Source organism: Ixodes scapularis, unplaced genomic scaffold (assembly GCF_016920785.2).
Source record: "Ixodes scapularis isolate PalLabHiFi unplaced genomic scaffold, ASM1692078v2 PGA_scaffold2__306_contigs__length_199485367, whole genome shotgun sequence".
In the NCBI taxonomy this organism is placed as follows: Eukaryota; Metazoa; Arthropoda; class Arachnida; order Ixodida; family Ixodidae; genus Ixodes; species Ixodes scapularis.
In genome coordinates, this window is record NW_024609857.1 from 10,136,252 (window position 1) to 10,280,430 (window position 144,179).

Sequence of the window (144,179 nt, forward strand, 5' to 3'; positions counted from 1 at the left end):
GTTACCCCAAGGGAGATTATTTGGGAATGTATAAATACCTTCATAATTATAACTGGAGCGCTGTTCTTGCGATGGATGACACCAATCTCGCAACAGAAGCGTTTACGTCAGTTGTGCAAGACGCGATTAGCCTTTTTGTTCCAAAACGCAATTCTCAACTTTCCAATTACCCGGACTGGTTTTCCAATGATTTAAAAATATACCTTAAGAAAAAAAAAATAATTTTCATAGACTTTAAAAAAAAACAGGCTCTAGCTTCTGGTACACTCAATTTAGTACTTATCGTTCACTCGTCAAAAAATTGTACTCGCGCGATAAACAGTTACATCTTGATGATGTCGAGCGCAGTCTGAACCGCCGCCCCTAAATTTTCTGGAAGTTTGCAAAGCAGCACACTCGTAACAATTCACATGAAATTTCACTACGGGATTGTTCTACTGGAAACACTAAGTATTTTTCGTCCCCACCAGAGGTGGCAGACCGTTTTGCAGACTATTTTAGTCAATGCTATACAGTTGGTCAGTCAACTATTCAGCCTATTGACATAGAAGTAAACAGCCAGGATGTTTTATCGGACTTCAGAGTCGATACGGATGAAATTGAGGAAGGTATCAGAAAACTTAAACCGAAGTTATCTACAGGAGTAGATTGTATTCCGAGCTTTATAATCAAAGGTTGTGGTGCCGCATGCCATAATCAGAGCGAGACACTAAAGCATTTGGTTTTGAAGTGCACAAGGCTTCGCTCTGCACTCCCTGAGGGGGTAACCGATTTGGCCGGGGGCCTGGGCTTTGCTGGCAGAGTTAGAAGGACGGAAGAGATAAGGAATGCAGTCACAAAGAGGCGATTAGAAGATTGATGGATATTATGAAGGGAAATTGGGTGATGCAGAACTAACTAGCACAGCTGGGGACAGACGGGAAAGAGAAAAAATTGGGACTCTTTCCCGGCGTGGCACCGGCCCAAAGTCCAACCGTGTCTCACAGTGGGTCCGGTGCAGGGGTAACGCCGACTAGGTTTGACTAGTGGAAAATTGGCGACTTCCCGCCGGGGGGAGGAGGGGGGGGGGGTGATATTTTAGTTTGTTTTGCCAGATCCCCCAGAGGTCATACTGATGATATCCTGCACTGCCTTGTGGTAGTCGTAAATTATTGGCTTAGACGAGCAGGAGGCATCATATGTTTGTCCTTTTAGACTTAGGCTGGAGGGCGCGAACTACCGCCCGTTATAAAGGGTACAGCATTAACATACATCCAACCATCCGTGGCAATGAGCTCCTCGAACGACGTTTTATCGACAGATAATTTCGTGAACACTGCCAGCCTCCTTCAAATACAGTTCGTTTCATCAAATTGATTTTGCAATCGTTCCATCGGTATACCTTGCGACGTTTTGTCGAGAGGGTCTTTCCGCGCACATTGTTTGCTTGCATTTGAATGGTAGCCAGATTTGCCAAATTCATGGCGATTCCGATGATGACTGGTGTAAGCTCGGGCCTGAGTTTATATTAAAGCTTTCCCGAGCGAACTGAGGGGTGCTTGTGCGTAGCGCAGATTGTTTGGAAGCCAGAGAATAGGGCTCGCGATTTTGGTCTTTCGCTTACCGGAGCCACCAGGGTGAGACCGCTTAGTTCCTGTATGCTTCCAGCCAGGCACGTAGCCAGGGGGGAGGCCCATGCCCCCCCCCCCCCCCCAAAAAAAAAAAAATCTTCCATTTTGCTTGGACCTCCTCTTCCCCCTCCCCCCATGCAGCATTTTGTCATGAATGGCACCCCCCCCCCCCCCTCCCCCCCCGAAACAAAATCCCCCCCGAAACAAAATCCTGGCTACGTGCCTGCTTCCAGCGAAGTAAATAAAGCCAATGCACTTAGCAAAAAAGAAATACGCCGTCGACGAAACGCCGTAGTTGCATGTGTCTACGAAGCGAGTTTTTACGAAACATCGAATGCAGCGTCGACGAAACGTGCGTCCATGAAACGTTGTCCACAAAACGTGTTTCCCTCCAACCTGTCTCGACGAAACAAAGCAGTCCCCATCCGGAGTGCTAGTTAGGAGACGTTACGCTAGCACATTACTACGCGGTTCTGGACGGAAGAGATAAAACACGACTGGCGCGTCGACCGCACCAACACGTCGTCAGCATCTCCCCTAATGCTCGCGTGACTCTTTCTCTTACCGGGGATCGAGCGCGGCGTGTGAGGGAGGCGGCCTGACCTTATCCGCTACTTCGCTCCTTACCACGTTCATCGCGCACACACAGGACGCACTAACAGCGCTAGCTTCCGGCAGTTCCTCTCTTGACGGCGCACCTTGATCACACGGAACCCGCTGCCTTGTTGCACACTTTCTTCGGCGCCGGCGGCGTCGGCTAACTAGCCAGCACGGCCCCACGGTAATTCGGTAGAGTCACGCGACAGACGCTTTCGCAGGAACGGCTGCTGCAGCCATTTGGGGTGGCGGGAGACGCGCGTCGCGGCGCCTTCTCTAATATGCACCGGCGCGTCTCGCTTTTTCTCGCGTCTACGTGGACCGTTCTTCCTGCCTCCACCGGCGAGCGATTATTTCCCCGTCAAAGGTTTGTTCTGCGAGCTTCGCCGACGCCGAGACGGATGTGTCTTTCCGCACTTGCGTTCCCTGTCAGACGTTGTGTGCACACTACAATGGCTCGCGTTCTATCTCTCGGGGCATCAGTTTCCTAATGTTTGGGCGGCCGTCGTACGGACCGTCTGTTGTTTGGCGTTTGGGTCGTAAACGGGCGCGTTCAATTATGGCAATTTTAGATGCGTGGGAATGATAAAGAACGTCGGATGGAATGTATGAAGTTCTTCAATGCGGGCGAACTCGACAGCTTGCTATCGGGTTTTTAGATTAAAGATTACCATATGCCGTCCTTGTCGCGCGTGTTGGGCTTCCATCTTAGATGTAGCGAACAATGATAGCGAAGAGACGCGTTCACTGGTCCTTACAGCTCGTTACAGCGCGAAGGTTGTATCAAGGCAGATCCGTTATCTGATTGTTCATTTGCGGTAGCATTTCGCCGGCCATGATGTTTGTTTATAATCGGCAGTGTGTAATTGTGTCGTCGTCCTCCCATTCTAAGACGAAGGCAAACCAAACCGTTGAAAGACAAATGAAAAGATGAGGCGCTTTGATGTATTGCTTAATTCGTTGTTTACGGCAAAACTATGAGCGTGGTATCATTTCACACCAGCCGGTGTTTGCTTGATGTCGTTGAAACGTCAGGGCTTTTGCTCTTTTGAAGGTAGTTAAATTTGCATCGCAATTATATTTGCGTTAACGTTGGTCGGAAGAACAAAATAGCTCTCTCCGTTCGCTCGTGGCACGCACAACAGCTAGCGTTTTTGTGGGACTTAGGTTTTTTTGTGTTCCGCGTTATCCAATGGTTGTGTTAGAAACAACGCTAAACGGCCTTTCTGTGCGCTCGCCTCTGATATCAGTGATCGTTTTCTCTCGTGGTACCACGGGCTTGAGTTCACGAAAAAGGAAGGAAGGAAATTTTTTTAGTTTTGCCGGCGGGGAAACTTTGCTCCCTCGCTAATCGCTTTAGTTGAGTTTAGCGAAACGCAAATGATGCTAATTGAGATTTTATAGCGAACGGCTTCTGCTCAGAACGAGGCAGCTTGTTCGCTTCTTTTTATTTTGTTTTATCCGCCGGATAGTTCAGTTGTTTCCCGCCCACTTTTGTTTCCGACCCCCCCCCCCCCCCCCCCCCACCCCAAAGAAAAAAAAAACCCGTATGATTGAAAGTTTGTCGCTTTTATTACGAACCTTAGCTTTGCATCGACCAATTGGATTGCTGATTAAGGTAAAATATCCTTACGCAGTTACAAAACCTCACGTAATTTAATATAAAGGGCGTTTGACTTAATTCGATCAGAATTAATTATAGAAAAATGCGTTAAAGGTATTATAATGCGGTTTGTGCAGGTGAGTTATACGATCATGGTGACAAAACATAAGCGGCTAATCCTCGCGATAGGTAAGATAATGAACTAAAGTTTGTTAAATACATTTTTAATAACTAAAAATAAACACACGATTCCAATTCGAAGTTTGCTGAGCGTCATCGAAAACCACTAAAACTGTCAATTTTAGAAAGAATCCAAGCGGGTGGTAAGCGCAAGGGGGCGCTAAATTTTGCACTGGTGCTTTCGGATCAGCAGCATTGCGCTGGTGAACCGAAAACGCGGATAACCTTTTCATGCGTGGAAATTTTGGAGGACTACGGCGCTTACCACGCGCTTCAAATCTTTCTCGAATTGACTGATTTATCGTAGAATACCGCGGAAGCGCCCACTTCGTTCAAGCGCCCAATATTAACATTTCCCAAACTCGGAAATTCTGCAAATTATACGTTAAGGGCCCGATTTGACTGGACAAGCGCCCATGTCGAGATTAACCCAGTTTTCAGTCAAAGTGGGATGGGCGTTTCACCAGTATTTTACGGTAGTGGTTTTCGATAACGCTCAGCAAACTTCTAATTGCAAGCCTATGTTTACTTTCACTAACTAAAAACCTTAACTATCAAATTTTAATTAATTATCCGACTTTCCGTGAGGATTAGCCAACTACATTATGTCCCCCTGTTCGAATAACTCACCTGAACAGCTCAAAGTAATCAAACTTCCACGGCTCAAAAAAAAAAAAACTGTCTTATTGAATTAATTATAATGTCGTAAAGAGAGGGCATACTGGGGCATCATCTCCGGCACTCAAGTATTGGCTGAGGGCCTCCGCAGCCTATTGCGTACTGTATGCAGCAATATCCCTCCTTACACAACAGAGTGCAAACTGCTAACCGGGAGGGACTGTAGCTCTATCGTTTGCGAGTGCGACATTGTCTCGTTTCAAAAACAACCCTTCACAAGACTTCCCGAACAAGAGGTGCTATAATTCCTATTCTTTTCCTCCAACACTGCAAAGGACACGAAATGCTGCCGCGTGCGTGGCGAAGCTGGCAAAGCACGCGGCTGCCACGTGGAGGTACGGCATTCGAATCCAGCTCGGCCCGGTCGCAAGATGATGGTCAAACATGCCTCAAGAAGGAGCCGTGCCGGTGATGAATCGTGTCTACGGCTCCGTCTGCTTGCGGGATTTTAACCTTGGTCGGCTCGGCGGACGATGCCCGTGGCTGCATTCCGGCGTGTCTGCGTTCTTCTGCCTGCGGGACCGTAGCCTTGGTCGGCTCCGTCTGCCTGAGGCACCTTAACCTTGGTCGGCTAAGTGGACGACGCACGCGCCCGTGGCTGGATTCCGAGGCTCCTGCTTTTCTCGAAAAGTAAACAACCCTCGATCCTGACCTCGAATGCCGTGTGTTGTGTACGCGTCTATTGTGAGTTACTCACGGTTCATGGGGGCGTCGGCACTATAGAGCAGCGAGATACTGCCGCCTGGATGACTTCCATACACCGGCGCCAGGATTCCGAGTCCGAAGGAAACTTCCATGACGTCACATCACGCGAGGGAATGCCGATACGTCTGAGCAATTGTAGTGCGGTCCCCTAATCCCAGTATTGCTATATAAAGGCCAGTCCACCGCACCCTCAATGTCTTCCCTGATTTTGAACCAACTGTGTACATGTAAATAAACAGTGCACTCTTCGAGAGAGATCGCGGCTCATTGTCGTTCCCGCTGAGCTCTAGCCCGGTGCCTGGCTCGAGTAGCCCCTCCACCACCACGGGTACCGCTCGGTCCCAACACTGCTCAAGATAGACTACAGTGCCCTAGCAGCACATCTGTATCGTTCTTGATATTCTTTGAACAGCTGTCGGCAACTAACGTACCCGGCGGTGAAAAGTGTCGCATCCAAGCTAGCTGCAGTGCCCTCCTAGTGCCTCTTCCTCGAAATATGGCTGCAATGTGGGCATATGCGTCCCAACTTGTTTCTGAGCAAAAGGGGGGGGGGGGGGGGGGGAAACAGACGTCCCCCCGCCCCCGCCTCCCCCCGGGGGCCGGGGTGTGGTGCCCCTGGTATCCCTCGGGCGCCGCCGGTCAGTGTTTACCATGCCCAGTGGCGGCTGTTTCAGGGGGGGGCAAAACTCATGCCTTGCCCTCCCCCCCCCTCCCTCTGAGAACTGGCCGGGCAAGCGCCCCTTGCTCCCCCGGTTCGTACGCCCATGCCTATGGATGAATTTCAGTCTAGCCCCACCACCTGGGCATACTCAGAGAGGGGGGGGGGGGGGGGGGGGGGGCCAGAAAACACACTGCACCTCAGCGTGTCGGGTTACTGTTACTATAAAAAGGTCACTATGTCACGACCGAGAGAAGACAAATTCTATGTTTTACTGATGTTAAATTCTTCCACAGCCCTATCGATAAGCCTGACAGATGTTGTTTACGATTTTCATAAATCAGAGGACTGCAAGAGTCTGAATCCGAGAGCTTCGTGTATTGGTAAACCGGCATTCGTTTCGTTTGTCAATATGCTACTCTTCCGTCAGTGACAACTCAATCTCAGCACTAAGAAAGGAAGCACCGCGTGCCTGAGTTAAGTCGTAGACTGCGCGACAATTTTAAGGGCGATTCACACACTTGCGTTGAGTCGAACCGAGTGCGATGGTTGCTATGGAAACAGCTTCGTCGGGTCCAACAAAACTGGTTTTTACCCCGTTTTGTTGGAGCCGACACAGCTGTTGACATAGCAACACGTACGACGCAAGCCGTTGCAGTTGCCTTCGGTCAGACTCGACGCAAGTGTGTGTGTGTGAACCGTCCTTTAGCGTGAACATGACAGCGGGGGCTTCTTTGCATGTCGCTCACACAGTTCAGTGTCTAAGGCGCCGTAGTGACTACACTCTAAAAAATACCTGCACGTCTACTTACCAGCAAAACACCCAAAGAACCAATCTCTGCAATCTACGAAATCTGCTCAGCGAATGATGAGGCGGAGCATCCGTTTAGACCCAAAAATGAAGTCTGCGCTTTTGCATTACGCCATGCAAAAAATTATGCATGCAAAAAAAAAAAAATGTGTGTATGTGTATACAGCCTAGAACTTGGTCTGCCTCAATGGGCGACGAGTCTCCCAGCAGTATATGAGCAACTTAGCCAGTGCATAACAACCGCTCGCCTGGGGTCTTTAATGTGCACTACGCAGGAGTGATACACGACCGCTGTCACGGTCCGGTGCGGAGCGAGAGGGGAAGCGCACTCGCCGTAGACCGCAACGGGGTTCGGACGCCCGCTATCCCACAGTACGTGGGGTCCAGGGACGGGGGGACAAAGACAAGGCACGTGACGAACAGAGCACTAGAAACATTTAATAAAGGCTATAGTAAGATGGTGACAAAAGTGAAAGGATAATACACACACAGTCTCAATCAGGCGGAAGCATACAAGAGACACTTAATAGCTATCGGCAAGACAGAGGGTACACAACAAGAAGAATGGGAACGATACCGCACTTTGGCGCAGTCCGGCACGACGAGGCTCGCAGAGGCGTGGACGGACGTGAGGGCGGTCGCTTGCGACGGGCTCTGCCTGAACGTGGCGGCGGTGCGCCACAGGCGGGGGTTGTTGGCTTTAGACGCTGTCGCGTCACGGACGGTCGACGCACTGGGGCAGTCCGGCAGAGGAAGGCCGCACAGGGTTGGAGCACAGAAGTAGCTGACGTTCAGTGTCCAGGCGGGTCTTCCCCTTTACCGCGGTGCCCGAGGCTACGCCCGGAGCCGACAGGAAGAGCGGGTTGCGCTCTCGAACCTCCCAAGTCGACTGCCGCGCCGTTTCCCAGTTTCAACCGATCGGCGCTCTTTCTTAATAAAGTAAACAAAACACACCCGCTCCCCTACAATCGCAATACACTCACACACAAAAAAAAAAAAAAAAATTACCGTCACAGCGGTGAAGACATTCGTTGCCCCAAGCTCCAAAGTCAACACCAAAAACGCTCAACTGGGGCATCTGGCAAACTCATTACCGAATTCCACGAAGTGGTACCGCGCCCAAGCATCGGGCAAAAGCGTCCCCCGAACGGGAGTCGAAGAGGCCATAAACAAGTCAAGTAAGGGTCCCAGTTGGGACCGGCGAGGTGCTAACTAGCGCCAACCAGGGAATGTCACACCACCCGCGGCGACCACATGGCCCCGCAGGCAGCCGACGGGGCGCCCTTTACAATACGCGTGGCCCGGCGGGACCAGGCCGGTTTTTGTGACACTACCCCCTTCTTAATAATATTAATGCGTTAATATTTTCCACGTCACAAAAACAAGAATTACCACTGGCATATATCTCAATGTACTCTGGACCGTAGCTGAAAAGGTCAACTCAAACGCTCTGACATAGACACAACTGGCACTGACACATGAAGGAGCATATTAGCAAAACATTCAACACAAGATAAAAATAGGATCGGAACGCTCTTTACTTCTAGATAACTCCCTGACCAACAGCACAATCGCAAAAAAAAAAATACGACACTGAAGCAATTAACCTCGCGGAAAGACTGACGCTCTCATGGCATAGTCAATGATACGTACTTCCACCAAATATACTGGCCTAGCCGCACACTTGGTTACGCCATGCAGCAGACGTACAAGAAATCTACACAAAAATAAATACAATAGAGGAGCTTCTAATTCACATTACGAGACAAGGCGTCACACGACGGTAGCGCCGGCGCCGTGATCAGCGGTTACTCAGCGCGACTCAGATAGTCGGCGCCGACGTTTTCTCCTCCCTTTATGTATTCCACGCGGAACTGGTACTCCTGAAGCTGAAGGCTCCATCGCAGCACCCTGCCGTTCAGGTGCTTTCCTCTATTGATATACTGAAGCGGCTGGTGGTCAGTCTGCACCGTGAAGGGTCGGCCATAAAGGAGCGTGTCGAAGCGCTTGATCCCCCACACAAGGGCGAGTCCCTCCCGCTCTATGGTGGCGTAGCTCATTTCCCTGGGAAGCAGCTTGCGACTCGCGTACGCCACCGGGTGGAGGACGGCATCGTGCTCCTGCATGAGCACGGCTCCGACACCGCGGTCCGACGCGTCCGTGCGGAGCACAAACGGACGATCGAGGTTCGGCAGCCTCAGAATCGGCGGGTTCGCGAGTTTCTTCTTTAGTTCCGTGAACGCCTTATCCTGTTCCTCGCGCCAGGGCACATTGTTGGGTGTCCCTTTTTTGGTGAGGTCTGACAGCGGACTAGCGATGGTTGCGTATTCGGGGATGAAATCACGATAATAACCCGTCAGCCCCAGGAAAGATCTAACCTGACGCTTGGTCGTTGGCCTCTGCACATCTTTGATCTTCTCGAGGATGGAATGGACGGGAGCAACTTCCCCTTGGCCGATGCGATGACCCAGAAACGTGATTTCGCGAAAGCCAATTTCGCACTTACTTGGCCTCACCGTCAGGCCTGCCCTCTGGATTCGCTCAAACACCTCTCTCAGAGTGGCGAGGTGTTCCTCCCACTCGTCACTGGCAATTAGGACATCGTCAAAGTAGTGGCTCACCCCAGGGATTCCCTCGAGAACCTTTCGCATCACCTTGGTGAAGATCGCTGGGGCTGTTTTAATGCCGAAGGGCATATATTTGAACTGATACAGCCCCGTTGATGTTGAGAACGCCGTCTTCTGTTTAGACTCCTCGGTTAGTGGGACCTGCCAGTACCCTTTGGCAAAGTCTAGTTTGGTGAAGAACCTTTTGGTTCCCACAGAGGCGAGTAGTTCGTCCACCCGGGGAATCGGCTCCGCATCGGCCACCAGCACGTCGTTTAGTCTCCGGAAGTCGATGCAGAGGCGGTGAGTTTCGTCGCGCTTCTTAACGACGATCACGGGGAAGTTGTAGGCTGATTGGGATTTTTCGACGATGCCCATCTCCAGCATAGCCCCAACCTCGTCTTCGACAATTTGCCGAACGGCGAAAGGGAGGGGGTACTGCCGGATCTGAATTGGATGAGAATCAGTCAGCCGCAGGTCACATTCCGACAGGTCCGTTCTTCCGGGAACGTCAGAGAAGATGCCTTCGTACGCGCAGGAGAGTTCGCGCGCTTGCTCCTCTCTCTCGGCACTCAACTCAGGCGAAATGTGGACGTTCTCAGCGTTCTCCGTCCGACGCAGCGGCATCACCGGAAGCCCCTCTTCGTCTTCAGCGTCCTCGATTGCAATGACTGAGTTTGCGACAGCGGGTGCCGTGGTCGTATTTGGTTCTCGGATTTCGTACTTCTTCAGGAGATTGACGTGAAACAGCCGGGTGGCATGTCCCAGATCGACCTCGTAGTCGACCTCGTTTTTCTTTGTTACGATCGGGTATGGCCCCTTCCACTGCATGAGCAGTTTGTTGTGCTCAGTCGGGAGCAAAATCAGAGCCTGATCTCCCGGCTGCAGGGAGCGCTTCTGAGACTTGGCATTGTAGTAACGCTCGTATCTCGCGCTTGACCGTCTGAGCTCCTCATGCGCCAACCTGCATGTCTCCTCCAGCCTGTTTCTAAGCTCCGGTACGTACTGATACGTTGACTTGATCTCAGAGGGTAGCGATTCTTGAGTCCGGAGCTCCTTCAGAACGGCCAGAGGGCCGCGCACATTACGTCCGAACATCAGCTCGAATGGGGAGAAGCCCAAGCTCTCCTGTGGCACTTCGCGATAAGCAAACAAGATCGGCCCCAGGTAGCGGTCCCAGTCCTTGGGTCTTTCTTGGCACATTCTTTTCAGCATTCGCTTCAGGGTGCCGTTGAATTTCTCCACCAGGCCGTTCGCCATGGGGTGGTACGGAGTCGTATGAAGCTGGTTGACGGAGAGAAGTCGGCTCACTTCCTTCATGAGCTCCGAAGTGAAGTTGGTGCCCCTGTCGCTGAGAATCTCCTTTGGCACCCCAACCCGTGAAAACATCTCGACCAGGGCTTCGGCAACTCTCTCTGTTTCGATGCTGGGCAGGGCAACGGCGTCCGGATAACGCGTCGCGTAGTCAACCATCGTAAGCACGTACCGGTTTCCCCGGTCGGACCTCGGCGACAACGGCCCCACGATATCAATTGCCACTCTTTGAAAGGGCGTGTCAATCACAGGTACCTTTTTAAGCGGTACCTTCCGGGTGTTTCCTCTTGGGCTGGTTCGCTGGCAGGCGTCACAAGAGGCCACGAAGCGCTTGCATTCGGCGTGCATTCCAGGCCAGAAAAACTCGGCCTGTGCTCTCTCCAAGGTCTTCCTGCCTCCAAGGTGTCCAGCCATTATGCTGTCATGCGCCACTTCAAGCACTGTTCTCCGGTGCAACTCGGGGACTACCAGTTGGCGCGTCTGTCTTCCTGACCTCTCGTGATACAGGCGGTAGAGAAGTTCATTCTCTTGCACAAACTCGTAATAGCTCGTTCCGTCTTTGCACTCCATCTTCTTCCCAATCTTGAGATAACAAGGGGCTAAAGTTTTGTCTCTTTTCTGCTGTTGTCTGAACTCTAAAGTGTTGACGGGTACTCCCTCTATTCGGGGAGTTTTCAAACCCTGTTGCTTGGGCTTCTGTTTCTTGCTATTCCGCGTCTCGACCGCCCCCGCTGTATTGTGACCCTTCTTAGGTTTAGGGCCCTTGGCCTGTTTCTTACTCGTAGGTCTTTGAACTCCGTCTGAGGTCAGGTCCCTTCCACTCTGGGCGTTCGGCTTAACTCCGCCGGCGTCAACGTCGGGTGCGTCGTCCTCTCCCTCGGTGTCCACCACGGGGCTGTCGGGATCTTTGACTCCGGTGATGTTCCCGAGAATCAGGTCGTACAACGGTTCCTCCATGCAGAGGGCCGTCACCACACCCCGAAAGTAGGGGGTTGATACCCGAACTCTCGCCTCGGGGAGCATCTTTACGGTCCCGTCAACCAGGTAAACGGGCCTCCTTATTCCGGTTATCTGGCCGTCGTCAACCAGGTCTCTCTTGATGATCACCGTATTGCTGCCCGTGTCGCGCAATACGGTAATCTTCCTCGTCCCTACGTTGCCCTCTACGACGGGCATTCCCTCAACAAGGAATTCCGCCCGCGAGGTCACAGCGGCATTCACGACAGGAATCTTCTCCCAACTCTTCAGCTCCACGAAACGGTTCCCGTCGGCTGCGTTCATCGGCCCCTCTTTCGGGGCACATACGCACGAGGCCTGAGGCCTCCCGCCGTCGGAGCCTCGGCACAACTCGGTTCTATGCCCCCTGCGGCCACATTTCCGACACGTCGGTACGTTCCCAGCGTTGCTACCGCTACGGCACTGAGCCGCCAGATGGCCGATTTTGTTGCAAAGGAAGCACCTTACCTCCGGCCTCGGCACCTGCTTCCCAGCGTTCTCCCGCACGCTAGGCTCTGCCTCGCTCCTTCGGGATTTCCCTAAGTTCTCATGAGACTGCGCCTCCAAATACTGGTCAGCCAGCTCCAGCAACCCTTCGAGACTCGGAACCTTCCTCTCCCTCAGATACAGGGCCAGACTTGGGTGGCATCCCCTCAGAAACTGGTCCTGTAGGACCAACTCACGGAGGCTTTCGAAATCTCTCGCGGTGCTCGACAGTTCAACCCAGCGGTCAAAGTAGTGTCCGAGCCGGGCGGCATACTGAGTAGCGGTTTCACCGTCGAGCGGTTTCCCCTCTCGGAACTTTTCCCGAAATCCGTCGACCGTGAACCGAAACCTCTTCAGCAAAGACGCCTTCACCTTTCCGTAATTCGCGGCATCCTCCGGCGTTAGGCGTCCATACACGCTGAGAGCCTCTCCGGTCAGGCAGGTACTGAGCGCGGTAGCCCATTGGCCCTCGGGCCATTTCTGACTAAGTGCTATACCCTCGAACCTACGGATGTACGCGTCCAAGTCATCTTTCTTTTCATCGAAGGCGACCAGGAGTTTACTGGGACTCAATTTCAGGGCGCTCTGCCCTTCTCGTTCGCGCCTTTCTTCGGACACGTTACTGGCCGCGCTGACTCTTCCTTCCTTTTCTAACTGAATCTTAAGCTTTAAGATTTCCATCTCTCTCTCTGCGGCTTCTTTAGCAAAAATTCGTTCTCTCTCTGCTGCGTCCAGCGCAGCGTCTCTATCGGCAGCTTCTTTCGCAGCTCCCCTCTGGGCGGCGTCATCAATCCACATTTTTAAGTCGGCCCCAGCCAACCCCAGCTGAGTCCCCACTGACAACAACCTTTCCCATTCCATCTTTGCGCCACAAGCAGTGCCGGAACTATTACGCGAACCGCTTTACATCAACCGTCACTCCGGCAACAATGCGTGCACGACGCGTAAGGCCAAAAGCTTTTCGTAAGGCTCGTCTCCGTCCCGCGGTCCCCCGAAAAACGGGCGTCCTGTCGCGGACGCCAGAAAATGTCACGGTCCGGCGCGGAGCGAGAGGGGAAGCGCACTCGCCGTAGACCGCAACGGGGGTTCGGACGCCCGCTATCCCACAGTACGTGGGCTCCAGGGACGGGGGGACAAAGACAAGGCACGTGACGAACAGAGCACTAGAAACATTTAATAAAGGCTATAGTAAGATGGTGACAAAAGTGAAAGGAAAATACACACACAGTCTCAATCAGGCGGAAGCATACAAGAGACACTTAATAGCTATTGGCAAGACAGAGGGTACACAACAAGAAGAATGGGAACGATACCGCACTTTGGCGCAGTCCGGCACGACGAGGCTCGCAGAGGCGTGGACGGACTTGAGGGCGGTCGCTTGCGACGGGCTCTGCCTGAACGTGGCCGCGGTGCGCCAGAGGCGGGGGTTGTTGGCTTTCGACGCTGTCGCGTCACGGACGGTCGACGCACTGGGGCAGTCCGGCAGAGGAAGGCCGCACAGGGTTGGAGCACAGAAGTAGCTGACGTTCAGTGTCCAGGCGGGTCTTCCCCTTTACCGCGGTGCCCGAGGCTACGCCCGGAGCCGACAGGAAGAGCGGGTTGCGCTCTCGAACCTCCCAAGTCGACTGCCGCGCCGTTTCCCAGTTTCAACCGATCGGCGCTCTTTCTTAATAAAGTAAACAAAACACACCCGCTCCCCTACAATCGCAATACACTCACACACAAAAAAAAAAAATTACCGTCACAGCGGTGAAGACATTCGTTGCCCCAAGCTCCAAAGTCAACACCAAAAACGCTCAACTGGGGCATCTGGCAAACTCATTACCGAATTCCACGAAGTGGTACCGCGCCCAAGCATCGGGCAAAAGCGTCCCCCGAAAGGGAGTCGAAGAGGCCATAAACAAGTCAAGTAAGGGTCCCAGTCGGGACCGGCGAGGTGCTAACTAGCGCCAACCAGGGAGTGTCACACCACCCGCGGCGACCACATGGCCCCGCAGGCAGCCAACGGGGCGCCCTTTACAATACGCGTGGCCCGGCGGGACCAGGCCGGTTTTTGTGACAACCGCACACCGGTACGATGCTCATCCGGATCGAAACGGGCAGAGGTGGGGGTTGAACCCAGGATCCTGGGTTCTGCAGCGAGAGCTTTCGCTCCACGTGCTCCGAGCTGGTGTGCGCTAGCCCACTCTGCCACCGATCCCCGTTCGTCATGCTTGCATTACGTAATGCCACAGCACAGACTTCATTTTGAGGTCTAAAGGGATGTTACGCCTCATCATTCGCCGATCTGATTTCGTAGATCGCAGAAATTGGCTCTTTGAGTGTTTTGCGGGTAAGTAATCGCGTAGGCATTTTTAATGAGTAAGTATGTGGTCGCCCCATATAAGTGCATTCACTGCGTTTAGGTACGGTGCTTCCGAGCGCCATATACAGGCGTAAAAATAACGCATAAACAAATAAATTGAGTTCAACAAAACGTTTTCACAAGAAATTGAGAAAACATTTAACCTTAAAATGCTTTTTTTTCTCTTTTTATGCTTAGGAAGGGAAACGGCAAAAACCGTCTGACACGGCTACTACCACATGACGCAACATGAAGCAGACAGGCTGCATGGACACTGACAAGGTATTTATGGTGGCCAAGGTTTTTATTTGTACATGACATATGAGAGCCCAACTAGCCAGAACACAATTTGCGGCTCGAAATTTGTTTTCTTTCCGCCAAAGAGCCGCCGATCGAGAACTGAACGGTTTGGCTCGCGCTCTCTCTCTTTTCCGTGGTCACGTGCCGTTTTCTTTGGTTTAGCCACAACTACCAAATATAATCACAGTCGTGGGTCATCGAAGGCACACACACACTATTCAAAATAGAAACGTAATATCAGACCCATTATTTGTGCCTTGTAATGCAAAATTCGGTTTGTTCTTGAGGACGGAACCTAGCAGCGCGATATTCACGTCATCTTCACGCCATCTACCAAAACCAGACATGGATGTCCAGTGGCCGCACGTGGTGTCCGGAAGTCATAATAATTATAACGGAGCCGTTTTCAAACCACGGACTTGCATCAGGAAATCTGGAGTCGTCCAATAAATCAATGCATAGAAATGCCACGAGGCTTTTAGTTTGGGACATTTAAAATGCACTTTGCCGGGTTTTAGAGAGAATACCCTAGCAGATTTGGCTCCCTGGAAAACGTCACTTCTTAAGGAGTTTTAACTTCTCGTTGTATTTAATAATCATTTTTGGTATTCTTATTTGCACCAATGGCTCACAAGAAGATTTTACTATACGTTCGTAATTTATTTATTTATTTATTTTAACTTTTATCTGCTTTTTTTAGATATGTAGAAAAAAAAGATACCTGCTTTTAGTGAAAAAGAATCTTAAAAATAACAACGAAGTTTCAAACTCTTACAAATTGAAAAAGAAAGAAGAAGAAAACACTACTTTTAAGAATGAATATTTACAGGGAGCCTTCGAGTGCTCTTTATTTATTTATTTTATGTGTCGGCATTCGATTGAAAAGAAAATCCCATTTGGCCTGTTTAGGTTCTGAAACAGACCTGGCCCCTCTCCTTATAACGCAATATGGCTACCGTATACAGACACATCACGAAGATCGTCCGACTTGAAAGCTGAGCCCTGTTTTCGGAGGATCCAGATGGGAATCTTAATCTGTTTTGCCTGCCGGGTAATCGGATCAAACGCTCGAGATCCGATTAGATCGGTGTTCCGTTTGTTTCGCTTCTTGGACGCTTCAAATGAAATTTAAAACGGCGAACGTCGGAAGTGTGCTTTCCATGTGCGCGTCAGCGTATGCTCGCAAAGCCTTTCGGACTCCTCCTCAAGAACAGCGTTTCGTCGTGTATCAGAACGGGCAGCTAGCGTGCCGGTACGATGAGAGCGCCGAACGTTTCCGCGTCGGTGGGAATGAACTCATCGACCGTTTCAGTAATGAAGGACAAATATTACAAACATCAAAATCCTGCTACAACCAGGGCCCAACCCGCCAACAATGTCCTATTTGCAACGCAGTCCTTGAAATAAAATGCTTTAAACGACGTACTTTTTTGTTTCACTCAATGAAAGAAAAACAACTTAATTTTACCCCTTTAACGTGTTTTGCCCTTATGTGGATAGCATGTTAATCTTTGACCAAGATGTTCCAAGCAGTAAGTGTAAAGTTAAAAAAAAGTTATTGAAATTTGTTTTCTTCACTAATGAAGGAACTATCTTTTTATTTTTTTCTTTCGTGACGCAAATTAACATTTCTGCCCCCATAGCTAAGGGTTAAAGCAAAGGTCTTTCGATCCACATATGACATTTCAATATCCGTCTGGACTTCCACGCAGGTCCCATGGCAGTACTACACAGACTCCGACTGGGGGTGGCGTTTACCCGACACTTCCTACATCGAATAAAAAGAAGAGACAGCCCAAACTGCCCAGTCTGCGATGTCCAGGAAACTGCAAATGACCTTATCTGTGAATGTGCCGTCTACGCCGTGGAAGGAGGAGACCTTCACAGAACAATAGAGGCTAGACGACCGACCTTTCTCCCGCGACAAAGTGCTGGGCTTGTGGCAGTCCACGGAACGTTCAATGAAAGCCACAAAAGCCCTGATACAATTTCTCGAGGACACCCGGTTGATGCAATCCCTGTAGGCAGAGCCTGACATTTTCAACTATTCAACCCATCAACCTTTCAACTCTCTCTCCTCATATTCATTAAGCACCTCATCCCGCCTTTTTATTCCTTAGTCCTTTCCCCTGTGCAGAGCATGCAGCCAGCTAGAACAGAAGTCCAGGCTTACGTCTCTGCCTTTCACTCATCACTTAAAGAAAAAAAAAAGCAAAGGTGAAATGGCGTTGCTTTCGACATTTAGGACCATGATCTTCTGCCGTTGTAACAAGCGAACGGACCGAGACGCTACGCATCTGAGCCTGTGGCTTCTTTTCCACCGCGCAGTTTAGCGATATCATGATGTTCACGAATCACCTGCATTGTCAACGTGGCTGATCCGGAGAACTATAGACGATTTGCAAGCAAGGCATCTGGCCGCCATGTCTCTACTCGTTCGGCCAAGTGAATGCAATCACAATCCTGCCAAAGCTACATTCAGGCTCACGTCGCACATGCCTGCATTCTTGGGCACAAATGAGAAACAAGCCTTTTCGTATTTCCCCAAAAACATTTATAAAAAAAAAAAAAAAAAAAATCCGCCTTCTCGCGGAATGTTACTAACTTCCCCTTGCATGTGTTGAATTAAGGTACATCTAGGTGCATGTTAGATTAGCTTCACGTTATTTTATCGAGAGAAACACTTTTCAAACGCATAAAAAAAATCGCTTCTTCCTTCGACAACCAAACTTTTCAATAACTACTTCGTGCAACGCGTAAAAATGCGTAATTTTTTTGTGACAATTTGTTTAATAAGATTTATTTCGTTACGTTGAACAACGAAGCTATATGTGGAGCTTCCTCGCAGAATCTGGAGCAATTTCGGAGCGCTCTTGCTTTGGTATCTTCTTGGTCGTGAAAGCGGGCCCTCGCATCTGCCGCACCTATAAGGCGCGAGCATGCATTCTAGAAACAATCCCTCCTAGAAACGTTCTTGGACGGCCCCAAGAACTCTTGCAGCTTGTGAAGAACGGTTTCGCTTCATGCACCATCCCCCCCCCCCCCCCCCCCCTGATGCACTAGAAAGGCAACCGGGCGATGAAGAACTCTTTCGCATCAAAAAAGGAGCTGGCTTACAGGTCCCCCTAATAGGGTTCTCACGAAGAACCATTTTGGGGGACGCTTAGAAGAACGTTTTATGGTGCAAAATAAGGACCGGGTTCTTCGGCTTGTCCATATTTTGTAGCGCACAAGGTGAAACCGTTCTTCACAAGCTGAAGAGTTTCAAGAACGGATTGTTTTTAGATTGTGGAGCGCCTTCGAAATTGCTTCGAACTGACCAAAGGCACTCCACCTGAGGCTGTATATGCACTGGGGTTCAAATAACAATGGTGAAACGAATCCGCTCGGTTTCATCATCAAATAGATGAGCGCGAATTAGTATTGCATCTTTAGCAATGGCGCTCGCAACCGCTTTGCGAAAGCGGCGTAAGTATGCGCGTTTAATTCTGACGTGATAACGCCGAGATAAATAAGTCTCTCTGCATTCCTATTCTGCCGCGGTTAAGACCTCGAGTGAGCGGGAGGAACAGGCGGAAACACGGTTGCTATTTGACGGAGGATAAATTCTCCTATAGAGCTTACTGGCATTTAAAAAACTGAGAGCATCGCGTTGGAATCGCGAGCAGATTCCTTTGCGAGTGTGCATGACATTTGGTTAGATTTCACTCGGAATGCCGGCGTCTACAGCTATAGAACTTCTTAATGTCACCCATGAAACATGGTTCTAACGTTTGATGGGTCCAAAGAAGAAGTGCAGCTTGCGGATTCATACGTCCTCGCGAAGTTTGTGTTCTGAAGGGACAAACGCGTAAGTGTTTCTTCAAGCTCCCGAGTCAAAAGAAAGAAAAGTCGCCTCTCCTTGATGTGTTTTGACAGTTACCCAGAAACAAAAGTACTAGATCAAAATTTAAAAGAATATAACACACGAAGATTTTGGTGCGTTACTGTATCAATAGGCAGTGCGAAAATTTGTTCCTGGCACCGTTCAAATGCTCACTGTAGTCGCTGAAGGCTTAAGAAAGGCAGGGCATGGCCAGTCCCGCGCATCTCATTATCGTTTCTAAGCCAATCAGATTGAGGCATCAACCAATAAGAACGCGGAACAACGAAAGCCGAAAACGTCAACATAATAAGCCACGCCCCGTGTTTCTTCAGCTGTCACTGGCTTCAAACTCGATCAGGCTTCTTGCTTCGCGATTCGTTCATCGCAGTTCTACTAATCCCGCTATCTGATTCGCTGGGAAGCGTTAATGAGATGCACGGTACTCGCCACGCCCTGCGTTTCCCAAGTTGGCACTGGTTTGATCCTGATCTGTTCTTGTCCAGGAGCTGCGGTGACTTCAGAAAGACACCGATCTGTGATTGGCTCTGATTGAAGGATAGTGGGTAGACCTCAAAACCAGCTGTCCTGAGGTCTTCCCCCTATCCTTCATTCAGAACCAATCAGGGCTCGGCGTTCTGACGCCACCACAACCCCGGAAAAGGAATCAGACGAACTTAAGCTCCGGATAAGTCGGTGAGTGGTGAAGAGTTCAGGGGGAAACTCCTTCCACTTTTTTTCCTTTTAGCGAAGCGAACGCTGGAGAGGAGGTCGCCTCTTCTCCAGCGTTCGCTCTGCTAATGTGGAAAGACGTGGGAGGAGCTTCCACTGAACTCCTAAACAGCCACTGGTTATAGGCTCTCAAGACGGAGTTTAACAAACGTTAAAAAGGAACTCGGGTCTCTGGTAACGTTCCGCCGATTCAATGTAATCTTCGGGCGGCGGAGAAAAGCTCACCGGAGAAAAGCTCACCGCTATAGGCCTGTGTCAATACTGCCAGTCTTTTCAAAGGGACTTGAAAAAGTTATTCATATCCGCTTGTCGAACTTTTTTGATAAACACAAGCTAATTACAAGATCCCAGTTTGGATTCAGAAAGCATAAATCAACTGAACTTGCCTTACTGGAACCGAAAGAATTTATTTTGGGAAATCTAGAGAAACGAAAACTAGTACTTGGTATTTACGTTGACTTTACAAAGGCTTTTGATTTTCTAAACCATGAACTATTATTGAAAAAGCTGGAATATTATGGAATTCGCGGACAAGCTTTAACTCTTCTTCAATCCTATCTTGGAAACCGCAAACAATACGTTTGTTGTAATACTTTCGTTTCCACAGTTAAATCGGTAATATCGGGCGTACCTGAAGGCAGTATTTTGGGACCTTTTCTTTTTAACGCTTATGTCAATGATATTGTGAACCTTGACCAGACAACTAAATTTGTTATATATGCTGACGATGCGACGCTTCTTTTTACTGCTGATAAGGCAGACCAACTTATATCTATGGCCAACACAGTACTAGATAAATTAGGACAATGGACCGATAAAAACGCTTTAAAAATAAATACCAATAAAACAAAAGCTATGATATTTAGGCCGAAAAATAAAGTTATTTCTCCATTAGAACACATTTATATAAACTCAGTAAATATTGAATTGGTTGAGTCATTCAAAACGCTTGGCGTTGTGTTTTCACAAAACATGTCATGGGACCATCATATTGAGTATTTAAAAAATAAATTAGCAAAAGTCGTAGGTCTGGTATATCGGAATCGATATATATTTCCGAGGTCGGTAAAATTATTACTGTATAAGACTCTATTTTTTGCTCATTTAAGTTACTGCCACCTAGTTTGGGGTACTACCACGGCAACAAATCTTAAGATAATACATTTACTTCAAAAACGAATGTTACGTATAATTGCCAATGTGCCATTCTGCTCGCATACAGAAAACCTGTTCAGAATTTATAATATATTAAGTATCCACAACATGTATAATTATAGGCTGTCTACAAAGTATAAACATGAATTGTGCAGTAACAGTACTTATATAATTGAACTGTCTGGTTTAAACCAACGCGTCCCCAATTATCAATTTCGAAAACCTGATTACTGGAATGTACCTACTTGCCGATTGAACCTAGGAAAAGAAATGTTGTGCTATAAATTATCTAAACTGCTTAATTGTTTTATTCACAGTGATGTTGACGTAGGCACTATAAGCATGAAAGAATTGCGTGCGTTGATGTACCATTTTGTTGTAGACGACTAATGTTTTTGGTGTGTGTTTTTTTGGCGTGTGTGTTTTTAACGTGTTTTTTTTTTTTTTTTCTTGTCTCTCTTTTGCCTTGTCACTGCTGCAGAATGTAGTTCGGGGGCCGAGAGCTCGTCAAGCCGTTTCGTGCGGCTTTTTTTCTCGGCCTCCACCATTGTAAATGGAAAATAAAATATATATTATAAAACCGGCAGATGCGGAGAAAAGCTCACCGGCCTTTGAGCGGATGCGGAGAAAAACTCACCGATTTTTTTAACTTAGCGGATTCTGCGTCAAACGTTGCAATTTAACATAATTCGCACTTGTCACTTTATTACAAATATATCCAGTTTTTTGTAATGTTCTTGAAGTTCATTGGGCATATTCAATAACTCATCAGAAATTAGTAATCACACATTTTGTATATTAATGAATTCGCAAGGTATAAAATCAGAACATCTTACACCGGTAAAAAAGACAACAGTTTATTGACAACTGGCAGTGTGCCGTCGGCAGCTCTATCAATAAAGAGGTTTGTCCTTTCCGAGCTAGTATGAATAGGGGTGTGGAACCGTTTCAGCCCAAAGATTGTGTAGTGCCTAATAGATACGTAACTGTTTGTTGATGTAATCAGTGTTGGCTACGCTGTTTTCCTTCTGTTAATTTCACTAACAAAACTTTAGTTGCGAGAACAGCTTTGTTGTCTTCACTCCGTCGTCGTTGTTTGAGCGGTTTTCATCATGTATAATGTTTACCAACTCGCCCGATATACTACCTTACAGAATGCTAGTTCTTATTTAGGTCACGAGAAACAACGGTGCCAGTGGGGAGCTCTGAAGGTCGCGGGTACTTCGCAGTACAAGGGCATTATCACACAAAGGCAACGTGTGGAACCAGCAGCACGAACGGCTAGAAAACGTGCTTCCCTGTGAAAATTTAAAGAACGCAGACAACTTACAACTGGCTTTTTTTTTTTTTTTAAGGTGAGTTTAACGACGTGGAAATCAGCGAGTTGTCCAAGCGGCACTCGTGTGGCGTGCACTACTGGTTTGCCGACTACCGACCTTCTTCAACTTAAAAGTTTTGTTTTATATCTCTAGACCACGGTGTAGGAAGGAGAGGTGTGTGAACGACTCGAAGGCGTAGCGCGACGGTCGCGTCCAATAGTTGTTCACGTTCCCTCCTTTTCTACGAGAGGGCGCCACGGGTAGAGCGGGCCATACCGGTCATACGCGAGAGGTCCGTTTGGGTCGGAGTGCTTGTGACTTCGGGTGTCTGCCGCAGTTTCCGCAGTTGCTGTCGCATTTTTGAGTTTGTTCGGTGACGTCTTGTCTTATTTCGTGTGAGTTTGAGTTTGTTCAATGTATCTGTGGCCATCGGTCAGCTAAGAGTATGGGAAGGAAGTGTTTCGCACCCCGTTGTAAAACGGGGTACAAATCGTGCTCCCAAAAACTTTCGTTGTTTTGTGCGCCAAAAGATGAAGAGCGGCTCAAAGTGTGGAGGAACGCTATACCACGAAAAGATCGAGTCCTCCAGTCTTCGGACTACCTGTGTGAGCGGCACTTCGAGACACATTTTGTGAGTAAGACGTGGGAGGCTGTGTACAACGGCAATGTTTTGATCAGCACGCCTCGGAAAGCGTCATTGTCAAAAGACGCCGTGCCAACAAAGTTTCCGGATTGCCCGACTTACCTCTCGAAGGAAACAAAGCGACGAAAAAGGCCTGCTGAGAGGCACAACAGGGGCGCACCGGCGAAGAAGCCATGTACAGAAAACAAAAGTCCGGACCGACCGTGTCAGGTGTACAGCGACCAATCTACAGTGATGGAGATCACAGGGGAAAATGACGGTGCTGCAACCACGTCTGACTTGCCCTTGAATGCAGCACCCGTGTCAGCGCTGTCAACCTTCAACAAACTGTTCGAGAGTCCGGAGTGTGTTCTGCTTCCATCCGCAGCGTGGGGCTTTCACAGATTGCAAGTTGATGACCTGTGCAATCTTGTGTTTAGTGAGTTGCGTTGTGTTCAGGATCCCCAATGCGCAGGGGACACTACCCGCATGAGTCACATGGTGACAGTGAAGCTCATTGATATTGATCAGGACATGAGAGCAAATATCTTTCTGATGGGGAAGCGTGTCTCTTGTGAAGCGTTGGGCTTTACCTGTGAGGTTTCAACTATTGAGGATGTCGAAAGCCTACTTGGGAAGTTGGAGGGGATCCACCTTTGCGGTGGTGGGCCAACAAAAAAAATGTATCCCGAAGTACAACCAGAATGTGCTTTTCTTGATGCTTGCGGACGGTGGCGGCACAAAAAGTGCGTGCAGGTTCTTCCTGCCGCTGGTTCTTGCCAGAAGTGTGCTGGTTTGGCAGATACATTGCGGATTCACCAGAGGAGGGCACAGCTCCGAAAGCAAGAGAATGGAGCTCGTACCACTTTCCGGCTTTCGTCTCTTGCAAACGATCAGAAGGTGAGAGTCACTTTCAGACGAGCACAATATGCGCTGAAACGGGCCAAGGATCGCTTGGTGAAGAGAGTTAAAAGGCTAGAGCAAGCACTGAAAACAGCACAGAACAAGTTTTGTTCTATCTCAGATGAATCTCTACAGGAGAAGTTGAGCCAACTGAACATTCCGGCTGCACAGCTGACCGTGGTACAAGAGTGTGTGTCTGCAGCAAAGGCCTCGAGCAAGAAAAACCGGCGGTACACCGAGAACTGGCTACTGTTGTGCCTGCTGTTGAACATTCGGAGCCCCTCCACCTATGCTTTTTTAAAGGACAACGAAATTCTGCCATTGCCTTGCGTCACCACTGTGCGAAAATACTTATCAACTGTCCGTGTGAAATGTGGGTTTGATGCTAGGTTTTTTGCAGCCTTCAAAAAGAAGATGTTGTCTAAAGACCCATTCAGACGACATGGTGTGTTAGTCTTTGACGAGATACAGGTGCGGAAAGAGATGCGCGTTAACTCGAAGACAATGACTTACACCGGGTTCACAGACTTTGGCGACATCCAACCAGCCAGTGATGAACTAGCCGACCACGGGCTTGTGTTTTCTTTTCGTTCTTTTGGGGATAAGTATTCGCAACCAGTTGCCGTTTTTGCAAGTAAGGGGCCCACAAAAGGCACGGTGCTGGCTCAGCTTGTCATGAAAGCTGTCATTTTGCTAGAAGAGGCGGGTTCATTTGTTGATGCCATAGTTTCTGATGGAGCAACCACGAACAGGTCGATGTGGAAGCATTTTGGAGTTAGTGGTTCTCTGACGGGCACAAGAAACTCGTTCACGCACCCATTAGATGAAAAGAGAAGTGTGTATGTTTTCTCCGATGCTCCACATTTGATCAAGTGTGTCAGAAATCGGCTTCATGCCCAGAAAATATTAAGCACTCCCAAAGGCCTAGTGCTTTGGTCACACTTCGATACCTTGTATGTTGAAGATGAAAAAAACCCAGCTTACTTGAAGGTGTGCCCTAAACTGACATATGCCCATGTAAACCCGTCAAACACTTTGAAAATGCGAGTGAAGTTGGCTACACAGCTGTTTAGCCGCAGTGTTGCTGACGGTCTAAAATATTATTCAAGTAGGTCGGTCGCACGCCTGTATGATGTTAAAGCCACAGTGGACTTTACTATGCGCTTCAACAACCTCTTTGATGCTCTCAACAGAAATTTGCCAAAGGAAGGTCTTAAGCCTGGGTGCAGTGACTTTGACGTCCTAGAATCATCTTTGAAGTGGCTGAATGAGTGGGAGCAAATGGTCATTGATGGTAAAATACAGAGAGCTAACTTCTTGACACACTCGACGGCAGAAGGGTTACGTGTAACTATCTTGTCTGCTCTTGGCCTCTCTAACTACTTGTTAAAAGAATGCAACTTTGCATATGTTCTAACTGGAAAAATGAATCAGGACGTTCTTGAGAGGTTTTTTGGCATCATTCGACAGGCAGCGGGACAAAATGAACATCCATCGATGCCGACGTTTTTACAGCTATATAGTATGCTTTCTATATACAGCTTAATCAAGCCACCAAAGTTTGGCAACTGTCAAACCGAACTTGGACAGGAAGCCCCATGCTTGACTCTGTCGGACCTTACGTCAGCGTTTAAAGATGACCTTCAAGAAGAGACCAAGCTACAGCAACTTAGGAGGAGGCTAGATGGTTACATCGGTCAGGAGCTTGAGTGGGAAGAGGTTTTCGACCATTCTTATGCTTCTTGTGAAGTTGTGGACTGTATAATATACTATGTTACTGGGTACATGTGCCGCAAGCTCCTTAAAAGCACAGAATGCCATGTGTGTAAACGTGGGCTTGCTGTACCCTTCTCACACTCTCAGAAGCCTGAGGCAGCCCTTGTTAATTGCAAGACCCTGGGGAGGCTCATTCACCCCACGACTAGTATTTTTGTTCTCCTCCGTGCAACGGAGATGGAATTTCAGAAGCATTGTAAGAAAAGGAATGCTTATGAACTAACACTAGACAATGTCTTGGACAGCAACTGGCTGTCGTTTCCTTGTCCCAGCCACAAAGACGACATAATCACTAAGATCTTGCACTATTATGTTGCACTGCGAATGAGACAATATTGCAAGCAGCAAAAGGACAAAGAAAACAAGACGAATCATCTCAGAAAACTCTCAAAGCTTGTGCGACCAAACTGAGTGATGTTTTATGATGTACTGTTTGAGATAATTATTTTTTCAGAAGTGTAATAAACAAATTTTCATGCCTGTAAATATGTCCGATAGCTATTCGACAAAAACATGATAATTCTTGAATATTTTGCGGTGACAACACAGCATGAACATCGCTGCTGTGAAGTTCACGACGTCCTCAGATTTCTCACTTTGAATTTCACAATGAATTCGCGCACATAACATGTTGAACATGCACGTTGCCTGGGTATAAAACCTACAAGCAGGCTGCAGGGCTGCAGCAGCATCCGCGTCGATAAGGTCAAAATTAATCCTGAATCTTTCGCAAAGAAACCCTGGCAGGCTCTCTTCGTAGCTTCGAGGCTGACGTTGGGTAGCCTCGCACAGAATCGCTCGCGCGCGCAACTAGCATGCCTTGGCATTGGGCGCTTCAGAGTTTTTAGACCGAGTACGCCATGATGCGAAGTTCTACTCAGGCGATGACAAGCGCAGAGTTAAAGAGCAACTCTCCAACGCCAACGTCGTTTCGCACACGAGACAACAAGCACCGAAATCGGGCACAGGATGCAAACGCTCGCTGTCGTTACGTTGGAGTTTAGACCACGACCTTCTCGTCGTTTGGACAGCCCTTCAGCTATTCAAAATTATAAACATTGTTTAACAAATGCACAATTAGGCTACGCCGAAAATGAGGCGCGCGCTCCGTGCCGTGCAAAGCGCACAGAAATTCACGGCTCTGATGGCCCGGGATCGTGTAGCGCCACCTGCCGACGCGCCCATCAACCATGAACTAAGTTTTCCCACGCCGACGGGCCGCGTTGAGTCACCTCTCCTTCCTACACCGTGCTCTAGACTGAGAGGAACGTACCATCTACTAGCAAAATTGAGCAGCCACGGATAAATAAAATGCATCATGTATTTAGGCGCAGAACACGCAATTCCATGTGGATGCAAATTGTAACAGATGAATGGCGAAGCTTTGAGCGTAAGTGTAGGAGAATAAATTTAGATAAGAATGCTGAATGATATGTGCGACAATACGGCGCCGATAAAGCTTCCATTGCTTGCTGATTTGATTTCAAATCGCGTCCATACTGCTGTTTTTCTAGGAATTTTTTTTTTCTTTTTTTTTTGTGTGCTTTACGTTTTAAAGATAGGCGTTAGTCCTTGAAATATTATTTTTTTTATCTGAATGATGATAATGCTGACCCGTGCTGCGTTCGTAGATAATACAGATAAGCCGGATGTGCAGCAATATGCGGGGCTTGTGTGCAGACAAAGACAAGGTTATCTTACAACATCACTACTATAGCTGGAACTGCATAGAATCGCGGTACACCCTAAGCCGTACGCCTGATTATACGATGCTTTCCCGAGAATGGCAGGAAATATATATACGTTAGTGAACAAAAGGTAAGGGCGCAAACGAGCTGGTGGGGGTTAAACATTTCGACAAAAACCCCGAGACTGGGACAAAAATATATATATATTTTTTTAAGTTTCAGTTCCTTGCGAGGCACTGCATATATCTGTGTTTTTCTTGCTGACGATGAAACTCGAACTATATGTCAAAGCTCCTGCTATTTTCTCGCTGATGAGTTCTCTTTTTTTTTACGCTGCAAATCGTAAAGCATGCATACCTTGTTTTTTTGTGTGTTTTTTTTTTTTCTTGTGCCGCGCAAATGTCAACGCGGTGGCCCGCGGCTTCGTCAATTTATCCTTGTGACAGCTTTTTTCTACACGCGTCTATTATCATGGACTTAGTACCTGATGCAACTAAACAAATTAAATCAAACCAAATAAAAAAAAATTGCAGCCGACAGCCGAGGTGCTGCACACTTGACTGTATGTGAATTTCGTCAAGGGACTGTATGCTTCGCACGAACTACATTCGTGGCCTCGTGCATTTTTCCGCTAAACGTAGCGGGGCAATACACAAACAAATGTTCCCCTCAATTGAGCGGAGCGCCACGAGCTTACACGAAACGCACTCGGGGATCGGCTAAGAAACCTTAACGAAACCGTGCGTGGACACACGTTCATAATTTTTTTCGTCGCATAAAGAAAAAGGGAAGTTTTTCGGGCATTATTCCTGCGCCGCACAAACCAGTTTTTACAATATTTGGCTGTCCGAGAAAGGTACTACGCTATGGCCAGAATCCCCCCCCCCCCCCCCCCCCCCCCCCCGCCTTGATATATCTTAATTCAACTCATAAAGATAAAAATCAGTAATGCTTTTGCGAGAATCCGGACCTCCCTTACTCTTTACTTCAATTCCTGAGGTGAATGCGACTATCGTATCATGGTTTGCGGATGGATGAACCGCATATTCAGTACCCTTACAAACTTACGTGAAGAACTTGGGTGTACGGGATAACCATTAAAAAGTCTTTTGTAGGCTTTTTTTTTTTTCATCCACTACGCTTTTTGCAACAAACACCTATACGGCGCACGCGCGCCGCTAACCTTGTTTGCGTACAGTTCCGATCTAGTAGCGGGTTACGGAGTAAGCGTTACAGAATGGTGGAAACGACCTACGAAACCTCTCCAAAGCCGCGATCCCATCATGCAGATTGGTCGTGCAAGAACCGTCTGTAGACATGTTCCAAGGATACATATACGTGAAGCAAACGTGCTTGGAGAGTCGTGTCCGCAGAGGATTTTGTCATCGTGTCTGCAGCCAGTCTTTTGTATGATGCACGATCAGTGTGACTGCAACTTAATGCTGCAAGGCCGCCCGGGAACGGTAGTAGCGCGAAATCCGAAGGTGCCACCAGTCATGCATGCCGCTTCATTACGTGTTGCGCAGTTGGTGTACGGCGCTCGCTCGCACACAACCGGGGTGACTTTACGCAGCCTCACGACGGCGCCCGTAGCGAAAGTTTTTCTCGGCGCCACCGGAAAATAGAGATCCGAACTTGGCCAGCTCCGCGGCCGCCGTTCGTCTCGTGGCAACCTCGCGGCACGGCAAGGTATCCGGACGGATGCTCCATCAACGTCCCGGCGGTGGATTCCGTCCTTGGAAGGGGTCGTCCGGCAGCGCTGAGGCTTCCATGAATCATGTCCCCTATAAACCCGCCCGTAAATTAATAATCTCGCGATGGAGACGGAAGGGTCCCCGGTTACGCTGGCGACTCCCGTTCCCCGTTGACGGTGGCGGACCATTATTATTATTTTATTTTTTTATTTTTGCCAAAGGATAGAGACGTTATTAATTCGAGCATTTGTAAAACGGATCGCTTTTCCGTGGCGGTAATGCCAGTTTCTAGACGAGAAAGGCATATGAGAATTAATCGTCGCATTAATGAATTAATCACCGGCTAATTTCTTGACCGATTGATCGGTCAAGAGTGGACCTTTCTATTAGGCTGTCACGATCTTGTTAAACTCGACATGGGGATTTTAATCATGGGAAAGTTTTCTAGTTCTCCAAGACGTCACGTTTTTTTTTTTTTTTTTTTTTTTTGATACAAAAACGCAAAAACATTTCTTTTTTTATCCTCAACTTTCTTGAACGTCAACGTCTCGGCGCATGTACTAAAATTAGGATTTCAACTGAATAACAACAAATATCGCCATGTTCGCTGGGAAAATTTTAGATGACAGTGATAATATATGAACAAGCAGTAATAAAACTTTTCACCGCGTATAGCCTTCTACAACTCTAATTATATTTTTTATTGAATCCTACGGGCCGCAATCCCAAATTTGTCAATTTCAGCTTTTCTTGACAAAGGATCGTAATGTTTCCGACGACTGTAATTGCCTGGGTGTCATAAAGCGGAAATCAATCATAATGTTTATATTTCCTGGAAAACGTTTCTATTCCGTGCAATATCTAAGAAAGTTGGCCATTCTCAGCCCAAAATGCGTATCCTAGTGGAAGGAACTTAGGACCACAAAGCGTCAGAAGTGGTCACCATTACACAAAGGCAATGCGGAACGCAAATTCGTCTGCTCCTTTTGCAGGGGTTGTGGTGACGTCAGAACGCCGTACTCTGATTGGCTCTGAGGGAAGGATTGTGGGTAGACCCCAAGGCAGGTACCACAACTATGGTGCCTGGAGCGCGTCTTCGACTGGTGTGTTTAGCGTCCTATCCCGCCCATACATCAAAAGTGGTCCCGATGTGGCAACAAATGACGCGAGTGTCATGCTGTTGCCTGTCGCGATCCTGGCGGTTGGCCGTAGAAACGCTGGCGAAAAGCACGAGCGAATGCGAGTGTCGCTGTCGTCACGGCGTCCCGTTAGGCGTCCCAACTTCTCGCTGCACTAGCTTCCGTGAACTGTCACAGTGGAAAGCGACCTGCAGCAGAACAGGCATCTGCTACATACACCCTAACTGTTGAAACGCCACCAGGGTCGCGACCGGCGACAGCATGACACTTCTATGACGTCATCAGGCGGAAATCGAGGGACCACTTTTTTGGCCGCGGTAAACACACCAGTCAAAGACGCGATCCAGGCACCATACCACAACTTCCGCAAAAGAAGCAGACTAACTCGCGCTTCGCGTACAATATGGATGTAAAAAGCTACTGGAGGCGACATAACGCCACCAGTAGTGAAGCCATCCTAGTAGGTACCGAATTATCCAAGTCGGCCATTGTTTCGGACACGCACTTTGAACATGTATTGGACGCGAGCGTTGCGCCGCCGTTCGGCTAGGACTCTGATCTAATCACACTCTTGGCGCACACACGGAATGGTGATCACAAACGTTGCCCGAGTGGATTTTGAAAAGGGTCTATTGACACCCAATCCCCGTCAGGTGTTTCCCCCAGTTCACGTTTCCTGTTTCCTTTCAAGACATCAGAGATATCATATTGCTAACTGTGAGCACACATTAGTGCCTTTCGAATGTCAAAATCGTGGTGTTTGGTAACATTAAAAAGATACTGAATATTCGCCGCCAAGGTAGTGTTGTAGGCGTTACCAAAAGAAAAAAAAAAAGAGAGAAAGGAACTTTACTCGTTAATTGCAAAGAAAAGAAACGCGCTACAGACCTACGTTACCTCAAAATGAATGGAACGGCTTACCGTTACCATTACCTTTACTTATAAAAAATAACGCAGGTTACGTTTGCGTAACTTATTATTTATAAATTAAAAGGTTTACTGTTTTGACGTAACAAGTCGGCATACGCGCCCTATCTAGAATAAAAACATTATGTCCATGCAGACGTAATTTACCTTATCTTTCTTACGGTTAAACACACATATAATGAGTGCATGAATTCTTATCACTTGGCGCCTAAAAACACGAAAAAATTGTAGTGTAATTAGTGACGCGTTACCGCCTACACTGCACATAACTGGTTCGCTGTTGACCTTTGAGCATCCCGCGATCACCGGATATACCACTCCGGAAGCCAGAGCCTCTTAATGTTCGTTAACCAAAAAAAGAACAAAAACCTTTCAAGTAAATCTTTAAAGGTCAAAATATGGACCGCATCGTTGGACCTCAACTCCTCTCCGGCCGGACAGACGATCCGTCACACAAAGGAGCGGCAGCGGATAAACGTGGGAGCTTACTTTCTCATCCTTCAAAAAAGGCCCGAGAATCTCGAGGCTTCATCCACGCCAGCACAGCATCAGGAAACCGAGGCGACGATGAAGCATACATCATCTCAGTGCAGCCGCAATCTCAAACCGTACAGGAAAATAAGAAAACAAAAACAAATTAAAGAAGTTGCTGGTATAATACCTCCTTAATCACTCAAACCGAACGGATTAAAATTTGCACTTCCCCGGCGCACCACACTCGTCTATAAAACCAGGACCTCAAACCCGAACCATTAGACACAACATAAAACCAAAATGGAGGCGGGGGAAAGAAAAACAACAAAAAAACGTGCATCCCAGCGCGAGCCCGCGGTGTCGTATATACGTCTTGTGTGCTATAGCCGGATGATAGAAGCGTCGCGCTCGTGCGCCGACAGTTCCCGGAGGGACCCGGGCCTCAAAAAATAACGCGTAGCAGAGAGCCACGTCGTCGTGTTCGGCCCAGCCGAGGCCACAAGGAGCTCCAGCCTGTTGCTCGGCTTCGCCGCAGTGCCCGCGCTTGCTCGCGTAAGCCATACGCGGCAGCGAATTAATTATCATCCATCACCCACCGCCGTGGTGGTCATGATGCATGGACCGGCCAAGTCGACCCTATTATTTACGGGGGCTTCTTCGTACGCTAGGGTTTATTATACGAGCCCCGTATTTTGTCTTTGTGTCCTTCTTTTGTCGGTGCGTTTCGACCCGGGTGGATCTTAGCCTGGTTGTTTCTGTCACTTTTTTGTGGATCGTCACAAAGGTGACGATAGCTATAGTTTGGAGTTATGGAGAGAAGCAGGAAGCAATCGTTACGGGTATACTGGGTCAAAGCAAGGAAAGTATGAAAGGAAAAGAGAACTGGGGGGGGCGGGGGGGGGGGGGTATTTTTTGTGACGACAAAAATAAAGCGCGGAAAACAGAGGCTCGGTCTGCGATCAAAATGTGGCGTAAACGATTGTGAAAACATTTCGAAGTTTGAGAACTTTGGAAACAATATCCCTCGTTTTTCTGCCCTTTTTGTACCGTCGATACTTTCCTTTCAAAACGCCAGCTGGGATCTCGCACTATCTTTATCGCGTTTCCCGAAAATCGTGTTTCCCGAATGCCCACATGTGTAAAAACCTCAGCTCTCGGGTCAGGTGGCGTGTTGTGCGGTGAAGAGACGCTAAATGTCAGGTTGCGACGTAGGAACTCAACTTCAATCATTTGTTTTTCTCACTTAAGAAAAAAATTATTTTCATTAAAGTTTCAGAAATGAAAGGCAATAAACCCTTCTTCTAAAGTCGCTATTTTTGTTATTTGTTCTTGCACCACCTCAGGGTAGATTAAACGGCTATGTAGGCAGCAAAACAAACTTTTTCATTACTTTATAATTTTTTTTCTGCTAAGTATTTTGTTGTAGGGCTTCATACATCTTTAATTTTTATTAAATCTAAAGGGCATCCAATATAAAAAAGATTATAATTGTCAGAAGCAAATCAACAATTAAATCAACAATTAAAAATAAAAAGATGCAATTTTTTTTGTTAAATTTTAAACGTATTTCAACAATACAATGGTCATAATTATCACAACATAGCAAGCTAAAAGCCATTCGATTTTCATTAAACAAATTTTGAGTCGTTAAATAAACATTTTTAATCAATTACTGAATGACTGATTTTACGCCAAATTTAAAAATTAAAACCACGCTCACGCCCTAGAAAAAAAAAAATATGCTCGACAAAAATATTTTAGGAAAAGGTTAAGAACCTTGGGGCAAAAATCCATTAACTTTTCTTTTAAAAATCTGAAACGGCCGAGCGCAACGCCTGGGCCGTTTGGCATGAAATGCCCCTAAAGGCTATATTATAGTACACAAGACCTAGCCAAAGCCAACATGGTTTCCCACGGTTCGTATTGCCCAGCTGTTTAGTTCCCATGCGTAAACGTTTTACGTACCTTTTTCCCCATTGTTTTATCCTGGCTTCAAAATGGCCGACGTAAGCCACTCGGAAAGCAAATTGCCTAGTTTAGGCGAACGTTATGAAATGCGTTGCGCTGGAAAAAGTTAATGGCTGCAGGTAAAACGGTGCAGTATTGATGGTGTGCGCGTGTTGTGCTCTTCTTTCGAGTACTTCCATAGCTCGGGCTCTTCGCCTTTTACGTGTGACGTTGCTATTCGCATATTATTAGCGGAAATAATCCCCCACAAGTCCGCTGTATTTAAACTCTCACCTCATGGCTCGCTTTTATTTATTTTTTTGTAATATTTCACTTTTATTGTCAATCGTACAGAGCAGAGAGTGAGCATGATCTTATTGGCTAACATATTTGTTAATTTATTTTGATAAAAGTGAGGAAAACAATATAGGATAACATTTTAGTTGGGGCGGGTCAGTTCCAAGGTACTCGATAACTAGTCTCACCGCTATAGGCTCCAGAAGCTGATATCTTTATTGCATTTTCAGGTTACGTGCATATACCAGTGAGGAACATCGTCGTTAAATTGTTTCCGCCTCTCTCAACAATTTGGTCTCATCTGCCATCCTTTACCTTTGCCGTTTTCGTTGTCTTTGCGTTCTCATTTTACGTTTTATATTTTTGGATTTTTTGTTTCTGTCGTGCGGATTTTCCTTTGAAATAGATAAGAGAACAGCAGCTGACGTATTAAGTAAGAGCGTTTTTTATATGACAGTTATTCTGAATGGTATCTCTGTACGCCAGAAAGCCTAATGAAGAAAGATTGCAACCATATTGGACCTAAAACAAATTTCCTCTTGACTCCAGAATTTTTTCTTTCTTTTGCTAGTCACAGTACAAGAACATTTATTGCGGTTGTTAAGCAGTATTTCGCCAAAACAAAGGGTCCTTGCCTTTTATTGCTCTGTAACGCTATGTTGTTTGAAGCACGTGTATGAGGAACAAGGCTACTGACCCTGTCGCGGCATTTCGGTGAACCGAGATCACCTCTGGCGTCGGAGTTTTCGTGCGAAATAGACAGGAAATTCGATTTCGATCACCTGTCAACGTTCTCCCTTAGAATGCGCGTGTTATCAAGTGTGGCAGCGAACATCAGACAGTGAGTGTAATTAAAAAATTTATAGTTTACGTTGAATAGAATATGACGGTATAATTACGGCAATGCGCTTTTGTAACCGAGAAACTTTCCCTGGTCCGGGTATCGAACCCGGGACCTCTCCATTTCCATTCGAGGTTAATGTTAGTATTCCATGTTGTTTTTGTACACCGTTATGTAATGCTTTGGGCCTGAAAGGTGTATGATAAATAAACATGCATTTAGAAGTATTCGTCAAAGAAATTCAAAGTCTATGGTTAATATTTCACGCACTTAGCTATCATATTGTGACCTCGCTGTTTCTATACACATATAACTGCCTCATTGTGTCCGAACCAGTACAGATAATTAATGTAATAGTAATGAAAGCTGTAGATTTGAGAGTGCATATCCAGGGAACTGGCGCTCCGACACTTTTAAGCTCATTCTTTCTGACCCACATCATATACATTTCTCTAGGGTTTTTATTTGACCCAAAATACACATTTCTCTCTCTCTCTCAGCTAATTAATTTTTTAACCTTCAGTAACAACTGTTCCCGAGAATGATAATGAAGAGATTATGAGTGAGTGATATAGTGAGTGAGTGAGTGAGTTAGTTTGTTGAAGAAATAAGAAGGAAAATACGGGAAATAAAGAGAATATGCTTATTACCATTTAAATATGCAGTTCGGAAGCCGCTTGCTGGAAACGGTTGCCAAATACTGGTTTGAAAATAAATTTTAAAAAAACCCTGGGTAAATTTTTGGAGGTATCGCACGTAGTCTCGTATTACAACAGCCAGCCGACACATTTTCAATGTAGATTAAAAAAAGAAAGAAAAGAAGTGAAGGTTTGCGCGGCTTAGACCGGTTTTGAAAAGGAAGTGAAATTACGCTTGGGAATTCGCCGCCAAGGTTTTCTGTGGAATTATGCCTTTCGACACGTTCCACAATTTTCGCTCTGGCGGAACGTGAAGATATCCGCGGAACGCCATGTTTACCATACTACATTCGTTAGTGTTAAAATAGTATTCACTTTATTGTGCGCATACATTTGACACCCGTCTTTGCAGAAATCACAGCTTACCCTACCCTCGTTGACGGGTATGAAATAGGAACAAGAACATGAGGTGGCGTAGATAAATAAGCAAACAAAAAATAAAAGTAAGGGAGAAATATAAGGAGTGAAAAAAGCTCATGCGGTCCTCGTTTCAAACTTTTCGAAATTTACCCCTCTAGCAATACTCGATTGTTCACATGGTTTGACGCAGAGTTGTAAATTTATCGGCAAACACTAGAAGTGGAGAATCTTAATCAATATATTATCCACATTGAATAGCTTCGCTATAAAGCAAAACAAAAAAACTATAAATGTACGAGCACAAAAGCACCTGGCACGCGGCTATTACACAGATGGGGAGGTACAAAGCCGTATACACTCAAGGTTCCACCTCACACAGCGATAACCGCGCACACTACAGGTGCATTACCGTTACACGCGGTTTCTTTGTTTTTTTTTCCCCAATAAACTTTATTTTTAATGTTTAAGAATGAGTGAAACGACCGGCACCCGCTGAATTATAAAGAAGGGTCAACACGTGGCTAACCCCAGCGGCAGGAACAAGCCCCAGTGCAAGGGTCACTTTGGTATATGCATGTTGTATCCTCGGTGGCTTTCGCGCCTGGGCAGCACGGCAAACACCGTCACGCGCGCTGGACCGCGGGAAACTCCAGTCACGCGACACACGTCTCGCCTCTCACACGTCTTGTCCGACACTTGCACCGGCGGGTCAACCGCGGCACGATCCTACGCAAAGGCACGATCCTCTTTAGCCTCAGTTGCTCCTCTCACACATCACACAAAGGACATGATGTTCGCTGGGAACACGATGACAGTACGATGTGCGACAGCACACATCACGTATGTTCGAAACACGTTTGCTTCATGCGTATGTATGCTTAGAACATGTCTGCAAACAGTTCTAAGCGTACATACGTCTGCAGGTTAGCAGTGGGATGGCGGCTTTCTGCCTTGTCGTCCGGTCGTCACCGGTGGAAGAAGTGGCAGAAGACCCTCACGTCTAGCTCCTTGGCAAGCTCGTCGGACACGTCGTACAGGTCCACGTCGGTGAAGATGTGGACCGATGAGTTTGCGCCGTTTCTGAAGCCGTTCCGCCTGCCCTTGTCGAGGAGGCGCCCGACGTCCCTGACCATGAGGTCGAGGGACGGCGCCGCGGCCGCGCCGTCTTCCTTCTCCGGCCGGTACACCAGAAACTCGCGGTCGACCATGCACACGACGAGTCGGCCGGGCCTCTTGGAAAAGAAGAGCTCCTCGAGCAGATCCTGGCGAAGCAGGCGGATGTAAACTTCGCCGGGGTTCTGGGGATCTTCGAAGAACTCCATCGCAGACGCGATCCGGCGTGTATGGGTAGAGCTGCGGCGATGCTGACGGCGGGGCAATACGAGCGCAGTGTATACCGTCCGGAGCCGCTACAACGCTGCCGGCACAGATAGGCGCGGTGCGGGCGGTTTATGCAACTGCAGCGTTGCACTCGCGGTAAGGCACACCGATACACTCCAACTGCGCTGCTAGACTCGCCGAAGGTCGTGCGGCGCTGCGGGATCCTCAGCAGGTGTTCGAGTTACACGTGGCGGGGCTCGGTGTTCTGGCTGCAACGTGCGCTCTCGTTCTGCCCGCTGGACGCTGGCCGACGGCTCGATAGCTTCCCGTGATATGGCGGCGCGCTCCGCGCCGCACTTTGTGAGACCTCTATAAGCGTGTTCTTTATCGGGGAGGAAACGCGGCTTTATTGCGGTCGACGACGTCAGCTCCGACAACGCTCTTCTTTTTTTTCCGCTTTCCGTTCCAGTTAGTCGTACCTTTCCCTCTCTCTCTCTTTTTCTCTCTTCGTTTTCTTTTTTTTTTTTCCTTGGTGCATGTCCAACTTTCTGACGGCTCTCGGTCTTTCCTTCGTTAGGAGTTATCAGTATCAAAGTTCGACGAGGAAACACTTCGCTGCTTTCTGTCGCTTCTTCGCGAAGTCCGCCGTTGGTTTCATCAATGGCTCGTCAAAGTTTCCGCGTGATGACAACACTGCGAATAATTATGCCGTCATCTTAAAATCAGACACGCACTGATAATACTTTAAATAATCGAAGAATCGTACAGTAGTGTTGGCGTTATTTTCTTTTTATTTAATTCGGTCAAGGCTTACCAATCACTGACGACAATATCATTCATTCATTTTCAGTATCTACAACAGCTTGACGCCTCCTTAGTGGTGCATTTTCCAACTCCTCTTGAACTAATATAAAAACATTATAACCATTTCAAATCAGAATTCGCAAAAAAAAAAGGTAAGCAAAATAATGTTTTGAATGTTACATCTGAGGCTCAGCGTATTGGTCCTGCATTGTAAGAGCCGAGTTTCATATGACGCCGCCAAAAACAAATATTGCCTCCGGGGCCTAGGCCATTGCCAAAAAGCCCCACGTAAGCGACTCCAGGAAGCACATAGACTAGTTCATTGCACGTACGTGAAAACGGTAATCAAACGCGACTTCTCTCTAAAACCGGGCAGGTCGCTCCTCTTTGTTTATAAGAAATTGAATAAGGAAACCGTGCAGCTCTGTTGAATTATAAACGTCTTTCGGATCAGCGTTTACCCTTGAGAAGGACGCGGGAAAGGATAACCGGGGCAGCCGAGCCGGTTTCTTGTTACACCGCTTTTCCGGGAGCTCGGTACCATTAATCTTTCAACTCGGCAAACAAAACGATGTAGTGTACAAAAATCGTTAAAAAAATATATATTTCAATTTACGGAATCGTCCAGTCGCGCTCCAGTCTCGAAAGATAGCTCCACTCTTCGGCGCCCATGGGTCCCACAGATACACCCGCACGGTCCAACGCAGCCACGAGATCAGTCGCCGAATCCCCGTCACGCAAACTCGCGTACCTCACAACAAACTTGTCAAAGACACGACCGAACTGCTGCGCCTGCGTCAAGAGGTCGCTTGAACACAGTTCTGAAAAACTGGGAAATCGACTGGCGTAGATTTCGAGCGAACAGTGCTCGAGGACGTAACCCTCGGTGAGCAAGAACATGACCAGGTCGATTGCCACCAGCTGTCCAACACTGCCACCCTCTTGTCGGTGCCTAAACACGCGCTGGGCCACGACCCTGTCGAACCACTTCGCGATGCCGATGAAAACAATGCAGTCGGGTTCGTTGTCGCGGTTAAGTAGGCCTTCTCGGTAAGCTGCAACGTCTCGGGTTGTCGGAAATTCGTAATCGTCCAAAGTGATCGCCTCCAGCATTGTGGCTTCCTCACGCACGCGTTGAGTTTCTTCCTCCAGGGACGCTCTCGGTTCTTGCCGTCCGAACGCCGCCTCCTGAACCAGTCCGGCAAACTTGGCGGCGGCGTGTTGTGGTCCTGCAGTCCGTCTGGAGCGCTCTGAAAGGTTTAATTAGGGTTAATGCCAGAGCGCGCGCGCAATGCGCAACTTAAACGTAGTTGTCAATGCCACGCTGCTTAAACTGATATATTGTCTTCGGCCGCGCCGCGGTTATTCCTTCTGGATTGCCGAAGGAGAGGATTCGAGCGTGTAGTTGGAGGGCTATTTCTTCTGACGGTTGATTACGCGCAAATCGCTCGATAAAATGTTGTTTATTCTGCCCGGCTTCTGAGCCGCGCGAAAGGCAAAGTGAGGGGACTATTTTTGATAGATGTTTGCAGACTGATTTATGGGGTATTACGAAAGTGGCGCAGTGAGCGGTGGCGTTGTTTGGTGCGTGCGCCGGTAAGAAAAGCGCAGTCTGAGAAGCGTGGTCTGATTCGGTCCCATCTTTTCTCTTTCATTGCCTTAGGGGACTTCGGCACGCGACAGTGACTCGAATGAATAAAAAAGAAAGCAAAATGTATCGTTGCCTCGAGTTCTGTATGTACCTTTGTACGTCATCATCTTGAATTATTATATAGACCCTCGACGTTCATTTTGTGTATTATACGCACGTCGGTCGTATTAAAGTTCTCCCGTCGACACGCTATGGGGAATGTTATTCTTTTTCCAGATATATTTTTTTTTCGTTCCTTTTTTTGGTTTTCATCGCTACTTTAATATTCATTAAATGTCACCATGGAGCTTCGGGCCGATTTCCCAGTATTAAAAAAAGTTGATCCGATAGCGGGGGCCGGCACCTCCGCCCTCATTTCAGCAGTGATCCATAGAGCAAACTATCGAAGTTGACAGACACCGTCACAGGTCGATATTTCGTGCTCAGAGAGGATTTTCTTCCACAACGTCAATAAATGAAAAAAAAAAAACTACATTTTTGTTTTAATTACGAGTGCAAGCCGTGTGCGGGCTAAATGGCCGCAGTAAGAATAGACCATTCCAATACACGCGGAGGTCTCAAGTTTCAAATAATGCTCCTGGCGCGGAGAACCGAATAGTGTTCCGCTCCGCTTACGACGCTATAAAAGAAAATAAGGACAACAAAGCTAAAATAACTACAATCTTATTGTTTTGATAGGACACCAAAGCAGCAAGCTGCACTCTTTTTTTTTTTTTCAATTCATTTTTTAGCCATTAGGAGGCTAGGACGATAGCCTTTCATCTAGGACATATGCTGGTATATGATCGTGACACATGCATAATCGGATGCTACATCGCCACGTTTATGGCCGCGTTTTGCGACCACCGAAGCGCCTGTTTATGCCAGCATTATGTGGTCACGTCTTGCGTAGCCTTGCGAACGCGTTCGCGTCCCTTGGTCAAGAGAAACGGACCTATAATGGCCTTTTTTGGGCCCTGCCCTATTTGCCCACTGAACCGTGGAAGGCGCTCTGAGCGTGAGCAGAAGTTCTGTTCCGCGGATTTTTTTGCGCATGCGTCCCCATTCCAATGACTCGGCATTTTTCCACCGGCTGATAAGCAATGAAAACTTGAAAAGATATATATTTCGCTTCTCGTCCTACTCAATAGACTACAACAGGCCGCCAGGTCCAGTCCTGAGTCACTCAGAAGCAACGTGGCATATATTGCTTCGATCTGCGTATGGAATGGGAGCACTGCCAGGCAATAGAGACCCTTTTGAATAAAGTCCCTTGACACTTCTTTTACAAGTAACGACAACTAATACAAATGACAAAACGAATTACGCTGGAACAAAATGGCGGCATTCAGTTCAAAGCTCTGCTGTGTGCCGCCATTCGCTTCCTAAAACCCGCACCGTCACGCAGTCGGCGCTTCGAAGAATGTCGTATACTTGTAGGAAGCTCGTATCTAGGGACTTGACTTTCGAAATACTGCCCTTTGTTGGCAGCTCTGAAATCCCTGCACAATGGCGGACTATAACAAGCGTTGCTCGATCAATTCAGTTGGTAAACTTCCACGGACGGAGAGCGTGATCCCTTCTAAGACGTGCGCTGACACACGTCAGTTTCCGTTGATAACCCCTAGATTCGGAAATGCCGTTTGAAGCGTCATCCCTCTTGCCCGCTGCGGCCGTGTGCCGTGTTTCGAACTGTTGTTGCAAGACGCGCCGCAACGAACGAGACGGTAGGCGCTTCGAACAGGGTTAGCCCGCCTGGTGGGGTACGGGAAGGGATCCCGCTCTTCGGGGGGAGTTTGCCAACTGAGTTGAACAAGGAACGTTGACGAAAACGTCAACGTTACGGCGCACTGGGAAAAACGCACCCACAGAAAAAGGTGATGAGCCTAGTGACGTTGCACTTTCGAGGCTGTTTGATTGGCTCGTCGGCTCGTATAGTGTTGGCCGCGCTCCGACATTTGATATTTTATGGAATGAGTTGCACGTTTCTCGGTGCTGTTGTTCCGCCATTGTGCAGTGGTTCCGACCCTTTAATAATCGGCACGTGACTTTCATAAGGGTCTATACCACATAACGTCTAACTGGCTCGCGATTGGGCATTGCGGCCAGGAGCTTTGGCTGTAGTTAACGGTAGAGTGAAAGTGCATAAATCGTTTTTTTTTTTTTTTTTTTACTCAATCAGGAGAAGTGTAAAGAGTGTAGTGGTAGTGGAAAGACACTGTAATTGCAGCAGACATGATCAGGACCGTCATACAAAGACAGTTTGACGACACCGCCTCAGACGGTGTCTCCAGATTGTCCTATGTATGAGGAGGAGGACAAAACATATTTATTAAGCGTTTTACGCTGTCGGGTGGATCCTCAATTCAGGTACCCATGTGCCGTCCTGGCTCTGTTTTAGCGGCATAACCCCGGCCTTGCAGAAAGAATGAAAGGAGGAAAACGCCAATAAAATGGTGTTCGCAAGAAAAAAAAAGAAATAGTTGATCACGTTGCACACACCACGTGCTCAGAACGAGCTCCCACTTCTCGACTGCCGAGAAAATTCTCGATGTTCGTGGTACGCATGTTGCGAATCGTTGCGTAAGCCCGCAGTCAACACTCGCTTAGCAGGAACGAACGTAGCTAAAACCCTCCCGAGGAGTGAGAAACTTGTGGGTTGACATCTCAGCACCGGACGCTCATCGTATCACCGTGTAGCCGACAAATTCAGCCTTCGAGTGAGACCACGAATTCTAAGTTTGAAGGTAATTTTCGAGTTGATTGCCACGCAGTGTACTGGGTGCGGGCACTTCGACCTGTGGTTTCTGGTGCCTCGGGCGCAATCGATGCTTTAAGACAGTAGCATTATTAGCATTATTATCAGCAGCATTTAGAATTTAGTGCGGCAGCGACTACAGTCCTTTAGATCATGCGAGGGGGAGGAGGGGGGGGGTGTTTGTTGTAACATATAAAGCTTACGTATGCGTAGACTTCGCTTCACTATCATACACTGTCACGCTCGTTTTGCGCATCCCTATTTGCGGCTCAGACGAGAGAACAGTGGTATGCAGAGAATTAAACTTTCTCATAACGTACTCCAGCGTTCGTACAACTAATAACAACTGCTGAGAATGGACCTTTTCCAGTAACGAACAACGTCTGGGAGGTCGCCTGCGATATGCAAACGAGGCTGCACAACGTTCACCAACCCGTCAGAACACACTGGCGTCGTGCCGATGCGTCGATTGTCGCTGCCTTTTTTTTTTTTTTTTGCTCCCCGATGTTTAATAAAAATTGTCGAAAAAAATAACGAAATAAGCCCAAAGATAAGTGCTGACAGCATTGATGGCGTGCTAGGGTGCCCTCCGGAAATGGCTTCTGTAATCAGAAGCAAGATTCAGGGGAAAGGGTGCACGTATGCGTAGAGTCTTACTGAAAAGGCGGTCAATGGTCTGAAACTTAACTCCATCACGTCTCATGGGATGTTGACTTCTTGGGTTATGATGGAGTATTCCGGGTGGGAACAACAGTTAGAGCTGCACACGATCGCGAACAAACGGTACGTGTTGCATTTTCAAGGTTATAACGTCGATGGCGCATCTTGTGTACGTCCTTGAGTAAATTTTTTTGATGGCTTCCAATAAAAATCGGGCATCCAAAAACAAAACTGGCAACGTAGAAAATACGGGTCATCTCGAACATATCGTACCCTAGTACACCCAGAGGTTCAGTAAAGGTTCGTGGATTCAACGACAAGATGAAAATGGCGGATAGGTCATTCACTGGTCCCTCCTCAAGCGCGATGTTCCTACCTTCGATAAGATATCGGCGTTTTGTGAGCCGGTGCAGGGTGACAAGCGCGTACTGAAGGCATTCGAAGGAGACGCACTGCATGCGGTTCTCATTCTCGCGGTGATTATACTCATACTCACACGAAAAACGAAAGGCTTCTTGGCGGTGGGAGGAAGAATCGGTCCGAATAGAAATGTATCTGGGCACGATCGATGCCAAAACAGAAGTGAATCTTAGTGTGCATGCGCGATACTATTGCTGATAACGTTCCACTCGCTCGGCTCGGAATGATCGACGTAATTCTTCCGCCGTAGCGACAGTGGAATGCTGCCTCATGGCTGCTGTGCCTCTCTGCCGCCGTAAATCTCATCTGTTCAGTCGTTTACTGTAAAGCTGCAAAATCTGCTTCAGCTTTTCGAAACGTCGTGCGAAAGGGATGACACAGTGTGCAGACGCGTTTTAATGAACTGGTGTGCGTTTCTACACTCAGATAACATGTTGTAATCTCATCGTGATCTTTATAGTGGTTGGGGTCTCTGAAGTGTGCAGAACGCGCGTAACCTTGTTAAAATGGTACAGGTAGATTGACTCCAATGAGACGTTCCACCGATCCGCTTCGGACTGCTTAATATGTTGGCCTAAAAATTCTGCGAGTTTCTTAAGCGGATGCGGACAAAGGACTGTGTTTACATTAGCGCATATTTGTCGTTATGCAGCTGGGTTTGACAAATACCGACGGCATTTTTAGTGCGATCGCGAAAAACGTTCGAATCACGCGGCTGGCAAATCATAAAGCTGTACAAGCAGGTTAGAAATTGTTTCGTGTGAGGTGCCAATGGGACGACTGTTGGTTACCATTTAAAAATTAGCAAGTCATAATCTGCACCTTCAAAAAGTAAACAAATCCGAAAAAGGTAAGCAATAAAAATATTTGGTAAAAACCTTATTTGGCTAACGTTAACCCACACGCAGGCGCACGCACGTACGAACGCACGTGTGCAGGCACGCACATATACGCGCACGTGCACGCGCGCACACGCACGCATACACACACACAAGAAAAAGAATCTTGATTATGCGGTTCTTTGAAGCTTGAATCGGCAAAACGTTTAATTTATTATGTCAGCTAACACACATCAATGTTTGTCGCTCTAGTAAGGCAAGGCGCTTGTCGCATACATGGGTAGATATCGAAAGCACAGAGTGCGTCCTTACCTTGAGAATGCGTAAATCCTTGGAAGGCGATTCGATAGCTGCCCGTGGCGTGCGCTGGGAGACCAGTTGTCCAAGGAATCCCATGTAGGTGGGGGTCGAGCTACTTATCTCTAACCATTGCTTTCAATGAAGATATCCAACAGGAAAAAAAAAAAAAGAGAGATATGTCGCGTGGAGAACAATGAGTTTGGTATCTCATTGTGTTTATTGTTATTTTTTTTATGCTTGTTTAAAGCTAGTGCGACGCTTTCCCGGGACGGACAACTCAGGGGATTTCTGACAAATAGGATATAAAAATTGGATTTAGAGACAAAAGGGAGCTTAGTGCCTCAATAAATGACAACAAAATATTTTGGTAGGTAAATATTTGGGGGGGGGGGGGGGGCAATGACATTAATGGCGAGCGTTTTGCGTTTAGAGTACATATATAATCTATTGTATATACAATATTTTGAGACAGTATTTGACAATTTCACAAAAATCGTTTCAGTTGCCCATCGAAATCCAAAAACTCAGACTGTGATATTCGCACTACAATTTTGTTCATTGTTTCAGTGTATTTGTGACGGCAATTGCTGTGAGCCTGTTGCTGCTCAACACTTGCTTATGTGGGGAGTTTTCGCTTACCTTCACAATGGAAGTAAATGGTTCCTTGCCTCTGACTTTCGATTGATAATTTCAATATGTTCGAAGTAATATAAATGGCCGCCCTTTAAATGTGTCTTGATTATTACAATATAATATTCAATCCTAACCTCTCGAATCTTATATATATATATATATTTGTGAAAGGGTCTTCAGACTCATTTAGGACGCATAAAGTAAACTTTTCCCATTATGTTATAGTAGAAAGAATGATGTGCCTTAACCACAAGAAAGCAAAATTTTGAACTCACCGAAACTCAGTGATACTGTATCTGAGCTAATTTGAAAACTGAGAAGAAAAAGAAAACGTACTTTCAGTTAAAACAAGGTACATTCCAGGGAGACGTTAGACATTTTCGAAGTGCTTTTGGTCTAATAAATCCCAATATTTTATTCCCGGTTTTAGAGTGAAACTGTACGAACAAAATGTCAACACATAAAGAAGTAGCATTAACGCACCAAATCACATGCGTACAACGATGTAATGAAAGTGATAAAAAAAAAACTATAATGAGCAAATCTCCTCCGCGCCAGTTTCTTTCCCGACGAAAGAAACACCCAGAATTTGCATTTCTGCATACAAGATTCTCCCGCCGTCGCATACTGCAAATTCTTGCTCCCGGAGGGAGTGCTGAGAGTTTCCGCGGCCAAGCCAAGGCAAGCCAAATGCAGGCGAGACCAAGTCAAAGCCAAAGCTAGCCAACCTAAAGTTGAAATAAAAAAAGCGAGACACGTTTGGGATTTAAAGAGGGGCTTGGTTTTGTGGCCGAGTTTTAATGAGATGCTCATTAAGGTTTACCCATTTTATAAAGACGCCCCCCCCCCCCCCCCCCCCCCCCCACCCGCTTACCCTGCTCGACTACGTTCGTACTGGGGCTGCCCCTTTCCTTTGAATAGCGGCGGGCAGTTTGAAAGACGAATAGGTTAGTTTTCGTAGCGGCGAATAACCAAAAAAACGTTGGTGGGACGGCGGCGGTGGCGACGGGGTGGGAGATGTAAATGAGGAAGAAAAGGGAAAGGGGGGAGGGGGTTTCCTCGAGGAGTAATTTGAAAGGGAGAGCGCAGCCGGGAAAGGATACGAACTTTTGGTCGGAGCAGCGGACAGACTTCATAGGAAGTTTCCGAGTTCCACGTATGCAACTGGGATTACGGTGCAAACAAGAAAAGAAAGAACCTTGTTCTATGGCGCGTTTTTCTTGGTTTTCGGAGGCGCAGTGCCGTGCTGGGGTGTGTTTTGTAACAAGAAAAAATAAATAAAGGGCTAGTGATGACGTCACATGCAAGTCATGCATAGCAGCCAGAACAAGCGGCCACGTGATCCTGTGCCGATTATATATTCTGCGAATATTCATCTTCGCCAGCCACGGGAATCGACATTGCGCAGGGAACGCATGATTCGGTATTACTAGAGCTCGGCTATTGCCGTCGCCGCAGTGAGTAGACAGGAATCCCAGCCGGAATATACGCCGAGGCGGTGATTGTAATCGAGCCGCATTCGATGATCGTCGCGCCGCTCTGATCCCGGCCACAACGTTACCATCTGGAACTCCGATATTACATGTCAACTCGTCTTGCGAGGGAAGTACTGAAAAAAGTAAATCCTTATATGTTTTCAGTTATACCGCTGCAAATAAGTATCTGTCACAGTGGTAAGAAACCTTTCCCTCAGTGCCCAGAAAGTGTGTGAAGTGTATAACACTTGAACTCTACGTTGTTGCACGGCACTTTCAATTTCACGTACGGTCAATACGAGGACTGCGCAAATGAATAAAAATACAACTTCGATCCAGAAGAATACAAGGGCAACGATAAACTACAGGGTGTATGAGTCCTTGAATCCAAAACAACATTAGTGAGGCATATAGAGCGGACTCTTGGCTTTTCAATCAAACAACACGCAGGTATCTCGAAGCCTCGCTGTGCTGCAGGACGGAATGACGCGAGAAAGAGCTACGTAATCGCAATAGTAAGTAGCGCGATCTATATTTAAGTACGACCGACGATCCGATGAAGCAAATCGAGAAATGCTAAAGTGCATTATCACGGCGCTCCCCTTTTTTGTGCGTCTGCTTGCTATCGGCAGCTAAACTAGTCACGCACAGCAAATGAGCCTTGATTCTATGTTTGTTTGTTTTCCGTGGGTGATTGATTAGTGGGTGATTAGAAAATCACAAAGATGAGGAGTGGCGTGACGATGCACTTTTGGCGCTGCTTGATTGACTTCATCACTTCATCAGATCGTAGCGTCGACTGAGGTCGGATTCAAAGGCTGGTTCGCACTGCGGTATCCGACTACGACCGAGTAGTCCGTTGCAACAGTGTGAATCAGCACTAAGGCCCGTCCACACACTTGCGTTATCTTGAAGCCTGTTCAAATACTTGCAAACGAGAAGGACCGACTGAGACAAGGCTGGGTTTCAAGCCTCTTGCGACGGCTTAGGACCGGATGCGCTGATTCGGAGTTAGTCCTAAGCCATCGCAAGAGTCTTAAAAACCGGTCTTGTCTCAGTCGGTCCTACTCTGTTGCAGCTGTGTGAACTGGCCTTTGAGATCCGAGCTCTTGAGATTTCTTACAACAAGAGAGCACACCAGCACGCTAGTGCCATCTATGAGGTGACTCTGGAACTGCATTTTACCAGGGTCGGTTTTCTCGAACGCCAACCGCGGGTTAAAGCTTCCTATTGCCTCTAGAAGGGGGAATTTTAGGCCACGTGACCGGGGGGGAGACCAGGGGCGCCGAGGGAGAAGTAGTGTCCGCGACGTTGATTAAGTCTTATGATTCTAGTGAACATTTATTTCGATCCTGCTGTAATATTAACGACGCAACATCAACCTATTAGCACGTCAAGCAAGGGGGGAGTTCTGAGGCACTACTACACAAACTGACGGCGCACTTCGCGGATGCATAACTTTGACTGTCTATGAGCCTTACAATTATTTTTATGGCGAGTACAAAAATGTTTTGCCACAAGTATTGGTATAGACGCTTTACACACGCGCCAAATTACAGCCGCCATTGCTGACCTTCTCTTGTCTTACTGAGATGCCGAGCAACTGAAACGATAGTTGACGATCCTCTGCAAAGGCCGATGCTCTAAAAAAGGACAGAGTTGAATCTAATATGGCAATAACCTGGCCTGCTATGGTAATGATGAAGTGAAATAAACGGAATAAAAGGAAACAAAAACTGAAGGTCAGTTATGGCGGCGTCCATGCACAGCTGCTGCAAAGCATCTATGTATCTATACTGATACGTTTAATTTCGTGCGCTTGCACGTCAACCCGTGGGCAGTGATTACTTTGCGGCGAAAGGGGGTTATCAATGATAAAGTCTTTGTTCGGGGTGAGCAGCTGGTACATCTTCCTCTCATGTTCGCAGTGCGCGGACATCATCGAGGTTTCTACATATTCACGGTGGCCAGCAACACTGTGATGACGGTGTTGGTGACGGTGACGGTGGTCAACGGTGACGAGAAGCACAAGTTTACTCTGAAGCAGAGCCGCTGTGTCTGGTTCTGGCCGCCGACGATCGGTACATCCACCAACAAGAAAGGTTCAAGCGCAGTATTCGATTCAAGCTTGCCGATGTCGTCTGCAGAAGTCGGAGAAAAGAGAAATTAACAAATACTTGCCACAAAGAAAATTAACGAGATTTTCTTTTTGCGTGTCTTCTTTTCTTGTTTTAAAAGTAAATTTAGCGTTTAGAATTGTACTCTGTATAGTTATTACAATTTGTTTCTACTGCTTAAAGCTTATAAATGTCTTCAACTACAACATTCAAATTTTTTTATTTGTATTATTTATTTTATTTCAAAATATTGCAAATTATGACCCAAAATAATATCGTCAATACAAAAGTGGGGTCGATGTAACCTCCGCACATGCAAAGCCATTGGTACCCTTAAGAGCAAATACAGAAATCAGAACATAAACATCGTACACATTTCATAATAGGCTGTTAATTTTACAAATAAAGTCTCCTACCTCGAGCTCTCTAATACCCCTGTTACACGGGCACACTTAACCGCGGTTAACTCAGCTTAACTGCTGTTGCGCGGCACCACAGTTACCGCACTATACTCTCGGACAGCTATTTCAGAAGAAGTGAAGAGCGCGCGTGCACTGCTTTGCTAGATGCTCAAGATGCTGAAGTGCACGTTCGCCCATAGCTTTGACTGCATAGCCGCAGAATGTTGTCGGCAAGTATTGCGCGCTAACTGCGGCTTAGCCTAACTGCAGTTAAGTGTGCCCGTGTAACAAGGGTATAACACTAAAATACCATGCTATACACCATTCCAATATTTACCACTCTTCAGCCCAGCGTACGATCTCCTCGGCCCAGCACGCGCATGTTCGTCGCTTCGGAAAGTGGACAAATCACACGCCATACGCACCAAACACTCAAAATGGAACCGGCCAGGAGCCCTTTTTTGGAAAGGTCTATTCTCTGCTCCCGCTGTTAAAGCCACTGGCGCAAGCGCGTGGCTTCAACTATGGTTTCGTTTGCGCGAGAATGCGTGCAAATCATCTGCGAGATCAAACCCCATGCTCGTTTCAGCAGCTTTGACAGCGTTACACTGAACTAGAGGAGGGGTAGCACCATAGCCTCCTATATACTGACAAAGCCTGGCAGATCGCCGAAATGGGAACGGTGGAGCGGCAGACAACGGATGAGAGGAGAGCCACGTGACTGGCGCCCCGCTGCGGCGAGACGCGAACCGAGAGCCCTCATCAAATATGCGCTGCTTGTCGGTCTGGCAGCGCGTACTGGCTCCCGTTTAGATTTTTCCCCCGTGTTTTTTGTCGCACATATCGATTGAAGTGCAACGCGGAATCGACTGTACGACAACGACGACGACGACGACCACAACACCGGTAGCGCAGCAAATGCTACGTGATGCATACGCTAGTACAGCCTATGATTTAGTGGCGCCCTCTCGTGCCGTCGACACGATGTGCAGCAGCCGTAAGCGCTCGCTGAGCTCACCACCCCTCCCTTACTTCACTTTAACAGCGTTGTACACTAAGTATGAAACAAAGCATAGACCGATAACAACTAGCGAAAAAACCGAAAGACAAACAGAATGACTGCCTTCTTTTACCGAGGGATGACGCATAGTACTGCCAAATAAAAAAATATTTAAAGTTCTATATCCAGCCGTTTATTAAAGTACCTAACCTATAGGTACAGGAATGGGCAATGTTTTAAATACAAGTATTTGAAATGCGTATTTCAAATACTATGTGTATTTTGCATTTGCATTTAATTACAAATTGGGTAAAGTATTTGACCTGTGCATTTAAATACTAAAACGTGGGTATTTCAAATACAATTGTAATTAAATACAATTTTGTGGGCGAAAATGCATCCTTCAAATTTATTGTCACGACTCAATTTGCTCATCCTAAGACGTGTCCAGAGCAGGAAGAAAACTACGTTCTGCACCGAATGCAGTGTCTCTCAATCAAGCACGAGCGTTTAGTGACTTTGTGATTACGGTACTAGTCCAGGGCAAGAATAGTGACGAAATCGGCGTTCACAGGCAGACTGGCTAAATAAGAGCCTGTGACAACTTGTGATGCTTTCCAGCCTGATTTCCATCCATACTTTTGCCTGGAACATTCTAAAGGCGCGGGTCGTCCAGATTTTCGTAACTAGTGCGAGTTGCAACAATAAAAAATTATATAGCTAGTGCTGCGCGCCTTGGTCGTCTCGGTTCTTTGTTGGCCTATACCAAAATGTAATCGACAAAAAAAGCTGCTTGAAGCTCTGTAGTTTTTTCACCTCATACGTCCAAGCTGATTACAATTCTTCTGTGATTATATTTCTATTACGTTACTAGAGGCTAGAGCCTCGCACACTAACTCCCGAGTGTGCGATGCAAAATTAAATTGAGATACCCAGAAACCCGCTGCAGGTGCCCTAAAGTCGCTGACGCAAATTTTGAGGAATGTATTTGGAAAAGTATTTGGAGGAGACCAAATACATTTGGTTGTATTTGTATCTTGTATTTAAATGTTTTTTTGGAAATGTAATTAGATTTGTAATTAAACACATTTTTGACGAAGTATTTTGTATTTGTATTTCGATACATAATTGCATGTATTTTGCGCATCTCTGTCTAGGTACTTTTTTTCTTCTTTCTAGGGACGTTGGTTTACCCAAATTGTTTACGATTGCTTTAAGAAAACCGGCCCAGAATGAAGGTTTTGCGGTAGTTGCGAGATCCAATGTATGTATTATCTGTAAGAAATAGTCGTTTACAACATTGCCAAAAGTTTTTTGAGCCAAAAAAGAAAGAATGATGCGCGAAAAAAAAATAGAATATATACTGGACCGCCAAGTGTTCCACAGCTACCCGGTGAACGGCAGCAGTGTGCTGTGCCGTCGTAAGAGAATTGAAGAGGTTTTAAGGCACGCGGTCGTAAGCTGAGTGGCTGGAGCCTGGAAAAACACTCGTGTAGCCGTATACCCCACAGTGGTTAGCCACCGGATGCTGCCTCTGACGGGCGTCCGTTCTAGAAGACGTACGGCAATGGCTCTCACCGAAACGCGGGCGGTTAACGCGTCTAGACTGCCTCGACGCGTCTAGACAAAATGGCTCCGGGGGCAAACGTTGGGCGGGACTAACGACTTAAGGGACACAACTTCGCTCGGCGCGGGCGTCTTTGAAGAACTTCGAAGAGTGTGGAGTGGGCGTCCAACGAAACTACAACCGTCACCCTGGCGGCTTTTCGGAATGAACTTTCTCTGAGACGCGTTCTGCGCATTCACTCGCTTTTGTCCCCCCTAGCGGTGAAGGCTCGCATCTGCTGCAGAGCCGGCAGGAAGGACAGCTGATCGAAATTACGTCAGCCACCAAGGATTCGACGTGGATTCAATAGTTTGGTAACGTAGACAAGTGTAGGCTGCATAAAAGGCACGTAACACCGTGGCATAGTTCCCAAACATAGTATTTTCGAGTAGAAACGAAGAGAAAGAAAATATTCACTGCAGGTATTTCTCCCATTGCCGTTCATTTGGAAGCAAGTTAGTGAGCCCGCCTCTATAGATGCCGTTTCAGAGGAGATTTGTGCCTTCTTCAGGTCTTCTTTGGTTGGGCTTTAGGCCTGTTCTCCGCCTCGCCGCCACCGGCGCTGCGTTTATGACCAACGGAGTGTTGAGGGTGTATAGTAGTAGAATCCAGCAGCCAAATTTGGGGGTTTTACGGGCCAAACCAACGACGAGCATCTGGCACGCCCCAGCGGAGGACTGAGGATTAATTTGGACCACCTGGGGATCTTTTGACGTGCAAAAGAAATCTCGGTCACACGGCGCCTTCTCCGCAATAAGCCTCCGTCAGATTGTGGGCACCTCGGCCGGGATTCGAACCCGCCACATGAGGAGACTCCGTTATTGCGTTTGTATAAACACATGCTAAAAGCAATAGTATACGAAGATACTCACGTAATATGTGCATGATTCTGGATTGACCATACCTTCATATCAATAAAATTACGGTGTCCAATAAATATACAGATTTTGGCTTAAAAAGCCAAACACGAAAGTTTTTTAGTTTTTTTTTAGTTTAGTTGTTTAGGAATCAAATCACTCCGGATATTTACTGGACGCCCCTCATACTTATGCGTCAAGAAGTATCTCGTACTCGAGAGGCAGGGGGCAATGCCTCCTTTATACATATGTATATATTTTTCTTTTCTTTTTCATCATAAAAGGGAACGGGGTAAACATATCTTTTGGGCAATGATGTCGCGATGCTTTTGCCGCAGGGTGAAACCTTTCAGCAAACACGCTCACGTGAAGCAGCATGACGTCGCGGTCCGTTTGGTGTCCACTTACGAGATAAGAAATCTGTCTGCGTCGTTCGGCCAACATGAACGCGCCAACGCGTTGATTAGCTTCGCGTTTCGGTGGTTATATCGCCTTGACGGCTCCAGTTCCAGCTGAGCGAGGGTTATGACTCTTCGGCATGACCGCTCCACTGGAAGATTCGCGAAGGGGACCGGCGCTTTGGAATCTTGACCTAATTCTGAAAGGATTTAAGTCACGAGCTCGTTATCTCAAGAGCGAGGACGTCCCTCATCCGCTGGCGCCTCTCTTATCGGATCGGGTGCCCCTTGGAGCTTGCTCCAATTGCAACTTTGTCTGAAGCGTGTAGGCGCGAAAGGGACGTAATTCTAGGAGTGCGCGAGCGACGGCGCTTTATTTGTTTTCCGCATGAAAGTGTCTCGAGCACTTCAATCATTTTTGTCAAAAATGTATTTTCCGTGAAAGATACATTTTTATAAAAAAATTGAAAATGAGAAAACATTAATTGTAAACGAAGTGTTCGGATGACGCAAATAAATTATAACTAAGGTACTTCGCTAAGCAAAAAACGAGAATTTTTTCACGAATAATTTTTTATTATTTTTACGCTGGAACAATAACTTACCTATACGAAATATATTACATAAAATAATAATGATATTAATACAAATTAATCAAAATAATAAAATGAATATGTTAAAAATATAAACACAAATAAATACATAAGCGTCGTACCGCGTTCCACCTGGTGGCGTGTGCCTTCGAACACTCCTCGATGATTGGATACATTCCGTTACTGAGCATTCATGAGACTGATAGGAAGCGCCGAAAAGACAAGGCGTTGCGATGTGGTAAGTGGCATAACGCATAACGGTGCCTGGAACGTGTCTCCATCCGGGCCCGTTTTCCCAAACGCGAACCGTAGGTGAAAGTTAACTATTGTCCCTAGAAGGGGGAATTCCAGGTCACGTGACTGGGGAAAGCAGGGGCGCCGAGGGAGGAGCAGTACCTACAAGCAAAATGGCCGCGACGTTGCTTAATGAGGGCTAATAGTTCTGCTTGGTTCTGCTGAACATTCATTTCGATCCGGCTGTTATATTAATGACGCACCATCAACCTATTAGCACGCCAAGCAAAGCGGTAGTTCAGAGGAACTACTAAACTACCGTAACCGACGGCAGCATTCCGCGAACACATCACTCTTCAGCAGTCCGAGATCTAAGACATATGACAGTACATAAGCCTTGCAAGTGTTTTTATGGTGTGTAAAAAAAATGTTTTGCGAACGAGTGTTGGTATATATTTATACTAACACGTTTAATTTGTTACACTATGCACGCCAACTCGTGAGCAGCGATTACTTTGCGGAGAAAGGGGGTCATCCTCGATAAAGTCTTCGTTCCGGGTGCACAGCTGGGACATTGTACTGTTTTTCTTTGTTCGCAGTGCGCCGACAGTATGCCGAGAGCGTCGAGGTTTCTGCATATCCCCGGAGGCCAGCAATTCAACGGTGACGAGAAGCTTAGCTTCTCGTCACCGGTGGATTGGTTGGGCAAACGGAAGAGAGGGCAAACAGTTGAGATCAGCAGGAATCGCAGAAACGTGCGTCGCAAGGAACAAAAACGAGACTACAGCACCGGCGTTGCCATACTGGAAGGCACACGGGAAAGTTATGCGTTGTTTATGGCGAAACATATTGAAGGAAATGTTTTTACGTTTTCGAATATTCGTCGACAAACTCTAGCATAGTAGCTAAAATTTCTTCGTACCATCTGAAGCAAATAAATTGGTCTTCAAGTATACCATTAGTACCATTACTCTATTTTGACTTAAAATACCATACTGGATCGATAACAACCAGCGGAAAAAGAGGATAAACAAAATGACTGGCTTGTTTCACCGATAGATGGCGCATCTTACCGCCCGATCAAAAATAATTACTGTTTTTTTATATCCAGCCGTTTATTACGGTACCTAGGTACTTTTTCCTTCCTATAGGCACCGTGGTTTACCAAAATGGGTTTACCATCGCTTCGAGAAAACCGGCCCTGGTGCGTTTATTGCGTCTTAAAACGTAGTCCCTCGACTTCCGCCTGATGACGTCATAGAATGTCATGTCGCAGGCCGCGATCCTGGTGGCGTCACAGTGGTGGTGGGGGAAGCGGCAGACGTCTGTTCTGCTGCAGGTCGTTCTTCAGCTTGACAGTCCGCTGAAGCTTCGGCGGCCAGGAGTTGGGACGCCGCGACGACAGCGACACTTGCCTTCTCTCGTGCTTTTTAGTTCTTTTACACACCTTTTACACCCAACCGCCAGGATCGCGACATCCGACGGCACGAAACTCCGCAGCTTTTGTGACGTCAGTTGATGCTACTTCGGGATCGGGCTAAAGATTTTGTTTTCAACGGGTTCGTATGCAATTACTCTTTTCGACCAGTACGTCCTGGTCGAAATGTTCTGCAAATGTTCGATTATTTGTTAGCACTTAAAAATACTTCGAATAAATTGCGAAGACTAGAGATAACTAGACTGTAAACATTGCCCAATGGTATACTTCCTTGCTGTAACGTCGGCATATATGTTTCATGAGTTAAAATGTTAATGTAGCGTACAGTATACACATATATAATCGCACATTCTGAGTTGAAGCGTAAGGCGGGTTAAATGTAAGTTCACCAGGAAAAAAAGGTATCTTTATTTCTGAGGCTTCGTGAACACCGTAACAAATAAATGCCTGCTAGAAGCACCCGACCGTGACTGGATCTTCGTAATTTATTCTTTGTTCAGTCCTTGTGGTACTTCGGAAATTGCTTTCAGAGTGGAGCAGAACTGTATATCTTACTGAAGGTTTAACACGAACACACTCCCATAGATTTTTCATGGTGCTATTTTGTACGAAAAAACAAATGTAGAGGCATAACGGAGAAGAGTCCGACGAGCTCCTAAACTATCAGCTTTGGACGATCCCTGAGAATGAGAAACGAAGAAACTAAGTGTTGCATATTTTATTATTTTCACTTGCATCGGGCTTTCACAACGTTAAAATTTCCGTTATATATGACCGTCTTTTTTGTCTTTTTTTTAACGCTGTTATAATTGGTACAGCTCTATTTGGCTCTCCACGAAGCAGTACTTGACATCGTAGCAGCCACTTGAATCCCAAACGCCATTCACGCCGCATCACCGGACACATCCCAAGGTCCGGATCGATCCCCGTGTTAACTAAACTTACGCACATTCACGGGGACCTCCGAGTACATGCAAATCTACAGCAACTTCTCGATTCTTGCCCAAACAAGCGTAAGTGATGCGCCGCACCGGTCCCAACAGTTGTTGACGATGTCTACACCGTACTCCAGCCCCCACCTGGTGCCTTCGCGAACAGCACGTCAACCTGGCTTCCCCTCCCCTCTCAGCGGCCTCCTCTATGCCGTGCGTGAACACCGAAACGACAAAAGGTTCCCTTCCCGCAAAAGAATCGTCAACCCCACCTCTCCTATGCTTCGCACAAGATGCATGCAGATTCTTTCTGCATGGTCCAGTAGCGTGACAGATGGGGCGAGGCGGCGGGAGCGGGGGTACTTTATGCCGCCCTGACTTCTAGTGCGTCTTCTATAGTGCTGCGCGGAACTGTCAACGCGTGGCCCGACCGTCGTTTTCTGCGTCTGCGTTCTTTTTTTTGCCTCCTCGTTCCCGGGCCACCACCTTTCTTGGTCGGCTTTTTCTGTCGTCGTCTCCTCCGCGGGTGCAGTTTTACGGCCCTCGGGGGCTATAGAAGACAGAGTCTCGGTGTTAGGTGAAATAGCCCGAGGTGCTTGCGAGTGCCGCACGCTGCCGAAGGAGGAGGCGAGAGGCAGAGAGCTAAACCGACTCCCTCGGCCTACAGAGTGTAGACGTTCAGCGTGGTCCCCCCCTCCCCCCTTACTTTAGATTTATTCGTCGCTTGCCGGAGAATCGCGCGAATACCGTCCTGAACTCGAGCGCGGGCAGAGTGTGCTCTAGTCTGCATGGGGCGCCGAAGAAGAGGAGACGGATCGCCGTTGCAGACAGCGCCTTCTGGAGCCGCTTCTTTAGGGCGTTTCGCGAATGGTGGGCGAGAGACAGCAAGACAGAGAGAGAGTGCATGCAGGCTGGCGGAATTTAGTGTCTGTTGACTGCGAAAAGGTTTTGGCCTCCTTTCTTTTAAATTTTATTTCATCGTTTCTTTTGCTTCGAATCGTAAACAGGCGGGCGTCTGTTTGCAATTCCGGTGTTAAAAACGCACGCGCACCAGCAGCGGTCGTTCTGTCAATGTAGACTTTGCTGCCCCCTGTTTGAGTTTTCACTCGCAAGTGGAGGAGCTCAGAGCGTGTGAACTATAGGAGTTTGGGGAATGGTGCAGCCGGCGAGTATGCGTATGAATATCTGTTTTTGTAGATTTTGGGTCGGAACCCGCTCTCGGCGATGTTTATGCGGATGATGTGCTAATGCATCTTGGGCATTTGCTGCACACGCCCTTTTTATATAGGCGCTAAAAGTTTTAGTCGGTCTCAAGCCGTGTGCCTCAAGGGGGGTGTTACACTTTAAATCGCTGCAGCATAGTGTTGTATATAAACATCGACCTGCCTTGACTTTCTGGAGATATGTAATAAGTAAAGATGAACGGGGAAAATAGGTACTGTTACAAGTGAAATTACTTTCAAAGGTAATCAGAGTTCTTTCCTGATTACTTCCTAACACGAGCAACTAGCTGAATGATAAAAATACAACAAAAAGTATTCGACGAAATATAATCTGATGACTTGTCATGAGAATCGTCTAAAAATGTTGAAGATAATTTTCCGCTTTGATTTATGACAACATATTTAATAAATAATTAATTCTACATTCATATAGGGACGTTAAAAGCCTTTGCCGACATTCGTGCAGCATGATTTCTTTTTTTATTAACACAAAAGTTTATTTTGCATTCGCTCATGTCGTTCATTAGAAAAAGAACAAAAAAAACACGGATTTTTCGTCTGAATTTTTTTTATCACTTCCAAAACGTTAAACAGTGTGCCGTACAAAAAGAGCGTGACGTAAACAATTTTCACTAAAGATGAATTAATATAGGGGTTTCTTCATATTCGTGTTACCCATGGTCATCTCTACAAAACCGTTGCGTCGACATTGAAACTGGACTCTAGCAGGATCGGAAGCTTCTACTGATTTCCACACATTTCAACAATTTTACAGATAAGCAGTCAAGCAGGGCCTTGTACACAGGCTACAGTCATGTGCAGGATGTTTCTGTAGTAATGTGCAATGTGTGTTGTGCCGCATGCGTGAGATATCGCTTCAGGCTTTCTTTTGGATGCAGGGTTGCCACGTCGAAAAGCACAGTTCGTAGAGTACTGCAGCTATCTCTCGCTAGAAGTGATGGCGTGGCTAGAGCAGAGCTGTTTGGATTTGGCAGGCAAAAAAAGAACTGGAGTAGCTAAATAGCTAGGAAGACTGCTTTGGATGAGCCTCATATATAGAAGCTGGAAAGTGCTAATGACATCGGCGATATCCAGTTTGATATCGCCTATGAGAGTTATTAGTCCGATGGGAGTCAAAAATTTTTGTAAGCTAAAAAAATGAGCCCTTTCTGCCGACAAACATGTCGGCGAACATGAAATATCGGGAAACACCTAATGTACGCGTGGAATTACGCGAAGCCATCAACATTTCTTGGCTCTTCTTCTGACCGTCACATCCCTTGAACAGTCTTACCTGTGTCCTTACCGCTTCATGTCTGGTACTGAAATGAATGCATGCTTCAAAATTTATGTCTTTGAACACTCCCGCATATGAAAACAAAGGTTGAGGAAATATTTCCGTGTTTTCGGTGCGTAGTTGCTTGATTAGTAGATGTTTAAAAATAATCGTGAAGGGAAGAAAGTAGCGTACGGAGAGGCGATGCATCACATCGATAACCACTTTCATAACCTCTTTCATTTATGCAGGGGTAATCATTTTAATGAAGACAAAATTTAAAAAATGAAAGAGTGCAAACTTCTAGCTGAATACCGTCTTTGCTAGGTGTTTTTTTAATTTGGCGGCCATTTGCTGAGGAAATGATCATCATAGAAAGTTTGATAATCAACTAACATTTGTTAATTTATTTTCGAATAATTGGTTCTACGTTTCATTTTGCAATGGCAGAATTGACAGCAATTGCTGTTCGTTTTTTTTAAATTTGAAGCACTCACTTTTAAGCATCATTTTGTCTGTTTCGCTTCTGGACTTTCATCCCCTAACCCTCTATTTCTTTTTTTTTTCACTCCTCTCTGCAGAAGTTCCCTTCAAGACCCGCCCCGACGAACCAACGAAACTGTCGGCGCCGCCACCAATGCCCGCTAAATGAAGCAGCGAACAGACCGCATACTTGTCGCCCAGAACACATCATTCTACACGTGTACCGGTGCCCATTTCGTCCGTCTTAGCAATTCCGGGAACCGTCCCACCAAAAAAGGGGTTTCGTGGGATTCCGGCCGTGCTGCGTGGTGCCGTGCTCGCCGTCACTTCCTTCTATTCTGAGGCCTCAACTGTCAGGCGAGTCGGGGGAAAGGTGCGAATAGCAGCGGCTTGAACCCCACGACATGTACACGCAGAATGTAGCCCATTTTTCTCGAGCTCGCGTTCGGCCGACCCGCTGAAAGATGAAAAAGGGTCCACGAGGACCCGATGCCGGACCGTAGATAACACCGGGTGGGGGAGGGAAGGGAGAGGGGGGGGTGCACCCGGAGAAGCGGGGTTCAGACCGGGCACTCGACAGCGTGCTTATCTCGGCATGGGACCGTGCTCACGAGAAGTAGGGGTCGGAGAACTCGGCGCGTAAACAGAGCCGGACTCCGGCTGGAGTGGAACAGCCTCCATCTCCCACCCTCCTCTTTCGCTCTTTCGTGTAGTAGGGTTCGAGGAAGACATTTTGGGAAAACGTCCCAAAACAGAAACGGACCTTATGCCTCGCCGGTCGAACGTTGTGGTGTCGAGGGCCTTGTTTGTTCGGAACGTTACTCTCGAGGGAGAAAGATCTTGAGGGTTCGTGAAGAAGCTTTTTTTGAGAAAGGATCGCGCTTATCCGTTTCAGCCAGCCTTCTCTTCCGGGGGGGGGGGGGGGGGGGGGGGGGGATTTTTCCGCTACTCTTCGTTCGTCTCCCGGGGCCACTTCCCGATAAGGCGACCTTTCGCGGTACTCTCAAATGCACGTGTGTGCGAAGTGATCGAGGTATACTTCAATTATAAAACGATAAATTGCAGTGAACATCAAACGACTCTTACCAGATGGCCTTGTTAATCCCCTTATAATTGTTTTGACTGTCTTTTTTTAATGTTTGACAAATTCGAGTGTCACTTTTCTGGAACCTCGGCTCATGGTTCTCATCTTGAAGTTCTTCATAGTGCTTTTCTCGAAAGACGACGGGTCTTGGACTTCTCGCTTTGACGCTTGCCATACGGAGCCAGGAGTCGCAATTGGCAATAAAAATATACGCATCCAGGGTCACTGAAAAGGTGAGAACGGCAGCACGTCTTTTAAAAACGCCCGGCCTCTACCATGCGCTCGCTGCCTTCCTCCGTGCTTGGGCTTCACGTGCACGCTGGAGGCTCACAACAAGCCGAAACGTCGTCGAAGCTAGGAAGTGCGATCTGAAGGCGGGACACCTGAACCTTCTCCTGCCCCTTCTCATCCAGCCGGCGACTAAAACTCAATTTGATATCAGGTGTAAGTGTCATATAAGGTTTAGAAAATTACCATTGTGGTCGTACAAACTCTTGATAATGTGTACCTTACATGCACGCATTCTCTGAGGTTGCGCGGAGCCATAGGGCGGCTTTCCCTCAATCAAGAAACGTGAAGCAGATTCAAGGCCGTCACAGTAATATCCAAAGCTCTCGGCTGCATTTTTGATTCTCGTGTATAGATTACAGAAATTCAAATATCTGGACTTTATTCGAGCAAACATTAGCGAGAAGCGAAAGTGTGCATTGGAACTTGTTGAGGAAACATCATAATCTAAACGTGGAGAGATACTCACCGAAGTGGAAAGTATGCTATCCAGTCCTCTAACGAAAGAAAGAAGCGACAACTTCCAACCGAGACTGGGATTCACTGATGCGTTCCCGTTCAACTCCTAACTACGCGATCGATTTAATCTGCCTTCTGTTTCGCGGATTTATCGAAAATTCGATCGACATGCCAGTTGGATATACGCGCTCGCTGCCTCGCCTCGGCGGGCCTGCTGGGGTTCGGGCATGCCTGGGGCGGGCAAATTTATGTCCATAAGCGAAGAGCCCGGCCCGTCTTTTACTGCGTTTTGTCTTCCGTGTCTGCTTTTTTTATTATTCTCGGAGAGCATTTCTTTTTGAAAAGAAACTGTCGAAACAGCTGCGGGGTTGCCCTTTTTTTCCGTCCTCCGAGGAGTAAAAATCGGAATGCATCGATCAACTCGAATCAATCGATGTGGCGACGGGGACGCATAAAAAGCGTCCCTTGCCGTATTCGCGATCGCCAAGTTTCGGTTCGCTTGGGTGGGCTTCACCGCAGTGGACGGACTTCGTTTTATCTCGTCCGCCTGGATCGGTTTCGAGGAAAAGATGCGCGCGTGTACCGAGGTCAGTTTTCCCGAATTTCCTTCCTGGTGGAATAACAAAAATTAAGAAGAAAGAAAGTCTCTCGATGATAATGTAAGTAATGCAAAGGTGCAAGAGAGCTGGACAAGAATCACGGGCCAATGAGACACAAACAGCTACAATAAAAAAGTGGCGGTGTGCATAATAGCGCGCGTGTACATTTAGCTTTATCAGTATTCGTGTGGCACATTTTCGGAGATCATGCGCAAGTTTAGGATCTTAGTTTGGTTTCATGGGCTCAGCGATTAAATTTAACTATATGGGGGAAAAAGACCCTAAAATGACAAGGATAAGAAGATAATGGCGTGCGTGTGTGCGTACGTACGCCCGTGTGTATGTGTGTGTAACTGGGGGCGGGGGGGGGGGTTGTAGAAATCCGATCCCAACTGTATCTTTCCAGATTCTTTACCTCTGATAAGGATCCTCCCCTCAGATTAGGATTTATTCCTGCGTGCATGCTAGGTTGGTGGGACAGCCTGCTGTTGAAACAATGAAGCCAAGGCTAAAGGAGCGGAGCTCCCACAGTTGTGCTAATCCAGAAGTTTAATTAATTACACGCCCTGCCCCCTGCCTCCCCCCTTTCTCTCTAAAAAAAAAAAGAAAAAAAAAAGGTACACATTTGAGCATTATTGTCTCGCAAGACACAAAACACCAACTACCTATGTGGTAATTTAAACCGAAGTTCGAACCACCGTTTGGATGCAAAATGTTGGGAAACATAAGCTGCTGCATTTGAAGCCGAGATTTTAAGTCTAACCCTCCACTTTCAGCCTCGTCTAGGTCTCTCAACGTATTTGCGTGTCCGTTTAATACCAAATTACTATTAAAAAAAGAAAAAAAAAACATTGTCAGAACTATTTATACGTACGGTTACATAGCCCAGTCTACGTACAAAGGACGTTTGGAGCTCGTCAAAAACACATTAATGTCCGGTGTTCACTGCGGACATAATGAAAGTGTAATCTGCGTACACGCCTCATGGATGTTCCATGCAGGTTTGCTTCATACACGCTTCCAATATGTCTGCAGACAGTTTTTATATGACTAATGTACCCACCATGCAAGGAACAAACACGACGCAGACATTGTCTACAGACTGTGTTTTGCACGGTATATGAGGAAGCGCCTTCCGCCAGGAACGCCATACTCAGCGAGCCCTCAGACGAACTAACTTGGAGCGCTCCCTTTGTTTACATTTATTTGGCGCGATACATCGTTCATCTCATGCGGCAGGACATTGTTTCCCTCGGAAGGTGTACATCACCGTACGCCGTTCTCTGGAAATTATACGGGAGATCCACCGAGGCGACAGCAGCAGCAGTACCAAAGGCGCCCGCATGTCAATATCGGTTTTTGCCCGACACCTCATCGAAGCGGGGCGCCCCCTTCTCCGGGAGACGTGGGAGCGCTGGGCGAAGCAAAAGCAAGCAACCCGCGAGTAGGAAGCAATCTTCTCGCTCGCGCTGTCGTTGAACTTCACCGAAGGCGTTGTCCTTCACACTTGGCCCTTCGACGAGGAAGGACAAGGCAGCAGCGTGGACCCGACGTAACCCTGTCACTTGTTCCACCGCGAGAGATGAGTGCGGGATTGGAGACGAAAAGCAATCAGTTTCTTCTCTCTCTCTCCTTCGGGATGATGATGAAGAGAGAGGGCAGCGAGAAAAGGCCAAGACCCGCGGCACCTTCAGAGTACAGGGGCGTGCCCGATGTCTTTGTCATTGTAACCTACGGGTGCGTCTTGCCGGTTATTCCATAAGCCCTGCCACCGCCCGTCGTATGAGGGACGTGTACAAAAGAGCCGGTCTTTGGATTTTGCTTTTTTGCTTAATTTTGTTCGGGTAGCGTTTGTCTAGAAAATAGCAGCAGCAGCGTGGCTCGATTGACTGGTTTCTTTTTTGACGGCTTTGCGTATCCGCCACCCGGGGGCGCCGTATCGCGGGCCCTTGTATGAGGTCGCGGTTTGGGGGAAAGGGCGGCCTTACAGCGTGGACGGAAATTGGGAGGTGTATAGTGCCGTGGCAGCCTGGTCGGATGAAACGGGCTGCTGCTGTGTTACTTTCGACTGCCGGAAGTTTTGCACGCGCGATTTGAGCGTTCTCTTTGTTGCGCCGATCGCTGGGGGTACTTTGATTTTTTTTAGCGTTCTGAATGTTGCACTTTCGGGATGTAGATACGTACGGGGAACGCGATACTTGTAGTTCGGTTTGCTTGAATAGTTTGTAAATATACTTGAGGTGTATGATGTAATTGTAATTCCTTTCTGCGTCCTTCAATTTTTTTTTTGTTTTTGTTTTTTGAGCGGGAAACTGTGTTTGGTACACGTGTCAAATTGAGATATGCAGGATATCCCCAAAAGGTATTTACAATTTTAATGACTCATACCTTGTATTCAAAAAGAAGTAGATAGGTCTGGATTGTACTAAGATGTTGAAAAACACCTACAGTTTTATTGTAGTTACTTACTGCATCAGTAGCACGCATATCTCTACTTCCGCCAAGGTCAAACTCACCATATCCGCATCAGAAAAAAAAAAAAAAAGTTCGCATCCTGAAGAAAACAGAAAACACCATTTTTTCCGGATGTTTGTAATCGAACTGCTAAAGATCTTTTTGGGACAGTCTGTATGTATGTGCATCTTACATTAACTTTGTGATATTCTATTGAGACGTACACGTTTCAGGCCCCAAAGACATCGTTTCTTCCTCCAAAAAAACAAATCGTGTAAGAACTACTTTGCGCAACGCATAAACACTGCTCCAAATTTCTTTTTTCTTTATTTTTTTTATGTGACAACGAGTATATAGTATGCGAACTTATGCTGCTTTCTGTGTCCCCCAAATGTGCATACCCAACACCCAAAATGTGCGGACCTGTAAAGGCCCTGTCACACTGCGGCAACAGTTAGACATCTCTATCCGGCAACACGAGGAGATCGTGTTGCCGGTGACCCTGTCACATCGCGGCAAAACCAGTCGGGAAACATGTTGCTGCCACCCGGCAACCGTGTTGGCCGATTTGTTGTCCGACCACCCTGTCACATCGCGCTGACGGCCGTATGCCAAGGGGAAGAAGAAACAATAGAACATGGTGTTCAGGTGCACAGGGCTTGCTCCCGCCATCCCGGAGGGGGTGACGGATTTTGCCGGAGCGCTGGGGTTTGCAGACAAGAATGGAAGAATGGATGATAAGTGCATTTTAATAACAAAGAGGAGATTGGAAGACTGGTGGAAATTATCTAGGGACAATTGAGTGACGTACAACTAACTGACGCATCTGAGGACAAACGGGACAGAGAAAACTGGGGTCTCCCTCCCACGTGACTTCGGCCCAAAGTCTCTTTCACCTTGTCTCCCATCGGGCCCGGTGCCGGGGGAACGCCGACTAGAAGAAAATTGGCGACGCCCTCGCTGGGGGAAAAGACGGGGGGTGATGTTTTTCGTCGTTTGTTTCCCTGTCCCCCGAAGGTCATGCTGGTGATATCCCGCGCCGCCTGCTGATACTTACGAAATTGCAAAGGATAAGCAAATTGGCGAAGTAACGGAACCGTACGTTTGGTTCTTAATTTCTAGGATAGGTGGCGCGAGCCACCGCCCGTCATAAAGGGTGCAGCCGTTAGCATCCATCCATCCGGGAAGGACAACACGGAGAACGCCCCGCCACCTTGATTGTTTACCTTCGTTCGTCTGCGTTGCGGCGTCGCTGAAAATGTGCCTCTACAATGTGGCAATCCGTTCGAAGGGCCGGAAATTATCACGGGACGACATCAACCAGTGGATGTGTGATTAGAAAACTCGACACGGGGAGTATTTACCGCCCTTTTTTTTAATCAAAATGTTCTTCATTCGCTGACAAAGCATATAGCCCTAACCGAGGAAAGTAAGATCGCTGATATATGTCCGGGATTTAAGCCACAGCATGAAGTGTTTCTGTCCGGTTCTTTCTTTCATGCAATTCCTATTTCTACTGTAAAATTGAGTAAGTACCGACAGCACTCTAAAGCGTCTTTTGTAGCGTGGTGTTGAGCTGAACTAACAGTGCTAAAAACTGCGACACCCGGAGCCGTATATAGAGAGAGCTTGGTCAATAGGAGGAGCGGGCAGAGCCAGGGCGTGCACCAGACGCAGAAAGACGGCTTGACATGCTCTCTTGGCCAACCAGAAGCCAAAAATAATCCCCTAGCGGTGGTAGCGAGAAACGGCAGATTCCCAGCCCTCAGCGCTTGGCGAACGGATTACGTTGATCGTTCTGCTAGTCGCGCACGCTTATTATATCTTCTGCGCCTTTTTATATCTTTCACCATGATTTTGCATGACCGTGATAGAAACATTACGTGCACCTTATTTTCAGTCACCGAGAGTTACTCCTTCGCACTTATTTATTTCGTTTCTCCTGACCACCGCCATGGTATTATTCGCGGCTTCTGACTGGACACATTCGAGTATGTGAAGACGCCTTAGAGCACGCCCATCCCGCTTTCAGCCAATGACATCTCCTCATTTGCCTCCAATACTTCCTAATAAATGAGCAAACCCTCTTTATATACGGCTCTGGCGCCACCGACACGATAGGCTTTTATAACAATTGGCGGAATAAATATTTTTGAACGCTGTTTATTTTCCTAGCGCATGCTATGCGGCGCTTCATTCCCCAGAACGTCCTGGAGATTTTTTAGACAATTCAGGTGTCTGCTAGCAGCTGTTTCCAAGTTCAAAACGTCAACAACCATGATCAAAGCAAACGTTTTAATGCTTCAATTTTTTTTTTTTTTGCTTTTCGGGATTATTGCTTTTATTAGGTGAGCACCAACAGTACCCCAAAGCGTCTTTTGTAGCGTGGGGTTGAGCTGAACTTACAGTGCTTAAAAACTGCGACACCCACAGCCCTATGTCAGTAGGAAGAGAGGGCAGAGCCAGGGCGTGCCTACTCACCTGCGGGTGAGTAGGCATGCAATTTCATTTAACTAGCAGTAATGTGAGCTGGTCTCCTCGGCAGTTCTAATTTCAACACCAGTCTGAACGCTCACGACCCTAGCTGTGACTATTTCGACCATCGTTTTTCGTAGTTACGCGGTAAAAACATTCATAAAATTACTTTAGCTGCGCGCCAGCCTTAAATATTGTTAAATAACATTTTCAAGGCTTTTATCTCAGTAAGGCGTTATAGATAGGGAACTAGCTCTGCCGTTGAAGCTATGGTGGCACCAACTTTGGCGCTCCTCTGGCGGACCCGAGAAAAGCCAAACTTTGGCACGTCCCAAATACCGAAATCAGGCGTTACTCTGGCAGCTATGGCTGAAGTATGGCACCAAATTTGGCGCTCCTCTGGCGGACCAGAGAAACGCCAAACCTTGGCACGTCCCAAATACCGAAATTAGGCGTTGCTCTGGCAGTTATGGCTGAAGTATGGCACCAACTTTGGCGCTCCTCTGGCGGACCAGAGAGACGCCAAACCTTGGCATGCCCCGCATTCCCAAATTAGGATTTACTATGGCAGTTATGGCTCAAGTATTGCACCAACTTTGGCACTCCTCTGGCGTACCAGAGAAGAGCCAAACTTTGGCATGCCCTAGGATCGCCCAACTAAGGCTATAGTTAGGCACCGTACTTTGGCACTGATGAGTGCCATGGTGCAAAAACCTAACTGCGTCAAAGTTGGGCCCTTATGTTTGCCAGACCTTTGCCCAAGTTGGGCATTCCTCTGGCGTGCTACCTGGGATTCGTTTTGAACGCAAGGATAAGGCAAGTTGAACCGCCGACAGGGCACTTGAACTATCCCAAATCAAATATCGCATCCAGTATAAAAACAACCGTACGCGACCAAATAAGCTCGATTTAAGAAAAAGATACAACAGAAAAAAAACAGCATTATTCTGACGTTTGTGCCGCAAGGGTTTGAGAAACGAGCTCTGCATTTCGTTGTCACGGAGACGCCAACTACAGTGGGCAAAAAATGACACGACTCCACCACCCTGAACGCAGCGACGCGTATTGGTCCCACATGTGCCATAAGCACGCAGCGCGACACTCCATGATCGTGGCGGTGTAATTGGAAAACTTCGCTAATCCTCCATGCTCCATCTCGGCTTGATGAACGGAAACTTTGGCTGTCATGACGGGAGAGCTCCGTGCGATGGTAGCCGAGCACCTATCTGTCACTGACACGACTCAATCTTGTTCATCTGCACGCGGTGTTCGCGGCGATTGTTTGACCCGTCCGATGTAGGAATAGAGGTCGAGAGAACAAGCTGTCCCGACGGCGTTACGCGGAGTCCTGAAACGTCGTTCGTCACCTTCGGCTCCGCGACTCCTTTCGGGAACGAGCCCCGCACGTGAAGTTGACGTCCAAAAGATTAGCCTGTGTACGATAACGCCTGTCCAAACTTCGAGGTCTGCCCCCCCCCCCCCCCCCCCCCGACCTCATTCTATTTGACTTCATCGCTCTATATTTGAAGTGTCACCGGTGTACATAGTTGCAAGCGCATGACCTCAACTGTGATATGGTCGCCGCAGGGAATTCAGACTGAACTCTAAAGCTCGATGTGGGTTACTTGAAGACCGCGTCGCCTTGGTGCTTTTCTTTATTCTGCAGATAAAGTAAAACAACAAGAGTCATTGTTGTTGAACCTCACTTTCAATGATTTTCCGGGTATTCAGAGAATCCAGAATACGGCTCAATGTTGATACACCTACTCAGTTGGGCTCACCTTTCTTTATGCGCTGATATGATTCCCATGACCATGAAAATTTTTCTAGTTCGGGAAAGTAAAGAGAGGCGAGACACAACACTATGGTGCCTGGAACGCGTTTCCGGCTGGTGTGTTTACCCTGTCCAAAAATGTGGTCCCTCGATTTCCGCTTGATGACGTCGTAGAAGTGTCATGCTGTTGCCGGCAGCGATCCTGGCGGCGTCACAGCGGCGATGGTAGATGCGGCAGACGTCGGTTCTGCCGCATATTGCCCTTCAGCTCGACAGTCCAAGGAAGCATCGGAAAGCCAGCAGTTAGAACGTTGTGACAAAAGCGACAGTCACCTTTGCTTTTGCTCGTGCTTTTTTGCCGGAACGTCTTCGACCAACCACAAGGATAGCGACATCCGTCAGCACAACACTCGGGCCTTTTCGTGACGTCATTTGTAGCCGCTTCGCGACCACTTACGACGCATGGGCAGAATGGGACGCTAAACACACCAGTAAAAGGCGCGTTCCCCAGGCACCGTACACAAAACTAAATGTGTCTTGCTTGTCTGCCTTCTAACGGGCTCAGTTTGTTCGACTTCTGTGGCGAGTCGCGAGCGTGTTACTTCCACTCCGCTGCAAATAAGATGGCGGCCTCAGCCAAGAGGAATGCCGAAAAACGAATCGTGAAGCAAATAAAAAATTACATAATAGGCCACGCCCCACGTTCCTTAAGCTCTTGGCGACTACACACCAATGCGCCGTTTACTCACGCCGAGTGAGCAGTGCGCGAGCGCAGAAACCACGTTCGCGTGAAGCAAAGCGTCTGCGCATGCGCAGTGGCGACAGGAGCGCCACCACAGTTGCGTGACGTCAAATAATAAAGTTGGTGTATAGATCGTCCACGTGCTTATCGTTTATTCGGGTACGCTCGTACGTTTCTACCTCGTTTTACCCGCAAGTTCGAGGGCCGGCCGAGATGGGTGCGAATGGAACAAATAAAGCGATTCCTAAAAAGCGCCACGTCACGGCGGTTACCTCGTCTTGTGCTTTTGTTATCGCTCGTTAATCCAGTCATACGGAATAATGTGCGTTGTGACTTCTCGCTTTTGGCCTATAGTGCGTTATATGTCCACGCGTCGCTTCACTCGAATTCCGATCGCAGCTGACACTATACGGTGTACTAGAGTCATTAAATAAGCTACGTTAGTGGCTCTACGGTGTACGATAGAGTCGAACAAGAAGCGCGAAAAAGTGCATCCTCAGGGCGCGTTTGTGCATCATGCTATCACCAACTAAACCCTATCACGCGCAGTAAATATGTCGCGATGTCGCGCTATTTTTTTCTGGGCGTGATTAGTTTAGTCGTATCCTTCTTGATACTGACGAAACCTGACAGGTCGCCACGAGAAGCGGCCGCCGAAAAGGAAAAGGTGGAGCCAGAGTCACTAAATGAGCTGCGCTTAGGGTATCGGCACTCCGTTCCCCGGCATTGTTGTGGGCGCCGCCATTTTGGCTCGTATGCAGAGCAGACGCCACTGCCGATCGTCATGATTCAAAAGTGCGACTTCCTTAGCATTAGATTCGGTGTTAGGAAGCTCATGCAATGCTGCTTTGCTCTCTCACAAACTGTTTAAACATTTGTGGAGGGCGGAAAGGCGTTTCCTGTGATTTCAGATAAAGCTTCAGATAACTGGCAACCATGATTTCAAGACAGAATATGGCCAAGTGTCGCTACTCTGAAGCGTAGCTTATTTAGTGGCTCTAGGTGGAGCGGCAGACAACGGATAAGAGAGCTACGTGATTGCCGCTCCGCTGCGGCGAGACACCGACACACACTTCTCCCGAGCGAACAAGCGTGCTTCGGGTCCTCGCCACTGCAAAAACTGTGCGCTGACGTCCAGGTTCCCCGCGAAATGACTCTTTGATGGTCTATGCTACCAGATTTTCCGCTCCAAACCTGCGACCGGGAACTTTATGGTTCCGTCGTAAAGCTTCCAGGCTTTGTGAGTATAGAGGCTATGGTTTAGTAGATCAATGATAGCGAACTCACAAAGACAACGATCGCCAGGACACTGTTTCGCTGCTTGGTTGGGTCCGTTGGACGGGCTAGCTGCGGTCGGTCGGAAAGTGAAACGAAGGGTTCTCTATATACCCTTCGACTGTACCCCGACGTGGGACGAAATTAAGCGCGCACACTTCAAATATTCGGTACTCCAACGCAACATTGCGCATTTAATCTCCGTTCTTCCCCTTTCTAGCGTTTCATAACTTGGCCAAGTGAGGATGCACATTTGGATAGCCGCCCGCTTTTCCTCCTTTACGTCTGCTCCGCCGAATGGCGTCGCCTCATCCGGAGTTGCGAATTGCGGCAAAACCGATCCTTTTCGAAACCCCACCGAGCAACATTGGAGGGCGGCATTTCTTGGCCACAAAGCTGTTGATTGGTTCCGAGTCCTCGCCAAACACTTGACGCAGCACTTGTGTCCAGTGCACAGCGCTGAGCTCTGACTGGATCTGTTTGAAGGATAGTGGGTAGATATCAAGGCAGCTTACTTTGAAGTCTACCTGCTATTCCTCAATCGGAGCCAATCAGAGCACGGCGCTCTGACGTAACACAACCCCCTGCAAGACAAGCAGAGGAACTTACGTTCCGCATTCACATGCACCAAACAATGGCGGACTCGTAGAACTGTCGCAGAAGCTACTAGAAGGCGCGTACGTTCGAGAAGCGTCTAGTACCAGACTATACTTTGTCTCATCCTACAAAGCCACGGGCCGCCCAGTACAATCACGTTCCACACTAAACTAAGACATTCTTAGCGTTGATTAGGAGTGGACGAATAATGCTCCTAACCCAAAAGCACTGCATCATTTCAATAGCTTAGACACCACAAGAGCCTCTATGTCGTGGCTTTCTTTGCAGTGTAAAATTGTTGAGTCACTCAGTGCTATTCAATTTGAACCACTGTCCGCCTATCCCCGGACCCCTTCAGCGAAATGCCGCACAATTCCTAAGTGGCTCGTGATTGGATCTGTCAGTCCGTAGCTTTGGCCTTCAGTCTATCGTAGGACGAGACAAAGTATAGCAGTACCCTCCTAACTCCAAATGAACAGTCTCGAAGCTTCTAATGTGAACATGTGAAATTGACTGATAGCCTTAACGCACCATCGCGCGTTGATAAAGTCATATGCCAGTTTACAGTGCGACACAATTACCACGAACCAGCAAGGACGAGCGATCGTCGGTATCTCTCGCTTGTTCCTCAAAGCTAGAAATACTGCAATCAAAACTACTATATAGTACAGTGCGCTGCACTCATTCCGAGTGCAGCGCACACAACAGTAAAAACTTGCTGCTTGTTCTTGTCTGATCGATCTCAAAAAGAACGGCAACGTCATGTTCGCACTACCAAAGTCGCGAAGAATGCATTTGCATTTTTTTCAGGACATTCAAGTTTTTTGAGACGTCGTTGTATACCATTAGGCGCTATGGTCGGGCCGGGACCCAGCCCCGTCCCTGCCACCCCGCCTGTCGCGGACGCGATCCCCGGCTGCCTCCCGAAGTCCCGCGGCCATCGCCCGGAGAGCTCCCAGGGCGGGTGGCTGACACGGCCCTTCATTGTTTCCGAGGCAGCGGGCTCCATCCGAGGCCGGGGTCCGCCTTGCTGCTCCTGACATGACACGGCCTCCGCAAGAACTCGTAATTAGTCCAAAATTGATATGGGCGGTGGGCGCGGGCCCGCACGAACAGGCGCCTGCGCGTCCTCCGCCGGTTTATGGAAGTATTATACCGCGCACGTTCGCGGGCGCGTGTTCGTATCGTCTTACATTATAGAGTGAGGGGATGACATGCGCTCGACTTTGTCGTCCTTTCCCCACCATATTTTCAATTTCGTCTATTTACTATCATATTTCTTTGAGGAGTTTGAGCGATGACACGTTCTGAAGCACTGGGCGTTCACCGTGGAAAAAAAAAAACACATATTGGCGTAAACTTTTGCCGCTCTAAATATATGGAACTTCACAGCGCGTCATAGCAGATCAGAAGCCAGTGTCGGCTGTTTCGTTTAGAGCCTAGGTCGCCCTACTAATACATCACACGAAAGGAAGTATGCCGACACTCTGTGAGGCGTATTTCGTTCTCGTATGACGGTTCTCTCTCGTCAGTCGTACGAACACTCTCTTTAGGCGCTGTTTGGAACATTATACGCACGAATGAAGCAAACGCACTTCGGACATGCTGGAAGCGTATCCACAGATAACTTTTGTTGCGCATGTCCGCAGTGACGCCGTGCCTTCTGTGGGATATACGAGTGGTGTGCCTGCAGCTCTAGTATCTTCGAAATGAAGACAGACTGATGAAAATATATCAATCGATAAAGTATTATTTTTTGAACGTTGGCGTTCCTAACCAACCAAGGTTGTCCGAAACACGCCTGAGATGGGTCCTGACGTATCAAACGCGATCGAAAATGTCGAGAATGACTCATACCTACGACTAGAGGCCCGTTCAAACATTTGTGACTCCTTAGGAACGTGGGCCTTAAAGACACACGGACAGGGTAGTTATGGTGGCCAAGGTTTTTATTTATACGTGACATAAGAGAGCCCAACTACACGAAACACAATTTGCGGCTCGAAATTCGTTGTCTTTCCGCCCGAAAACTGCCGATCGAGAACTGGCCTGTTTAAGTCCCGCTCACCCTCTTCTCCGTGGTCACGTGCCGTTTTCTATGGCTGAGACACAACCACCAAAGTGAGGGTCGTGGGTCATCAAAGCCACACACTGAATACTGAAGACATACAAAAATATGAACCAATTTTTTGTAGCTTCTAAAAAACCACAAATACGTTGACTGAAAAAAAAAAAAAACGTTGAACAGTTATGTGATTTCCGGTGACATTCACCTCCTCTATATATGTTATTCCTGCCCAGTCTAGTTTCGGTTTCGGTTTCGAGCAGTTGCGCATATTGACTTTATTAAAAATATACGTGACGCGTGAGAAAAATATTGATTGGGTAGTCTTTTGACACCATATTAAATCGCCCAACCAAAAAAAAATTAAAAAAGAAGGTTTCTTGGGTGTTTAAGTGTCCCTTTGAAACCTCTTAAAATCTCATACGACGAGAGAACAGGCTGCTGACATCTATGCGGCTTTCCCTGGAACTGCATTTTACCCAAGCGAAGGTTGTCCGGTACTTGGGAAATGAAATATACTCAATGTCTATAAGAAATGGTCGTTCATATAACAGCATAACACTGATAAATGTTTTTCGTGCCAAAAGAAAATGATGCGTGAAAAACGCTAAAATTTACGGGACTGTCAAGTGTTCCATGGCCACCCGATAAGTGGCGTCGGTGTCTTCTCGCGTCGTAAGAGATTTTAAGAGGTTTCATGGCAAACGGTCTTAAGGCCCGTTCACACTCTTGCAACCGATTACGCCTGAGAGAGACGAGCACTGTTGAAACCTCTTAAAATTTGTTAGGACGAGAGAAGACACTGGCACTCTGGCACCATCTATGCGGTGACCATAACACTGCATTTCACAAGAGCGAAGGTTTTGCAGGAATTCCGAGCTCAAATTTGCGTATCACCTATAAGAAAGGCTCGTTTATAACGTTGACCGAAGTTTTTCGAGCCAAGAAAGAAAGGATAATGCGCGAGAGAAATAGAAAATATGCCGGACCGCGAAGTTTACACTGCTACACGATAGATGGCGCCAGTGTGTCCTCTAGTTGTAAGAGGTTTCAAGGCATCTAGTTTTAAGAGGTATGGACGGGCCTCAAGATTTGGTGATAGGGTTTAGCCCGAGCATATCGCGCTAAACTCGCCGTCATTAGATTTTTTTTTTTTTTTTTTTGATAAGGCGCGGGCAAAACGTAAAGGTACTTTAACCGTTGTCTGCCATGCTACAACACAGACACACACAATAAATCGTTCTTTCTTGTTTGCTTGTTTGTTTGTTTCTTTGTTTGGGGGTGGGGGACGTCGCCGTAAGATGACACAATACCGTACGAAAGCAATTTTTCATGGCCACTAACAATTTGGTCTTTTCTCTAAAATGGTATCTAGTTATTTGTAGAACTGTCAAAATGAAAAATTCCAAGGATATTGACTAATCAGTTTATGGTGAACAGCAACATTAGCGATATCTGACGATTGTGACGGATTTCTATATTTTTCCATATAATTTTACAGTAAAATTCTTCGAGAGATGCGTGTGTTTTTTTTTTTTTTCCCTTATATTAGGTCTTTGCGGGAAGGGTGCAAATACGTGACGACAATGATGTCACGGAAATTATCCCCGGCTGCGCCCCCAGCCTCGAAGTTTTATGACTACCCTGGGCACAAATCCCACGTTTTATTCACAACAATTTTCGCGCCCGCGAGTGCAAAACCTTCGAGCTCTGTCACATAGATTTTGTTCCGTTCTAATTTTTTTTCTCTACCGTATATACCCTTTTCGCGTACGCTCGGTGCATACACAAAGAGTTTACTCACGCACAAAGACACATATACTCATATAAAAAAAGATATATAAAAAAAAAACAAAAAAACATACTGGTAGGTGCAGCACGCAGTTGAAGTTATCAGGCTCAAAACCACCATCCTTACAACGGGAACGAATGTCGGCCCCCTTGCACGATCTGTCATAAAGTAGAATTTCGGGATCGCAAAATGGCGGGTGATTTTGTCGGGGATGAGGAGGTGGGGGGTGCTGCTGCTGATATTGGGGACCCTCGAGAGCGAGCTCGCGTGGCTGGCGTCGGGTTTTACTGCGGACGCCCGAAAAGGGCCGCCGTATAATCCTGAGCTACGGTTATCGATGTTCACTGTCGTGCCGTGCATGCGAGTCCCTGCCCCCGGCTGCGCAGCATTCTTGGCTGCCCTCCCGCGAGTCGCACGTGCCTATGGGGCCCATGCACTCATTCCGATGCTTAGCCCCGAGTGCCTCACCGCTCCTCCCTCTGTCCCCCACCGGTGTCGTATTAATGTAATTTGTTCTTCAACGTGCTGGCTCGGCTTGGGGCCTCACTTGCTTGGTCACCGCTTATCTGGAAAGCGGAAAGTGGGCACGCTGGCGGCACGGGAAAATGTACGAGTGGAATATGACTTCGGCTGGACTAATAATAAGTGCGTAAACCCCGGGAGTACGATTTCTTTCTTCTTTTTTTTTTTTTCAACTATTCTTATCTGAATTTTTGTAGTAATGCCACTATTTACTTCAGTACTAGCTTGATGATATGCAGCCAGTGGCGTATAACGGGTTTTTGTAGGAGGAAGCTTTCGCCTTTATATGGCTCGAAAAGGCTGACGTCTCGGCCTAGCTGTCGTAGGTAGCACACCAGAGAAACGTCTAAATTGGCATAATCCTAGGGGCCTAATCAACTTTGGCCTAATACGGTTTTGCTCCAAGGCGTTAGTTAGTGTCAGTGTACTTTTTTTTCGTTTCTATGGCTGTTCTTTGACTGACCACATAATTGCCGAAGTGCCACACTTGAACGAAAGATGCCACATACGAACCAAAGGACCAGCAGTGAAGCTTAAATCTGGCACTTGTTTGGCAAGTTTACTCCCGATTTCCGCACGATAATCAAACAACAAGGAGTAAATTCCTGAATCTGGCACCTGTTTCTAAATTTAGGCTCAAAGGGGCCATATGACAGCCAGTCTATGAGCGGTAAAGCCTAACTTTGGCATTTATTTGGCGAATTAGTGTCAAAGTACCCAGACTCTCACCGAAAACAAAGGCCATGTGTTACTCTACCTTGGCTTGCTTTGGCTTTTTACGGTCATAAATGCCAAAGACCAAATCTTGGTTTAAATCGCTGTGCTACCTCGGGTTCATTTTGCCAGGAAAGCATTTCACCGATCACGACACCGCGGCTTACTTAACCTTCCAGCAGAGGGAACAAAAGCTCTAACCACCGGTTAGAGGTTTCGACTCCGTCTGCTAAAAAGAAAGAGAAAATAAATATGCGTGAAGGCCGTTCGAACTACGGCCATCTTTGTTGACTGGGCAATGGCGAAACTCCGCCATCTTCGCCCACAAACGCGCTTTTATGTCTGTGCACAACGCCCTTCCTTTGGTAAGTAGCGGCTATTCATACATCGCGTCCTTTGCGACCATTGAATATGGACAGCGCGAGACAGGAGGTGTCGAGATGCTAAAATATCCCCTCATCTTTTTAGTGGCTAAAGAGCTGGCATCAAGTGCATTTAACAGGTGTAATCTTGCCGTGTGCTGCGCACCAAGCGCATTGAAGCGGTAAAGCAAATATTTATCTCTAAAGGGTGGTTGCCATATTTGTGTCGGTTTCGTTCGCAGTAACCGAAATAACAGCCATGGCAAAGTCACTGGGACCTGCGTTCGCTATACAGAACGTGGGAAGCAATGCAAGACGTAGCCTCACAAAGCAATCGCGAGTCACGGTTGTTCCGGTGTTCTTGACGTTTCCCTGATTTGGATTGTTGCGAACGCAAACGTCGGAAGTGTGTGAACCAACCTTAATAGTGTAGCTCTACTTGGGCGACAAACAGCAGCAAGCGACACCGACAAACTTCAAGAACGTCCAGCTTGAGCCCGAAGGCATCTTCGGAAATCTCGAAACAGTCGTCCTGAGCAGACGAGCACCGTAAAGCCGGGGTCACACTACCCATACATTGTATAAAAGGCCTTCTGCAAACACAAGTCAGCGCAATATCCTTGGTTCAAATGCCGCGTGTCAAGTTTTCTCCTCGAACTCATTGTCACGCGGAGTTCAAAGCACTGATCTCGCGGTGACTCTCGTTCGAATCTGTACCACCGTGATCTGTACGCAAACTGTCTTTAGTGTGACGTATAAGTAGTGTGACATCGGCTTAAGATTGCAAGCCTGCCAACGATAGCTTCGCGTGTATGCTGCAGGTGCTTGAGCTTGGTGGTTGTTGGTTTTTTCCCTTACTCGCTCAAGTGGGACCAGGGCAGGACTAGAACCTCTAATACCCCTGTTACACGGGCACACTCTACCGTGGTTAACTCAGGTTAACTGCTGTTGCGCGGCACCACAGATACCGCACTCTCGGACAGCTATTCCATGACAAGTGAAGAGCGCGCGTGCGCTGCTTCGGTAAATGCTCAAGATGCTCGAGCGCACGTTCGCCCATAGCTTTGACTGCATAGCCGCAGAAGGTTGTCGGCAAGTATTGTATGCTAACTGTGGCTTAGCGTAACCGCAGTTAAATGTGCCCGTGTAATACCCCTGTTATACCGCTGTTACACGGGCACACTTAACCGCGGTTAACTCAGGTTTAACTGCGGTTACATGGCAGCACAGATGCCGCACTATACCCTCGGACAGCTATCTCAAAAGAAGTGAAGAGAGCGCGTGCACTGCTTTGATGGGTGTTCAAGATGCTGCAGCGCACGTTCGCCCACAGCTTTGACTGCATAGCCGCATAATGTTGTCGGCAAGTATTGTGCGCTAACTGTGGCTTAGCGTAACCGCAGTTAAGTGTGCCCGTGTAACAAGGGTATTACACGGGCACACTTAACCGCGGTTAACCCAGCTTTAACTGCGGTTACGTAGCAGCACAGATGCCGCACTATACCCTCGGACAGCTATATCAAAAGAAGTGAAGAGAGCGCGTGCACTGCTTTGATGGGTGCTGAAGATGCTCAAGCGCACGTTCGCCCGTAGCTCTGACTGCATCGCCGCAGAATGTTGTCGGCAAGTATTGTGCGCTAATTGTGGTTTAGCGTAACTGCAGTTAAGTGTGCCCGTGTAACAGGGGTATAACAAGGGTATATGTAAGCTCCGCTTCGGTGGACCGACACTCCAACTATCTCGGTACGGTGCCTGGAATTCGTCTCAGACTGGTGTGCTTAGCGTTCTGTTCCGCCCATGCGCTGGAAATGTCCCGAAGTGGCAAAAAATTACGTCACAAAAGCCGGAGTGTTACGTTGTCGGAAGTCGCGATCCTTGCAGTTGGCCGTCGATGTTCTGGGAAAGAGTGCGAGAAAACGCGAGAGTCGTTGTTGTCGCGGCGTCCCGACCCCTGGCTCTCAAAGCTCACGCGGTCTAGCTGTCAAGCTGGAAAACGACCTGCAGCGGAACAGGCGCTTGCCACCGCTGCTTGCCACATCTACCATCGCTTCATGCTGTAAATCAAAGAGAATACTTTTTTTTTCCTTTTTTTTCTTTCACGCGGTTAGCACGTTAGTCGGAGACGCGTTCCAGGTCGTGGTTCCAAGCACCTTAAGCTCGGTGCTTAAGATGATTCTTGCCAAATATCGTAAACATTTTTTTTTTTTCTGAAATTACGGGAACTTTTTTTTTTTTTTCGTCTTCCAGAATTCCTAAAACAGCCCGAAAAAAAGCAAAACAAGATCGCCCGAGATTGTGACATCGTACCAGAAGGTCAGAAAGTCGCATTTTCAAATCGTAACGATCGCTAATTTCGCTCGCTTTGCGCTTAGCACTGAACTGACTGCACCAGCAAGAAAACCTGGGACTGGAGTTCCGATGCACTAAGCCTACGTTATATCGTTCGAATTGGTTCGAATATATGGTTCGGGCTAAGAGACTAGTCGCACCGACCGTTTGTGTTTTTGCATTACAACTTGCGTTTTCTATTTTAATGTACGGTCTTCCGCGCCGCGCTTAAATGAGATTACACGAAGGGAGCTCCTCGGCCGGCCCTTTCCGTGTTATACAATGATTTCCCCAATGTCCCGCGCCAGCCACCACGAAAGGATCTCCGTTAAACTCAAATTGCATGTACGACGTAGAGGAGCCGGAAAATCAGTCTCCTTCGAAGGATGGCGATTATCTTCAACAGCGTGCTGCTTACCCTGGCCAGTGCATGCCAAATTGAACCGTGCCGGATCCCTATATTTCGAAACTTCCGACACGATGGGCATTCAGGTTCGTGATTTAGAAACCCGCAACAGCCAGCTTTCGCTCCTCGTGCCGACGAGCAGAGGCGTTAGCAAACGCAGATTCCCAGAGCGCACGAATCATTTTTATGGTACTATACCTTTGAATAACAATGCTAAAAGCAGCGCACACCCGCGTATGCTACAAAAGTGAAGAACGTATAAGATAATAGAGAGTTTTAGTAGACCGTTTTCGGTTTCCCGCTCCGCTCTATGGAAAGCGGAGTCGCCATCGCGCATGCGCGACCCGCTCTGGGATTTGGGCGTGGAGCGTCAGCTTCGCTATCGTCGCCATTTTAAGAAGTACGTTCCACTCTCAGTAAAGGTTCAGTAGATGGTGCTTTTCTGGAAAGGTGGGTGCTCGCTATTTGAAATCATGCTTGGGAGCGCGCTTGACCCTTATGAACCTCGCTGCACTAAAAAGCTGCGCAGACTTTGTTTGAAAAGGCGTCCCCCAGGATAGCTAGGTTCGACATTGTACATGTACCTTTTTTTAGTACACGGAAGTGACGTCATCACGTCTGATTGGTTGGAAACAAAAGTGACGTAATTTCCCTAGAAAAATGTGGGCGGAGTCGGCAAAACTGGGCGGAGTCGGCTACCGGACGTGACAACAAAATGACGTTTCGTTTTGTACCGAGTACGTTTCAAAAGGTACTTGCTCGGAACTAGGTGTCATTGGCAGCATGTGTTCGGCGGCGAGGCGTCGCCGTCTCGTCAATTCGTCTTTTTCTTTAATAGAGCTTTTTTTTTCGCCAGAAAGGCTGTATCGGGAACACCGCGATGCATTCGAGCTCGCGGAGATCTTTTGGAAGCAATACCGCCTGCCCAAGATCGTGGTGCGGTGGTTGTGCGACGAACTTCGCGAGGAACCGGAGGTGAGGAGAGTGCGTACCTCAAGGACGGTCATGACTGTGGAGCTTCACGTGTTGTGTGCACTGCACTTCTACGGCACGGGGAGCTTCCAAGGCATGGTGGCGAGTGACGAACACGTAGCGCGGGACCAAAAGACAGTCAGCGTTGCGGTCCGCGCCGTGTCCGTCGCTATCGTGCGTCGTCTCGGGGTCCAGCGTGGCTGGATCCACTTCCCCGAGACGCCGAGCGAGAGGTTCGACGCGGAGAAGGGCTTCAGGCTGCTCGGCAGGATACCCGGCGTCATCGGTTGCGTGGACGGGACCATGGTCTCCATCGTCGGCCCGTCCAAGAACGATCCCACCGTCACGAAGGCGGCGTACTGGTGCCGCAAGTACTTCTACGCCCTCAACGCGATGGTGGTAAGTACACTCATGTTACGTTGTCAAAACGCGCCCCAAATCTGTAGAAAAAAAAAAAAAAACGTTTTGCCGATACCGTTTAAGTATGCCGTTTTATGACTGCGGGCTGTGGGGTCTCACGACTGCGCGAGCGTGTGCTCTACGTAGCATGTGAGCCGTAAGACTCTTCTCCCAAAAATAATATTTCTCTGTTAAAACGTGCAAGCTTCCGTAAAAAAAAAAACACATTATTTTTGTTTCAAGGTAGTTAGTTGTACCTTGCATCCAGGAAGGTGTGTTGACATGCATGTGTCAGACAAAATAACTTAAAAGCTTCTGAAATTGCGACTGCTTTGTGAACCATAAGTACAATCTACTACTTGTGGATTCAGGTAATTACATGTCAATATCTCTCTCACTTTCAGGTGTGTGACGCCGACTGCCGGATAATGTGCATCGACCCACGGTATCCCGGGTCGGTGCACGACTCCTTCGTGTGGCAATTTTCTTGGCTCCGAAACCAACTCGAGCAAGGGCAGGTGCCACGCGACGGTCGGTTCCTGCTTGGTGAGCATATTAATTCATTCGTTACGCACACGGTGGCTCCCACTGCTTGAAAGCCACAGTACCACACGTGCTGTGCTTGTTGTGAGGCACACAGACACAGTTGCTGGAACTCCTTGAAGTGAGACAACACCCAAAGTTTGGCCATTAATCTCTGTTTATGTCCACATAACTCTCACACTCTGCAGGCTACGAAAGCCACACTACACCAATGTCACGACAGTGATAGACTATGCAAGGAATGCGACCGCAGTGCGAGTCGCTGTCCGGTTCGGCCCACTCACTGTTACTGTCTGCCTGTACCCTCTTGCTGGTTGGTTTTTGCATGAAGTTGGAGCTCTTTCGCTGATCCCTGGGGGCTCGCGTGGTCGCTTTGGCGGTCGTCAGTTTGTACGGAATGGGATCAATTCCTCCTTGGCCACTTGGGGCTCGCCAAATCTGTCGTCGGGTCGTCTCTGTCCCACACACTGGATTCTTTTCCTTGACCCTTCTTCTTCGGTCTGCCTATATAGCTCCTCCTATTAGACCCTCCGTGTTCCAACAGGACCTGACTCCTTTCCAATCTAACCACCCCCTTTTTTTTCCCCATCTCCAACTCCACTGAGGATTAGGAAAGAGGTTCGTCGAACTGGCGCCTTATCCCCTTGCTTGCCAAAGACAAGGCCAAAGTGTTCTGCTCTGCCCGTGCCTAAGATCACGGCCACACTCCCAAAAGCAACAGAGCTTTTATCTGTCGGATGCAAGGGCCTAATCATGCACTTGCATACAACACAGCTCCCCTAAGGAATCGTGCACACATCCCATACAACCCACCAGGAAAACACATAGTTACATGAAATAACAGGGAGTTTGCAGGCAAGCTGGTGCTAACTAATCATAATGTAAACTGATACTGTAGTGCAGAAATATTAACACACTTAAGTTACATTATAATTGACATAGTTGCACACAGCTGTTTTCTTGCCTTTTATTTTAAAAAGTAAAGAATGTAATATGTTCCATCCTCTACATGTGCAGGTGACAGCGGCTACCCCTTGGAGCCTTGGCTCATCACCCCTGTCCCCGGGAACCACGCGACCTCCACCGCTTGCGGCCGGTTTAATAAGGCGCATTTTTCGATCAGGTCTGTTGTGGAGCGCTGCATCGGGCTGTTGAAAAAGAGATTCCGGTGTCTGCAAAGGCACCGGGCTCTGTATTACCACCCTTCAACAGCCACCGCCATTATTTCGGCATGTGCAGTGCTCCACTACATCTGCCTTGCATCGAGCGAGCCAGAACCGGAGTCAAACTCCGACCCTGAAGAGTCAGAGTTGGAGTCTGAGCCGAGCTCGGACGGTTCTGAGCCGAGCTCGGAGAGGTCAGCGTCGGCTCCCGAGAGGCTGGCTCCTGCCGGCCCTCCGGTCGGCCTTCCGGTCGGCCTCTCGGACAGGGGGAAGGCTCTGAGGCAGCGCCTTGTCGCCCGGTTCGGAACCCGCCGCAGACGTGCCCGTGCGGAGCGCCACACGCAAGGGGTCCGCCGCCACGACGGTAGTCCCGACCACCAGGGACTCCGTCGGGAAGCCCCTCAGCGCCCTCGCTGCGGTGGTGCCCAGCACGGACGCCGCCAGCGACAGGGAACCTCTCGCCACCACGACTGAGGTCCTGACCACCAAGGACCCCGTCACATTCTTGCCCTCAGTGAAGCCCTCCCCGTGGAAGCCGTAAAGTGCACACTTCGCTTCCTGCTCCACAGTCATGGCCGTCCACAAGCTACATACTCTCTTCAGCTCCTACACCTTGTGAAGTTCGTCGCACAGCCAGCGTGCTGCCTCCGGATACGTGTCGAGTGCATCGCGGTGAAATCGATACAGCCTTTTTTTTATTTTTATGAGCAGAAGGCACGAGACGCAGTCGACAGTGACAGAAAAGGTTCGGAGGTTTAGTTGCCAGACCAACAGGTCATCTGAATTGCCCCTGCAAAGAACTCAGAAGTAATTTAGACTACCTCTAGAAAGAAATGCTTGCTTTTGCAGAGATTGCTTTCTTAGTTGCTGATTGAACCAGGGATATTGTTGTCATGGACATTGTTTCATTTTACAAATGCTTCAAAGCGTCTTGCCTTCTGCTCCATTTTATTATCTCTTTTATGGTACTTCATCAAAGTTAGGTGATTGTGTTATCTCAAGACAGTGCACATGTAGTTTGTTTTGAAAATTGCTTTATTTCTTAAAGAAAAACCTGTGACTTCATGAATAAAAGTGTGATAACATGGAATGTAATATTTCATTCTTGGAAGTAAAACTGAGCATCGACTGGAACCATGTAAGCAATTGGGCAATCTTAAGTATATATCACATATATCTTGTTGAACGCTCTGGTCTTATTTGAGCACAATAGTTAAATTTCGAAAGGAAAAAAAAATATATATATTCTCTGACTAGCATACCACCATAAAAACACTGGACCACTTTGAAAGAATTATCACAGATGTTGCGCCAAACATTCTTATTTGAGCACAGCAATAGCAAGTTCTCGAAAGATAAAAAAATTGTTTCTGACTAAAGCAGCCGTCACTCGCGCGCTCCCCGTTGGTTCCGCCGACCCCTCCGCTGCCCCCGGCACACCCGGCTCCTCGTGGTTCGACATTTTGGTTTGAAGAAGGCGCGTAGCGCACATCCCGCATAATATTGGAACAACTTTCTCTCCAATTAATTCTTAAATTTATTGCAAAAGGGTACAAAAAAGCGGTTTGTTTTAACAACGCCCAAAAGGTTTTGATTGTTTTTCAATACTTTTACCTGTACTAGAACAGATGCGACGGCCAGCGACGCACAGGATTGGTTGCCGTTCCTTCGCTAAACGCAGGAACTGCTCCCCGCGTCGTAGTAAATCCATCCCCGTATCCCGCGCGTAGGGACGCCTCAGGGAATGCGTAGCTACTTCCGCTCGTCGGTGGTTGGCTCCGGACGTCGTTGAAACGAGTGACGGGTGTCAAGTTTGCGATGACGTAGCGGCGTCAAAGTGGGCAGAGCCGCCACGTGAGTGTTGCTAGGATACGCTCCTCCTTTGCGTTACGTCACTTCCATGTACCTTTTCTCAAATGTCCAACCTAGCGATCCAGAAAACGTTTCACGGTGGTCAAGAACCTCTGTCTGCTCCGAGAAATCGCTGGCCGCAATCCTTTCACGGCCCCTGAACGGTGGGAACAAGTGCTGCCTTGTCTAAGCCAGCGGGCTCGATTTTTCTATGCGAGATGACGACGACGACGTTGAGAGGATGACACACCGCGGGCGACGGCGGTGTCTCAATCTGAGCCCTGGGCCTCGGTCCCTCGGAGGCAGCAGCTTCTACTTCGGCTGGACTACCTCCTTGGAGAATGATTCTTTGACCCCAGTGGACCCCAGTGAGCAATAGCGCCATTATGTTCCTGGTGCTCCTTCATGCACTGATCGAACGGCGTGCAAGATCCTCATAGCTCGCTGCTCACCCGCCCAACCCGCCTCCACGAAGTCTGGACTTCTGCGAATCGGACTGCCACCCTCCCCAATACCAACAACCCATGTCGTCGTCATCTTGCACGTATATACTCATCACATTACCATGTTCCCTAGACGCGGCACCGCGGGCCTCGGTGGTACGGGCTGCTGCTTTCCGCGGTGCCGCGGCTCTCCAGAGCCAAAAATTAAAGTTTAAAGACCAAAGGCTAATGCAGTCGGCAAACGGACAGATATTTTGTTTGGTTACTTCAGGCAGCAAGACAGTGAAAATTAGCGAAAGCGAGAGCTCCATTTATATCTTTACTTTTTTTTTCCCAATTAAATGAGTCTTTTCTTCTTCGTATGCTTCGGTTTGTGATATGGTGCCTTGGTGTTTATGTACACTGCGCGACACTGTTAGCGGGAGCATTCAATATCCTGGTTTCATTTTTCACCTTAAATTCGAGGGGCTGACATTTGCCTATTGGTGTGGAATAAAGCGCTCGTTTGGGGTACTAATCTGAGCGACAAATTTTCAGCTTTTTCAATAGCTGTCAAAGAAATAAACTGCAAATAAAAGCGATTTGTTTTTGTGTTCGTATTTACAGTGGAGCGCAGTGTATGTATCTGCCTTGGGGGATGACATGAAACCGTTTTGCTTGACTATACACTTCTTTTTATTTATTTTGTGTTTATGAAAATGCGTTTTTCAGCTTAAGCTCCTGCCCAGTTTCTGCCTCACTTGTGCTACGGTCTTTTCTTGCAATAGAAGGCCACGCAACATAGGCTACTCTTACAATGCTAAATTCAACAGTAACACTGTAATTTGGTTAGATGCAATATTCACACGCACATCTGAGAAGTAAAATGGGAGTCGTTAGTAAACGTTTTTTATTAAAATATTTCTAAATCCCTTTCAGCCCAGTTGGACAGGTAATTCGCTCAGTACAAAAGGTTGAAAATGATTTACTGTGATAGTTTTATGCATTCCAATATTAAACAAACAAAAAAAAAATGCCCATGGTCTTTGTAGGTTTGGTCCAGCCGTCCAATAATGCCGTCTGCGCACATCACTGCCTGGTGCTTCACGACGAGCACCCTCTTGTGGTCTTCTTCTGATTTTTTTGATGGACGGCATATGGGCATGCTGTGCGGTCAACAAAACCCCAACAGTTGTTCAGGGGTGTTCCCTTGTCCTTGACGGCCTTATAAAAGACAAAGAAAAACTCTCTTACAACACGGCAGTATTTAAACACTACCAAAACATGTGATATATGAGACTTGTTACTCCTCTAAGATAAAGCGTATTTCCATTGTAGGGTTGTAAAAAACTGGGTATCGTAAATTAATATATATATATATATCTAGCTGTTCCTTAATTCTGCTAAGGTTTGAGGCCGTCAAACTGTGCATGCGAGGCCCGCTACGCCGGAATTCAAAACGAAACTTCTGAAAACTGTTCTAATCTACCACTATTGCTTAGAAGTCCAGGGTTGTGTTTGCTCAATTTTGCATTGTTTATGCCTGTCTGGTTTTCACCAGACAAAAAATTGACGCGGAATATTCTTTCGACCGTTATTGGTAACTTTTCAAAACACCACCGGGTAACATATTCGGCCGCCATATTTTGGGCATCGCTTTTAGTGCGAGACTTGTGACTAGAACCCATTTCATATTCAGTATTGACGCAGCATTCGTGTCTAATACATTTAGACTCGCATCCGCGACAAACAATGACGTAGCTCTCTTGCTGCCTAGACACTTGGCCAAAATAAGGCGGCCTCGAAGACTAGCGGCACCATGGGTTGCACTTTTAAAAAGGCTGCATTTAAGTTTCTATTATTTTCTAAATCTACCAAGGAAATCCAATGAAAACATTTCTTGAGGAAAGTTAAACAATTCAAAAGTTGCGAGCGAGTGTGAATAAATAAAGCTGAGAGGGGGAATGGTTTCTTTGGTGCAGCTTGCGAGCGCTATGCTCGTGGTCAGCTTTCAGTGGGATTTTCGACAGGAGGGCGCATGCACAGATATAATCGGCGTTCAAGCACGCGCACCCGTACATCTGACTGCATAGCCATAGGACGTCTACAAAGCGCGACGACTTTACCGACGCCGTGCTGGTTGCAAAGTGATACTCGTTCACTTCGTTTGATTATGCTGTTTTGTGTTACATAGAACTCAAATCGAATGGTTTACTTTTTACGCGCGGGGCGTACGCTTTTCTTCTTGATTCGACCTCTTTCAAGCTGAGGTCACGGTCTAAAACATCGACGCGTATTGAGTAAGTGCAGCCATCTTGATATCTAAGCGATCACGCTAAGGACGCTGAGGGCAGTCCCCTCTACAACTTGTGAAGCGGAGCGCACGCTCACTCCGCTAACTATACGCTCCAACTCAGAGCGGGCCACGCATGCGCGGTGGGGACGATGCATCTCGCAGAGCGTAAAGTAGAGCAAAGAGGGCTCATAAAAGTGGCCTACTAATACTCATAGATTACGAACGCGCTCGTCGTGACTTGTCCTGACACTGCCCATGTACACCTTTGGCGTATAGAAAAAAGCAACTTTTCACCAGACAGAGCAGCTGTGCTAGAAACAATAAAAACACGAAATTTACACAAACCATGCAGGGTCTCACCTGTGAGCACAGCTCTAGTTTCGCCAGGGTCAACCACCTATGTTTGTTCATGTAAGCGAGCTGGGGTGCTATGTTGCGCTTTTTGCACTCCCAGGAGACTTGGAAGAGGGAAGTGACGTCAACGACTAGAGCAAATGCAGATTGGATGTTGACAGAAGAAAACAAAATCAACATCCAATCTGCATTTGCTGCGTTGTTGACGTCACTTCCCTCTCCCTAGTCTCCTGGGAGTGCAAAAAGCGCAACATAGCCCCCCAGGTGGCCGAACCTCTCGTTGATGTGACCCACGATGAGGTTCACAGAACTGAAGAACACCGACAAGTTCCGTCAAAACGCTCATCCAAGTACGAACAGACGGTTGGGATAGGCCCGTCGAGGAAGAACCATGCAAAGCGTCTCGCCAGATTGGCAACACCCTGCGCCGATCTGTCGGGTTCTGGTATTTGGAGGCCCGCATGCAGAACAGCCAGGTCCTTCTTTAAGCAGGATAGCTTCCTAAAGGGTTTCTTTTCTACGTTGGAAATATCCAGCAAACCGCGTTCGGAAAGGAAGCTTCGGCGCTTGATGGCACGAGGGATACGAATCATAGATTCGATGTCTCGCCAGCTTAATCTCGTTAGTAGAAGTCTCCTTCCTTGAGAACAGCGGGGATTCATCGTGCAGATGCCTTGCTAGTCTTGAGCAACACTGTACTCGTACTACGCAAAAGGATGTACTCGCAATGCGCAAACTTCGTCCTTTTCTCTTATTTTTCTACTTCGAATAAGTAAATCTGCTTCAATTTTAATTCGAGTGGAGCAGAAGCTACAAGAGCGAGTGCCGGCCTTTCAGCGTCCTTGATAACCACGCGCGCTCGTGCAGTGCGAGTACCGTTTAGAGCAACATGCTCATGCTTATACCTTCGGCTTCACTCGCACACAAGGTGGAACGATTATATTTATATTTTATAGCGTAATATTTCTTCAGGTGTGTGCCTACTCTTTTGTGTTCATTATTGTCGCCTTCGTTTTTACTACCTCTACAAGCAAGCTCCCTTTCACTCTCTTGGTGTTAACGTTTAGGTTTTTTTGTCTTACTAGTACTATAAACGTCCACTTGTGGGGCTACGCAAGCAAATTTTCCGAACCCGCTCAAAACGCTCTTACGCTGAAGAAAAACGCTCTACTAATACGCGTTTTTGAACCTCCGCTTTCCAATCCGGCAAAGCGGGCCGCGCATGCGCAGTTTGGCACCCTCAGAGCGGAGCGGAAGATGAAAACGGTCTACTAAAACTCTATAATTAGGTGCCGCCGCTTCCGCTCTGTCAGTAACACACTTCAGGTTCCCATTGCTTCACAACACAGAGAGAGAGAGAGAGAGAGAGAGAAAGAGAGAGAGAGTTTAAACTAGGAAAGGAAAACTGTAGGAGAGAGATAAATCGAATGGCTCAAGATCATCAAAACAATTAGAAACTAAAGAAAAAGTGTCGAGGCTTTCGCCAAGCGTTAGTTAGAGCAAACATGTATCGCTGTTTGAGAGGGGCGACCACTGTAACAAACCGAAGCAGTAATGCCTAAAAAACAAAAACGGCAACAGATCGAGTTTCTTTTTTTCTTCTTTTTTTTTTCGGTGTCGTGTTTTGTTTGGTAACACACTGTACTCCACTAACTGTCGCAAACGCGCTGTGTTCACATCCTGCCAGGGGCTTACGTGTCAGCGTGACTGGACCGTTTCCCGTTACAATGGACCGCGGAGGACGCAACAGGCCATCTACAACGCCGCGCGATGGTCACCTGAAACTCGTGAAGGGCGCAACGAAGCCCGGGGAGCGTAGTCACGTGGTACGTTCGCAGCGTTGGTATGGCTGGACTGGCTCGTAGCATCCGCTACAGCCTGCCAAGGGTACACCGAGTATGGTGCTAGCTGCTACATCGGACTTGGCGAATAGAACGAAATGGGGAGCCGGGGCTTACGCTTCATCTCATCACTAGCACGTTTGTGGCAACGAAGCTCGAATATATAACGTCTTCAAAAATGAGCAACGTTGCCCAACTAAAAAGTTTAGTTGGGCAACCTGGGTTGAGCAAAATCGAAACCCTAAGATTAGTAAAATTTCACGAACAATGATTCTTCGTTGGCAATGTCTGACTTTCATTGACAGGAAACAGACCGAGTGTGTCGGAATAAACTTCGTTGCGGCAAAGTAAGTATCTCGATGTTAAACTTTAAACTGCGTTACACAATATTTAATACCTACAGATGACTACCTCATTATATATATTTCCAATAAAAAGAAGCACCATCAAGAAGCGAACTTTTTGTGTTATTGAATAAATCCACTGAGATCGAAGATGACACCCGTCGCTCACTCATATTACAATGATTTGGGAGGTTTTCTTGAGAAAGATGAAGAGGGACAAAAGAAGAAGAAAAAAAATAGAAGTAAGAAGAATGCAAAAATTAAAGAACAACGTCGAAAGCACGTTACTTTTTTCAATTTTCAATGTGCGATTTCTAAATCCAGGTTGTACAAGCCCAATGTTACAGAATATTTGTTGTTTTCATCTCACACACTAGCCGGTGCGAAGTTTTTTTACCACCTGTACATTTTCTGCGCTTTATCTATCGCGTAGCAGGCGTCCCAAACTTCTCGAATGGTAATCGAGTTCTGGCTAACCCTAAGGCATAAAAAAATAAAAGTAAAAAAAAACAAAAAAAAAAAACACATACACACTGTATTTTATGTATCTTTTTAACCAAATATTATCGCAAAACAAAACCTTGATTTCTTATTTCCTTACTTTTTGCTTGAATCTAGAATTGGAACTCGAGCGAATTTTGCGTACCGCAGAACGGCCCGGAGAATAAAGCAGTATCGAAGCTGAGCTCATTATTGCTCTACTTTATCGTGCCCCGCGTTCTCCTCTCTCTCTCTCTCTCTCTCTCTCTATATATATATATATATATATATATATATATATATATAGTTTTTTTTGAGCTACTTCGTTTGTTAAGTGATTGGGTTAGGCTTCTTCATTAGCCGAAACGCTGTGGTTCCCAGCGTTCGTCGTCGCGGTCTCTCGCGTTCTCGGAATGTCCAAAATTGTCGATTGCGCGAGTTCCTTCCCCAAACCTGCAACCGAAAATATCCGTGCCTGTCACCGAGGCGGCGATGTCGGAAAGGCTCGCGAAACGGACACCAATGTGTTTCGAATCCAATAAACTCCCCCCCCCCCTTCCCCCCCTCCCCATTGCTGCTCAGTGACGCTCGCGCGCCTCTAAACTCTCCCCAAAAAAAGGAGAAAGAAGAAAGAAAGGAAGAAAGAAAACTCGGCGTGGGCGGCGGTTCGGTATATGGTCGGACCGTTCTTTCGCTCGTTGCTGACCCAGATGAAAATAAATGGGACCCAATTGTTCGATTCCCCGAGCGCACTGCTCTCCCGACACACGAGTATAGAAAGCAGGAGAAATTACGTTTTCCCTTTTTTTTTTCAAAGCGTGTGTATTGTATACGTGTCCGTGTTGCTCGCTGCCGCGATGAAAATTGGCGGAATTCCTCCGAACGGCGACCGACGCTCGACATCGACGTGGCGAATTTAAACGAGTGATCATTAATATTATTTCGTGTTTTTGTTAATGCTCAACTTCGTTATGCGTTTTTTTTTCTTTTTATTTATTGTTTTTTTTTTTTGGGGGGGGGGGGGGGGGGGGGGAGGAGAGGAAAGAAGCGCGATCAAAAGGGAATTTTGACTTGCGGCAATTATGGAACGCGCCCTAAATGTTTGAGTTTATATTATTTAAGCTTATCCGTTTTTTTTTTGTTTGTTTATGTCTGTCTTTTGCGAGAAAATTAAAATTAAGTTAGGTTTTTGGTGTATTCTCAATTGTTTGTTTTTCGTGATATTTTCTGTATTGCTGCCGGGTGCTTCATTCGTGAAGTTTGCTCCATGTAAATAGCTTCAATGAATTTTACCGGATATCTTTGTTGATAGATATTTTAATGTAGGTGAACATCGCTGAAACCTGGAAGCGCCATTATGTGATTCGATACTACCAGAATTTGCGATAGCCGAATAGGATTGCGAGAGAGGGCTCCTGCACATCGTTTGAACCAACTATTCGGCGTGCTTCCCTTTCCGCTGCTTTTCCCCGTCATGTAGGTGCTAATGCTGACGCATTAGTAACAGAACCCTTAAAAAAACATATACGTTGTTTTGACGTAGATTGCTTCCACGCACAGAACAATATTTATGGCGTGATCTTAGTCTTCCTAGGTGTTAACGGATGAGTTCTTTATCCTACCAGTCGACGTGCATCTCCTTGGTTCGAGTATTTAATGCAATGTTCGCTGGCAGTTGAAAGTTTCGGTTACGAAATTCACATGGTTTGCAAGAAGTTCTATTTTCCAGGGTATCTGCATCGTCTAACGTCGCTGGGAACTTCCAGTAACCGGTCTCGAAGCTTATAATTCTGCATTACCCATGTTTCTTTTTTTCTTTTTTTTATGTTTGTGCATAGTTTGTTTGGCCCATTTTATATGCCAGGCGTGGAAAACGAATTCATACATTTACGCACAAATAAGTTAAAAGCTTGTTTCCATAGGCTTGCAACTGCAATATGTCAATGGCCTCGCAAGCAAAATAAAGATAACGACTTCATGACTAACTTTACTCAACAATTAAGTTATTTATGATTCACTTTGTGAGCTCGAGAACGTTTTAGACAACCCAGAAAAAAAATCGCTATTACGATATGAAAACTGCTTAAAATCCCGCGACCGCCAAACGGCAATACCTCCATCTAAACGACTAAAAAAAAACAAAAAAAAACCCGCTAGATTTGCCGGGAAAACCGCCATATTCGCAACACTGGTTGTCTTCTTTTAAAAATGAAAGAAAAGAAATGAATTGAAGCAGAACACTTAGCCTAAACTTAAGTTTCAGGAAAGCTGCTGTTGTGAGGGGCGTGAAAACGCACACAAAATTGAATATACACATTCTTCGTCTACTCTTGCCCCCAGCCACCTGGTAGACAATCCGGTATGGCTGACGAAAAAACAAATCAAACATTTCAAAGTGAGAATAGTAAAAACCTAGAGGGGAAGCAAAACGGGGATAGGTAACGGTTATGCTTGTATCCTAGATGTCTTCTATGAGCGTGCAGACGGCAAAACAACGTTTTCGACCATGCTTGGAGTGACGGTATTCGAGGTGGCGGCACCCTTGTGGAACAGGTGTAGAAGAACTGCGCACCCCTCTCGCTCCAAGCTGTATTTGGTGTCTATGTACGCGACACTTCAATTTTATTGTGTTCTATCGCTTTCATGATACATCTCAGTCAATTCAAAGTAGACAAGTTATTTGCTCGGTGGTAATAAAAACGATCCCAATATTCGTTAAATCTAACGCATAATATTTTTATTTTCATTATCTAAAAAAGTAATCGAATTGTCATTCGAATAACTCTTACTACTTTGAATAGCTCTAGATTTAGCAATTAATATATATAGATATATAGATATATAGATATATAGATATATAAATATAGAGATATATATACAAAAAAAAATCCGTACCCCACGGACTGGATTTACAGTCACTCAGGAGTTAAGGCAAAATGGTAGTGACAAATGTCGTATTGTTCCACCTCTTAACGAGGAATTCTGATTCGTTCGCATAGGCGAACATTGTGTTTATTATTGAGATATAATCTGGGAAGGCATCTTATGTTTCTCATGCTATCGGTGAACGCCAATACTTTCGAGCTGAGCAATGAGTGGCACGTTCAATTCTTGCACTATTGAAAAATTAAGAAGGTTCATTCGATGAAACAGATTGTCGAAATTTTTTTGAGCATTATAACATGAAAGATGAACGTAAAAAGAAATTCTTACAAACGAACAGGAAAGGGGACGCTAGAACAGAACAAAATTTAACGGCATTTAAACCATGGGTATCGCACGTTATAAAACAAGAAAAAAAAAAACATGGCTTCGATATGATGTTTTTTTTTAGAATACCATAAAAAAACTTTTTCGGCGATGCCTTGACGCATTTGGGCCCTCAAATGATGGGTTAGGTTTTTTTTTTTTTTTTTTTATAAATATATAATTTATTTTCTTACTTCATTTTAGTTTATGGTGTTTGATCCCTCATGCGGATATACGAGGAATATTCCAAAATATAACCGCGGACTATAAATAGAACTAAATACAAAGTCTATATAACAGGCAGAAGCCAGAGAATTTTCCACTTTGAAAAGCGACGAAATTCATCTCAATCTTCCCGTCAAAATGTGAGCACTTCTCGTTTTACAGACCCAAACTTTTTGGTCGATGCGCAAATGCTCTCGAGTTTCTGCTCGCTGTCTCGCACAGCCATGATAACAGCTGCATCGATTGCTTTGTAGTTTGCTATATTACGAACTGCAAAATTTATTCAATTTTTTTTTACATCAAGCGACAGCCGGCTTATTTATACTTTGAACTGTCTGCAATCTTCCAAAGATCGAGCTCTCTCTCTCTCTCTCTCTCTCTCTCTTATTTCTTTTTTTTTTCTCAATCGCTGATTTGACGCAATCTGTCTGAGTCAAATTGAAGCTTCCAATTTGGGAGGCCCTTGTTCCTCGCTTTCAAACATGACTGGATGTTTCGCCAGACCTCTCTGCCGCGGTCACGTAGAGTTTAAAGCACCACTCTAGCACCAAATTAAAAAAAAAAAAACGGTTTTGCAACAATACCAAGTAACGAACATATCATTTCAGTCCAATTTTCTCAGTATTGTATTTTTTTTTTTTTAAATTTAGAACTGCGCACACGAAACACGTGTCACATATTGGTATAGAAAGCACGTTTTCATTCCTACTCCTTATGTTCCATCATCGTTAATGGGGGCTTGAGGGACAGGAGTAATTGAGAAGCTATGAATTGCAAAAAACAAAAGAACTAATCACAAGTAGGAAGTAAAAAGTCATAAAATCGCAACTCTCGGCGAAACTCTCACTGACGACACCGACTCTAAAGAGAAAATAGCAAAACGCTTCAAATAAGTTAGACACAGTTCCAGCATATAGAGGCAATAAAGGGCGGTCTTAGATTTAGAATATGTACTGACTTTTTTATATAAGAAATATATACCCATTTTGATTACGTTTGTTTTTACCGGTTAAACTCTCAATAAAATTAAGATGTCTTTTTCTCTTTAGGACTTCGTCGAGGTAAATATTTAATCAGGGGCACTGCTTGAGAGAAATATTTCCTGACGTTATTAAAGGGAGGAGCTAACCAAGATGTTATTTTCCATGGCGACACTGTGTGGCTTTTTAGTTTGTGGGCAAGTTACGTATGCTTCAAGATAGAGCCCAGCTACTGTTTCATTTTATTTTACACATCCTGGGCCATTTAGATCCAACTAACAATTTAAAAAAGAATGTTAAGAAAGTCAAGACTAATTTTTATTTTTTTAGGTGTTTCAAAGTTGTTAGTGACAGCGTCAAGTTCTAAATTTCAAAGTCCTTTCCTTTTAATTTTTACATTGTCTCGACCATGATTTTCGCTGCAATATAAAGACAGCGTGTATTTCCTATATGCATAGCGTAGAGCTAAGAAACATTTGCATTCTCCCGCTCTAGCTTGCGTGTTTATGTGTGCGCGCGATTCTTTGTGTGTTGCGTATATGTTACCGCAATCGCTTAAAAACGTCCGTATTTCAGGCGCTTTAAAAGCCTGGGTCGCGCTGTTTATTATACGTCATAAAACAGACAGCCTGCAAGCAGATTCGAACACAACTCACCACGAGATCCGTGCTCGAATTCGAATGCAACTTGGCAACGAGTTTCAAGGAGAAACTTGGGACGCAGCATTCGAACCACGAATACCGCGGTGACTGATGTTTGCAGACTGTCTTTTTTATGACGTATAGGCAGTGTGACCCAGGCTTAAAGTAGTGAAGAAAACTACGTGCTAACCGAAAACTACGAGCGGCAGAAAAACGCGATAGTAACCACGAAAACATAGCTGGCATTGACTCACGTCACATCAGCGAGCGACCATCGTGGTGGTCTTGCTGCTGACCTTTAGCAGCATACATGTGGGGCACCTCCGTACACTCTTAAAAAAAAGGTTCCCAAAAGGTTACCTGAAGGGTGTAACAACCAAGTTTTACACTCTCAATCTGGCGTAAAAGTATTTTGTTCCTCCCTTTTGGCAACCTTTTGGGAACATTTTTTTTTTAAGAGAGTAGAGACGACCACCGGCATGGTGCAGTGACGTCAAGTGGAAGTCACGTAAAAATACTTCGGATGAACGCCTCGCTGGGTTGACGCATACAGAGAGAAACTGTTGGTGAGGGGGAGACGAGAGCATGCGGAGACGTCAGAACGCCGAGTTCCGGTTCGAATGATCGGTGCGTAGACCTGAAACAAGCTGCCTTTGTTTCCACTGCCATAGCCTCCTCTATAGACTCACAAAGCCTGGCGGTTCGTTGACGGAGCCACAGAGTGCCCGGTCGCAGATTTAGAGCGCGAGGATCTGGTAGCACAGAGCATTTCTCGAAGAACTTGGTCGTCGGCGCACAGCTTCTGCAGCGGGGAGGACCCGAAGCATGGTTTTCAAACCAGACGAGAAAAGAAGCGGTAGCGCGAGGAACGCGAGGAGCACGAGCGGACATTCCATCGCTCGGGAGAAGTGTGTTTCGGCGTCTAGCCGCAGCGGGGCGCCCGTCACCTGGCTCTCCTCTCATCCGCTGTCTGCCGCTCTCTACCTTTTCGATTTCGGCGGCCGCTTCTCGTGGCGGTCTGCCAGGCCTTGTCACTATACTATAGGAGGCTATAGCGGAAGACATTGAGGGCGTGCTGGAGGCCGGGTGTTCAAACGAGTGGCCCCGCCGTTCTCCATATGCCGTCACCCACAACCTCTACGAAAGGAAAAAAATATCCGAGTACATCTAGGCATTTTTAAGAGTTGTGAACGCAAAAACATGAATGCCGTTCTTGCGTTCCCTTAGTTAGTCTGCAGCGTACTGGCCCGGACGGCCACATTTGGCCACTGCCGAGGTTGCGGCGGAAGTCCGAGCGCGCGCTCTCGTGAAATGGCCGTTCCGCGCTGAGCTCGGCCGTACAGCCTCTCCGGAGTCTCCTCGGCCGGGCTCTGCTGGCTCTGCGGCCAGCCGCTCCCCCTTCCCGGCGGCCGGGCCGCTGCGCCGCCAAGCAGAGGGCTTCTCTGCGGGGTGGCGTTACTTGGAACTACGCCGCGCGGCAACCAATGGGAGCCTCATTTCTTGAAGCTATGACGCGCGCCAGCCAATGGGAGCTTATCCGTCAAATCGCTGCTACAGACGACAGGCTTCGCTCCATTGGGACAGGGGAGTTTAGGTGCCATTTGGCGGGGCTTCAAAAGCTGATAACGCCGGTTCACTCTATGGGACCCAGTTAATGCTTTCGCATTAAAAATGGGCTCCTGGCCGGTTCCATTTGCATTGTTCGTGCGTATGGCGCGTGATTTGCTCGCTTTCCGAAGTTACGAAAATGCGCGTGCTGAGCTGAGGACTCGTAAATGTTAGAACGGTGTATAGCCAGTACCACCTAAAAGACGAAGCATGCCCGTGACGTCATCCTTGGTGAATCCCCGAACCTACCTGAAGCGGCAAACAAGCTTGACGAAGACGCGTCTGTCTTCGCGTTGACGCAAGGTCGCTGCGTGGATCCACCGGTGATGACGTCTAGGGTTGTGGGGGTGCAGGACTTGTCTTTTACGCAGGTGGTATCACTACATCTGCCTTTGTGTCTATTCACTGTTCGAAAGCGTTCGAAAGCCAAGCGCCGATGTCCGGCGTTTGAACGCGGGTCTATACAGAGGCAGCTAGCCTTTGCATACCCACTAATCATTCCGATCAGAGTCCGGCACTCTGGCGTCCCCCACGCGCTCTCATTTCCTCTCTCTCTTAGTTTCTTTCCGTAGAACCCCCTGTCCTCGACAGCAGCAATCTCGGCGCACCAGCAGCGCGCCGGTCATTCGCTGTGCTCGCTCGTTTAAAACAGCTTCGAGGGGAAAAGAAAGGAACGCAGCGGCATGTGAAAAGGAAAGGGGGGCCGAATAAAGTGCCCGGATGACTACGAGACACACGTGACAATGGGGTCGTCTCGTGAATATGCATGAAGAGCTGTCCTGAAACTCGGCATTCTGCTGAGTAACATTTGCGCCGGTTTATCGCGGTACCGGGAGTTGTTTGGCATGAGAGCCACCAAGTGTTTTGCATAGAAACAGATCGCGGAGGCCGACACTTATTTTTCATGTGCATAAAAAGGAAATAGCGAAAGCGGTAAAAGCTAGTTATAGGGGCTGCTTCCTTGAACCTTCAGCTTGGTTTTGAAGGTCTTTGGGCCTTCTTTTTTTTATTATTGGGGTTGGGGGGGAATAGATGTTGAACGGGAAACACACTGCTAAAACGAAAAATATTTCTAAAAATCAAAGGTCGGATACTTGCGAACATAAATTGCATTCCACCGTGTTAAATTTTGATTCAGACAGAGTTAAGAAAAAAATGGTGAGCTGTACATGGATATTTCGTCACTGTATCTGCATCTGGCACTTCGTCGCATGGCAGAGCTCCCTCTGGGTTCCTAACCACTCACCGATTATATGTCGTTTTGTTTCGTTCGCTGGAATAAATAGTAACAGCGCTACCTCGGAGAGGGTGATGATGCAACAGGTGCTTGTCTAGCTCGGGAGTAGCTCGACTGATTGCTTCTTTTTTAGCCATCGTACGCGAATGGACCACTATATTGGGCATCACTCCCACGTGCAAGGCTATAGCAATCGCCAGTAATGTCCACTAAGAGCTGGGCTTTGTAGCACCGCGGGAGTCTCTTGGGATTCTGACGATCGCGCGTTGACTCCGCTCGAGGTGGCATTTCGTAACCGACTCGCTCTCCTCGAATGCCTTTTCGGCGGTTCATTTGCACACGCGCCACGTGTAGTCACGCTAAGATTGGACCTCGACACGCGTAGCGCGCCTCGTCTTCTCTTTGCTTTATTGTCTTTTCTTTTTTTTTTTCATCGGCTGCTTTGGGAGAAAGCTGGTGACTTCGCCTCCTCGAGACTGAACTCCAGACATAACTTAGGCGCAAATGCCAACTCTTCTTTTTTTTTTTTTCGGTTTTATGATTTTCAATTGCTGTGCAAGAAAAAAAGACACGAAAAAGGGGGGAGGGAGAAGCAAGAGGGGAAGAAGTTTTACTACTGTGTTCAATACGTTAGTTTGAGGTGGGCAACCAGCGAGAACCAAAGCTGAGCGGCCCTAGTATAAGACTCTGTAAATAAAAATATGCGGGCGAATGAACCGACAATCCTTCGCGCTGTTGTGGCCGCGCGCCGGAGAAGGTCTGCCGTTTTCCAATCTGCCTGGGATGTTTCGGCTTAATCTTTTGCTGCACAACTTGTTGCCATTCCGGCGTAATTTCTGAACATGGCGCTACGCTTAAAGTAAGCTAAGCCCGCGAAACGGGTAAATTATTCGATATGCAGTACCTCATTTATGGCGTTCTTTCAAAGAGTACGAATAAGCCATCTTTCCAGAATGAGCCTCGTACCACTGCATGCATTAAGCCGACTGAACCGTTCAATGAACCCCGACCGTGTACTTCTCAGGCCGGGACGTGTACGCGTGAGTACGTTTCGTCCGATCAAACGAACTGCGAGCGCCGTTCGTGAGGAACCAAACCTGATTGCGCATCCTTCTTCTTACACCTGCATTCTAAAGCCACAGTCACACTACTTGTACTTCCACCGAAAAAAAAAATCACGATTCCTGCAGACGTGAGGAAAGAATGATGTGCAGATACGCCTCACGAATGTTCCAAGCATGGTCGATTTTATGCCTGCAGAGAGCGTTTGTACGAGCAGTGAAAAAACACTGTCATGGAAGGAAGAAGCGGAGCAACGATCCGCATTTCCCAAGATCCCGCTCCGGCTAGCGGCCCAGCAAAAGATCACACACGCTATCGCGGGCGTGCTTCCCACTTTCCCTTCATCCCAGCCTCTTCCCGAGCACCCCGGCCTCCCCCGCAATGGACCCTTCCCGAAAGCGGGCTTCCCCTCGTGCTCCCCGCATCCTCCCCCTTTCTCTCGGTCCATCTCCATCCTCCGCATCCCGCTCCTCTTCGGGTCGTGCGCGGGGCAGCTGGGCGGGTTCGCCTGATCGGGGGCCTCGAAGAGAAGCGTCGCGCAAACCCGGCGTTGCAACCCCACCTCCGCTCGCCTTCTTTGCTTAGTTTCCAGCCGCGTGGTGGTACGCTCGCGTCTCGCCGGAACCTGCGGTTGTCGCCGAACCCGCCTTCCCTGCTGACGGTGGCTGGGGAGGGGAGGCTGTTGTTGTCGTCGTGGTTGTCTCGGTGACGTGGCGTTGTCGGTGTGTCCTTTCCAACTTTCGGTTTGTGTTGTGGGGAGAAAGCGTCTTTGTGGTGCGGTAAAACAAGCGGCGCCCGAAGGTGGGACAACGGATTCAGCGTCCGAGGGTTGCGAGTAAACGGACGAAAAGAAGTAAAAAGGATTGCAGTTCGGCTACGGTCTAAGCGTCGTCGTCTTCGCAAGCGTCGTTTGATTGACGACGTGAAGAAGGGAAGGTATGTGGCTTTCCTGCGTTTGCGAATCGAGCCAACGGAAGAAACTGGCTTCTTTCGTTTTCGTTTTTGATATATCTTGATTGATTGAGCGATTGCTTAAAACGAGTGGCTGACATTAATTTTTATTCGCTGCTGGATGCGTGTCTCTTAACGTGCGTATTTCAATAGTAAAACGTTACGTCAGGGCTAGAGCTGTTCGTTCAACTATTTCCCCAAAATAGCACGTGCGTAAAACAAAACTAAAATACGAAAGAATACACACCATAATCGAAAACGTTCACCAACAATCGAACTGAAACCAAGTGGCCTGGTGCAAGTTTCCGCTGTCATCCATATTTATCATCTTAATTTCAATTACGCGCAATGAGAAATATTCCATGTGGTTATTTCTTGAAAATTATGACCCTCGTGCGTAAATAGTGCGGCAGCTTCGCATGAATAGTTTGTGCTTTTAACTTATGGAATAGAGTTGTGTTTTTATAAACACTGATTTTCGAACTGACAATATACAAGCTATGGGGTTGAAGCCCTGGGATGACTGAACTCGCTATTTTCAGATTATTGTCATCGTAAGCAAGGCAAACAACCCATAACTTTAGTGGTTCACTGGTTTCTTTTTATATCCCTTGTATTTTTATATGAGAGAATGAGGAAAAACGAACTTAGTGATATTAGTCATATATGGCAGGATGCGTGCATCGAATTGAGACGTTGCCTTGTAGAAGAAAAAAGAAGAAGAATAAAAAGAAAAACAAAAAGAGGAAGAACAACGTTTTCATTAGTTAATTTCGTTTGCAATACATTGCATCTGTTTCGTAAGAGCCACGAGGACTTGTGGGACAGAGCCCGGCAGTAGGCTTTGTGCTCTTAATTGTTTTCATTCCTTTCTAAATTATTGATACCACATCATGCAGCAAAACACAAAATAACAATACAAAATTACAGTTATTCCATAGAATCATATATATTCTAAAACGCACACTGCACACTGATCGGCACATATTTTATCTGTGCTAAAAATTAAATAATCAAACAAGATCTGCCACAAACTGTTTTGATGCGCGTGCTCGTCAAAACGTAAAGATAGATACCACTCGTTTCATAATTCGACTCAACGTAAGTTCTTTGATGACGATCCTGATTTAAAAAGAAATATTGATCTAGAGCTATTTGTTATGCAGGCTTTTGAGAGAGATTAGCTTGTTTTATTAAAGTAAACACAAATTTGATTATCTTCAAGCCAGTCTAATATTGTGTCTATATCATCCTGAAATAATGACACGGCTCTCTCGTAATACAGGTGAGAGAGGATCAGAGCCGTGTCATCAGCATATAAAAAAATCAAGAATTAAGTTCATGCTTCATCAAATCGTTTAAATAAGTACAGATATTAAACAACACAGGTGCTAGCGACAATCCTTGCGGCACTCCGTAATTTGTTTGTGCCGGTTTACTCGGCACGTTGTTTATTTCGATAGATCGCGATCTACTTGAAAAATAGTTAACAAAATATTTTAAAAAGGGTCCTCTACATCTCATCACTTCTATTTTCCTAGGGATGTTTGGAAAATCAAACACCTGATCCAACACCCAATATGGTTTCGTTATAAACAAAAACTAAAAAAGACGAATATATTTTAACTAGTTTTTATGCTGGTATTAGGATAAAATAGGTTTTTATGCACTTATTAGGATAGTTGTTATTTATATATAATTTTTGTTTGAGTACCTTAGCGACCCAACTTCTCATATGCAGACATATTGGTGAGTGTGTACGGTAATTTAAATAGGAGTTTTAACCGATCCTGTTTACCTTAACTCGCAGCTCTCGCCGCGAGCTCTCAAATTGAAAAAGGGTGGATATAATGCACCGCTGTTGTGCGAGAAAAACAAGACCTTTAACTCTTGAAAGACACGATACCAGGAACGATTTGTTTGGTAAATACACCATTTGCAACACATTCCCGTGACATTCGTTGTTGAGGAAACTTGTCAGGAACTACTGGTCAACAAAATTTCAACTTCTTAAGTTTTATTCATCAGTCCTATTAGGATGCTGCTCGGTGCACCCTATTAAAAGCACTAAAAAAAAAAAAAAGCACACACCGTTTTTTTTTTTTTTTAAGCTAGTATTGATTAGGTCAACGCAAACTATTCCTAAAAGTTTCCAGACACTCTTAGTTCTGCAAACCTCAAACGGGGACGCTATCTCGTTTTCAAACTTGCTCCCAAACGGTCAAGAAGGCCCTTTGTTTCCTCGCCGCGTTGATTTCCCGAGGGTCCGATCCGTCTTCCTTCTCAAGCGCAGTGATTTAACGTTAAATAATGGCACTCAAACGCGCTCTCGGAGATCCCGTTTTAAACCAATTCCGAGCCAAGCTACTTGTTTGTTCTTTACTTATTTGTGGTTGCTTCGTTTACGCACAGCGTCCTTCCCCCATTTTCTTCCATTAATAGTAGTTTCGTTGCCCAAAGAAGGCATCGATTTCAGTGCGGCGGCGATTGCCGTAAATTTCCCGTTTAGAGTACGGCTCAGCGTCCTCGTAAAACGTTTTATGGCTTTCCAAATATCCAGTCCAGCGAGCTCTCCCCCTCCCTTTGCTTGGCCGAGGTGGACAAATACCAACCAGGAGACAAGGCCCGCCCATGACGTCATCGTTTGTGGAACCCCGACCCGAATTACGCGGCAAACATGCTCGACGAAAGTCAACACAAATCGGCAGACGCATCCGTTTCGGCGACGCCGTTTGCTATCCGGAGAGCGAGTCGTCTGCTTCTTGCGGGGGGGTTGTGGTTACGTCAGAGCGACGCCAAGCCCTGATTGGCTTTGCTTGGAAGGATAGTGGGTAGACCTCAAGGCCTTGAGGTCTACCCACAATTTTTTTTTTTTTTCAATCAGCCAATAAGAGCTTGGAGCTTTGACGTCATCGCAACCCGTGTGCAAGAAGCAGACAAACTTGCGCTCCGCATAGCTTTGCGCTCGTCGCCAGACGCTGCAAGATGCGCTGGTGGTGATGCTGAAAAGTATGGCGCCTTGGAACGCGTCTCCGACTGGTGTATTTAAGGCGTCCTAGAAAGTGGTCCCTCGGTATCCGCCTGATGCCGTCACATGACTGTCATGTTTCATCGGCCGCGATACTGGAGGTGTCAAAGCAGAGGTGGGGAATGTTCTTTTTATGCGGGTCATTCACCAGCTTGGCAGTCCAGGGAAGCTCCATCAGCCGAGGGTGGCCAAAGCTGGGCACAGATTGGACACGACGTTTGCGTCAACGTTCGGCTTGAACTTGACTCGAAGCCGAGCGCTGATGCAGCATTCGTTTCCAATCTGTGTCCAAATTGCATCACCAGCCTTCGCTGATGACGCAAGAATGGCAGCACTGCGGCCTTGTCTTCTAGGCGGTGTTGGTAGAGCAGCGATACCCTCGCCCTTTCGTCGATATAGTAGCGGTTGAGCAACACCTCCTAGGTAAAAACCTAAGTGCTGCATTTTCTTGCGTCACTAAAGAAGTTCACCGTAGGCCAGAGATTGGACACGACTACGGCGTCAGTGTTCGGCTAGGAGTCGTGTGCAGTCAGTGAGAACACGACTCCTAGCAGAACGCTGACATCGTAGACATGTCCAATCTCTGGCCTACGGTGACCTTCTTGAGTGACGCAGGAATATGCAACACTTAGGCTTTCTTATCTAGGGAGTGTTGAATTGAGGCGCAGCACGTTTGGCCCAGGGTGCGTTTAGTATGGCCAATCGCGATGGCGCTGGGGGTCATGTGATCTATAGCAACAGCCGCCTGACGAAATAAAACGCGCCCGCGAGAGAGAAAGCCGTCGATGCGTGGGCGCCACTGATCTCTATGTCTATTTGCTGAATCACGTTTGACAGGCTCCGCCTGAGGACGGGAATGCGGCCACGGTCGGCCATCTTTTTGGTAGAGTTATATTATCTCTAGCCATCATAGGTAATATGGCGGACAACGCAATGGCGGCATATTGAGGTATTTAGCGCACAAGGTCAAATGTCAACTTTACTGCAATGGCGGCAGGCTGCCATAAAATAGCCGTGGATCTAGTACACTGTACCGTGGGTGATATTTCGTGCTTGATTGAAGTTGTTCGACAAAGCAGATTCTCGAAACCCGGCGTGAACGGTAGCCTCATCTTTGAGGACCCGACAAAGTTCTACGAAAGCGCTGCACCGGGGGAAAGCAGCGCAGCTCGCATCGATAGCAGACTCCGTACCGGCGTCTGATTTTGACGCTTCTTTCGATACTTCTTTTGATGCGTGCTGTGCTGCTTTTCCCCGAGTCTGCGATTTCGTGAAACTTTCATCTGGTCCTCACAGGTCGGGCTACCGTTCCCGCCGGGTTTCAAAATATGTTTCGTCAAACGATTTTAATCAAGCACGAAATATCACCCACGCTATTTTGATGGCAGCCTGCTACCACAACTGTCACAACGCTGTCTGCCATGGATGAATGATAGTGGCTGCACCAGCTGTACCTTGGCTAGAGGTAATATAAATCTACCAAAAAAGATGGCCGCCAGTGGCCGCATTCGCGGAGCGGGCAAAAGCGATCCAGCAATTGTCATTGAGATCAGTGGTGGGTGCTGACGCTCTCTCACCCTTGGTGTTAGGATGGAAAGCGTTCAATGTCAAGGTCACGCTATGCGTGAACGTAAAGCGGCACGTAGAAGAGAACGTTACCCAGCGAAAAATAAACACGCTGGTGCGACAGACCAATTTGTGCAGCGCGTCAGAGATAACATGTTTGGTGCCAGCTGCTCCCCGTGTGATAGGTTGTGGTTTACAAGGGTCACCGCGCGACGCAACATCACCGGAATTTCCGGTCAGCCACGACGCAATATCATCCAAATGTCGCACCTGCTGACGCTGACCATTCGCATCACGTTGCGTAATCGACGGCGCAATTTTTTTTTTTTTTTTTTTGCTGGGTGTTTTTACGTTAAACGGGCATGATTACGACATCCGACATCATGACGTGCTAGCTTCTGTGACGTCGTTTGTTGTGACTTCGAATCCACTTTTGATGTATGGGTAGGATAGGGCGCCAGACATACCCGTCGGAGACGCTTTGTACAGGCACCGCAACGCGGTGCTGCGTGGATTCACTAGTGATGACGTTTGGGGGTGAAATGGGCAGGCCTTGTCTTCAAGGCAGTATGGGACACACACGCATTCTCTCTTCTTCGGTGCGGCCCCTTTCCACAACACTCGCGTTCGATTCCTTTTTTGCTTTTGTGTTTCGTCCTCTTTTGGAAAGTCGTAAACCGATCCACCGACTCCGCGCTTCCCTACCGAAGGGCCGGTCGTCCGTCCACGCGGCCCGCGAGAGGAGGCGACACTTTGGACGACGACGTCGATAACGCTTCGAACAGAAGCCTCCCTAAAATGGGCGCACGCGAGCGCCACACAACCGGTATTGAATTTCCGACCCGGCTGTCGTATACATAAAGTCCGAGATTACGCCAGGCGGGTGTATACGTTTATTTGAATTTATGCTGAAAAGTAAAAATGCAAATGCTGCCCCGAAAAAAAAAAAAAAAGAAGAAACGAAAAACAAATTTTAGGAGAACAGTGTGTGCGTTATCGTTGAACTCTGAAAATGACTCTGCGAGTCCACTTTTCTGTAGAACACGGAGTTAACCAATCACGGTCAACAATAGCAGGATCCCCGGGAATGACGAAGCTCAGTTTACGATCAGACAAAAACTGTGCATTGTGCACAAGGCAATGAATATCTCGTTTCACTTCCTTATTGCCCCTGCCGTACATCTCATTACTGAGATCTAATCGCATTCTCAGCTTCGTCATTCGCTGGAATACTGGTATTGTTTGCCGTTATTGGCCTGACTGCCTCCGTGATCTGTAAAAAGACAAACTCACGGACTTCTCCTTTCTTACTTGGACTGGGGCCAGCTGAACTTAGAGAAGAGTTCAGCTGGCCCCAGTCCAAGTAACATGCACCAACTGGCTCAACTGAAACCCGTAACTCAGTTTCTCCTTTCTTTTTGCTGTTCTTTTTTAGTATAGAGCGATTGTGGAGAGTGTTCGAGAAATTATTCATAATTGGGGCAGACCGAAAGAAGTTCAACATTAAATCCTTTACAATTTCTTTCCTTGGCACAATATAGAAATAAAGAAAACGGAAGACCTTTTTTTAACAACCTCATTTTTTTATTACTGGGAAATTTGTTTCGTTTTTGGTGGTAAACATAGATGTATAATATAGAAGACCGAAGAAAAGATATATTAATTAGCATGTAAACTTTTGAATCTTTAAGTCTCATAACAATTTTGTAAGCAATTTGTATAGTTTGATAGTCATGATGACATAACTCCATTTACTCTTGGACGTAACAAAGTGTCCCGATTTGTGGCACGAAACATGACGTCCACGTGCTGAAAATTGCCAAACAAATACAATTTCTGAGCCCGCGTCTTATCAGTACCTCGACAGTAGCTGCCTGTCTCCTGTCATCAGAGTTGGTAGATCATACGAACCTTTACAAATAAGCAAGATAGCACGACATTTTATAATTGCAACTTTTTCTGAATTATGAAATGATGAGTACACCGCGATAATGTAGCTGACGATAAGGGGTAATCAGTTTTTTTTTTAATTTTCGTCTTTAATTGTTTTGAAAGAAACATTTTGAATCAAGCTTCTAGTGTTTAAAATGAATTTGGTCGAAAATTGAAGATAGAGACTCTTGTAACATTGCGCCATCAGAGCCGCTTCCCCCCCTGTAAACATGTCGAGTCGACCAAATATTCAAGACCGTGGGGGAGGGGAGGGGGGGGGGAAGCTTGGCCAGTCTTCTTACCTTCAACACTAAAAAATGCCTGCGGCTCTACTTACCCGCAAAACACTCAAAGAGCCAATCTCTGCGATCTACAAACTCAACTCAGCGAATGATCAGGCGGAGCATCCGTTTAGACCAAAAATGAAGTCTGCGCTGTGGCATTACGCAATGCAAAGCGTGATGCTTGCATTGCGTAATGCCGCCGCGTGCAGCGCAAGAGTTGTTCATGGCCACACGCTCGTGCTTGTTGCTCCGGCCTCGCTCGCAATTAAAGTGAAACGGAGTATGATTGAGGATACAGTCCCTGCCCGTCTCGCTCTGGATGAGCATCTTCCCGGCGTGCGTTCGTGTATCACTACGGCGGGGTGCATGTTGAAGAGCCCAGGCGTGTGGTTGGACTGCACTAGCTAAATTGCTCACACACAGCTGAGAGACAAGTCGCCCATTGAGGACGACTAATTTCGGCTGTCTAAACATATATACAACACAATTATACTTTTGAGAGGGTGAACGCTGCTCGTTTTACTAAATTTTTTTTCTGTAACTGTCTTTGCGTAAAACAAAAAAGGGGGGAAAGAAAGAAAAGCACTAACGTGCATTTTATGGGTTATGAATGTCGAGGAATAATTCCGAGCGGTATTTAATAAAAGTACAAGAATGGTGCTTTTGCTTTTTTGGTAGTGCTTACACCGTAAGAACGTGCCCGAAGCAGAATGGAGACGCCGCCCGTCGGCACAACAACGACCGCGTCGGACACTTTGCCGCGGACGGCATCCCGGTCCGGCTGCTCGCTCCCCGTGCCTTGCCTCCCGACGCACCCTCGTTCCCTGCGAGTCTTCCTCCCCGCTTTCTGTCTGTCCCCACGACCGTGGCGGGAAGTGCTTGGTTCGTTTCGTCGGTCTCCCTCCGAGGCCCGTCCCGATGGGCCCGTCCTTGTCTCAGCAATTTCTCTTGCTGCTCGCTTTCTGCCTGCCCCAGCGCTAAATCAGACGCCGCCCCGGCTCGCACCCCCGTCCGCGCCGTCGCCCCAGTGACAGCGAGATGAGGAACACCGCTTTGTGTAGCTCGCTCTTGGACCAATCGCCATCGCAGTCAAACGTCTCTTTTGCTTTGCAACATTTTCTTTTTTCTTTTTTTTATTAGGAGCTAGACCGAATCATGTTGTAGGTAACAAGGTTTATGCAGCTTGTATTTGGTTTCCCTGTATTTTGTATATTGTTTTAGTTCACCGTTAAAAAGGTAATTTGGCCAGTGTGGTGTGAGAATTAGCTATTATTCGGGGGTAGCTGTTAGTGGGGGCCTTTTTCGGCGAAATACGGCGTCGTTCGTTCGCAGAATCCCACGTGATCGGGTTATCCTGTCCCTTATATGTTGATACACAATTCCAAAATGATCAAGGTTTGCTGCTAACAGTGGACTCAAGTTGCGCCAAGTACAGTTTCTCGTCTTGTTGGAACAACCATGCACTTCTCAGTCCACGACACTCATTGAACTTCGCGTACCTTTCTCGTGACAAAATACAAGATCATTTTTAAAAGGATTAGAAACGCACTAGACGCAGTGCGTAAACGCCAAAGGTGTCAAGAGCCCCATGTTACATAATCGAACTTAGACCGGAATTGTATGAGTTTGTTAAAGTTCATTACATCGCACATAAAATACCTCGAAGAAACAAAATTCACACCCCAAACGAATTATTTCCACTTCCTTTTTTACATTTTTCGAATGTGTTAAGCTTAAGTAATGCACATCACTGGGTGTTGTAGTGTGTAACGCCTTCGTAGAACCCTTAGGCTAGTATGTGAAAAAAAGGAACAGTAAGCAAAGGTCCTTGCCATTTCTCTTTTTATTTGTTGAAGTTGCAACTTTTCGCCTCTCTCCACCTTGGGAAGTGTTAAATTCAAAAGGCGCTCGAGGGTCGACCTTCTTTTCACGGAATTCAGCGTAGCGTGGCCACCCTCGCCGCAAATGACGCGGTTTTTGACAGCGCAAAATAATGACGCCCCCCAGAAAAGAAAAAAAAGAGGAACAAAAGAGCTTTTTGCACGTTTGTGTGTTCAATGCTTCGGTTCGACCGCCTTGTTCGCACCTCTTCCTTCACAAAAGGTGCTTCTTTCCGCTGCTTCTTGACTCTTTCTTGAGTTGCATCGAATCGAAGTGTGTGATCTTTAAAAAATATATATATTTAATTATTTTTTTGTTACTATCGACTCTATAGAGTCATTGCCCGTGGAAGAACTTGAAAGAACTTGAGAAACTTGTTCTTCTTGTTTTTATTTTTTGCAGCTTGGTGCTCATTGACGGGAATTCGAAGAGGAAGCGGTTATTATATATGCTTGAAATTTTTTACAAGATCGCAAGCGCGCTGTGAATCTTTTTATTTCTTTTATGGCCCTTTCGTTTTGTTGCGTTCGCTCACTTCACTAGCTGTTCATGGGCATACCTAAAATCCGTGGCCCGCAAGAATTCTGGACGCACATTTGCAGTTGGAATCCACTAAAAGTCTCCACATTTGCGGACTTTGTCGGATACCGGCGAATAAAGAAGCAAACAAATGTTATGGGGTGTTGCGGTGAGTTCGGCCAATGGCGGACAGTGTTCACCGTGTTCAGCCATGGGCGGGCAATGTTTACTGTGTTCAGCCAATGGCGGACAGTGTTCATATGTGCTCATGGTGTGTCATGGGAGTCTGAGCAACAGTGCCATGAGATGTCATTTGTACTACGACTATTAAACGTTTTCCGTGTAACGAAAATACGAGGGAATCAGCACTGCTTTTGCTATCCATCAAGTTATATCCTTTTTTTCCCTGTCATGAACACGTCGATTTCGTGTTCCGGATCATTTTCTTTTTTTTTTTCTTTGTCTTGATAAGACCGCTTTATTTGTTATTTTTTTATCACTTTCACTTTATTTAATACTTAACCTCAGTCAAAGACAAACTCACTGAAAGACACGTGTACGCAAACTTACATACAATATGGAAAATATCCGGCTTTTGGTTGGCGGCATTGTACACATATATGAAAACCGGACTAATCGCGGCTGATATCCAGCGCTCGATGAACTCTAACATGACTGAAGATAGCAGTAGCACGCCCAGGAAGCATTCCAAGCACAGATCTCGGGGTGACTCGAGTTCCACTTGGTATGTGGGCTGTCTTTTGTATGACGTATAAGCAGTACGACCCCGGATTTAGAGTATTTGCAATGCTAAGTGTTTATATATATATATATATATATATATATATATATATGTATATTGTGACGAAGAAGACGGTGACACTGGGGCAGTGACGTGCATGGCCGTCACGTGCCACGCTCCGCGCGCACCGTCCGGCTTCCATAAAATCCTATCTATCTCATTGAGTGGACGCGTACGTCATTAGAGAGTTTTAGCAGATCGTGTTTTCAGGCCACGCTAATCGTAGCGGGAGCTCGCGCTGCCACTTCGATGCATGCTCTGAAGCGCGCGCTCGTAGCGGTAGCGGGCCTTTGAAAACGATCTACTAAAACTCCCTATTGTCATTTGCTGCCGGCCGTACATCTTCGTAACATTTGGTGGAGGTGAGGGGTACATCATCTTTCGTTCTTCGTCATCATCGCTCCGGACCTTGGTTGCAGCAGTCCTCCGCCGCAACCGATCGACCTTCAGACCATAGCCCCACTGCACAGCCCCCGCCCCGCGAACTGCCGCAAATGCCAAAGTTAGTGAGACAGAGGTTCAGCAAATGTAAGCTGCGAAGTTTTTTTTTTTTTTTTTATGATGACCGACATTAGGATCACCAATAAAATACGGATGACCTCGTACTCATATATATTCCTAACCGCCAACTCGGGCTCTCCGAAAAACTCCTCACCAAGGACCGTACCAAGTCATTTGCCAAACATCCCCTTCCACTACCTCGTGGAGCCTGAACAGCATTCATCTGACCGCCGCAACCGTGGTCGGCCTATCGTGCATGTCGGTCGGCTGAAGCATTGCAAACCTCGTCAGCCCGAACCTTAGCATGCTGGCTCCACCTTCCGGCCAGGATGGCCTTCTCCGAAGAGGGAGCATTTGTGGGCACCAAGTGGCGCGTTGTGCAAACCGTCGTCTCCGCCTGCTGATTCTTTGTCCCCAAAATACCCCCACAATATATATATATATACAACGGGCATGGTGGCGGGAGGCCAAAGGCGTGGGTATATAACTGGGAAGAAACAAACCCTTGGTGAAAACAGCAACAACGGACGATTTATTCTTTGACGTTTTTGCTTTAATTCCTCTAACATTTGCGAAAGTGCTAAGCGGCTCCGCTAAGAAATACAAAAATAAGGTGACATGTTAAAAAAAAAAAAAAGATGTTTTTTTGTTCCTTTTCGAATTTCGCCTTTTTGTTAGTTTTTGTTTTGCCTTCTTCTCTAGAATCTCTTTTTATGAAGTGTCAAACTACCAAAAAAACACTAAAGGTTCAAGGGGGAGATACACAAGTCGTTCGGGAAGTTTTCAGACAACACGTATTTTATGTTCCAAGCGAGCCCGTCAATCTCAATATATTTCTGGTGGTTCCTCAGCAACTTCAGTTTTTGCCAGATTTTTCTCTTTTCTTTTCTTTTTTTTGCTGCAGTTTGTGTGAAGTTTTACTTTGGTCTAAACAGCTTCTGGCGGGACCTTGGAACTTAGAGTGCGCGCAAAATGACAACACAGCGTCACTTTTGATACAGTAACGGCAGCCCTAAATGGATGACGAAAATTTATTCTGCGACCACCACGCGCGAACGAGTTTTAAGACGCATGCGTCATCACACTCAAGTGTACTGCTGAGCAAAGCTAGAAACAAAAAAGCATGAACACAGGGATATAGGGTGCCTGAAATAACCCGGCCCGATCTAAAATGGGCCGTAAAATCGACGCCTAAACTTTTCGTCAAAGTTGTATCTCGCAGGTCGGTTTTATCTTCTAAAATTACAAAGCGTATCTTTCTTTCTGTACAAAATAGGGCGAATAAACTTGTCAGGTATGACGGTGGACGGCGACGCGGACGACCGGGTCGAGTGGCGGGGCGCGTTTGGCGATCGTGTTGATAGATGGCGCTACCTTCTTATCGAGACTGCTCACGACGTCCGTGGTGTACTTAAATAAACGTAACCTTTTTGTAAGGTGCCTTTGGTTAAAAACAAATGCAAATAATAAAAATAAAGCTTGAAAAAAATTTAAAAAAACACGAGATTGGGTGTCCATTTTTCAGTTACCTCACAAAAGACCCGTGTGGCACCATATCGAATTGCTTTCCTGCGTGTTTCTGATGAAAAAAACTAAACAAAGAACTTCTGTCTGGGCTAGAATTGTTAAATAAAGCTGACCTACACGTGATATCGCCATGCAAAGCCGGCCATGCCTATTTGGCACACCTGCCAGTCTAGAACGACGTTCCGGTCAAACTAGTGTTACAAATATAAGTTACACAAATTTAGAGGTATTGGGGGTTTCGCAGACCGCAGTCGTAGCGAAAGGTCAGATAAGGTGTAGTCACTTTTATTGTGCTTAAATGAACGCTTGTTCATTGGTTCATATGAGTGTGTCTGCGGGGTTTCAGCTCTTATTATTAGTCAAGAAAATACTGTACGCCACGTTTTTATTTTTAGATGGACTTGAAAGCAAGCTACAGCAGGAGCAACAGTATTCTTAGGTTGCTCAAAACATCGCCGTGCTCAGGCCATGGCGGCTTGTTTTATCTTCAAAGTGAATGTTTGAGTCTTGCTAGAGCAATGATGAGCAAGCCTTAAAGACGCTAATCGTTTAGCTGTTCATTATAACACCGGGAATTAATGTTCGTGGTCATAGAAACCCTCAAACTACACTTAGACATCCCCGGGACTAAACGTTTTACGTTTTCTTCTTTATAGATTACTATTCATCATCATCATCATTTATTTTCCTTGAGGGCCCCAGGGGGCATTATACAAGGGAGTGAACACACTAAAAACATCAACAAAAATAGTTAATAAAAAAACACGCTGTAATCTATACTTGTATTTCAGAAAGAAAGAGGTTAACGGCTGCAGCAAACTTGTTAGTATCAGTCATGTTTACAATGAGGTCAGGTAATGAGTTCCAATCGTCAATAGCAGATGGTAAAGTCGACATTTTATAGGAGACAGATGACGAAGTAATTGAGCGCAGTTTACATGAGTGGTCAAAACGAGGGAAAATACGGTAGGGAGGTGATAGTAGAGAATCTTTTAGATGGTTGTTGTGGTAAAAGATTTTGTGAAGAAGAGTGAGACGTGACACCCTTCGACGTAAAGAAAGTAAGTCAAGGTTAGCTGATTTGCGTAATCCTGATATGCTAGTGTATGGGGAGTAGTCAGAGTAAATAAAACGAAGACCTCTGTTTTGAACGGATTCAAGGTTGTTAGTTAGATATGATTGCCATGGTGACCATATGGATGAAGCAAATTCAAGTTTTGATCTGACCAAGGTCGTATAAGCTAGTAGTTTTACTGAAGGTGTAGCTAGTCTGAGGTTACGGCGAAGAAATCCGAGAGTACGGTTAGCATCGGCAGTGACAGCATTTATGTGAGTAGTCCATGACAGATCAGAGGTCAGGTGAACGCCTAGGTATTTATATGAGGAACAGGTAGCTACTGGGATAGTGGAAAGGTGATAAGAAAAGGATGAAACATGTGAACTGCGGGTGAATGATAGAGATTTACATTTATTAAAGTTTAAAGTCATTTGCCATTTGTGGCACCACTGAGTTATAAGTGCGAGGTCATTCTGCAAAATTTGATTATCGTGGTTTGAATTAATAGGTCTATAAATTACACAGTCGTCGGCGAAGAGACGTATTGAAGAGGAGATGTTGAGGTAGAGATCATTAATGTATATTAAAAATAGAAGGGGGCCAAGAACGGTTCCCTGGGGGACGCCGGAGGTTACAGTGCAGGTGGTAGATTTGGTGTTGTTAATAGATGAGTACTGGGTGCGATTTGTGAGGAATTCGGAGATCCATTTGACGACTGAGGGATGGATATTAATATTTCTAAGTTTCAGTAAGAGACGTTGATGAGGGACCCTGTCAAATGCCTTGGAGAAATCAATAAATATGGCGTCAGTTTGCTTATTAGAATCAAAGTTTGAGTAAACGTCAGTAAAAAAAGCTGTTAGTTGCGTTTCGCATGAGTATGACTTGCGAAAGCCGTGCTGATGCTCGAAAAGAAGGCTGTGGGAGTCTAGAAAGTTTATTATGTTAGAATAGAGTATATGCTCTAAGAGTTTAGACGACACACTGGTGAGCGAGATCGGGCGATAGTTGTTGATTAGTTGGCGATCACCTGCTTTGTAAACGGGGATGACGTTAGCGATTTTCCAATCGCATGGAATTTCAGAAAGTTGAAGAGACTGCGAGAAAATGTCGCAGAGGAAAGTTGAAGAGACGTGTTTAGTATTTATTAATATTTTCGAGTTTATTTGGTCGTCGCCAGAGCTAGAAGACACCTTCAGCTGATCAATGGCCTTCAGTACACCAGAGCGGTCGATCATGATAGGATTCATAGGAGGATGAAGGGGTTGGCACAAGTTGGGCATACTTGACAAGTCTTCATTGGTAAAGATCGAGCTAAAAAAGTTGTTAGTTTCGAGAGCACTATGTTCGTCAGAAAGTGGAAGGCCGTACTCGTCAACGAATTGTAATGGAAGAGAGAGTGCTGGGTTAATTACTTTCCAAAACTTTTTAGGTTTATTGGTTAAAATGTTGGGGAGGTCATGAGTATAAAATTTGGATTTGGCATCATGAATCGCGGATTTGTAGGCCCTAGCGCATTCGTGATAGGCATTCCAAGATGCGTTAGTGTTATGAGCCTTTGCCCTCGTATAAGCTCTTTTTTTCCTGTTGGAGTGACAATGAACTGTTTTATCGTACCAAGGGTTAGTGTTATCGGATATAATTCGAGTGAGTGGAACGAAACGTTTGATTAGGGATGTTAGTCTATCTTTGAAAAGAATCCAGTTTTCATTGACCGTCCTTTCTGCTAAGTTTACTGAGAATATGTGATAAAATTCTTCGAGGTTGGTGTTGATAGATGCGTAGTCGGCTCTCGCATAATCGTGAATGAATTTGCAATAACGTGATTTCTTAGGAGTAGTGATGGAGAATGTTAGCTCAATGACGAGGTGGTCGCTAATGCTGGGTAAGTATGTGACGTTGCTGAAGAGAGAAAGGTCATTGCTTAAACATAGGTCTAGTACGTTGCTGCAGCGATTGGTAATTCTAGTGGGTTGAGTGATAACATTAGATAGGTTAAAATCTAAACAAAGGTCAATAAACTCTTGAGAAAATGCACAGCTAGAACAAATAGTAGACCAGTCAATATTTGGGTAATTGAAATCACCAAAAAGGGTAACTAAAGCGTTAGGATATTTACATGCGAGTTCAGAAAGGCATTTATACAGCTCAATAACAAAATCTCTTTTATTATCCGGCGGCCTGTAACACACACCCATTATTACGGAAGGCGTTGTGCAAAGATACACCCAAACAACTTCTAGGTCAGTGGTAAGCGGTATTAGCCGTGATGGTATATGGTCTTTTATGGCCAAAAGTACGCCCCCTCCTTTTCTAGTTTTTCTGTCAGACCTATACACTCGAAAGTTTAGTTGCGAGGGAAATAGCTCAACGTCAGATATATCAGGGCTTAGCCACGTCTCTGTAAGTACAACAAAAGCGGCATTACACGCTTCGATTACTGAAATTATTTCGTCTCTCTTTGGTGTTAGGCTTCTAATGTTAGTAAATAGGATAGAATGACTTGAAGATTTGTTAGTGATAACATGGGGCTTTGCCGGTCGACTCCTAGAGGGCGACGAGAAGAAGCGCTGGCGTGGCTATGCGTCTTTTTCTTTAACGGCGCCGAGAGCGGCATCGAATACATAGCACTTATCATTTATAAAAAGTTTATCATGACGCAGTCTGTAGGGGGTGCCTTTTGGCCTTGCAAAATCAAGAAGGTGACGGCGTGCGAGCCGGACAGAAATTGGGAAGTCTTCGCTGATGGCTACGCGAGTTCCTTTAAGCTTGTGGGCTGATGAAAGAACGCTATCTTTATCTTTAAACGAAGAAAACTTTACTATGATTGGGCGACATTTCTGAGGGTCGAATGCTCCTAGGCGATGCGCCCTTTCAATCCTAGATGATTCAACTTGTACGTTTAGTTTTTCGGAGCACAAGCTAGTGACCAAGCACTCTGACTGAGCCCACGTTTCCTTGTCTGCGTCGGTGATGCCAAAAAATAAAAGATTACAGCGACGGGATCTGCCCTCTGCATCATCGCAACGTGTTTTTAGCTGAGATAGTTCGTTTAAGGCAGCAGTAAGCTGGGGTTCAGTAGTCGCGGCGCTACTAGTATCCTTCTGCTTTAGTGCGTCGAGTTCACTCGCGAGTTTGTTAAGTCGCTCTTCAAGTGTTGAAACTGTCTGTTCACTTTGTTTTTGTTTTTCTTTTAAAAGGTTTACTTCTTGTTGAAGTATAGCATGACTGTTTTTAAGTTTATCGACTGTTTCTTGTAAGCTAAGTAATTGTTCTTCTTGGGGTTTTGACATGGGACCTGGGTTCCGCTCAACATCACCAGACAACAACAGCAGCAGAACTCTAAAAGACTCAATACAAGCTTCGGGGCATGGAAGCATAACAAGGCAAACATTGTCTGATTTAAAACAATGGCAAGGTTTTTGTTTACTAACCTGCGGGAGGACGAAAAACATGAGCAACTTCATGGCTGCAGAGCTTCCATGCCCACTGGCGCGCTGTCGCAAGGGGAGCTCCTTTATAGCTGCCGCTGTCGATGTCCCTGCTGATGACGTGGTGTGAACGAGGTTCTCGATGAACTTGATACCAGGACAGGACGGTGCTGTCGATGAGTGATTGGCAGGTTGAAGATTGCCGTCCGGATGCCGGAAGAAAACCGCGCCGTCATCGTGACTCCAGTTAGTTGGGGACCCACGCGCCGGCACGCTCAGGAACTGCGGGAGGACGAAAAACATGAGCAACTTCATGGCTGCAGAGCTTCCATGCCCACTGGCGCGCTGTCGCTAGGGGAGCTCCTTTATAGCTGCCGCTGTCGATGTCCCTGCTGATGACGTGGTGTGAACGAGGTTCTCGATGAACTTGATACCAGGACAGGACGGTGCTGTCGATGAGTGATTGGCAGGTTGAAGATTGCCGTCCGGATGCCGGAAGAAAACCGCGCCGTCATCGTGACTCCAGTTAGTTGGGGACCCACGCGCCGGCACGCTCAGGAACTGCGGGAGGACGAAAAACATGAGCAACTTCATGGCTGCAGAGCTTCCATGCCTATTATTGAAGGAAACACGCCACCAAAAGCATTGCCGCAGCAATAATACATGCGAGAAACTCGTCGACGCTGTTGCCTTTAATTTTATCTGCGATTATTTTATCACTTAGACATTCTTTTGTTTGGAACGTTGTCCGTCAAAACATTAAGTCCCCTCACCCCCTTTTGTTGAGCTCTTTTTGATGATGATGATGATAATATGTCTTTGAGTTATATCATCATCTGCTGATAATATCAACATATAATTTAAACTATTCTATCATAGTGAGACAGTAGATGAACATAGAGGTAAAATTGAGGGACACGCCAAAAGAGCAACTAAATAACAGCTGCTGTATTACTCATGCATTGCTCATATTTTCAAAGGAAAACCCCGAAATACAGGAAGCGGTAACTTGTTTAGCTTTTATGCGGATAGTTTTCCAGTGAAAAGCCAGAAGCAAGGACTAAGAGCAGTGTTTAGTCCTGCTATGACGTTCCCTTTCACAAAGAGAAAACAAAACGTCTTTCGCAAGCTGCTTTTTTGTTATGTCGAATTCGCATCGAGCGTTTGTCGGTATGTTTGGCAGTTTTATAGTTTAGGCTCATGTTCTAATGGAAAAACGCACCCATCAGGTGGTCAAACATAATTTTCATGATCGTCAAAATATTAGACGCGGGAGAAAGTCAGCCATCTGCCTTGAATCGCTATTTTTAACTCTTTTTCGTCACGTTCCGCCCATTGAAAAGCACGGCTCAAACGCCCAATTACTCACCTGATCTCGTCACACCACCGTCTTCTTTCGTACAATGAAGTCCGTCTGCTGTGGTCCCCGAACGTCAATAGACCTGTCTTCCTCGGCCAGGGGGCGCTGCTGCGTCGACAAGACGTGACCACAAAAGAGGCGCCTATAGCGTCCGCCATATTCGACCATTTGAAGGGATGCTGAACCGAAATCTGAATACCACAATGCACGGCGGCAAAAGCGTGCAACGGGATGCTACAAACGTCAAAACATCACTCATACAACGATATATCGAACGGATGACCGTATTTTTCAAAAAAAAGGAGGCGCATTTGACAGATATGTTCACGTCTTGTTTCTCCGAGAAGGAGAGGGAATGGCCTCGCGTCTTCTCCGCCTGGCCGCCTTGAGGGGGCGAAACAAAGAGAGGAGGAAACGAGATATCTTGACGTCACGCGACTCGTCGGCCTCATTCAATCTCGACCTTTTCTTTCAAAAATACGGTCGTCCATTCGAGATATCGCCTTACGAGTTTTGTTGTAGGAATTGTAGTGTCCCGCCTACAGCTCCCGCATTGTTTTCTGAAATCCAAATTTCGGTTCACCATCCCATTAAACAAAACACATCGCTGTCATGGTGACTCTGACCATAGACTCGTCTATACCAACAAAGCCTGGCAGATCGCCACGAGAAGCGGCCGCCGAAATTCAAAACGTACAGCGGCAGACAACGGATGAGAGGAGAGCCACGTGACGGATGCCCCGCTGCGGCGAGACGCCGAAACACACTTCTCCCGAGCGATGCTCTTGCTCCTCGCGTTCCTCGCGCTACCTCTTCTTTTCTCGTCGGGTTTGAAAACCATGTTTCGGGTCCTCGCCGCTGTAAAAGCTGTGCGCTGACGTCCATGTTCCCCAAGAAATGCTCTCTGCTACCAGATCCTCGCGCTCCAAATCTGCGACCAGGCACTCTATGGCTCCGTCATCAAACTGCCAGGCTTTGTGAGTATAGAGGAGGCTATGCTCTAACTATTGCAGACCATGTGGAAGGAGACGGCGGGGTGGCAAGATCAGGTGCGCACTTGGGATCCTTCGGACCGCTTTTCAATGGGCTGAAACTGAACAAAAAGAGTTCGAAGTAAGGGCTTAACGCAGATGGCTGATTTCCTCCAACGCTTAATATTTTGACAAGCCTTACACGGGGTCTTCCTTAAATGCTTTTAGCTGGAACTTAGACGAAATGTCTTGTACTGCAACATGAGGCTAAACTACCATTGGGCCGCATGATTGTAACTCGTTTAATAGCCTTGGCAGACTGTACGGGTGTAGAGGTGAACAACAAGGGGGGGGGGGGGGGGGCTGCATGTAAACACAGAGGGGGGCCTGCATGTAAACACAACATGCCAGGCCCCCCTCTCCTCCCCCTCCCAAACATTCGCACACAAAATAAAATTTGATATAGTCAAAAAGACAAAGGCCAAACATTCGCACACAAAATAAAATTTGAAATAGTCAAAAAGACAAAGGAAAAAAATTTTCGGAAAACAATTTAGTTACAAGCAATTTCAGCTCCGGTGGCTTAAAGAAGGCCCTTTCTTCTCAACTCCCGTAAACTTGCTGCAGCTCGTCCCAGTTAAGTGTGTGTGTTTGTATGTGTTTGTGTGTGTGGGTGTGCGCGTGCGTATGTGTAAAGCGGGAAAAAAAATAAAGAGTGAATAAGAGAGGAGAGAGAGAGATAGAGGAGATAGTGCAGCAGCGAAGGTCCGTTTCCACTAAAACACGGGACTTTGGATTGAAGTCTGCACGAACGTGTAAAAAAAGCTCCCGACCGTCTTCCCTTCGGCTCGTAAAAAAAGGGCCATTTTTTCCCCGAGTCGTCGTAGACGCAACGACTCGCCGTCGTCTGTCGTGACTGCCCGAAGAAAGCTCCCGGAAGCGGGAAGTGCACTTCCTCCCCGACTCTGTTTTGGGAACTCGAAAGGGAACCGAGAGAGTTTTGGTTTGGGGATATACGACGAAAAGGGGAAGAAGGACTCTGCGACGACGACCGAGTCGGTCCGGCGATCTGTTCTGCTGGCAAACGCAATTAGCTTAAGTGGGTCCGGAGATCTCGGCGCACAACCGGCGTTGGCCGAAGCGATCCGTGTCTCTTCGGAGCGGGTCGAGTCCGTGCGCGTGTTTACGCTGCCGTCAGTTCGTCTCTATCGCCCTGATTGGTTTAACGTGGCAAACCCTGCGTAGAGCAAATTCCGCAGAGAGGTTTTTCGTCAGAGTGCCAGGCGTATTGTTCCGACGGCAGCCCTTCGTCATTGATTCGGACTGCGGTGGATGAATGTTTGTTTCGCACTGTACCGGGCTACGATGCTGAACTCTGTATGTGGGTTTCGTATACACCCAATCAGCTAAAACATTATAACCACCCACCTAGTACCACGTTTATCCACCTTTGGCACGCAAAACATTTGCAACCCATCTTGGCATGGATTCTAGTCCATGGCAAGCTCCTTGAGTAAGATTGAACCAAATTTAAAAGCACATGTCGTGCAATTCCTGTAGATCACGAGGAAATGGTTTGTGAGCACTGGGATGGCCCCTATTACATCCCAGATGTGGGCAATAAAATGGCCAAGACATCAACTGGAATTCGTTATCACGCTCTTCAAACTATACTGTAGCACAATTCTGGGCCCTCGACATGGAGCGTTTTCTTGTTGGAAGATCCCAGTTCCGGTAAGGGGGGGGGGGGGAGACAAGTCACGAACGGGTGTAAATGGTCAGCAGCGATCCTGACATCACGATGTGCGCTTTGTTAAAGTCGCTTAAATCAGCACTATCTCCCATTACACGTACCATAGACAAAATTAATCCTTTGTATCCCCGGCAGCAGGACTCAAAAGACGGTAGATAGAACGAATAGCGTGACAGGTGCTCTCATTCCCACAAGGTGGTGAGCATGATGTTTTGGCTGAGCAGTGTATATACATATAATATTTTTTTAAACGTATTAAAACGAAAAGTCAAGCTTGGAAACCTGGCTTCGAAGAGTCGGTAACTACTTTCCTCAAAGGCAGCAGTGACGGCATAGCAAAGCTTATCATTCAGAAATCCGACAGCAGGTGAAAACATCCATAGACGTGACAAACGTCTGAAGTTTGAATCTTGTGTCTAACGTTTTTGATTGTTTCCATGCGCCGGCTTCAATGTAATAGAAGGGCTGTCGAGGCTCGTGAAGCGCACACCTATTATGCGCCGAAAGAGTGAGGGAAAGGAGGATACGAGAGCTCGTGGGGACGTCGGAACGCCGACCTCTGATTGGAATGATCAGTGGGTAGACCTAAAGCTAGCTGCCTTTGTCTCCACTACACTCGTCGAACGCGTTCGAATGCGAAACCCAAATGCCGGACGCCGGCGTCCCGCGTTCTAACGCGTTTGACGACTGCAGTAGAGACAAAGGCAACCCCTAGCTTTAGGTCTACCCACTGATCATTTTGATCAGAGGTCGGCGTTGCGATGTCCACACGAGCTGTCGTCTCCTCGTCTCCCTCACTCTCTTGGTGCGTACTTTCCTTGTCTGCATTCTGCTGGAACACGTCAGTCCAACTCGGGGTGTCAAGATACAACGTTATCTGGTTTCACTTTAACTATGCTATATTGTTCGAGTAAATTAAATACGCACATTATTTTTCTCCAAACCAACAGCGAGTTTGGGACACCCTTCAGCGAAAAACTGGGGGCTAACTGAAACTATGCGGAGCGCAAGTCCGTCTGCTTCTTTTGCAGGGGTTGTAGGGACATGCAGAATGCCGAGCTCTGATTGGCTGAGACACAAGTATATAGCGGGTAAACTTCAAAGGAAGCTGCCTTGAGGTCTACCCACTATCCCTCAATCACAGCCAATCAGAGCACGGCGTTCTGACATCATCACAACCCCTGCAAAGAAGCAGACGAACTTGCGCTCCGCATACTCCCTTTCACTTTAAGTCCGACCGCAGCTAACGCTTCAATTCGATGGAGCGAATCAAGGAGCGTCAAAAGTGCCATGTCATGGCGCTCGTCGTCTGTGTGGATTTGCTATCACTGATTAAACCAACCAGGCATAGTAAAGGCCCTGTCATGCTATTTCTTTTTTTTTTCTGCGAGCGATTGGTTTGGAACTTTAGATTGTAAGATCAACCCTACAAAGATAACGAGCGTCGTGAGGATGCACTGTTTGCGCTGCTTGATTGGCTAATCAGATCGTATCATGGGCTGCGGAACAATATACGGAGCACAAGTTCGTCTGCTTCTTTATGAGGGGCTGTGGTGACGCGCAGAATGCCGAGCTCGGATTGGCTCAGACTGAAGTATATAGTGGGTAGACCCCGAAGCAAGCTGCCTTGATGTCTACCCACTATTCCTCAATCAGAGCCAATCACAGCTCGGCGTAGTTCTGACGTCACCGCAACCCCTACAAAAGAAGCAGACGACTTGCTATCCGCATAAGACGTGTTCTCGACGTATTTACGGGCGTTTCAGCACGCGTAATCTCGACGCAGAGTGGACCTCCGGGACAAGTGCTTCCTCGACGCCACAAAATGGGCGTAAATATGCGCATTTTCGACGATCCGACCAAGGAAGATCTCGGAGCTTCGGCGTATTCCGGCGTGGCGTATTTCGGCGTGGCGTATTTTGACGTGGCGTATTTCGGCGTGGCTTATTTTGACGTGGCGTATTTCGGCGTGGCGTATTTCGGCGTGGCGTATTTCGGCGTGGCGTATTTCGGCGTGGCGTATTTTGACGTGGCGTATTTCGGCGTGGCGTATTTCGGCGTGGCGTATTTCGGCGTGGCGTATTTCGGCGTGGCGTATCTGGAGCGTGCGGAACGGTGCCGGCCAGTCAGCTTGCGAGTTGAAATACGAAACTTGCTCGAAGTTCGACTTGTCCAGCTTTGCGGCCGGAAGGCTGGCTGGCTGGCTTGACTCAACAGCCGAAGTGGGCGGTCGCTACTGCTAGTCGCATTCAACGGTTCATCGGCGACCTGCATAAAATCGCTATATTTCTTTCGAACGAGCGATAAACGACATGAGACAGAAGAAATAATCTACTATATGGCGGACTATTTAATATATGTAGATATGTATATATGCAAAAAATATATTAAGTAATTATATATATATATATATAATTACTCAATATAATACCAGCGAAGCGAAGCCACAGCCCCAAGCACCTCTACTAAAACAAACAAAAACCGAAACTTTTAAACTAAGAAGCTTAAAGTGGAATGCAATCACTTCGCAAATTTATACGCCCCTCTAAAATCAACCATGTTATAACAAATTTCGAAAAAAGAAAATTGAACTCAACACGAAATTTTATTACAAAAATATTGTTGAATATATAACGGCAGAAGTAAGAAAGCAGATGTAGCAATATTCCTATTCATTAGCGGCTTTCACGATCAATTTACATTTAACGCTTATTTATGCACAGTGCATTGCTGCCAAAAATCAAGACTGCATTCTCGAAAATACTGCTTTGCAGACAACTCTTTCGGGATCATTACGAAAACCGGAGACCGAGGAACCAAGAAACAATCCTGGATGTTAGTACTGTTGCAAGTTTACTAGCTCGCCTGTCTCTTCTTTGTTATTTCTAACATTCACGATATCGTTTGCAATGAAAGTTTACCAGGGTATTATCGAAAAACGTAAATCTTATTAATGTATATTTATAAACATTTAAAATAATGTTTCTGTGCATGCCTGGGTTTATTTGCACTGCTCTTTTTTCCAGCTTTTTAATGAAGTTTTGAGTATTCTCTTATGTCGGGCACTCTTCGGTGTTAATTATGATGCAAGTTTTGAATTATATTCTGCAGAAGTCTTTCACCATCTCGAATCATTAATATTTGGAGGTGCGCTAGTCGGCGGTGCATAGAAAACATATAATTAAAACAGCTCTTTGTCTGTGTCTCTCCTTCTACTTGTCCTTGTGTTCGTTTGCGCCGTTTTAATTATATGTTTCGGATCATTACGACGGCGACGGTTTGGAACAGTCAAAAATGCATTAATTGGGTGTTCAAGAAATACGCCCGGGATGCGTTTTATTAATATAAGTAACGAGCCGTTTCCAAATTATCCTTCACGTTAAATTACGGTTTTTGTTTTATATCTATAATGATTTGTAATCATTGTCTCATGTCTCGGTTTGTTTTGAAACAACAGTTGCAACGGCAAACTTAATTTAAACTTATATAATTCATTAACGTTTTTCTTTTAATATGAGTATTGTTCAACCAGTCGAAAAGTTAATTCGTACCACCTATGGATTTTAAGTGAAATTTTTTACTTTTCTTCACTCCTCTTCAAGTACAGTGTTGTTTGCGTGTAAAACAATTTCTTTTTTAATTGAAAATCAAAGTTTTCGTTATGCTGCTGCTTAAAAAATAGAGTGTCGGCTTTTTGTTCAGTTCTATTTCATGGGGAGTGGAGCGCTTCAGTTATTCTCTCCCCCCCTAAACGCGCAAAATTGGTACGATACTGAAGATTATTGCCTCTCCGTTGTACAAAGACGCGAACATCTAGGATCTATAAAGACGTTAAGTCGCTCCGCAAGCAAACTTTCCTTTGGTTTACCTTTGCTTAATGTTTATTAAACGTCGTTTTCATTTAGTTCCCGTCAATTCAACGCAAAAGCAAAGCTGCCTGGTACATATCCTGACTACTGGAAAGCGAATTCTTTAATGATCGGAACTCATACGGAGTTTCGGGCTGACTATTATAGGTCTGTCTGAGTTGGACAACTGACTGGCGTCCAGAGTTGTCGAGCCAATAACATTTCTGGCAAAATTATTCAAATAATTGTAGATAATGTATGATCCTTTGTACCAAATATCTTAGTGCCCCGTGGAAATCTTTTTTTTTTTCGTTCTGTCTGAATGTATTCCTTTCACCATGTGAGGAGCTGTAGCAGATAACAAGTGAAAAATTTCGGAGTTCAAGTTCTGTAATAAAAGGTGCACTGTAGTATTAAACATAATACCTTATCTGGTTGAAAATTACACCGTTGTTTATTTATGTAAGCAAGCCTAAAGTCTCAGTGTATTGCCCAAGTGAGAAGGCTTACAAAGTTTTGTGAAGACGTTTATCTTCAATATCTCAATGTCTGACCAGAACAGAGGGATGTCAAGTTTATCAGTATTTTTTGATCGAACATTAAAAGTTCTGTTGGGCACTATAAAACACCAGAAAGTTGTGTTCGGCACTATTGGAGATGTGAGCGATCTGTGATCGGACTTACACGATTTTCCGAATGCTGACTTTAACGTCAGCAAAGAATTTCTCATCGACGGAAGTAAGAGGATTGTAAGAACTTTATTTTGAACGGTGTTGGCAGTGTTGCTTTGAGAGCGCAATGATTTCAAGCTTCCATCATGCTCATCACAAACACCGTCGGACTTGTTGTTCGCAAGGTAATCCCACCAGGAAAGGACATCATAGGAGGGCGCCACCAAAACATCTGGCCGCTAATAAAACGCAAGAAAAAAATTGTTTGCAGGAAGGCTTTTATGTAACGAGAGCTCCTCGTAGACCTATGCGCTCGCGCCCGTATTTCCCAAAAAGCAGAACGCTATATTTACAAGAGACAATGACCAAAATGTGAAACATTTCATATGAAACGCATTTATTGATTGTGCAATATCTCAAAAATTTGTTGCAATGTTTTTGCAACAACTTTCGGAGAAACTAACTCCTCTAGTGAAGAGAGAACACAACAAAGATTCGATAAACCAACAACTTCAAATAAACAAAATGTTTGCGTAGTGCGTTTTTCGTTTTTATATTTGAACACCAGAAAAATTGTTTCTGTGGCGTCTCATTCGAACGATTGTTATGGTATGTTCACGGGCAGCACAGAGAAGCAGGTGAACGCACGCTGTCTTGTGAGCGTGGGCCGTCGGCCTTTCACCCGAGCTATCTTCTGAAATGTTTTAAGACTCCAAGCTGCCAGTTCTAAACACGTTAGTCCTGTTTGAAATCTGCGAAGAAAGTTCCTGTGGCAACCTTAATAGACCCTTTTCAAAAGTCAGAGTCACCTCGCGGCAGTCCCAAAAGCTCCAATATTGCTTCTCTAATGGTGGTGACAGAAGGTGATAGGAGAACATGCTCGGCTAAGTCAAGCACCCTCAATTTCGTGAATCGAAGGCGACGTCAAATGACCAACATCTTTTCCCCTTTCTGCTCTATGCTTTCGACGACGTTCGCTTTTTCTCGTGGGGACAAGCTGTGTAGTGCCGCCGTTACCGCTCATTCACACTGGAAGCGGATCCGCGTTCGCAAAGCGGTTGCGAACGCGGTTGTATAAAGATTCAGTGCAATTGCACGCGCACTCCATGACATCAAGTGCGCGTGCAATTGTACTGGATCTTTATACAACCACGTTCGCAACCGCTTTGCGAACGCGGATCCGCTTCCAGTGTGAATGAGCGGTTAGAGCGTCCGGTTGGGCTCTGCAAAGGGTGGGTATACACCTTTTCCACAAGGGCGCAGCCATCTTGAATGTCGTCAATTCTTGTATGCGGTAAAACATCGCTTTGATCTCTCCATGCCGCTGGGGAGATCAAAGTGAAAATGCTACCAAAAATGCGTGATTGTCACATATTCTGATTTTGCCTCACGGTTATTTTATCGCTTATTCAAAGTTGAAATGTTGTATTTTTTTTTTGTCCCGCATACCAGACACGGAACCTACATGACTGAGAAAAACAGAAAACAGGAAACGTTTATACCGACTTTCGTAAAGGGTCTGTTGTGGTATCACCTCCGAGGAGAAAGAACCGATCAGAAAAGAATGCCCATAGCTGCAAAACTTCATTCCACTTCAATACTGTATCGTATCAGATCAAGGCGGACAAGCTATCTGTATGCTCCATTGCCACGTGCCTTTCCCTTGCCCTCTACTACACTAACCCCTTTCCACCTTCGGCTATATAAGTAACAACACGGAATAAACTAAGGCAGTGTTATCCTGACACCCGAGTTGTCTATTCTTTCCAGCCCACAGAAGAACGATACACGGTGTCAGAAGTGGGGTGAGCTTACCAGCTGGAAAGAAAGGCTTCTGGGTGAACCGAACGTGAAGATCGACGTCATGGAGCACCTAAGGCTGCCTGAACCATTACAACTGACAGCGGATGGAGAAAGAAACTGGAAACTGTTTCGTCAAAGGTTCGACCTTTTCCTTCAAGCCACAGCAAGCACCGACACGCCGAGATCGGAGGCGGCAAAGACAGCCCTGCTGCTCAGCGTGGCGAGAGAGGAAGCCTTGGACGTGTTCAACAACTTTGTGTTCACCGAGGAAGAAAACAAAGAAGACTACGCCACCGTGACTGCCAAATTCGAAGAATACTGCGTGGAGCAACAAAACGAAGTTCACGAAAGATATGTCTTCCGCTCCCGTCTGCAGGGCGAGGCGGAACCGTTCGAGCAGTTTCTACGTACTTTGAAGAGATAAGCGCAGCACTGCAACTTCGGGACCATGGCAGACGAGATGGTACGCGACGAAGTGGTGTTTAGAACCAACTTGCCGAAGCTTCGAGAGAAGATGCTCAGGGACGAACACCTGACCTTGGGAAAGGTCGTCACCTTATGCAAGGCGACAGAAACATCAGCTCGTCAAAATGAAGTCTGGCGTAAGACAAGCGAAGGACTCGACGTTAACGCTATGAAGACCAGCAAGAACGCTCCGACAAGCCCCCGGCGCAACCCGAACTGTACGCGCTGCAATCGAAGGCATGCCTTGCGACGCTGCCCAGCATACGGAAAGACCTGCTACTCGTGCAATGGGCGGAACCGCTTCGCATCTTGTTGCCGCGAGAAAGATGCTGTTTACGAGGTACAGCATGAAAACGACGACTTCGAGGTGCTGGATGTCGCAGTCGGCGGCGCCAACAAAAGACGCGACTGACTGGTGGGCGCGTGTCTTCAAGGCAAACACCTAAGTTTCAAAGTTGACTCAGGGTCACAAGCTAACGTGTTACCACTATCGGTGTTCCGCAAGTTCAAGACCGTGATGCTGAAACCCAAGTTGACACAGGGTCACAAGCTAACGTGTTACCACTATCGGTGTTCCGCAAGTTCAAGACCGTGACGCTGAAACCCAAGTTGACACAGGGTCACAAGCTAACGCGTTACCACTATCGGTGTTCCGCAAGTTTAAGGCCGTGATGCTGAAACCCAGCGGCGCTGTTCTGAGATCCTACGGTGGCAACGTCATCAAGCACGTCGGTACATTTTTATCGCTCGTGACGGTAGGCGACCGCCAGATATGCGCCGAATTTTTCGTGGTAAAGAACGGCCACAGCGCTATCTGGGGCTTGGCAGCTAGCGAGAAGCTAGGCATCGTCAATGGCGCTGTTGAAGGCGTGTCGACGAGCAACACCGAAGCAGTCGTCGAGGAATTCCCGCAGCTTTTCCACGGAACCGGGCGTATCCCGAAGGAATACGAGATGGTGCTACGCAAGGACGCCGTGCCAATCGTTCAGCCAGCTCGAAGGGTTTCCCTGTCGCTGCGAGAGCCTCTTCGTGCAGAACTGGACCGAATGGAACGCGAAGGCATCATTGAGGAGGTCAGCAGCCCGACGGACTGGGTAAGCCCGCTAGTCATTGTACTAAAAGAAGACAGCAAGTTGTGGGTATGCATGGATCCCAGAAGGGTTAATGAAAACCTGAAAAGAGGACTCTACCAAATGCCTCGTAGAGAAGATATTGAAGCGGACTTGGCAGGCGCGAAGTTTTTCTCGCGTCTAGGCGCAAACGCAGGGTTTCACCAAATCCCACTGGACCAGCAATCATCCAAGATATGCACGTTTGCCACGCCGTTCGGCCGTTATCGCTTCCAACGCCTTCCATTCGGCATAGCGTCAGCTAGTGAGGTGTTCCAAAAAGCCCTCAACGAAGTGTACGAGGGCCTCCCTGGCATACGTGTATACGTGGACGATGTGCTGATCTGGGGTGCGACTTTATTTATTTATTTATTTATTTATTTATTCAATACACCCTTCAGCGCCCAGAGGCATTACAGAAGGGGGGAGGGGAACATACAGCCAGAGGAAAACAATAAACGAACTCTAGGTTTTGTGACATAAAGTTTGCTAGTGGAAAGAACAAGAAGAATCGTAAGCATTATACAATTATTAATATATTTTACATATCAGGAGATAAGGTACAGGCACTTTACAATAAGTCTGGAAAAAAAACACATTGTTGTATGATACCATGACAAGCGACTCGGGTAGACAGTTCCATTGATGAGTGGTAAGAGGAAAAAAAGAGTGTTTAAAGGGGCACTGACACATCAAAATCATATTTTTTTTTATTATCCGAAACGGTCGAAAACGATGCCGGGACATTACCCTCAAAATTTGAAATTTGGGAATTCAGTATTCGTGAAGTAAAAAAACAATTTCCAAATGCCGAATTCGAAGTTCCCGCGCGATCGGCGCCGGTGCCTTGACGTCAAAAATTGCGGAGACCTGAGAGTCCCCTTTCCTGTCACCACTCCCTGCTGTTGCCATGGCGACCCAAAGCGAGGAGGAAAGGAGCGAGCGCCGGCTAGCGCCGGCGTTGCGGCGGACCGGTTTTGAGCGGTGTCGCCTGTTTTCCGTTGGAGGATACAAATCTAGGAGACGGCACCACAACGAACTCCCGATTTTTGGTATTTCAAAAAGAAGGGCCGTAGTGCGTTCGCAATTGCGTTAAAAAACATGTTTTAGGATTGCCGTCATTAAATGTTATAAAGATGCCGCCTACAAAGCTTCTAAATTTCCTGATTTTTGACGTCACCGATCAAAAGAAGCGAGGAGGCGAGAGGCGGGAAAATCAAACGCCAAAAATAAAAAGGCGCGCGTGCGCGCGGGAAAATTTTTTTTCGCGATGCGGTTTTTTTTGCGTGTCTATGGCTGCAACTTGCATCATTTTAGACAATAAAAATAAATACGACCTTTGGGGTGTCAGTGCCCCTTTAAAGATATTAGTGCGGCACAAATATTCGCGAAGCTTATTCTGATGATCTACCCTGCGTGATATGAAGTGAGGCAACTGAAGGAACGATCCCCTGTTTATGCCCGTTTTGTCATTAAAAATGTTATGAAAGAGTTTTAAACGTAAAGCGGATCTTCGGCATTTTAGCGGCTGCCAACCAAGACAGTCTTTTAGGACACTCGACCTTACAGTATAATCATAATTTCCGGTCACGAAAATCGCTGCTCTGTTCTGAACTCTTTCAAGGTCGTCACACAGATACTGTATCTGGGGATCCCAGAGTACACAAGCATACTCAAGAATGGGCCTTATATTTGTCAAATACAATGTCTCCTTAACTTTCGCAGGGCAGTTTCTAAAATTGCGTCCAAAAAATACAACATACCAGTCGCTTTAGCGGTTATTTTGTTAATATGGGACTGCCAAGATAACTGCTCTGTAAAGGTTATCCCAAGATATTTTACCTCTGGGGTAACGGTCAGTGTAGTGCTATTCAAGCTGTATGAGAAAAGCAGTGGTTTAGTTTTCTTTGTGAAGCGCACATGATGACATTTATCAACGTTTAGATTCATATGCCAACTTTTACACCAGTCTGAAATGTGGTCTATATCCCGTTGCAAAGCAGTGCTATCATCAGAGCTCTGAACTGATCGATATATCACGCAGTCGTCGGCACAAAGACGAATACTTGACTCTATGTCCATGGTAATGTCATTAATGAAAATGAGAAATAAAAGGGGACCTAGAACGGATCCCTGCGGGACCCCCGAAGTGACGTCCACATATTTAGATGTTATACTGTTTACTACTATGCACTGCTTTCCGTCAGTAAAGTAATCTCTTAGCCACAGTAACACATTAACTGGAATATTTAATGAGGATAATTTAAGTAAGATTAATTCGTGTGAAACAGAGTCGAAAGCTTTTTTTAAAATCAAGAAAAACAGAATCCACTTGAGAACCTCTATCATACGAAGACGCCACATCATGAAAAAATTCGAGTAACTGCGTTTCGCACGAGAAGCCACTTCTAAACCCATGCTGAAAGGGGGAAAAATAGTTGTTGGAGTTTAGATGATTGACTAAAGTGCTAAATATGATGTGCTCAAGCTGTTTCGAGCATGCGGGTTGAAGAGATATGGGCCGGTAGTTACCTACTTTACTCTTAGATCCACCTTTATGCACAGGCACAACTCTGGCTACCTTCCACTTTGCCGGCAGCTTTGAGGATGACAAGGATTTTGTGGCAGGGTACCACCAGAGGCTGCACGATGCACTAAAGGCAGCTGAAGCAGCGGGCCTAACTTTTAATGCATCCAAATGCCAATTCGGCGTTCAAGAAATTTTGTTCCTGGGCGACATCATTAGCCACAAAGGCATTAGCCCCAATCCCGCCCTTGTGGACGGTCTTCTCAAAATGCCAAAGCCACAAGACAAATTGGCAGTACAAAGAATGCTCGGGGTTGTTAACTACTTTAGCAAGTATCTACCGTCACTTTCCCAGCGCACTTGGACTCTGCGTTCCCTGATCAAACAAGACGTCATTTTTGAATGGACACCTAATCATGAAAACGAATGGCAAGCCATATGTCAGGAGCTAAGCGAGGCGCCGCTGCTTGCTATTTTTGACCTAGGTTTGGAGACGATGATAATTTCAGACGCATCTCAAAGTGGCATTGGCTCCGCGCTCCTACAACTTCATGGGGACTGCTGGAAACCGGTCGCTTACACGTCAAGAGCGCTGAGTGAATCGGCACAGAAATATTCGCAAATTGAAAAAGAGGCTTTGGCGTTGGTTTTCGGTTGCGAAACGTTCAACCCTTTTGTGTATGGTCGCCCACTCATACTCGAGAGCGACCACAGCCCGCTGATAAAGATATCAAGGAAAGGCATAGCCGATATGCCGCCAAGAGTGCAACGTTTTTTCCTACGATTGCTCAAATACGATTACACGTTGATATTTGTTCTTGGCAAGCAGATGGCCCTGGCTGATATGCTTTCTCGGTCTCCTGCTCGTGGGAACAAGGGGGCCGCAGTCGCGGGCGACCTCGAAATCCACGCCGTCACAGTCGTATCAGCACTCGTAAGTGAAAAAACGGCTGCGAAACTTGCACACGAAACCGCTACTGATCTGTATCTTAGCGTAGTACTACGAAAGCTCGGGAGAGGAAACGAAGTGGAAAAGGCGCTGAAATCAGTTGCCGCCGAACTTTCAGTAGTAGACGGCATACATTTGAAAGGAACGAAAGTAGTAATTCCCACGAGCATGCACAGAGAGATGTTAAAGAGGATTCACGCAGGCCACCTTGGCACGGTAAAATGCAAAGCTAGGGCCAGGCAATTGGTCTACAGGCCGAACATAAACTCTGACGTCGAGTCGTTGATCCAAAGCTGTCCGACCTGCAGAACATATGCCTATAAGCAACCATCAGAGCCTCTGATTTTAAAACCAACGCCTACTCAACCATGGTACCGTGTCGGTGTCGATCTCTTTCAGTACTCCGGAAGACACTATCTGTGTGTTTACGATTCGATGTCCAATTTCCCCGAGGTGGAGCTCCTACCCGACACAACAGCCAGCTCGGTTATTGATAGACTGAATGCTATATTTTCGAGATACGGCATCCAAACGGAGGATGCTCAGATAACGGCCCACAGTTTAGCAGCCACGAGTTCGCGCTGCTTGCAAAGCATTACGATTTCAAACATGTTGAATCCAGCCCGCAATACCCCCAATCTAACGGGCCCGCGAAAAAGGGTGTACAAATAATCAAACGCATCCTAAAGAAAACGAAAGCTGCAAACGAATGCTTTTGGCTTGGCATATTAAATTACAGGGCATGTCCTGTCGAAGATGGTCGGTCTCCAGGCGAGCTGCTGCAAGGAAAGCGGCTGCGCACACCCGTGCCGGACTTCAATCCCCTTCCTGCGACACGGGTCAAGAAACACCGACAGACAGGCCACAACGAGCGGGTGCTGCCCCGCCTTAAAAACGACGACGTGGTACGCCTGAATGGAGCGTCATGGGCGCGGAAAGCCAAGGTGGTTGGATCAGCCGGGCCGCGGTCCTTTTACGTGCGTACAGAGAATAATACCGTTCTTCGGCGCAAACGTCGACACCTTTTAGCGACGAAGGAAGAATGCGAGGTCGGCTTGTCAGACGACGAAGATTTGGACGCCGACCGGGCCTCGCCACACGGAATGACATCCACAGCGCCAACCACCACGACGGCTCTACAAACGGCAACTCAGCAGCCAACGGTTCAGCCACCGCGAAGGACAACACGACAGAAGCGGCCTCCGGAGCGATTGGGTTATGACCAGCGTTTCCAGCAAACGAGCCAGAGGTGTTGAGCTCAGCGGTGAACGACCGTTGGGAAGGAGGATGTATCGTATCCGATCAAGGCGTACGAGTTATCTGTATGCTCCATTGCCACATGCCTTTCCCTTGCCCTCTACTACACTAACCCCTTTCCACCTTCGGCTATATAAGTAACAACACGGAATAAACTAAGGCATTGTTATCCTGACACCCGAGTTGTCTATTCTTTAGCCCACACAAGAACGATACAAATGCTATACCTGAGAATGAAATTTAGATATCAAACTTCGTACCTACCTTGTAGTGGCACAGATATACTTGTACTGACGCAAACAAACAAACAAAAACATCCTTCAAAAAACCTTACTACGTTAGTAGAATGTCAACCAACATAATGACAACAAAAACAATATGTGCAACTCCTCTCTATAGCTTCTCCGTTCTACCTTTTGCGGTGACCGTGAACTCACGAGAGCAAAGTTCGATGACTCATGGCGACGTCCTGTTTGGGCACACCTCCGTAATAACCAAAAGGACGCCGCCACACATTAATCAACACTCCAGGAACCGCATCGGGGCTGCCTTAGATACGCTCAAGTTCCTAAAAGACTCGCCCCCCCCCCCCCCCTCCCCTCCCCGCAGCTCGAGGGTACACCGAGCAGATAAAATTGTAACAAACACGTGCCTGTCCGGCACCGGTGTCACGGAAGTATGAAAAAGCCAACCAGCCTTTTTTGGTATTCGATCGCATCAAAAAATATGGCGTTCCCGGCGGCTAAAAGAGACGTCCGCTTCGTAATACTTAAAGCTGTTTCTAGCGGTCGGTGGTTGCACATGAGCACGGCATCGCTGCTGCTCTATACGCTCTAACGAGCAGTGAGGGAATTATTGGACTAACGCTATGATTCTCTGATATTTTGTTTCAAAGGGAATTCTTTTCTGAGGAGGTAAACGTTCATGTGGTGTTTGTTTTAGACCAGACGCCCGCGGTGGCATGGTAAAAAGCAATTTTCATGCCCCTTCCCCCCCCCCCCCCCCAAAAAAAAAAAAAAGAAAGAATAGACATGGTTACAGCCAAGCTGTCCTATGGTGCTGCTGATAATCGGGGTATAGACACGCGTGAACGACTAACGTTGGTCGTGAACGTGTGATTAAGGCTGGTTTGTTGCAGGGAATGGGTTCATTCAGCTCAGAGGAAAATGTCAGCATCGACCAAAGTCAGGATGGTCAAAGCCGCGTTTTTGTATGAATTTAGGGAACTTGTTTTACTCATCGATTCGCCACGAGAATAAAGAAAAAAAAAACACGCAATAACTTAAGCGTAGCTACCTCCCTCGTTGAGAATAAAATAAAACTTCGATATGAATTGTGCTTAAATAATTAATAACTTTGTCGCTTGCAGACTTGTATCCATTTACCAGAAATTCCTACGTGTCCCAGTATTGATAAAAACATTTCTAAGCATCTTAATTACAAAGTATCTAGGAGTAGAACTCTAAATGACCTTTTGACCAGCATCTTTCTTTGTCCTTCACGTGTTGTCCTTCACATATAAGTAAAGAAAGCAGACCAATCTGTCTAGATTTCCGAATTAGAAAACGAAACAAAAAAACTATCATTTATCATTCTCCTACGCAAACCCCCGTAATCTCACAACATACATACTTCTCTTTGCCATCATAGAAAGCTTTCTTTGGGCTTTTAATCAGCATATCTTCGCATATTTCTTGCACTCTACTCTTTCCGTCATGACGTTACGTCTTTCACCGGGAAGTTGGCCATTAGGGCTGAATTGCCAACAACTCGTATACGCCAATCACAACAAAAAACGAGCGGGCGGTCTTTCTTAGCCTACATGAACGCGAATACATATTGAATCATCATTTCCTAAGAAAAAAAGAAAAAGACAAATGGAGTCGCGCCGGATTGAGATGACAGAACGAGAGGTTTTCGAACGTCCGGAAGCTTTGCTTTTTGTAGTTATTCGTTGTTCCATTCATTATTTTTTTTCGGTGAGCGCTTTGTATCTGCTTTTGTGCGAGCTGTGGGCCGTTACATCCAAGTTCCATTAGACGCGACCTTGACCCAAATGGTGCGGGCAACTGGCGTCCGATTACTTTGGGGACCTCTGGTCGTAAAAAGCCACGTCTCCATCAGGGATCAAAGCAGAGTCATAAAGCAACTCGGCGTCTGGGCCCTCCGTCGTAGGGTAATGGGGATCGGGTAATCCGACGTGGCAATGGGTCTGGAATGAAGTTCGTCGTAGCCAAGGGAGATGGAATGGAGATTCGGTTTTATCTGCGGATGAGATTGAATGCCTTCTGACTCGTGTTCTTTTTTTTTCTTTTTTTTGGTGGTCCGTGTATTTTCTGATTGGGGGAACTTGCGTTGTGTCAGGGTGCAACCGGACTCCACTCCAATGACCGAAGCTCAATCATTTTCATGGATGTTCAACTAACTGGAGACTTTCGTGTTTCTTCTTTTTTTAATTTCAATAAGGTGATCTAATTATTAAGCGCGCTTTGAAACTGCAGATCCGTGTATTCAATCCTCGTCGTCAAGAAAACCGAAAGAATGACGAACGCGCGTCGGAGCAGTTTTGATCTAGCGGTCAAAGCCTGCAAGTAGGAGAGGTATTAGAATGCTCATAACCTAAACTCTGAGTACAAGGAATAAGATAATGGACAAGACGACAGAACATCACGAATTCGGTTTATCCCCCAAAGCCAGCCACTGTTAGGTATTGGCACATAAACTTCATAGTTCGGCGGATGGTGTGAGCAATGTGAAAATAAATGTATTAAAAAAATAAGAAAAAATGCAGGAGAGACATAACGGAATTAAGTATGGGAATGCTGTCTCTGTCAAACCCCTCGCCAAGACAAACATGGAAGGTTTGACGGCTTGGTAAGGGGAGCGGTCGATCAGCGGGCCCGACAGTCACATTTGCATACCAACCGCTCGTTGGTGCAACCGGCGAGGCTTTGCTCAAACGCGCGAGCAAGCAAGCAAGCGCAGCAACAGCCGTGCGTGCCAAGTGTGGGGATCTCCCTGATGAGCCCAGATTAGGAGATTATTCACGGCAAATCCTCCATCGTTTACCCACGTTCTGCCTGGCGTGTCGCTCGAGGCCTGGCCGATTCGCCTTTGTTTGCCTGTTTTCCCGCACCACCGACCAGACGCACGTTGCAATCCTCGTGTGCCAATATTTTCTGTCTCTTACTCGTATCCGTGTCGGGCTGTGCATAGGGAGCGCACGTCGCTGGAATTGTTGACGCGAAGTCAGTCGACGTTCCACGCGTCTGTTTGCTGAAGAGCCTGCTTTCGGGTTTGGGGAGTTTTGTGTGCAGTGCATCTAATTTAGATGCCTCATTACGCGCGTGAGAGGCTCGCGCGCCGTAAAGTCACCTGGGATGGCGGTATAATACCTTCGCTTTAGGGTGTGCGGTTAGCGGTGCGATGATTTGTAAGGAAAAAAAGATTCCCTGGTACATCTCTACTGTAGTCAGCGGATTGATCGGGGCTCTTGCAAATACATACGAATGCTTGCACTAGCGAAGATTTTAAATGAAAGATACAAAAACATCCGACACAGCTACGGGCAAGTCTGGTTCTTAATAAGCAGACGACGCGTCGCGCGGAAAGTCCCGGCGTTAGCCTCGACCCTAAGAACCTGTGTTACAGAGAGTTTCCAACTGCTTGATCTTGGTCATGTGTTTGATGGGCCGCGTTTTCTTTAAGCGCTACGAGGAGGTGTCGAAAGGGTTCATCGTCTGTAAACGACACCGCCTTTCCACCTGCTTTCCTCGTCACCACGCAAAACCGCAGCGCATGCGCACTAACGACCAATCTCCGCTGGAGGCGCTTGCCATTAAATTGCAATTCCCCGTGGTATGAGACGGACTCTCTCCAGTCGGCTTTCTATGGCCACCCAATGTAGGCAACGCCATCTCGCGGCGCACACGGGCGTAAGAGGAAGAGGAGGAGGCTTGATTGGGAGAGGGGTAAACACGCGGGCCTCGGGATCGCTTCCGACAGGCCTAGAGTATACGGGAGGCCATGCTTGGGCGATTGACTAATGGACCATTTCCGAGTTCACGGCTAGAGGGTAAGCATATTGGACGCGCCACTTACTTTCCACACCTCATCTTTCTTGATGCATTTCCGTCGACTCGGATAATCTCACAAATGTATACCGGAGATCGAACAAATGGGGATCACAGATAACGGAGTTAATTTCGACGCATGTTTCCCGCACAGCAAAGTGCATTCTGGCCATCTCCATATTCCGCCTGCAGTGATCCTCAGAGTGACTGTACCTCGTCTCACCTTAACCTGTAGTTCAGTGAATGCTGCAAGCGCAAGCCGCTTGCTTGTTTTTTTGTTTTTTTTTTCACCTGCACGAACGCCCGTGCAAAAAAGGCTCCTACCAAAGCTGCCCTCCCGGTTTTGTAACTTTTGCGGCACGATGAGGTACAGCTCTCCCGGCTCTATTACGTTTACGCCTTATTTATTCTTGTGACATTACGTAATAATGTATTGCTTAATCTCAAAGTCGCTTATTTGCGTTGCTGAGAACCTAGGCAAGTGAACACACGCAGCGCGATCTCCCCATCTCATTAGCCGTGAAAAAGAAAACGCGTCACCCGCAAGCGTGCTTCCCGCAGCGCTCGCGAGCTTAGAGGCAAAGTAGCATTGCTGAAACGAACCTGGCACTGGCCGTTTGTGTATCGCTATCATCTACCCTCTTCGGGATATCCAATCTGATTAGATAAAAAAAAGAAGATTCGAATACTAATTACGTAGCCTCACTCTGGGGTAATTTTCGCTCAATACCCTAAGCTTTAGTGGGTTTCGCAACGTGGCGTTGCGAAAGCGCTGCGCTTTCAACACGGGTTCTCTCGGGAAAGAAACACGTGGCTAACGAAGGTCCGCGGTTGCATGCGGATAGGTGCATGTGGTTCACTGACTCTAATCTGTGATTGACGCCAAGGTTACGATAGCTGCGCTGAGAGAAGATACTGACAAAAAATAAAAACGGGTCAACAAATATTTACTCTCCTTATGAAGCAGCAGAAAAAAAGCTTGTTTTGTTGTTCCCCTTGTGTAAGGGATAAAAAAAAATTAAATAACCGCTTAGGAAATATATATATATTATGCCAAAGGTACCTTAAATTGCACCGTTCTGAACGTTGTTCATTGCTCTACCATGAACATTTCTTTGCTTACGGGGGGTGAAATTTTAGTCGACTTTACAGATAGGTGCAAATCCATGCCCCTCTTGTTAAAAGCGCTTTTTTATATATGAAAAAAAAACGTATTGTAATGACGGCACTGAGCAGGCTACCTTGAATTCAAATAGAAGTTAAGCGGCAAAAAACCAGCTTGAGTTTTGTTTTAGTTTGAGGTTTTACTCTGCAAGAACAGATGTATGTTCCTGTGATGGTATTGAAATGCGAATACTAGGTAAAACTCAGTGAGCCATTGTTGATCAAGAAATAAACACCATCGGCCCCACCTCCGCCATGTCTAAAGTCACGCGATTTGGTTCCCTGTCGTCAGAGCCTCGGTGGTACTCAAACACACATTGAAACGAAGTACAAAAATAACAGAAAAACATCTAGCTTGAAAAGTTTGAAAACCTCGTTTAGACAGGTGATGAAAATTATCTCCGAAAGCATTCATGTCTACTGATGTATTTCGATTACCTTCATATATATTGCTGACTTTGTTTTTAACGCGCCGATTGTGTTCGATCTATATTTATGTAGCGTTTACGTGGCGTCACGCGTGAGAGTTATCTCGTCTAGGCATTTTTATAGACCTACGCCTATCTTTAAATGTTACTTGTAGTGTCTATCAGCATAGTAACTCCTAAAACGTTGTCATCAAAAATATTGTACCATTTTGTTGCAGATGCAGTCAAAAGGCAATCACGGATTAATGACGAATTAACTTACCACGGACAATGCGCCAATATTAAATCGGTCCCTAACCTTTCATAATCTGTCAAAGACCGGGCGTTCCTGAGAGAAGAAAACCGTGTTTTTTTGGCCCGCTCAATGAGCGACACTACTTGTCTCATTACCCTGGTGTCGTTCTTGCAGTCGTTCGACATAGAAGTCATCCTAGACATCTAGGACGACCTCACTTGTCACATTAAGTGAAAAACAAGCGGCGTCGGCGTTGATGTGCCTGAAAGATGGCCATAAAAATACGTCATCAGCGTGATGTCATCAAGCGTCATCATACGCCATCAGCGTGATGTCACTGCCGGAGCACCGTGTGCAAAAGGTGCGCTTCGGACTTCATCTCTGCTCGTCGCGTGCTTCGCGCGATGGATTGTGAGGCGACCGCGTCTACATCTACGGCCTCGGCATCTGCAGCAGCGTCTACAATCTACGGCGGCTTCCGTAGGCAAACGTTGCTTCCCACCCAAAATACGCCACAGTCTCCTGTGTCCTCCTCTAGGCGTCATTCTCGACATCGTCCTAGACGTGGTCCTCTAACCGCCGTTGTCGATGACGTCGTAGATGTCGTCCATGAAGCCGTCCTAGAGGTCATCCAAGAAGTCGTCTTAGACGTCGTTCTTGACGTAATCCTAGAGGTCGTCCTAGAGGTCGTCCTAGAATACATCTTAGACGTCGACCTTGACAGGCTTTTGCCTTCTTATACGTAAGCAGTCTTAAGTGTACGCGTGTAATTTTTCTTTATCAACAAAGAACACTTCTCAGCAAAAGAATATTGTTTTCTTTCTCGCTAACGATTTTGTTTCACTGAAATAGATGCTACAGGTGCCCACGCACTCTGCACTGCCCGCCAAACCCCCGAATAGCCAGAGCAGCGAAAGCATCTTGTGAGAGGGCAACAGGCGTGAAACAACTCGACTCGACGCCGCATCACGAATTTCACTGCGCCCCACTTGGAGGACAGCGACAAGCCCGTTTCTTCCTTTCTTTCGGTAAGTGTCCCTCCCGAAAAGGAGGGACACGCGCCCTCTGCCTGTCTGTTCGCGTGTTGCTTTCCCTTGTGGTGGGCGTCCACTCAAGGAAACATTTCGTCTTTCTCAATTACCCATTAATCCACGAAACGTCATATTTTCACTCTTTCGTGTTCTATCGCAAGCGCTAGAGTCCCATTGGCAGAGAGCTTGAGTTTCCTGCGATGCATAGGTTTCTTACGCGGGCCGAAATACACGGTTCTCTTTTCTCAGGAACGTCCTGTAAAAGTGCCCCATTCGGAAAGCTCGGGAGGCTCTGAAAATCGGATGAATCAAAACGAAAAGCTAGTTCCAGTAAATTAGGCGGTGTGTAAATGCAGAACGTTTCTAAAACAAATTGGATGAAATCCTCGCGAGGTAAAAAGCGCTGGATCAATTTTACAACGGTCATAATGTAGGTGGTTATTTATCGTGAAAGGAACGGCGAAGTGGATATTTCTTTTTATATATTCTCCAATAAGTCGACGTTCACTGGCGGAATTTGAACAGTTTATGTTGTGCGAATATTTCATTAATATTTTTCCTCACTCCCACAAGGTTTTTGTTAAAATATGTTCTCCTGACGTGTTTTTTTTATTATGGTAGTTTAATTACGTACAAATATCTACAATGATTAAACAGATTCTACATCCACTGCTCCACTATCCAGACGGTAGCCGAATGTCTCTAAAATATCTCCAGATTCAGTTTAAAGTCCGGGTAATATAAGACGAAACAAAAAAAGTGTCCTAAAAACGTGGAAACCTCCGAAGAAATAAATTAAAAAAATGTTTGAAGTTTGGTGAGTAATCTAAGGATGTTCAAAACGGTTCGTTCTGTGGTTGATCGACTGCATTCCTCAATCAATCGCCAGTGTTATAGTATCATCACACTTTCCAAAACCTCTTTCGCTGCTCGAGGACCGTTGAAACAGTAGCAATACAGAAGCGCATTCCCTGTTCACAACAAAGTTACCAACAGAGTGACAGACCATGCATCAAGCACTCAACAACACACGCGCTAAAAACCGAACCAACAACAACGACCGGATTTTCCCTGCCACTGCTCCTCTTCGTGACTATGTTCCATCCGCCGCTTCTGGGGCGACGGCACCCGAACAAGAACGGCCTTGCCGTCGCTGCAGCAACCTTGCAGACAGACGCATACCTGCGGCTCGAGACGCACACGCAGCCGAGCCAAGCCAGAAGGAGAGCACCGAGACATGTTGCAACACCGGTAACGCCAAACTAACAAACAGTTTCCGCGTGTTGCCCTCGAAGCCACCAATCCAATCCGAATTCGCCGCTCCCCCGCGCGCTCTGCGTTGCCCACCAAACCCCCGAATACCGAAAGCATCGTGTGAGCGAGCAACCGGCGTGAAACAACTCGACTCGACGCCGCATCACGAATTTCGCAGCGCGCGCGCCCCACTTGGAAAGGAACGACAAGCCCGTTTCTTGCTTTCCTTCGGTGCGTCGTGTCCCTCCCGTAAAGACTGTTTGATTTTCGTTTCGTTCGTTTCTGTTGGCGTGTTACTTTTCATCGTGGTTTGCCGGGTTACGTACTACAGGCTGCAGACTGCGGGATCCCTGGCGAAGTGACTGGCCGCATCGGCGAGCTTGTGCGCTGAAGAGCGAACGTTGCAGTCAGCATTGAATCAAAAGCAAAAACGCTCCTGGTTGTTATACACGATGGAAAACTAGCTTCCGCGGCAGCCCGGTGGCCAGTTCGCGGGACGACGAGGGCGGCGTATTATAATCCCGCCGTCTTTTTTTTTTTACTTCTTTTTTGAGTATATACTTTGCTGAACGCGCTGCTGAAACTGGAATCCCAGAAGCGACGGATTTCCATTAATTGCCCCTCATGTATTAATCATGATGACCCGCGCGAGAGGGATGACGATGAGGAATGGTGCGAAGAGAAAGGTGTGTGCGTACGTCGCGCGGGGAAAAAAAAAGAAAGAACGAAAACAAAACAACAATCTACTTAATCGGGGAACGAGCAATGAAGAGGACGACGGCGAGACCTAAGAACAAAAATAACTGCGAGGCGTAGAGAATGAAGACAGTAAAAAGGAAAGTGCCGGCGAGAAGAACACCATTACTGTGAGTTTTTTTTTTTTTTTTTGGCGATGAGAAAAAGGTAGTCATCCCTTAAACCCGGCATGGCGCCTGCGATGGTGGACACGAGCGGAGGATTTGCTAACTCATTACGCAGCACCTGACTGCCGCTAACCTGCCCCCTCTCTTGCTTGATCATCGTGCCCCGAGGGCGCTGTTTAATATACCACTGTTTAGTCTTCGCTCCTTTTATTATGGATCTCTCGAATGGAAGCTCGTTTTGAATGTCTGAGATTAGGGACCCGTAATGCCTCGGGGGCGCTGTGATTTTCATTTTTCTTGTCCTGCAACCTGAGATTGTCTGCCTCTTTTAGTGCTAGTATCGCCATATCGAAAACCACTGAATCAGTATTTTTTATAAATAATTTGAGCACATCAGAAGTGCAGTAGCACGCTAAAATTACCACTGGTGCAACGGGCACAAGGCTGGGGTGGAGAAACACGGATCATAAGAGACGGAAAAACCTCGCGGGCGCCTCATCGCACCGGTAGCCTTGCGCGTGCTCCACGAGCGGTAAATTTAGCGCTCCACCGTGCCTTTCACGTGCTCCAAGGCTTTCTAATATTTACTGATTTAGTTCTTTTTCGATTACTCTCAGCAAGTTTTTAACTAGAACAATTTGTTCATTTTCAATCATTAAAATGATAATTAACATATCTTAGTCGATTAGCCGACTGATTGCCACGATTAGCCCCATACACTACGCCCCCTTTCTTTCATAACTGCTGTACAAACCGCATCAGTGTAGCTTTCACGGCGTTTTCTTTTTTTTTTTTTTTTAACAAATCAGTAACACTAGCGCGATGTTGCATTTGTGAGGTATTTACAGACATTGGAGACATAAAAAAGAAGAACAAAAAACTTTGTTCGCTTAAAAAAAGTGCCACTCGAAAACAACTGATGGGCACCTTCTTACTGGACCGTGGCGCGTGAGATTCCATCAAAAAAGAGATCGAGTAAAAAAGAATTAGAATCTAATTTGTTGAAGAGTTTCCTACGTTAGCGCGCGGTGACTTCACTGCTCGAGCTTGTTTTGACCAGCCGTAATTTTCGCACCGACGCAAACAATATTCGTTTACACTAGAGGGGGCAGCATAATCCGCTTCACTAATTGGTCGTTTCCAGGACGTGCAGTTGGAAGAACTTTGCCCAGGCTAATGATTTGCTTTGTCCTCTTTCTTTTCCCGCCGCCTTCTCATTTCCATTCCGAGACAAAGGCGAGCAAGAGTTCCGAGGCTGCCTCGATTTTCTCGCGAACGGCGGCACCAAGTACTGGATTAAGAGAAGCGCGAGCCGTTCGGGCCCGCTGACAGCAAACAAGAAACGACCATTAGCTGCGCGATAGTTCCCCTAGATGGCGCTGTTGACAATCGAGCAGAGCGTTTCCCCGCCGCGCGCTCAAAGCTGTCCAGCGCCACTCGGCCTTCGGGGAGCGTCGCGATGCCTGGGCGAATCCCCCTGATCTGAATATCCCTTCGCGTTGTTAGCATACCGTGTACGGGTATAGACGTTCGGGAACGAGGCTAGCTAGCCGGCCTCATTACGTCGGCTTAACCTCGTTACCAGATTTGGAGTGCAAGCGACGGCTCCCTCTCTCTCCCCGTCCCGTATTCATGCATGCTCTGGCAGATCGGAGCGTCAGGGGCCGTGCCGTGACATTAAGCTCCAAGTTTTAGAAGGACAAACGGAAGTCCGCAGGGAACCAGAGCTTCTCCGACACCCGTCCTTTCATTGTTTTGTTGCCTTTAAGTGGGTGGTAATAAGTATTAAGAAAACAGAAAGCTACCCAAGAGAAATGTGACGGAGTGTAGCCATGGTTCAACCAATACGCCTGTGACGACTGAATTTTCTTTTCTTCAGTATGGAAATGTTTGCGTCTCTTGCGGAGATTCAGAACGAGCACCTCGTCTACGAGGCCGGTCGCCACCGTTTGCGGTGAGGCGGAAAGCCGAAGGTGGCTGAAAGATTGTTTACCAAGACTCGTTGTTGGACTCGTTGATGCATGATCCTCGAGAAACTCGTAAGCGCAAGCAGGGGCGGACACGAAGGAGGGGACGCGGAAAAGCGAACGTCCCTTTCTTCGTGTCCGCCTCTGTAGGCGCTAGTGAACCCGAGCTTGTTCCTTGTTCCTTCTCTATTTAGGAACGAGTTCCCGTTACAGGTTCCCGTGGTTCAAAAAAGAGGGACGCCTTCAAGTTACATGTATAAGATGGGAACGTGTCGTCGGGGGATCGGTGGCCGAGTGGGCTAGCGCACACCCGCTCGGAGCACGTGGAGCCAAAGCTCGCGCTGCAGAGCCCAGGGATCCTGGGTTCAATTCCCACCCCGGCCCGTTTCGATCTGGATGAGCATCGTACCGACGTGCGGTCGTGTACCTCTACTGCATGGTGCCCGTTAAAGACCCCAGGATAGCGGTTGTACTGCACTGGCTGAATTTCCTATCTTCAGCTGGGAGACTCGTCGCCCGTTGGGTCTGACTCACTTCCGATTGTATGAACATACACACAACGCGACTACTTTACTTTTGAACTTATCGTAACATTAACTTAACTTTTAGGCATACTAATTAAATATCGTGGTTAACAATCCGGTTATGAA

General features: G+C 46.8%; 5 protein-coding genes and 1 pseudogene across 5 annotated transcripts; 2 read left to right on the forward strand and 4 right to left on the reverse strand.

Annotated features, from left to right (window-relative positions):
• Window positions 1-9,780: 9,780 nt before the first annotated feature.
• On the reverse strand, window positions 9,781-13,042 carry LOC120842647. The gene is made up of 2 exons (XM_042292170.1): window positions 9,981-13,042; window positions 9,781-9,895 (listed from the first exon to the last, which is right to left on the reverse strand). The coding sequence occupies exons 1-2, from the start codon at window positions 13,040-13,042 to the stop codon at window positions 9,781-9,783; spliced, it is 3,177 nt and encodes a 1,058-aa protein (XP_042148104.1).
• A 9,274-nt stretch (window positions 13,043-22,316) lies between these two features.
• Window positions 22,317-23,851, forward strand: LOC121836881. The gene is made up of 2 exons (XM_042292171.1): window positions 22,317-23,669; window positions 23,785-23,851. Exons 1-2 carry the CDS (start codon window positions 22,402-22,404, stop codon window positions 23,849-23,851), a joined length of 1,335 nt encoding a protein of 444 aa, XP_042148105.1. The 5' UTR covers window positions 22,317-22,401.
• Window positions 23,852-35,255: 11,404 nt separating this feature from the next.
• On the reverse strand, window positions 35,256-36,931 carry LOC8050991. The gene has a single exon (XM_029995710.4). It carries the CDS (start codon window positions 36,642-36,644, stop codon window positions 36,288-36,290), a length of 357 nt encoding a protein of 118 aa, XP_029851570.1. The 5' UTR covers window positions 36,645-36,931; the 3' UTR covers window positions 35,256-36,287.
• Window positions 36,932-37,643: 712 nt separating this feature from the next.
• LOC8050739 lies at window positions 37,644-107,609 on the reverse strand. The gene is made up of 3 exons (XM_040206421.2): window positions 107,583-107,609; window positions 44,066-44,165; window positions 37,644-38,696 (listed from the first exon to the last, which is right to left on the reverse strand). Exons 1-3 carry the CDS (start codon window positions 107,607-107,609, stop codon window positions 38,059-38,061), a joined length of 765 nt encoding a protein of 254 aa, XP_040062355.2. The 3' UTR covers window positions 37,644-38,058.
• A 7,352-nt stretch (window positions 107,610-114,961) lies between these two features.
• On the reverse strand, window positions 114,962-116,116 carry LOC121836347 (the record flags this gene model as incomplete). The annotated part of the gene is made up of 1 exon (XM_042291239.1): window positions 114,962-116,116. A coding segment is annotated over exon 1 (1,155 nt), but the record flags the coding sequence as incomplete, so codon positions are not given.
• A 10,209-nt stretch (window positions 116,117-126,325) lies between these two features.
• Window positions 126,326-132,513, forward strand: LOC120837187 (annotated as a pseudogene).
• The last annotated feature ends 11,666 nt before the right edge of the window (window positions 132,514-144,179 follow it).

Coding starts and splice junctions, on each gene's coding strand:
- LOC120842647 (XM_042292170.1), bottom strand. CDS start 13,042: ATGTGGATTGATGACGCCGCCCAGAGGGGAGCTGCGAAAGAAGCTGCC. Junction 9,896..9,980: donor GCGCGCGAACTCTCCTGCGC/GTACGAAGGCAT, acceptor CATCCAATTCAG/ATCCGGCAGTACCCCCTCCC.
- LOC8050739 (XM_040206421.2), bottom strand. CDS start 107,609: ATGATCTTGTATTTTGTCACGAGAAAG. Junction 44,166..107,582: donor TGTATTTTGTCACGAGAAAG/GTACGCGAAGTT, acceptor AGAGATAAGTAG/CTCGACCCCCACCTACATGG. Junction 38,697..44,065: donor AGGATTTACGCATTCTCAAG/GTAAGGACGCAC, acceptor TAAACCTTTCAG/AGCGCTCCAGACGGACTGCA.
- LOC8050991 (XM_029995710.4), bottom strand. CDS start 36,644: ATGGAGTTCTTCGAAGATCCCCAGAACCCCGGCGAAGTTTACATCCGC.
- LOC121836881 (XM_042292171.1), top strand. CDS start 22,402: ATGGGAAGGAAGTGTTTCGCACCCCGTTGTAAAACGGGGTACAAATCG. Junction 23,670..23,784: donor CAGCTGACCGTGGTACAAGA/GTGTGTGTCTGC, acceptor GCTTTTTTAAAG/GACAACGAAATTCTGCCATT.